General features: G+C 37.2%; 3 protein-coding genes across 4 annotated transcripts; 1 reads left to right on the forward strand and 2 right to left on the reverse strand.

The window, feature by feature from the left end:
* Positions 1–13,210: 13,210 nt before the first annotated feature.
* arhgap35a (Rho GTPase activating protein 35a) lies at positions 13,211–87,492 on the reverse strand. Its single transcript, XM_026282748.1, has 7 exons — positions 86,824–87,492; positions 30,779–34,910; positions 28,294–28,438; positions 23,003–23,080; positions 20,334–20,465; positions 16,311–16,416; positions 13,211–16,219 (listed from the first exon to the last, which is right to left on the reverse strand). Exons 2-7 carry the CDS (start codon positions 34,523–34,525, stop codon positions 15,808–15,810), a joined length of 4,620 nt encoding a protein of 1,539 aa, XP_026138533.1. The 5' UTR covers positions 34,526–34,910; positions 86,824–87,492; the 3' UTR covers positions 13,211–15,807.
* Positions 87,493–89,470: 1,978 nt separating this feature from the next.
* Positions 89,471–98,482, forward strand: ap2s1 (adaptor related protein complex 2 subunit sigma 1). Its single transcript, XM_026282751.1, has 5 exons — positions 89,471–89,629; positions 90,136–90,285; positions 90,460–90,573; positions 95,797–95,856; positions 97,422–98,482. Exons 1-5 carry the CDS (start codon positions 89,627–89,629, stop codon positions 97,521–97,523), a joined length of 429 nt encoding a protein of 142 aa, XP_026138536.1. The 5' UTR covers positions 89,471–89,626; the 3' UTR covers positions 97,524–98,482.
* A 628-nt stretch (positions 98,483–99,110) lies between these two features.
* Positions 99,111–119,451, reverse strand: LOC113115284 (ras-related protein Rab-4B). 2 transcript variants are annotated; one of them, XM_026282749.1, is made up of 8 exons: positions 119,261–119,451; positions 111,106–111,186; positions 109,372–109,486; positions 109,218–109,280; positions 107,221–107,375; positions 106,714–106,809; positions 103,036–103,212; positions 99,111–102,239 (listed from the first exon to the last, which is right to left on the reverse strand). In XM_026282749.1, the coding sequence occupies exons 1-7, from the start codon at positions 119,274–119,276 to the stop codon at positions 103,097–103,099; spliced, it is 642 nt and encodes a 213-aa protein (XP_026138534.1). In that variant the 5' UTR covers positions 119,277–119,451; the 3' UTR covers positions 99,111–102,239; positions 103,036–103,096. The 2 variants fall into 2 exon arrangements, with proteins under 2 accessions (XP_026138534.1, XP_026138535.1); XM_026282750.1 differs by lacking the exon at positions 119,261–119,451 and adding an exon at positions 116,895–116,972.
* Between the last annotated feature and the right edge of the window lie 24,728 nt (positions 119,452–144,179).

A 144,179-nucleotide genomic window follows, 5' to 3' on the forward strand; every position in this document is an offset into this window, starting at 1 on the left:
TTTACTGACATGGTACAGGTATTACATAAAAGGTGCATTAGTGCCATATTGGAATTAATACAATTACAAGATTGACAAAAGCATTCACGTCTTCGTATAACTCGTGAACTCAGAATTTTCGGACTTACTTCAACATCACCCTTAAATACTCAGCAGAAAAATCTAGATAACTATTTCAGAATATTTACTAATTCATTGGTTCAATAATTAAATAATTGAATCCAAAAATGAAAACGCCAGCCTCTGCGTCAGCAACATCACACACATGCGCATTCCATGTCGAAAACTGACATGGAAGAGAAGAAATTGTTGAATAAAGTCATTATTTTTGTTTTCTTTGTGCACAAAAAGTATTTTCGTAGTTTCATAACAAATACTGTTGAACCACCGATGCAACATGGACTATTCTGACAATGTCCTTTCTACCTCTCTGGGTCTTAAACTTGGTAGATGAGGAACGCAGGATCAGAAAGCTCTCGGATTTCATTAAACATTTCCTAATTTGTTTTCCAAAGATGGACAAAGGATTTACGCGTCTGGAACGGCATGAGAGTAAATCATGACAGATTTAACCCTTTAATAATGCAAGAACAAGAAACAAAATCTATAAAATACAGTTTATTGTAGCTAATATCACACTAAATAAATTATTAATAATGTATAGTGGCACGAAAAGTATTTTGCCCCCTTCTTATTGTTTTACATATTTGTCACACTTAAAAAGATTCAGATCATTAAACAAATTTTAACATGTTAATACAGGTAAATGATGATTTCATTTATTAAGGGGAAATTGCTGTCCAAATCTACCTGGCCCTTTGTGAAAAAATAATTGCGCCCTCCTGTTAAATCATGAAAGAACTGTGATTAACCACATTATTTTAGAAACACCCAGACCTGATTACAAGGGCAGCTGTGGCCTAACGGTTAGAGACTTGGACTAGTTACTCGAAGGCCGCTGGTTTGAGACTCGGTCCTGGCAGGAGTTGTAGGTTTGTTAAAAAACAACACTAACAACACAGATGAGAAACCAAGTAGTTGATATGTATTAGTCTGGAAAGGGTTGTAAAGCCATTTCCGAGGCTTTGGGACTCCAGCGAACCACGGTCAAAGCCATTGTCCACAAATGGAGAAAACTAGGAACAGTGGTGAACCTTCCAAGGAGTGGCCGACCTCCCAAAAATTACCCCAAGAGCACAACAATGACTCATCCAGGAGTTCATTAAAGAGCCATAGAGTAACATCTAAAGAACTGCAGGCCTCAATTAAGGTCAGTGTTCATGACTCAACAATAAGAACGAGACTGGGCAAAAACAGCATCCATGGGACAGTTCCAAGAAAAAAACAACTGCTGACCAAAAAGAACACAAAGGCTCGTCTCACATTTGCCAAAAAATATCTTGATTAGACTTTTGGACAAATATTCTGTAAACTGATGAGACAAAAGTTTAACTTTTTGGAAGGTGTGTGTCCCGTTACATCTGGCGTAAACCAAATACAGCATTTCATAAAAAGAACATCATACCAGCAGTCAAACACGGTGGTGATATTGTGATGGTCTGGGGCTGTTTTGCAGCTTTAGGACCTGGGCGACTTGCCATAATTGATGGAAATATGAATTCTGCACTCTCAGAAAATCCTGAAGGAGAATGTCCAGTTGTCACTTTGTGACCTCGAGCTCAAGAATACTTGGGTTATGCAGCAGGACAATGATCCCAAACACACCAGCAAGTCCACATCTGAATGGCTCAAGAAAAAAATATTAAGGTTTTGGAGTGACCAAGTCAAAAGTCCGGACTGGGACTAAATCCGATTGAGATGCTGTGGCATGACCTTATACAGTCCATTCACTCTCGAAAACCCTCCAATGTGGCTGAATTAAAACAATTCCTCAAAGAAGAGTAGCCCAAAATTCCTCCACAGTAATGTGAAAGACTCATTGCCAGTTTACAGCAAACGCTTGATTGCTGTCTTTGCTACAAAGGGTGGCAGAACCAGTTATTCGGTTTAGGGGGCACTTACGTTATTCTTTCATCATTTTAAAACTGCATTTTGTGTTTACTTGCATTATCTTTGTTTAATATTAAAATTAGTTTGATCTAAATCTTTTAAGTGTGAAAAAAAAACAAAACATTAAAGGGGCAAAATTTCACGGCACTGTATTTGCATGAAAACTTTCCCCAGCGCAAACCGTCTAAAGACGTTCAGTAAAGAATTAGCACTGAAAAGGCGTAGATAGTTATTTTCTCCTGACCTTATTGAATATCCAATTGTAGGAGTTTCACTTTCAGATGCAAAAGTTGTGGGAGGAGCGTATTCAATTAAATAACTCAAATGCGTTTTTTACGACTATGCTAATTTGTGTTCAACTTAGTATATTTCATTGGTTGATATGATAATGAGATGTTCCATCTGTGTTCTTTATTTTGCGCATTGCTAGCAGAAATTTCCCCTTCCATCTTCGCTGTTTTGTAACTGCGCTAATTTGTCTTGTTTGATAAAACTGGCCCTAATAGTGTTGCCACTGAAATACATAAATCCTAGTCGGTTTGGATATTGAACAGCTCAGAGAATGTCGTGAGTTTGCATTTATTTCCACTATAGCGCCACTTGTGGAAACACTGAAATTGCAAAAACATATGAATTGCATTATGAATTGCATTCCAATGCATTTCAGAATCAAGCTTATATGTTTAAGTAACTTGTACAGAGTACGTGTTGCCCTTTGTTTTGGTCAATAGCAGGTTCATTCTGTGTTTGTATTTGCAGGTCTTTCTCTTCATGTATGTTTCAGGCTCCCTAATGGCTCTGGCTGGCTGCTGTGCTGGAGTCGGTTGGCCCTGGGTTTGCCCTCTCACTGATCAGTCTCTAATCCTCGCTGATGGGGGTCTGCACTGGGATTAGAGGGGCACGGGACCACATCTCTTGGGCGGCTGGTCGTCCCCCCTGGAGAGAGCAAGCTCAGAAATATATGCTGAGAGGGGAACTCTGAGAAGCTGACTGAAACGATACTCAGACGAGACATTATTAGCATGCTCACCAAGGCAAAGATCAGCTTTATTTTTGTTCAAACTTTATTACTGAAAAAAACCTGAACCCTAAGTATTAAATTCTGGCGCGTAACTCATCCAACACTGTTTGTGAATCTTAAATTTTGCTTTTGGTGAGAAGAGATGTACGATTTAGCTTATGTTCAATAGCCCTTCTTGGATTTGTAACCACATTGTGATAGCAAAAAAATAAAAAATTCCCTTTGATGGTCATTTTAGTGTATTTTGATTGTATTGATGTTTTGCAAAGAAAAGTATTTACTACTGTTCAAAAGTTTGGGATAAGTTTTTTTTTTTTTTTTTTTACAAAATTAATATTTTTAATGAGCAAGGATACATTGAATTGATATAAAAAGACTAAATACACTTATCATGTATAAATAATCATGGTTTCCACATTAATCAGCACAACATTTTTCAACATTGATAATAAATGTTTAGATTTTTTAAATTATGATTTTCATTTAATTCAATATACAATTGAATATATTGAATATCATTAAATTAAACATGTTTACCTGTACTTATTAATATAAAAAAGAAAATATTACAGATATAATATTCCTAAAGATATAAAATTACAATCATAATTTTTTTAACAGTTTACAGTTAAAGTTATTATTTTTTGCTATTATGAATAAGATATGATATTCACATATTCTGTGTGTGTGTGTGTGTGTGTGTGTGTGTGTGTGTGTGTGTGTGTACAGTATATATATATATTTTTTTTTTTGCTATTATGAATAAGATATGATATTCACATATTCTGTGTGTGTGTGTGTGTGTGTGTGTGTGTGTACAGTATATATATATATATTTATATATATATCCACACACATACACACACACACACACACACACATTAGTCTCAGTACTGTATAAAAACTATATTTGATTGCCAAACAATTAAAGACCCGAAGCCAGAAGTTTGCGTATTCTTCTGTCAAAAGCATTTTTCTACATATTTAATTAATATTTTGGCCGCAGTGCTTGCTGTGTGTTTCTTGTGTGTTGACTGTCAGAATGAGAGGAAACAGACCGCACAATCAGACAGAACAACCCGGCGCAGCTCTTAACATACAGAAGGCGGGCAACTGGAGGATTTAAGCGCTCTCCTCCCCCTCTCTCTCCTTTCATGAATTAAAAGAACAGTCTGCAGGGGGAAGCATAGTTAATTCTGATCAGATCTCTCTCTCCCTCCACTTCCCCCGGCGTCTCTCTCGGCCTGACAGACAAAGATGGGATCTGACAGTAAACAGCCGAGCGGATGCCTTGCGCGTGATTGACACGCCGGCAGGTCGCCTCTCGCCTGCCCAGCACCTAATCCTGCCCTGTCAGGTCTAATTGGAGAGGTGGAGCCCCGTGTCACCGGGGCAACTGATTGGCAGGACCTTGGCTTTGCATAGATATGAGCCGCAGATGAAGGGTGCAGTCCTACCCCACTGCTAATAGAGATATGGAGACTGATATGAGCACACACACCCACAAGTATTTATGCATATTTTACACACAGATGCACATTTATTTACTATACTTTGAGAGTCATAAAAATATATTGATTTAAATGACATACCTGCACACACTTTCAAATGCACAACGAACAATGACTGATCATAATTGAAAGATAATGAGGGTTCGAGTCTCTGATCAGAGAACTGGCCACATTAGAGGTGAAGCGTCAGAGTTTCTATTGAAGATGTCGCCAGTGTTATTTTAGTTATTTATATACTATAATATTTATTTATATTTAGTATTATTTATATACTATAATATTTATAGTAAAATAATTATTTAACTTTAATTTAATATTTTCAGGTTTGGTTTAATTTTTGTTTTTTTTAATTATTATTATTATTATTAGTTTCTGCCATTTTTAAATAGTAGGTATACTTTGTTTACATTTCAGTTTTTATTTATTTCCAGGTAGTTTTTGGTTTTTGGTTTTATTTCACCTTTATTTCAATAAACAAACTGCACATCGTATGCATAATATATATATATATATATATATATATATGTATGTATGTATATAATAAAAATAGCAATAATTCTTAATTATAATTATTTTTTATATTTTTGGGAATAAAGGGCAATATGAAGAAATGAAGCCCTATAAAACATTTACAAATTTTTTTTTAAAGGTGATATTATACATATTTATTTTAAATAAGCCTTAGTAAAAATGCTTCTTTGCTATTTAATATTTGAAAAGCATATGTCAGCGAAATCAAAGAAGAGTGGTGCAACCAACATTAAAAAAAAATAATAATAAATAAAAGAAGAAAATAACAGGAAGTGATGTCATTTTGAGACCCTCTTGACTATGTTTTGTCATGGATTTGTTTGATGAAAATAGAAATGCTTTGTCTTATGAAGATTTTATTTTTATTTACAATTTCCCCATTCCATTGAAAGAGTTTCAGCAAGTTGTTAAAGCTATTCCCAATGGGTTCAAACATTCGATGAAAAGTCACCTTACTTTTGGAAGTAGTAAAAGGAAACTTCCTGAGTTAATAGTTGATGGTATCAAACTATTTTTTCATTCCTGTAAGAATAAAAATATCAGATTAATTTTTCAATCCAAACATAAAGTTTCTCCTAGACAAATTGCTGATATTCATTGGAAAGAATCATGGTTAAATCCAAAAAAATGTTGTATGCTAAATAAAGTTAAAGAGGTACACTTTAAAATACTTCACAAAATCTACCCATGCACAGCTTTATTATCAAAATTCATGGACATTGACAACAAATGTATTTTTTTGTACTGTACAGGAGGAAGACTTTGCTCATTAGTTTTACATCTGTGATGTTTCTTTCAAATTTTGATCTGACGTTCTGCAGTTCTTTTCTTTTTGCCCCAAGAAATGTGAATTATAAATGATCTCTTAAAGATGTTCAATGTTCTTTCACACACAGAAGCAAAATGTTTGAATCTGTGTTGAACTTTTAAATCTTGCATGGTAAATATTACATCCACAAACAACAATTAGCAAAATGCATACCTAAATGTAATTTATTCTTAATCGAAAAATTATAATAACGATAATAAATCGAACAGTGATAATAACAACCTTGAAAACTAAAAGTGTATCTATTTGTAAGGGCCATAGAAAAACTGTCATCATCGAGCCCGATGGCCTTGCATTAGTGTCATATCGTTAATGCGTTTAAGTTTCATGAGCATTTTTTATTATTATTTGTATATATTTTGTGTTATTGTTATTCATCAGATCATTAGGTGTGTGTTTGTCATTCTCTCCTCCAGAGTTTGACTGTAAGAGTGTTTGTTGCATGACCTCGCCGTTGCATTGGCGTCTGCTCCAGAGTGATTGACAGCTGCCACTGACCTGTAGCAGTCAGAAAGCCATGGTAGAGGTCACCGGGTCAGACAGAGCAGCGTTGCTCTAGAGACAACCTCAGCCCCTCATCTGCATACAAGCCTTCATTAGTAGCACCACGCAGCCTGCATAACAGCACCATAAATTAATAAGGCAGCTATAGGAGAGTTTGTGGTAGAGAGTGGATTTAATTAGGGCAAGGTACAGTCACAGTGGCCATATTCAAGTGTATAAAAACCATCGTAGATCACTTCTTCTGGGCATTATATCCAAATTCACTGTATTTGAATGTGTTCGTTTAGCACACACCACGCAGATGGGTTTATGACTGTGCTAGTTTTAATGGATCTTATGGAGGCAGCTGGTGTATAAATTATAAATATTATAAACATTTGGGGAAATGTTGCAAAGTCATGTGGTGCAACCAACATGCAGGAACCCTCATGACTGTGTCAGGGTCAATGAGTCTCTTCAAATATCTTAATAATTTTGCTCTTTATGACAAGACAAGGTTAGTTCAGATGATGAAATTTCATCTGGTGCAACAAAAAATCCAATTTATGATATTTGTAAAAATACTTTTCGCCTTAAAAAATGTATTGGGAAATGATTGTTTTACTTAATTTATTTGATCAAATTACTGTAAAAACAGTAATATTTTGAAATAGTATTACAATTTAAAATACCGTATTTTTCGGACTATAAGTCGCACCTGAGTATAAGTTGCACCAGTCCAAAAAAACGTCATGACGAGGAAAAAAACATATATAAGTCGCACTGGACTATAAGTCGCATTTATTTAGACCCAAGAACCAAGAGAAAACATTACCGTCTCCAGCCGCGAGAGGGCGCTCTATGTCCTAAGTGTAGACTACAGGAGAACTGAGCAGTATAGAGCGCCCTCTCGCGGCTATAGACGGTAATGTTTTCTCTTCTGGTTAATTTCTCTCGGTTCATGTCAAATTAATTTTGATAAATAAGTCGCACTGACTGTAAGTCGCAGGACCAGCCAAACTATGAAAAAACTGCGATTTATAGTCCGGAAAATACGAGGTAACTGCTTTTTTATTTAGTCATTTATTACAGTGATGGTTAAACTGAATAATCACATGATCCTTTAGATATCATCCTTATATGCTAAATGGGTGCTCAAGAAACATTTCTTATTATTAGGTATACATGTGCTGCTTAATATTTTAACTGGAAATGTGACACATTTTGTTTTCCATGATTCTCTGATATATAGAAAGTTTAAAAACAAAATTATTCATTTGTAATAGAAATGCTTCTATTTATAAATACAGGCCTAATCACCTACACTTTTAATCAGTTTAATGCATCCTTGATGCAAAGATATAATTCAATACGAATACGTATAGTACAAATACATTTCCACATGCAATTTAAATCAAGTTTTTTTTTTTTTTTTATCAAATAAGCTCTTATTTGCCATCAGCTCAAGGAGACCCATGAAATACTGATTTTCAATATCTGCACTAATCACAATGTTGTCTGTTAATCCTGCTTCCTCTCTAACCTCTAAAAGGAGAGGACATTAGCCCGGCAGTCTCGGGAAGTTAGGCTCCGGCGGGGCAGATGGACTGAGTGTGAGGAGGCTGACTGGGCCGCAGCGGGGCTGGAGCGCTGGGATGCCCGCTGTGCTCTGGAGGAAATTCTCAGGGCAATCGATGCTGGGGATTAAGGCTGGGTTTTGGGCTCAAAGGCCTGGATCTCGGCGTTATCCTCTAGGGGAACGCTGGGAGCGCAAGTGGAGAAGCGAGGAGCTAACCTGGAACTGTCAAGTGCGCATGAAGGGCTTCTGAAAGCCAGACTGGAAGATTCACAGGGGCCGCTTCAATGCACGGAGCCGCTCGCGCGTGCTCACCATGCCACGGTAACCTTATTCAATATTCTATGGAAGACGGAGCTACTCAAAGTTTGAACTTGGGGGGAAAAAAGCAGCCTGTGAAAAGACTGGATGTGCTTAACTCACTACTCGCTATAGAATCATGCCAGGCATTCATATTGATTCTGAATGGTCAATGCAATCATCTTCACTCGACACCCCCTGGGGTGAAACCGAACTCGACGCTTGAATTCACGACTCATTACAAAATGAGAGTGAAAAAAACACCCGCGCACAAGAAGACCATGGGGAAATTACAGGAGAGCTATGGTGAATCTCAGAATTAAACAGCATAATTAATCATAGCAGAAAAAAAAGACGACGAGAGCAGGAAAAAAAACAACCACATTGCTAATAAACTTAATAATAATTGCATTTCTTTTCCACATCAGAAAACGCAATCAGTTCAACCATGAACTGACTAACTAATCTTGCACCAGCCGTCTGCCTGGCCTTCAGTGCCAGAATCAGTCTGCGCTAAATCGAAATCACTAAAGTCGATTTCATCTGACATATCCAAAAATATACTTTTGATTAAAATTACTCCAAAAAGAGGAAGTCTTATTTCCACCTCATCAGAATGAAAATTATAAACTGATACTATTTACAGTGGACACAAAATGTATTTTAACACTCAAATTTTTGGAGGTGGAAATATATATATATATTTTTTATTAATGCTTCAAAAAGTGACAGTAAACACATTTATGACAATACAATACAAATAAATACTGTTCTTACTGCTTCAATTCATCAAAGCACCCTAAAAAAGTAGCACCGTTTCCACAAAATTTTACTATTTTCAACAAATGTTTCTTGAGCAGCAAATTAAAATGATTTCTGAAGAATTCACTTCAGATTCACTGAAGTTTGAAGTAATGTCTGCTGAAAACATAGAAATAAACTGCATTTCAAAATATATGAAAACAGAAAACGTTCATTGAAAAACAGTATTTATTACAGTATTTTTACTGTACATCAGTGCAGGACTGGTGAACATAAAATACTTTTTTTTTTAAACAATTCATGTTATTCCACACAGACTGAAGAATGGTGAGATCCGATCTCACTGGATTATCACAAATAATGGCTAAATGGATGTTTGGAAATGCAAACTAATATTTCCTGCTGACACACTACAGCAAAAGATTGGTTTTTAATTGATTTAAAAACCATTTTTTAGCTTCATGGTGAAAACACATAAGTTTGGCCACGACTGTATATATATATATATATATATATATATATATATATATATATATATATATATATATATATATATATATATATATATATGGAAAAAGTTATCTGGGCTTGGGTGTTGCTAGCTGTATTTGACTGTTTTCAGCTGATAGTGCCCACAGCATTCATCAGTTTGACCATCAAATGATCAATAGCAGCATCCTTACTCCCAGCACTGCCATCAATCCAGGTATCAGAATCGAAACACCCACGGTGACCCGGACAATCGATGTGTCGGAAGGACAAACACGGGCCTAAGGAATCGGTTTTATCCTGTTCTGGCATGAGAGAGACCGGGGTTAGTTGTCACAAATTGTACAACACTGTATATACAATTGATTAAATACAAATAATTAATTTTGATATTTGTATGCACTGTTGCAGGCATTTCAGATCAAATTCTTCACTATTTAGCTGACTTACGTCTGAATTGCAGAGTGGAGCTTTATTGTATTTCCTAGTTATTCAAGGAATGTGACCCTGGAGCACAAAAATAAGTCATGAGTCACATGAGGATATTTGTAGAAATAGCCGACAATGCACTGTGGGTCAAAATGAAATTTTTTTCTTTTATGCCAAAAATCATTAGGATATTAAGTAAAGATCATTTTCCATGAAGATATTTTTTAATTTCCTACCATTTATATCAAAACGTAATTTTTGATTAGTTTTATGCATTGCTAAGGACTTAATTTGGGTAACTTTAATTGTGATTTTCTCAATATATATATATATATATATTTTTTTTTTTTTTTTTTTTTTTACCCTCCGATTCCAGATTTTCAAATAGTTGTATCCCGGCCAAATGTGGTCCTATCCTAATAGAGATATTATAAAATTATGATGACACTGGAATTGAAAGACAGACAAAATTAAGCATTTGTGTATTTTTTGACTCCAAACATTTGCACCTTAAAACAGTTTTGTCTTGAAACTCTAAACTACATTTTCTATGGCACGGATCAAGTCAGAATTAGGATGATGGTTACAGGTGGATCTTGGATTCTGGTGTATATTGATAAGAACTGCTCCACTTCTCGGTCAGGTGTGAATCGTTTGGAGTCGGACGCATCTGAATTCAAGACTCGGACAGACCCGGATGAGCAGCGATACGTGCCTCGACTGATCATAACACGAACCGGACACAGATTCACCTCAGACACCGACACTTTCTGGAGGGTATCAGGCCAGATTTTGGGCTACCGAGACAAATATTCATGAAACAAACAATCACTCTCTGTATAGCATATGAATAAGCACCTAAATGCGAATTAGGCTAAACGAGGTCGTTTAGATGAAGTCTTTAGTAGGCCTATTTGTTAATTTGATGTGCTCATATAATTCATTCTTTAAAAAAAAAAAAAAAAAAAAAAAATGAGGTGGACCATTCAAATTATGAACACATATGTCTAATGAAAATAATTCATCATCATTAACAGGCGTATTCTACAGCAGAGGTCCGAGTGATTCAGATCAAATGGAGAGAATATCAAAGGTACTGAAAGTTCGACAAGCGAGACACCTAGTGGTCTGTTTTGGTCATTACATGTGAAACTCCAACACGCACACACGCGTACACTTACAACTTCGCAACAGCAGCTCAAATTATGTTTTTATTTATTTATTATTATTATTATATATATATATATATATATATATATATATATATATATATATATATATATATATATATATATATATATATATATATATATATAATCAGTAAACCTTGCCCTGTAATTATGGTTATTAAAAATATCGGAACACAATCCGTTGAGGAAAACGCTTTGGTGTATGCTTGAAGGCAACTACTAGCTGGAACATTCCACACACAGCCTACGGTAGGCTTTTTATATTGTATATTTGTATACGCGTAGTATTAGGGACAACATGTTTTTGTTGTGAGGTCTTATCGTCTAAATAAACTATTATCTAAATTATCCTATGAAAAAATAGGTAGATTTAAACTAACACCAAATGTTTCTACCCCCCATAAAATGATGTGGCCTGATGGTCTTGACTTTCTAAAATCCGTCAAATAATTAAATCAAACGACATAATTTTGACAGTGATATTCCACTGATTAATTTTAGAAACTTTTAAACATTACTTTCACTGTTTTAATATACAGTCATGGCCAAAAATATTGGCACCCTTGGTTAATATAATCAAAGAAGGCTGTGGGAGTTAATCCTTTTGATCTTCTATTTTAAAAAATCACAAAAAGCTAACCTTTCATTGGATAATAAGAATTTTAAATGGAGGGAAATAAATGTTTTTCTCAGATACACGTTGGACACAATTATTGGCACCCCTAGAAATTTATATTAGTAAAATATCTCTGAAGTATATTCCCAATCACAATTTTGAGTATCCCAGGGTGATTATGAACATGAAATTATCCAGCCATGGATAAAATAAATATAAATAGGAGGGAAAACAAGTCCAAAATTCCCCTGATCATCCATCACAATGAGAAAAACCAAATAATATATTTCTGATGTGCAGAAAAAGATGATTGAGCTTCACAAATTAGTGAAGTGGCTTTAAGAAAAGAGCTAGAGCAGTGAAAATTCCCATTTCCACCATCAGGGAAATAATTAAGAATTTCCAATTAACAGAAAATGTTACGAAACTGCCTGGAAGAGGACGTGTGTCTATATCGTCCTAAAACACGGTGAGAAGGAGAGTTTGAGTGGCTACAGACTCCAAGGACCACAGCTGGAGAGTTTCAGGAAATAGTTGAGTCTCGGGGAATCCAAAAACAAACTCCAGCATATTCATTAATCAGACACGACTTGAACTTATATGGGACTGGCTTCTACGATCAGATGAAACTAAAACATGAGCTTTTTAGCAGAAAACACTCAATATAGGTTTGGTGAACACAGAGGTAAAAAGTACCCCGTGTGTAAAATGAGATATACTGTAATGCTGTATTTTTGAGCTGGAGGTCCTTGACATCTTGTTTAGACACATGGCTTCTTTGATTCTATCAAATACCAACAGATAAAAAATCACTAAGTGACTCTATTAGAAATCTTATAATGGACCATGTTTGGATCACTCAGCCGTACAATAATCCAAACACAAGCCTCAAAAACAACACAGAAATGGTCACTGAGCACAAAACCAAGCTTCTGCTATAGCCATTCCAGTCCTCTGACCTGAACCTTACAGAACATGAGAGGAGTGAACTGAAGAGAAGAAGCTGGGAATCTGAAGGACATCAGGCATTACAGGAGAAAACTCACAGCTGGTAAACTGGCAAATGGAGGTTTCAAAAAGCATTAAATAAAAGGCTCCTGTTAATTGTGGCCAATGTGTAATAGAGAAAAACATTTATTTCATGATATTTCTACCCAATTTGAGATGCTGCTCAAGAAACACTTCTGATTATTGATATTTATGTGGAAACCATGACACATTCCCCCCCAGGATTCTGTGAAGAACAGAAGGTTCAAAAGAACAGTATTTATTTAAAATAGAATTTAAACAACAACTTAAAATTAATTACGGTCATAACCAATTGCAACGTCAATGCTGAATAAAATACGTTTCTTTTAAAATAACTTTGATTACATAAATTATAGAATTAATAAATAGCAAAAGCACAGGTTTAATGGAATTTATTCATATTCTGCTACTATAAAATAAAGACAAGAGACTGATTTTACAAGATTTATTTTATTAACTATAATACAGGTCACAGAAGGCCTTACTGTTTATACACCATTCCCATTGAGACTAATTACCAACTTCATGGCAAATAATGACATGTATTTTTGTTCATCTAACTTCATTTCTTTAATTTTTTTTTTCCCATTCCAATTTTTCTTCCTTTTTTAATACTGAGAGCGGCAGACCTCTCTCCCTGACCTGGTCTTCAATCATGCACTACATCATTGTGGCCTTTACATCATTCACAAAAAAAAAAAGGACTTAAAAATGCTCTCTCATTTTTTAATTATTAAAAATAAAACATAAAAAGAACACCTTTTCTATCACCATTGACTACAGGGCAAAGTGTCAGACCCCCTAACGTACAAATAAACAACAATTCTGAATATAGTTTTGCTCCTTTCTCCTTTAACTTAACAGACAATCTGTCACCACTGTTGAAAAAAGAAAAAGAAAAACAATAAAGTGATGCAGCCAAATAGGATTGCTCAAACAATGTCACATTTTTAATACACGTTTGTTATGTCACTTTTAGTCGTCTTCCCCCTCCCTATTTTTTTTTTTTTTTTTTGCACAGTCTTTTGCTGCGAAGGACAGTCGGCTCTGAAAGAATACATTGAAATACACAGAGAAAGCAGCATTCATACAAAGTACCAGGGCCTTATAGGCCACACAGCTCCCGATTTCCCAAAATATACCAGTACTCCTGCTCTCTGAGGGGAAAAGACATAGTGTTTAAGCAAGAATGATTAAAGAGTTGCAGCTCATCACAGCCAATCAGAAGTCAGAGTAGATGTGGATTGAAGTTAAAGAGGGACAGGGCAGGTGTGGTTCACTCAATGTTTTCCAGAGAGAGATATGCACAAAAAATGAAATGAAATCTGCTCTGGGATACATTCTGTTTTATTTTATTTTCTTTTTTTCATAAATGTGATTTTTTTTTTTTCAGTTTGACAGCGTCTGCCTGCTTGGAAACCACGGCTCACAACAACCTGACTCTTTTCGAGTTAAAAAAAAACACAAAAGCCACAGAAAATGATCCATTATCTAATCTGAAGCAATTAAATGTGTGAAGTATAAGTGCTGGGGAATACTGATACAAACTTGAAAGCTAAATGGCAGCTTTTTTTATTTTAACCATGTGATTGTGAACGTATCCAGCATTTTCTGGCGAAACAAAAAATAACATTAACGTGAATACGAGCCGAGTTGCAATACCTGCTTTGCCCACTGGGTGGCGCTCCAAGAGCCCACAAACCGAAGTCTACTCACAAGCATACAACATTAACTTTAGCGTTCCCCGAGTGTTTTTTTTTCTCCTAATCTTTTTATTTTTAAAAACGTCTGGCATGTTATAAACAATGTCATCCTTCGGAGCTCAACTCTGAAGTAGAGACATTTAGTCAGTCTTGACAAAAAGCTCATATTCTCTGATAACGCACCACATGCTGTTTTCAAACACACTGAAGACTTTATCTTTTCCGAATGCCTTCACAGTTATGCCACTATCTTCACTCTCATCTCCTAGGCTTTCACGGCTCACTGATTCAATGCCATCAGAATAGATACAGCACAGCGTCTCCTCGAGAGCAGACTTCCTTCACCTTCCAGACCTGTGAGGTAACTCTTGATTTAGTGCATACCTCTCCTCTAAAACCCAGGAGGACCACAGCCTAACCCATCCCTTAGAACTCATCACTTAATGGTTCACCCATAATGTGCGCAAAAAGTAGTCCACAGATCTAACATGAGGAAACTTCCTGCTAACGTGTAATATGAATAATAATACAGCTCCCAAATGAACAGACAGTGATCACAAGATCCTCGTGGAGCAGGAAACCGAGGGTTGTGTGGACATTCTGCAATAAAAGAGGCATTAGTCTTCCAGCACGTTCTGGAGGAAAAGACTTCAAATCCCAGAATGCTGTGCCACACGAATCCTTTGCCAGCCAAACTAGATCAAGTTCGACAAGTTCTAGTTTTGTCTTTTGATTTGTGGCTCTATTTAAAAAGTGGTTTCAGGATAAATAAAGGCGAGGGATATGGTCGTGTCGCTGTGTTGGAAAAAAAAAAAAAAGCATTTATTTTTTTTAAATTTATAACAGTGGTCTAGAGTTATAACAATAATCTGGTGAATATATAGGCCACCCTGTTGGCCCGCTTTAACCTTATTTCAAGGAGGATGCGTTCAGTCAGTGGCCACCCGAATATGATGTGGGCTTCAAACATCCAATCTCCCATTGGTCGCCGATTGACGAAGACAACGCCGGAACAGCAAGAGTGCGACATCTACATCAGATGAACCCATTAAAGATCTGGGTTTGGGGTTCCTACACTTCATGTGCAGTTCTCTAAATGTGTGTGAGGAGCATAAAGGGCCAAGAACAGAGCAATTTATAGAGGAGCTTGATGCAGAAAGAGGGCGATGAAGTGTGGTTGACGTAGCTCATGTACTCTTCACCTCTTTCTTTCCCGTTCCTCTGCTGCTTGGGATAAGTCAGGCACGGCCGTGCAATCTCCTCGGAAGTTTCTTCCATTCGATTAATCTCTTTCAGTGCTCCCAGAGTCCTCCGCCTCGTCTAGGGCTTCACAGCGTGTGTTGTTCTGTAGGGCTGTGATGGGGGTGGAGCGAAGGCAGCAGGCTCTGGATTGGGGGTGGAGAATGGGGCGGGGATTGTTGGGCGGCGCCGAAGGGCGGGGCTACAGGTTGTAATGGGGTGTAACAGGCGGAGTAGACGGAGCCTGGTATAGAGGAGGCAGAAGACAAGGCGGTGGTAGGCGAGGCGGGTTGTCCGGGCAAGCCACTGGGTGTGTCGGCCAAGGGCTGATTGTGGAAGAAGAAAGCACACTGGTGGATAAAGGTCTCGATGACTGTCTGGTAGGTGCGTGTGGCTGTCAGCGCGTCCATGGTGGTGAAATCGGGCCGCATCAGTGTCGGCCAGAAACAGATGGACAAGTTCTCGCTGGTCATCAGGTTCAGGCGGCTGTTTTGACTCACCCTGAGAGAAAGAGAGAAACAGTGAGAACGGAGAAACATTCGTGTGAGCGAGTTTGATCGTGTCTTGCCCTGGGGACGGCTCCGATTCTCACTTGTTCAGGTGCGTGATGACGTATTTGAAGACCTCGTAGTTTTCTCGAGGGAACCTGCGGAGCGCGTCCTTCATGGTGTGGAGGCGCTGCTCTCGATCATTGATTTCTGCAGGGGGCAGAGAGGGAACACGGAATGAGACACAAACCCATTTATTTTCTTTATGCTTCGCAGGTGTTCACACAAATAGATCGGAGTCAGTCTTGACGATGGCTTCGATGCTCGAGGACCTTCAAGACCAGTGTTTCTGTAATCTCATCGTGTCCTATTAGATTCTTTCAAGTAACAAAAGGCACAGATCCCAAGCTATTAAATATATACAGATATATTTTTAATTATTAACAAATGTATGTACCATAAACCCATTATTAAACAACATGTTCAACCCTGTTATCATAATGATCCATTCCTTAAGTTTCCTTAAACTGTAACATTTTGGAAGCAAAAATGTACACCCTTTTAACTGGGAATACAAGTGTACATGATTCAATTTTTTGTGGTTTCTACACAAATTGTAGATTTGACTGCATTCGTCAGGCTTAACTTTCAACCCTGTCACCCAAGTTCTGACAACAGGGTTGTATGTTGCAAATAATATACTGTAGGGAGAATAAAAATGCATCAAAAATGTAAATGCTTTAAGTAAATGCTGTTGTATAAAGTACTAGAAGTATAAATATGAAAAAAAGTAAACAAATCAGATTTTAAATGGGCAAAATAATAGATAAGAAACTCTTTAATTCCCGTGTTTACAGTTCAATAAAATAAAGGCAAATTTATTTATAATTGAAATTCAAAAATACCAATTTAAAAGTTAAATAAATAAAAAAAAAAATCGTAAACGGACTCATAATGCTCCATAACTGTGCACCAAATTTGTAAAAAAAAAGAAAGAAAATAAAGCTGAACACTAATTGAGACTTTGATTGAATGTGTGTGTAGAAACTGGATCACTCTATTTACTCCAGATGAAATGTGAGTGGGGACTCTTCCCTAAAACTATCCGTGTTTGGCTTTGGGACCTCGGATTGCTTGGAAGCGATGCTTGAGGAAGTAATTCAGGAATAATGAGTTCTGATATGCACAAAGGAAGCAGCACACTCCACCTAAAATCAATAAACAACTCCTCTAGGGAGGAGTAACTGTGGAAAGGTGAGTGTGTTTGCATATCTGCGTTGCATGTGTGTGTCTTCCCATCAGTCTCATCTGGGGTGACCGAGGGATTGTTCAATAAAGCACAGTGTCTCACACACACAAACAGTACATGTACAGAAATAATTGTGTAGTGTGTGCAGTCACACACACACACACACACACACGCCCTGGGTGCAGCGAGCTTGATGGTTGCGGTGAGTCAGAACGGCTTACATCAGCCCTTAACGCTGTGAGCCTTGTGTCAGAACATGTGACCACTACGGCAGATGTGTTCCTCCCTAGTCACACACACACTCTGATGTCAGTGTTACACACACATGCACACACACACACACACACACACACACACAGACATCAGCATTATGCATCGTGGCCCCAGATGCAGAATTACTGCAGAAACTCGAAGGAAAATGTGCAAAAAACACTATAATGCCAGTTTGTTGCTATATGGTAGCTAGCTAGAGTGATTTTTAGGGCAGTGTTTCAGTGTTTTTTATCAGTTATAAGAAGCCCTATGTCATGTGTAATAATTGCGGTCATGTCTGTAATTTGTCATGTAAATGTTCCCCAACAAAGGACATACCGTATTTCACTGAAGACAGAGATTCTGTGATCATATTAGCCCCCTACAAATCTTTATCTCTGTGATTGCCCAGGATTTGTTAGGGTCAAATATTATTTTTTTCAAGGTTTTGGTTTCCTGCACGCATTTTTATCCATCTTTCGCGAAGAATGTTAGTGTTTTGATAGTATTTTGGGTGCTACACACCACACAACTATACAATTTGCAGAAAGAGAAAGCTGAAAACCATCAGAAGAGTGAAAAAAAAAAAACGACTGATTAGATGGAAATGTAAGAACCCTCTTACTTTTATGATATATAACTTCACACAAAGCCTTGACATCATATCCCGGAGACAAATCAACAAATTTGATTAAAATTCCAGGCTTCATTTATAACGAAATTCATAAGAAATTGAGATGTAGGGGTAATTTCTAAATCACATGAGCTCCCCAGATAATACTAATCCTGTGTGAATAAGGCACGCTCATCTCGCACATGGGCTTTGAATTTTTCCATACACAACGCACAAAATTTACAAACACAGACTGTTATTTTGGAACATGCATATTAAGTGCATTCAAATACATTTTTGTTTGTTTGTTTTAAAAAGGTTCAGCTGTATGCATATCTAAGCGTTCAGTTCAAAACTTAAGTATATTTTGGGCTTAATACTTAGGATTAGGTGCTTGAATGAAACCATGACCTGTAGTATCAGTAGTAGAAATAATGCTCTCAAAACATCAGAACATAAGTGTATTTAAAACCTAGCCAGACACTGTTTATTTTGTGACCGAATATGCAAATATCATCTAATGAATAAACCACCGCCGCCACCGCCAGTCAGAAAATGCATTAATTTAAATATCCTATTGAGACGTCTAATAGATGGCAGATCAACAAAGCAAGGGATTATTCAGAAGGCCTTAAAGCCGTGCAGGTGCTTCCTGTGTTTTCAGAGACTAAAACAGAACAAGCCTGCTGGGCTCTTGCCATGGCGTCCAGTAACAGACGGATCAGAGCGAAGCCCCGCCCACCTCCTGTGGAGAGTGACACGACGGTCAGGTGACCTGCCAACTGTCCTCTCCCTCCATGATCCCTTCCTTCTTACTCTCAACTGGCTTCTGTACTGTTCTTGCATTAAATAGTGTCTGCTTAAAATGTAATTGTTACTATTAACAAGTGGTTGCTTATATTTAGGGTTAAGAGTTTCCACGACCCACTTTCTTTCTTCTGAGGAACATGAAAGAAGATATTTGGAAGAATGTTGGTAACCAAATAGTTTTACCATTAACTTGCATCGTATGGACAAAACGAACGGTGACATATTTCCAAACATCATCTTGTTGTGGAAACAAACTCGAATACGTTTGGAACGACATGTGCGCGAATAATGACCAAATTAAATTAGGGTGAACTAGGGTGAACTATTCCTTTAATCTTTGCCGCGTAACTTGTCCCACACATCAAACACAACTCCGAACCGATTAGCAACCAAAGAGCAACGCCCAAGCAACCACTCTAAAACACTCAGAGCATTATTATGTCAAAAGTTGCACAGGCAAGATCCCCCTAACATTATCAGCACAAAACATACGTATTTTCGATTTTTTTTTTTAAACACAATGGCTCAAATTTATATCTGATTATGTTGGTGTTTGATAGATTCAATTCACAAAAAAAGATGTAACTGACTCAAATGATCATTTTCTACGGCCATTTGAAAAGCACTAAGATTTTATTCTGGTATAGCAGATGCATATACCAACATTTTTTACACTTCCAAAATGCCTGAACGATTTGACCAATCAAATGCCCTCTTTTGTGCTTTACTCCACCAGTGCAGGTTTGGGTGTTACGCTGAATCAGGCCTGCTGTTTGTCAAACTATTTAAAGCATGGCAGGACTTGAGAGGGCTTGTTTATTGAGAAACAGTCTGGAGTGAAGGACTAACGGCAATCTTAGGCTTAAGTCTCATTGCTTGTGTGTTGCTGGCTTGGAGCGATGCCCAGAGCAGACAATGCTAAACTTCAGACTGAGAGAGAGAGAGGGAGTGTGTGTATTGAAGAACAGGGAGAGAAGTCTATCATACCGCAACAGGAAAACACACTGCAGAAACGCAATCCATTTCTACTCGCTGGCTTATCCCTTGTTTTTCGCTTTCTCCCAGCTTCACACACAAGATTTCTCTCCAGCGCACACTAACCTCAGAGGACTACAACCAAGCACTCTGCTTTCTGATGGTAAACATCTGGCCATGGAAAATCTTCCCTGTATCAGTGTTTTTATCGATCGTGCTGATACTCACTGAAGGCCTCCACCAGCTCCGTCTGCATGCTGTAGGGAACCAGAGGATCGGGCAGCTCTGAGAAGAAGCTCTTCATCGCTCCTGCCACCGTGTTCACAGACATGTCCTTCTCGATCAGGTCAATGTTAGGGTCTATAATATACAGAAAGAGAGAGAGAATTCGATTAGACTTTTAAAGGGAAGTTTAATCATTCCTGAAATACATTTTGTACCAAGGAACTGGCACTGAGATGAATGGGAAGGCAAATGGACACAGTTTTCTAAGAAGTACTTGATCTGACTTAATAGTAAACAATCCGTTACGTAAAATCAGAGACACAGGATCATGTGAACATCCCTGACAGCCAGCTTCTTCCAAATGCAGTTTCTTTGTTCACACAAGAGGTCTTTCTGAAAGCACAAGCCCATTATAATCAAACCTGTCCACTCTTGCTGTCTGGATGCATCTCTGATCTCTCTTCTGATCCAGTGAAATCTGTTTCTAATTGGAGAATACATGCTCAGCATGCAGGCGTGAAATGAGTGCACAGGAGAAGGTGAGAGCTTACGAGCCGCAAACAAAACAAGCGCCGATTAAAATCACAAAACAATTTTGATCTCCGCTTCAGCTAATATGACTGAGCTAAAGCTACAGACAGAGACAGCACTCCACATTCCTATTACAACTGTAATCTTTCAGACCAGCATGTTAAATCCAGCTGACCCCGGATCAGTTACTCTAGCCGTCCTGATTGTATTTCATCAGAGATCGATAACGGCTGCGTAGCACCTGATTGTGAATCGTCTGACATTTCGCCAGAGTCGGCCGGGATGCTGCTGAGCACATACCTGAGCAGTAATTTCCGCCGTAATTGTATTGTCACCTGGCTGTGCGGGGTTCTGATCGATCAGACACGAGCCTTCGCCTTCTATTAGCTCACGCCGGTCCGAACCGGGCCCGGCCAGATCAGTGGAGCGTGTGCGCTCGCGGTTCATTACCCAAACCAATCTGCTGGTAATTAACTGACCTTCTCTTCCGGCACAAACACACAAACAGAAGGACGGCACTGTGGTGATGCACACACACAAACACACACACACACAGCACACAACAGTTTCTTTAGAGAGTTAAATGAAATTAAAATGAGAGATTTGGGGATTTTAGTCCATGTCTATTAACTAATAAAGCACATGAATATTTACGTAAATATTAATAAATATTCAAAAAAAATTTTTTAAATGTATAAAAATAGCATATTTTATTAATTATTTTTATATTACATAATATTTGTATATAAATGATTTTTTTTTATTTATAAATATTATATTCTGTTCTAGATTAAAAAAAAGGTTAAAATGTGATAAATTGGTCAAATTTGAAATACAGTACGCCATCACTGACAGAAAACATGTTTTTGATAGAAGTCTTTTGTGCTCACCAAGGCTGCATTTTTAAAAAATAAAAAATACAGTCAAACTGTATATATATATATATATATATATATATATATATATATATATATATACTGTATATATACTGTATATATCATATATCCATATATATAAAATCTCTCTCGGATCAAACAAATCCAGGCTTGGTGAGCAGAAGATAATTCTTTAAAAAAATAAAATAAAATCGTATTGTTTAAAAACTTTTGACTGGTAGTGTATATATATATATATATATATATATATATATATATATATATATATATATATATATATATATATATATATATATATATATATATATATATATATATATATATAATACCACCATTAAAAATAAGCAAACGAAAACAGACGCTGTGCTGTCTCTTCACAAGTATGCACATAATACAAACATATTCTATGCGCTCTGACATTATGCTTTCATAACGGCCCTCGGTGGGCCGGATCAATAGTTGTGGATCAGTCCCGGTTAATTGAGCTTCTCTGCTCTACAATGTGCTCATTGACAGAAATGTGATCCATGCACCGAGGAATAGCAGCCATTTCTTTGAAAGCAGCGAGGTCAGCCGGGTCTGCTGTGACTGGCCCAATCAAACTCTTCCCCAAGGCAAATATGAGTAACAGAGGGCTGTATGTACGATGATATCCATGAGATGTCTTTAGATTATGCTCCTACAACATCAGGGTAATGTGAGAGCATGGAAGTTCATGGAGAGAGAGAGAGAAACCATGTGGTGGGAGTCATTGCTCTTGTTATACTTTAGTGATGTTCTTAGATTTACAAGTTTTAAGGCGTACTTTTGAAACAGCACCATGGTATTATAATGTTTTTAATGTTTTTATTAAATGAATCTGCTCATTTGTTCACAAACTGGACTCCATTAGCTTTATTGGACGCAAGACAATGGGATTATTTTGTGGTCTATGGACTTCTCAGTTCATTCAATTCACACTGCAAGATGCAGCACAGGTAAAATGTGATTTTGTTGACTGAGCATTTAAATGCATTATTTGCGTCTGTCTGACTTGAAACATTCCCAGCACTGAATCGTTTCAATTTACCCCTACTAATTCCATTTCTTGCCATTTCAATTTATGTTCTACCCTACTGTTTCTCTTTAAATCAAATATTGGTGCATGTAGCTGCACTACATTTTGTTCTATGTATCTGCCATGCCAATGAAGCACACAAAACAGAAACTGAAAAGAGAGATCAAAAGAAAGGTCATGTGACTCACCTTGGTCAAACTGCCGCTGCATGCTTTCCATCTCGGCCTTATTTCCACTCACCCTGTAGATCCCCTCTGTGCTCAACCCTGTGAGAGAGAGAGAGAGATGACATTAATTAACGAGTTTTGCACTCCATTCCTTTTGCACAGTCTCAGAGTTTGATAAAGGCCAACAAAATGGTGTTATCTCCAGCTCAGAATGTACAATGCATTACACATATTTAATTTATATCTGAGGTTGCTAATTGTGCGACCACACTCCGACTGTCAGATCTTCACTGTTTGACTTATCAGTCGTACATGAAGAATGAGGGCTGCCACAGGAAGAGAGCAGCTTGCGTTTTGTGCCCCGCAGATGCAAGAGCCAGAGAACGGCTCCGCTTGGCCCATCTCACCCAAGCAGAGAGAAAACAAGTACATCGATAAAGAGGAAGACAGAGCGAGAGGCAGAGAGACACTCTCGGAAATGAGTCGGCGCGTTGCCGAGGCAGACCGCATTGATTGCCTCACCTCTCCTGATCAATTATCCATAAAAGCTTTTCTGTGGAGCTGCAGGAAGGGAGATGTGTGTAGAGAGGAAGGGTGTGTTTATGGCCGAGGGAAAGAACATGAGGGAAAAAAGAAAAGGAAAGAAAAAAGGCTAGAAAAAGACTGAAAGATCAAGATTCATAATGCGTTATAGATTTGTACTGGTCATAAAACTCTACTTTTGATGTGTGAGAAATCCACACAGGGTCGACCTCGTCTAACAATCATTTCAAAGTTTCTTTTAAAAATAGGCTCAAATATGATATGAATATGAGCAGCCTATTCAAAAAAAATGTTTTGTTTTTATGTATAACACATTAACATCGTTAAAAATAAACCACAACAGTGCCACTGTATTTTAATGCCAGACCGCAAGAGCGCCTTTTTTTTTTCTTTTGTGCTATTAGTCTTCTGTTGTTAAATAATTTATTTATTTAGAAATGGCAAAAATATCAAGAATGAAAAAGTAATATGATAAATTCTCAAAATCAAACAATACACAGTTAAACACAAAAGTATGTAGCTAAACAAACAAGTAACTAAAAAAAGTCAATTAAATAAACTATTCAATAATTTAATTACTAACTACATACGTGAATTACTAAATAAATATATAACTATAGATATGTAAAATAATAACTAGGTTATGTAAATAACTAATTACCTGAAGTGAATATACAGACAGACAGACAGACAGACAGACAGACAGACAGACAGACAGACAGATAGATAGATAGATAGATAGATAGATAGATAGATAGATAGATAGATAGATAGATAGATAGATAGATAGATATCAAACTCACGATAAATTCATTGTTTTTTTTAAATCTAAATAATGGTACATTTCTGATGAGCTTATCATTTCTATGTTGATGTTTCAAATGCACAGAATTTACAGAACTATGCTTAACATAAAAAGAATGTTAAGTTGAAACACGCTGAAGTATGTTCTAACTGAAACATCAATTAGAAATAAGCTAATCAGTAACGTTTACATCATATACCATTATTTTCTAGAATAAAATAAAATAAAATTTGGAGTCTATGGTATATTACTATGGTATCTGTTTGTCTGTCTGTCCACTGAATTGCCCTGAATTTTAAATCATCCCAGACAAGAATACACTACTATGTAAACAAAAAAATTGTTTTGATGCCCATTTTATAAGCCAGTTCTTCAAATGAGCCTTAATGAACTTAATTCAGATGAGCTTTCCAACTAACAAATCGTACAAAAGGACTCAAGACTATTCATTCACAGCTTAAACCAAATCCACAATCACCATCACAGACTCAAGACTGCTAAAGAAAACGTTGAAACCGAACAGAAGCCTCAGGAATGCACGAGGGAGAAAGAGAAACATCCTCTGAAGGACAGTCAAGGACAATACAAGGAAGCCGCCATATTTCCAGTTCATTATATAATTTCTCTCATGTCATCTCATGTCCATCACTCTCAATCTATTGGCCTTCAAAATGAACGCTCAGTCCATTAGAACAGTCAAGAGAACGTCATGTTAAGACATTTAAAAAATTAAAAATAAAAACAGAGCACTTTGAGTCTCATGGGCTTCTCTGAAGGAAACTCACCATGACCTTTTTGCATAAAGCCCTCCTAATGCACAGATAACCCTGCAACATGTCCAAACAAACCCCCGCCGCTTCCTGCCATCATCTTCAGCATATCCTCCAGGGCCCAGTATCAGCAAACTCAGCATTTCTTCTCCTCCAACGTCTGTCACATTCCTTCCTTCCCTCTCTCAATAACTAGGACTGTTTCTATAGAGCCATTTCATTATCTGATTCATATTAAAAATAGGGTCTGATTGATGGGTAACAGTTGGTGGCCTCTGGGCTGAGACTATATATACTATGTATCTCCTGTTCCCATGCTGTGTAGAACTGGACTGATTCTGGAACAGGTCCTGCTGCTATGAAAAGCAGTGAATAATGTGGAGTGTGTGACCCCAGTGGCCCTAAAACAACCAACACTCATTTATCATACTATCCCATTGCTACAGTGAGAAAAGGACTGACAGATAGAGAGTGACGGGAAAGAAAAGTTAAATGAGAGACAGGTTTACCTAGAAGAATGAACAGGAAATGAGACGAACAATAGGAGAACGCAAGTATTTTTGGTCCAGAGGGCATTACGGAAGGGACGGAAATGGATCCCTATAGAAACGACTGTATACTGTATAAATCTGTGTTTTCATTTCTGCCCCATCGAACACAGAAAAGAAATGGGAGAAAATGTGATGGTTACTCAACAATGAATTTGGCCTGAAGCATTTACAAAATACCACAGAAGTTTCATAAAAGTATAGAACATAAGGATACGTGGGTGAATAAAGAATGACTGAATGTTTTGATGGTTTCTGGAATCATTTATTTAATGAATTAAGTGATTTAGACTAGATATGTGCTACATGCTCTATCATCCAAAGGTTTTGGGTCAATAAAAAATGATACTTTTACTTTTACTTTACAAGGATACATACAATTGGAAACGATGCATTTGAGAGAGGCAGAACAGAGAGGACCTACAATAATGTACAGTATTTGAAAAATAGGTTGTTTTTTTTTTACATTAAAGCATGTCAACATGTTCTGTTACACCAAATGCACAAAATAATGATCTTTATAAAGCACAATATGACCCCTTTAATTAATATTAACTTTTTTTAATTTGCATTCAGCTATAAAAGAGCTATATATATATATACATATAGCTATGTAAATATAAACCGACTAGCCGTTTTCATATGACTACAGTGACCAGTCCCTAATTTATACAGCTAGAGGTAAATTAAGCTTTTACGAGGCCCTGAGATACACAGTGTTGCCTGTGTAAGCCGCTATGACTAAGCACATCTTAGCTGAGATGTCAGACTGACATTTTTCTTCAAAAGCCTTTGTAAAAGCAATTTGGTGTAATTCTGATAAGGTTGTATTGTTTTGATGGGTAAGGCACTGTGAGTGAGTAAGTGAGCGAGTGAATGTGTACCCTCTTGTGTTTATGCTGAGGGTGCTATCAGCAGATCATGCTGTAGGCTGTTGTAGAATCCAGTTCCACCCACAGAGCACCAAAAAAGAGCTGAGCGCGAAAGATTGTTCACCATTTCTGCTATGTGATATCGATCTCAATGAGGGAGTTATCAGGCAGAAAATTACCGCAAGGGGTTTGGCAGCTTACACACATACACAATGAAACATAAAAAAGGCGGGAGAAGGGCGGGGGGGAAGAGGAAATGGAAACGAGGGACAAAGATCAGGAGCTGAATCAAGAAAACTATTAATGGCACTGCCATTGACTCCGCTCTGCCCCCTAGTGGTCCACATATTGAATCTAAAGGGTAGGGTTGAGTGCTATCTAAATAGATACACTTCAACTATGTTTGTAATACATAAAAGCATATAGCTGCTAGTGCTAATCCAGAAGCGCACAAAGCAATGCAATTTTGGGATCTGGATCCGTGAACACGCCAACATTTGACTAACAGGGGCTCATTGTACAGTAAGTTGTGCAGGGTTGTCTTCATTTGAACTACAAATGGACAGATACATCCCACAGGGAATCCTGACGTGTTCTCCAACACTCAGCATTACAGAAAACCCCAGCCGGAGCAAATGCACTTGCTCTCAGTTGATGAGCTTAATCCTTGGAAGCTAATGGCGCTAATGCTACCGAGCCAAATCAAATCACACACTTCAGCCAGAACTTCAGCCTCAAGTTTCAGTTACTGGCTTTTAAAGGAATAGTTACTGGTTTTAAAGGAATAGTTTACCCCAAAACATAAATTTGCTTACAGTTTACTCACCCTCAGACCATCCAAAAAATAGATGAGTTTGTTTCTTCATCAGAACAATTTAGCATTACATCGACTGTTCACCAATGAATGGATCCTGTGAATGGGTGCCATCAGAATGAGAGTCCCAACAGAGACTTCCTCCAGTGAAAAAAAGTCCATCACCATCAACATCCTCCAACACATTGTTTAAGAACTGTCTTGGACTGTTTTCACTTGTAAACTGTGCTTGATCTGAGCATATTTCGCTCCTGATTCAGATTTAACTTGGGAACGCAATAATATAGACAGAAGACTCTTATTCTTAATGGTTAAAAACATCTTAATGATTAATTTATCACAAACACTCAGCTTTTCACTTCACAAGACATCAATTGATGGACTGGAGTAGTGTGGACTACTTGTGGATTATTGTGATGTTTTTATCAGCTGTTTGGACTCTCGCTCTAACGGCACCCATTCACTGCAGAGGATCCACTGGTGAGCAAGTGATGTAATGCTTAATTTCTCCAAATCCGTTCAGATGAAAAAACAAGCTCATCTACAATTTCACTGGCCCAAGGGTTAGTACATTTTCAACACATTTTCATTTTTTAAATTTTTCAATTGGTTTTGTCAACCAATCCTTTAAGGGCAGAGGGGTGAAGGTGTAAATAGTCATGGCACCAGTGTTTATGGGATTCAAATCAGCATCAGATGGCATGTGAGGCGAGCACACTAACAAGAAAGTTGTTACCATAACTATAAGCAGATAAGACACTTTTATAATATTTAATTGTATCCATCCACCATATACAGTACTGTACACAAAATATATGTACTCAACAGTCTTTTGAGTTTGAAAACCAGCTTGGAAAACACTGCTGTTTCATAAAAAGACATACTCTTTGAATTCAGCATCTGGCTAACTTCAATACTTCACTCCAGAGTAACAATACAAAATACAAATGTGCTGCTTACCTGTAGCCTCAATGTAACGGATGCACTTTTCAATGAAGAGTGGAATGGGCCGCTCTGGTGAGACAACGTTTGCCAAAGGAACACCGAAGTAGTTACTTTCCAGAGGTTTGGACAATGATGACTGACGAGCCTTTTGCCGCGTTTTCTGAAGAAGACGAAGACATTACTTGCTGGTACAATAACAATAGCTAGGTTGGAGCCACAATTAAGCACATACAATGTCTCGACAGGTTTAATATAAAATACATCAACAGGTTTTGACAAATAATTACAATATTTTAACATCTTAAATGTCAAATGTTACTAGAACATAATTAAATGCAGTGATTCTTTAGTGAACTGAATACATAAATCCATTGAAAACCCCTACATATCAGTTGATTAAAAAATAAATAAATTCTAAGACAAGTTTTAATATCATTTGTAGACACTTAATTTTATATTTAGCATCTTATGCAATGAAATTCATATTTTTAAGTCATACTGGAGTCCAAATACTGTGCATCAGACCACCCTAAAGGCAGTCAAATCATTCACATTGTTCCAGCAATCTGACAGTCTATACTAAAGTACACTGGGTTTGACTTTTGTGTTTAGAGCAGGAGGATACACTATTCAGACCTCCCTCTGCACCTCCTGCCGTCCCATAATGCTCTGCATCAGGCATCATGGCTCATTGGATAGTATGTCTGCAGTACTGTCAGACAAGAGAAAAAAGCAATGAAGCTTATTAGGCCAGAATCTGTCTGCTCTATAGCTAGAAGGAAAGCTGGCTTCCTGGTACATCTGCAGGTCAAAGCTCTGCTTCTCACACATTTAGGAACCATGCCACATTTGCCTCCCTCTCTCTCTCTGCTTCTCCTTACATTTCCCACTGCTTACTCATTTCTTATTTTCAGATTTTACCTAAATCCCCACTGGCTCCACTCAATAGACGTTTACATAATTACCTCCCTCCCCTCTTCAATCTCTCGGTAATGAATCTGTGCTCCAATTACAGTTCACAGGGAGTATTACTGGGATGGCAATGTTATGCAAATGTTATGTGCTCACCCTGCAATGCAGGTCACACAGCTACCCAGACCAAAGCACACAAAGAATACCAGCTACATCATGTATATAACTGCTACTCCACCCATTTGCAACTTCAGACATGACAGGATACTAATGTTACAGTGTGAATTAATCCAATGTTTGGGTGTGTTATGGCTCACTAACCTCACAATCTATGCACAAAGTATTTGCAAGCGGTGGAAAACTACATTGAAACCAGTCTCCTGGCATCTCCACCATGCAACCATTCACTTGCCAGTTGCTGGTGAAAAGTTAAAGGGGGCATTAGAAAGGAACTAGGTGATGGTGGAATTTAAAACATTCCACTTGTTGAGTGAGGAGATTTTAAAAGGCTGAGTGAACATTTCTGGCTTTGCCATGCAAAAATATCGAGAAAGAGAGAGAGCACAGATGGGACAGTACACAGAAACAGGAAAGGCTTATTCAAACTCCTTTAACATCAGAAGGGGACAGACTTTGTTGAACAGAGCTTAAACCAATATAGACTCCTGGGGCTAATGGGCTGCTTTATGGATCAGTCCCATAAGGCAATTGATGCAAGCAAGGTGATTTAACCCGATGGCCTCATTCTAACCCCACTGAAGTAATAAAGACACTGCTGTGCAATGAGAAGGACTGGTGGCTCAATCCTTTCATATGCCCTCAGGCTGTCACATGCTCTAGGAGAACAGCAGTGTCTGAAATTTCTGCTTGTGTGAATACAGTGTATTATGGAAGTGATGGCTATAATAGTACTCCAAGCAAAAAATAATTAAGATTTTACAACTATTTAGCAAAAAGCAGACAACTGCAAGTGAACAGCATTCAACTGCCTTGCAAAAGATTCAGAAATAAAAAAATAATATGTCTTGTCTGACTTAAACACTTTTAAAAATGGACGTGCACCACAGCATAACCAAAAATCAACCTTGATCGAAGTTTGGCACACAGGCATCGAGATAAACTAAAGGATCAATTTAAGGATAAAGGATAAACTAAAGCCTGTGCATCCATGACAAAAACAAAAAACAAAAAAACAGCTGGGTCTTTTCTCAGTGGATCGACTTTCTGAAAAATTTGGTAAAAAACATCCTATCAGGCTATTGCTCCAAGACTGTAATTTGCATTTAGATAATTGTTCAAAGACTTCCCCTAATCCTGGATGAAGCTAAATGCAAGAAATAAACAAGGGCATGCCACCATTACTCTAGATGTGTCTTTTGACAGACCCGAAAGGGTCTGTCAAACACTGACAACATCTGACAACACAATACACAAGTGTAGTCTAAAAAAAACACACCATAAATTGCACTCTTCAGAATCATATATAAATAAAAATGAATTATGGCAATCTTAAAGAAAATTAGCCTATATAAATGTGATCTAAAGTACAATGAATATATTTAACAAAAAAGAACACCACAAAATTTACCTTGGTATTTCTTCGCAGACTTCTCAAGATATTCCTCCTCTTTGGGTCCTCGCCTTCTTCATTCAAGGAACTGTCCCCTTTCTGTGCAGCAAGCTCATCTTCTTTAGTCTTGGGGAGACCTCCAAGTTCATCATCACTGCCAATGAAGCTTGAGCGGTAGTTGCTGAACTTTCCAAGACGTTTGGACCGATCACGATACAGCCGAGGTTTAACTCCAAGAGCAGATAGTTTCCGTCTACGTTCCAATGAACTGCTATCAGCCTCACTGTCTGATCCATTTCCTGCACCATTAGAATGGCTCTTGTTTGCATTGCGAATAGTGATGATCTTGCCCTGTGTGCTGTCATGTGGTACAGAATAAATATTTTCCTCCTCTGTGGGACGGGGCTTTGCTACTGCATCCATGGGCTCAGCATAGTCAGATGGATCATAACCACCTTCAGTTGCTGGTGGCCAGGTGACTGACGGTAATGAGCGCCTGTTAGGTCCATGTAGGCTCAGGTCCATGTATGAACTGATGTTTGAGGGTTTAGGAATGTCAAAGGTGACATTGGGCTTTGGTCGCACCTGAGGTGGGACTTTGTTGTTAAGCTTGTTTTCAAAAGTTGTGATGTCAGAGATGAGCGAGAAGGCATCACCCTCCATATCTGGGAGCTTAAAACCTCCTCCATGGGCCAAAGTGCCATCTTCCCTTAGGGTGGTATAAGGTGGGGAGGGCTCGATGTCATCCTCTGAGTCCAGCAATGTGATGCTTGGGGAGCCACATCGAGGTGAAGAAACATTTTCATTGATGACATTGTCTGCAACATTGTCATACATATATGTTGCCTCTACAATGGTTTTCTTCTCCACTACCTCCTTAAAGAATGGCTGGAAGTGGTCTATCCGATGCAAGCCTCCCACCACCCCACCAGGTCCACAGATTACAGAGTTGAAACGGGCGTCAATTTCATGGGCCAGTTCTTCCCCTTGGCCAAGCTGCTCCCGGACTGCCTCGGAGTCTGCAAGTTCTGATTGAGTCTCTGCAACAGCAAGCAACTGCACTGGAATAATATCTTGGACCTCACAAAGGAAGGCACAAAGGGTTTCCATGGAAGCCTTCCGTTTGGCCGAGTACACTGCTATGTAACCATGCACTAATCTGCTTTTGCGCAAGGAAAAAGATGAGTGGTAAGATAGAACAGTAAGATCAATGCTTTGCCTTTGGCCACCAATGGATAAATCCAACACAACTGATGTTCCACTGGACAGGTTGGAAGAGGGGCGACAGTGCTGGGGCAGCAAGAATGGTGAAAGAAGCTGGTCAACATCATAAGTATCTCCACACATCAGACACATTACGATTCGCAAGTCACCCTCTGTGCTCTGCTGAGAGTCTCTGTAACCTGCAAATGCAGGTAGCGAAGGTGGGGAGCTACTGCCAAGACTAACTGAGGGTCTTCGTGTGTCTAACAGACCTTTGAGTATCTGGTTTAAATGTTTTTCATTTACATTGCGACCATAGCCCACACCTGGAGAAGCAGGCTCTAAATAACTGCACTGAAATTTGCCAGCCATTTGTTGACCTTGTTGGATCAGGCTTTGTGCCGTTTCACCTCCAATGTCAGAAATTGAACCAACACCTCTTTTGGTGACCAATAGAAGAGACAAGGGAAACTGAACTAGATTGGGATCCCTTCGACTTATGGTTGACTCTCGTAATTTCTCAATACTATCAACAACATAAGATAAGGATTCCTTTGAATTGTAGAGGCAGAGGCAACCGTGGGGGGCAAAAGTGGGGGTATGGAAGGAGTTCACTGGAAGGCGTACATTTCCCTCTATAGGTCGAAGAGCCAGTTCATAAGTCCTTCCATCTACCACGTACCGTTCATCATTGGTGCACAGGGCTCTGATCTCATTAGCTAACTCTCTTGCAAGTCCATCTTTGCCAAGGATCACAAGATTAATTCTGTCTACCTTTCCCTCACCAAATTGTGATTTTGAGCTCCCATCTAAGCAATATCGAGTGGGAAAACGAAGGGCTAAGAGTTGCTCGATTTTGCCATCCACACAATGAGGACTGCTAGGACAGGTTTCCTTAGTAGGGTGGTAGACAAAATGGATATGCTTGAGCACTAGGGCATCTCTCTCAGCTTGAAGCTTTTGCAGGGCCTTGAACCTCTGTTCCTCTCCAAGAACCTCCTGGATGGCACCCATTTTTTCTTTACTGGGCTTAGCATCAACTTCAAGCTCATAGAACAACTCAGAATACTCCAGTAAAAGTTCTTGGAAGTCCTCCTTGGCTTGGTCAATAATAATCTTCTGGTATTTGTTATAGATGTCAAGGTACTCAGGCTCCTCCAGCCACTGATAGAACTCCTCAGTCATGATGAAGCTACGAGCTTCCTCCCAGGGTTTGCCAGGTGTAACAAATGGCGAAGACGCAAGTTTCTCTTTGAACTCCCATTGCATTTCTGCCCGCTTTCGTTCATTGCGCAGGTGTTCTAAGTGAGTCTCATAGATTTGCTCTGCTGCAGGGGTTTCCAAAAGATCCTGGGGAATGCGTTCATCTGCCATGTTGTCAATGTGTGGTGTAATTTCCCAAGGAGTGTCATCCAGCACTACAAACCAGTGGGAGAATTCCCGCTTAGTCTCAAGAACTTTCTGTACTCCTGACCAGCTCAGGTGATCAATCTCATCCAGGACTGGAACCAAGGAATTGAGAGCCTGTGGGAGTGTGCTGAGATAAATTTTACGCCGTTTTTCTATATGCTCTTGCTTGAGCCTGTGCACATGCTGCTGGAATAGTTTTTTGGCCTTGGAAGTACCCTCAAGGAAGACATACTCTTTGTATTCAGGGGATGTCTGCATTCTGCGGTTGATGTTGGGCCATGTTTCATTATGGTTCTTCACAATGCGGTTTACCAGCCACTCATAGCGATCCTTAGAGGACGCTATCTGCTGACTCTGCTGCTTGAGTGCTTCAAAGTATGGAATGATCTTGTGCTTCCCTCTACTCTTATCTATCAACTGCACCAAGGTAAGAAAGGCAAGGTCAACATTAACGTTAGAGCGTGCCGAGGTTTCAACAACCTGCAAATTCTTCTTGGCCAAGGCAAAGGTGTGTGAGTCTTTGATGTACCGCTCAACCCCTTCATCACACTTGGTCAGCACAAGGACAACTGGCTTCTTGGTCTTAGCTAGCTGGTTATAGAGATTGGTCACAAACTTGATCTGGTCATCAAAATTTCGGTTCATTCCCCTGCTGACATCTACACAGAGTAAGAATCCATCCACTGAAAGCTTGCCTTCAGGCATTTGCTTTTGCTCAAAGTCTTGCTCTAGTCCTAGCTGATCTGTGCAGAAATACATAAGCTTCTCAGCAGAGGCTAGTTTGGTAGAAGCTGCCCGCTTGATATAGGGCTGTAATGCAGTACTTCGATGTGGCTGAAACGTTTGGTCATCAATGAACTCGGTCTGTTCCACCACATGCATTCGGCACTCAGCGCCCTCCTCCAACATTCGTACCGCCTCGCCCCAAAACAGGAAGTGGTCATTGTTTACCACTCTACCACCAAAGTCACTTGTGCTTAAAACAGATGTGTGGTCCAAATAAAAATCATCAGCGCTGGGGCGAACAAAGCGATTACAAAGGCAGGACTTTCCTACCCCACACTGCCCCTTTTCCTTTTCAGTCCCGGACAAACCTACCACAACAAGATTGTAGATTGGTGCCCGGGCATCTTGTTTTTTTGCCATCATCATCGTATGACAGCACTCATTTTGCCATTCCCAGAAGCTCTAGTTTGAAAGCTGCTGGGCTGATGTTCCATCCAAATGCTTTCAGGCTTGGCAAATTATTTAAAAAAATCCCTGAAAGTCACTTTAGTTTTTTTTTTCCCATGCAGTACCTGTATGTCCAATCCCATTAATGATCAAATTTTAAATCCGCAGTCATTTGGCCATTCATGATTTTGGCAGAGGTTTAGAAGGGGAAGAAGGGAACAGGTTTGGGGGTGGGGGAGAGGAGTCCCTGTGGACTTAGGCAGGTGTGCAGCAGGTGGTATTATTCCAGCCCATCTCCTCTCTTTAGGGGCACTCTGACACAGAAATACTGTAGTTTTCAGGTTCAACCAACCTGGATCTCACCCTGCAAGAAATAAAAGAGAAATTACAATTAGAAAGTTACTACAAAATAGATACAAAGATAATAATTTATCCCTCACATTTTCATTTATTAAATATCTAAGACTACTTAGAGGATAAATAATTTTTGGGCAAATTTGACCAAATATAACTATAAAGCTATAAGCTTTCACATCAAGATGAATGACTTTATATTGGCTGTACAAATTTACCACAGTACAGTAAGGGCTAAGTAAGTGCAAAGTCACAAGGAATTTGATTATTTTGGCACTACCGGTTCCTGTTTTATTTCATCAATTGCCCAGGGTTGTTTATGCGTAACCTAAAGGTATCAATACCAAGGTATAAGAGGCTGACATCATACCAAAGCCAACATTTTTTAATTGATTCAACCCTTCAAGGCATTACATTCTAATCCCCAAACACAAACATATACACACAGATGAAAGCTGTGATAAGTGCACCAGAGATTCAGTTTTAATTGGGCAACCAGGGAAACCCAAAACGGCTCTTAATAGGAAGCCCTGCACATTGGCTGCTTTCCACAGTCTCAAAAATTATTTTCAAAAGGTTTTTGCTTTAACAAAAAATTACAACTGCATTAACATAACTGCAAGAAACAAATTAATGAGTCATGACAGGAACTGCATGATTGTATAAATTGAGCAATGAAAGCATATGGATACAAAAACAAACTAAGTCAAGGCCTGTGGAAATCTACAAAAAGAACAGAACCCTCTAGACAACATATGACAAGAGCTCAGAGGAGAAGATTCATGGCAGTTGTTTCGTTTTAAGTTCATATCCCGACCGCTAGAAAGCATTCTTCATCTCTGAACTTCAACAGTGACAGGAAATACTAGCATTAGGGCACGCCTCTATCATTAGCATAAAAATAGTTTTCTGCCAGTAATGGAGGATGAAAGAATTGTTCCAGTTATCATTTTGGTGTACAAAGCTGAAGTGTGGAGTTATTTGGGCTTTTTTGGTAACATTCGCTGACGGGAATCTGGTGCGGGTGGCACCTCGGTTTTGCCGCTTTTCACGTCCCATGTGAAGAACCTTCGCGTGAGGCATGCGGCTACAAGCTTTCTTTCATGGTGGTGGCGTTTTGTGCAGTTGGGGCGGTGCTAGCATCACAATCTCGCTGATTCAATGCAGAACATAAATACAAACTGACAAACCTATGAAATCCAATTTGAAAGGTTCTGAGAATGTTTAACATCTGTATTTATTTTATTGTTTTACAATTGTTTAGAAAATGTCATGCAGGAATCCTTCAATAACTTTCTTTTTCATTGATATTAAGCAGATATAATTTTTGCTCAGATCAAAATGTTATGACATTGTGTGTCACAATTGTAAACTTAAACTGTGAACCTTTAGAGCAGGGTCTTATATATATATATATATGTATATGTATATATATATATATATATATATGTATATATATATATATATATATATATATATATATATATATATATATATATATATATATATATATATATAATATATGTGTATATGTTTGGTGATCATATTTGTAATTATTTGTAATTATTTTTTTTTTTTTTTTTTTTTACATTTATTTAACCAGATGATCTCATTGAGATTTAAAACCTCTTTTTCAAGAGAGACCTGGCCAAAATGGCAGCATTTTAACAGCACATAATTACAAATATGATCACCAAACATATACACAACAACAAGAGACATTTAAACAATATCCTCAGATACATAGACAACATCAACATCAGACTACTTAAAAGTACAATTTATACTAACCTTAGGTTTAAAACAATTTGATTATTTTAAAAACATATATTTTCTTTTTTATAAAATACATTTTATACATATACATTTAACTAAAGTATCCTGCAAACACTTGAATGTTTCCCCTTTACTCATACTGCACAAAAAGTGGTTCAGTAACATTGAATGTTACAGGGACTGATTATTGCAAATGCAGTTCCCAGTGAGTTCTGGTTAAACATTTTTTATTAAATTATTTTTTGTTAAAGTTTGCATATGGTGTTCTTAATGACAACGTTCCTAAAAATATATCCTATTCCTAAAATAAAATAAAATATTCCCGTATATCACTTTGCTTACAGTATTGCAAGATATCGTATCACAATCCATGTATCAAGATACATATTCTATCGCCAAATTCTTGCCAATACACAGCCCAACTATATATACATTTATATTTTCTTTTTGTTGATTTTTTATATAAGACAGGCAATATAAAAGCCACAGACTTCCGTCTGCCTAATCAACAGCAGCACCTTGGAGGCAAGACTATGTAATGTGCTGACAACAGCTCTCAAGGCACTACATCTAGCAATCACAAGCGACACATGATTGCAGTTGCAGATGTCACTGTCATGGTCTGGGCCAAATGTAATGATTCTGCTGTGGCGAATTTGCTCTGTGAAATAGCTTCTATGTAACAGACAACATTCTTGAAATCACAAAACATTTTTCTGAATTTCTGACACTTCAGTAATAAGACCAGTGCTCGTATAACTTTATTAAAAACAGATTTTGCTACAGTACGATTAGCCAGCAATCACTGGACATTAGCAATATACCAAACACAAAAGTGAGGTATCCTGGTTTAGCTAGAAAATGAAATGTCAAGAATGAATTTGTTATTCTACTCCTCCACTATAGTTAAAACAAAGTGGAGAGCAATGCAATGCTGTGGGAGTGGCAGTATTATGATTGTGTAACCATTGACCAGCTCCCCCTAAAATAACACAGACACATCATCTCCATTTTTTGTTAAATACTACACCTGCACTTCTCAAAAACTTATCAAAATCATATATGAAAAGTAACCTGGATATATTTTTATTGTATTCATACAATAAGACTTCAAATAATATTTTTTTCTCTCTTGTGCCCCTCGGAGGGGGTTATCAGTTAGCAAGCTATGAGGGAGTTATTATATCATTCATGCTGATAGAGGGAAGGTAATTATGTAATTATGCTCAAGAAACAGGTTGCTCTAAGTGCCACCCATGTTAATGCTTTCAATATTAAATTCCAAGATGTTACAATGAGGAAGAAATGAGGTGAGAATGCATTTTGTTGCTAGAAAATGACAATGACAATGACAGCTGCCTGGCTAAAGAACCAGGTGGTGACTCCATTTTTTGGGACTAAAGGAAAAAAAGATCAGTGCTTGCTGGTTCGTGACCAATTGTTAAAGTCATTAGTCTAATTAAGGAATTGATCATTATTCTTAAGCTCTTCATGACCTAGCTCTCTGAAACTCACACGTTGCTGCCAGCGCAAAAGCCACATCTGCTTGATCTGACCCAGCTGTGTAATTCCATTGTGTATTGCTTTGTCTTTCTATGTTCGGCATGATATCAGTGCTATAAAATGAAACGAAATTTACAGCAACTAAAGATGAGAACCAAATCAGCCTGTGTTTTTCCCCTGATGAACTAATGCAGCAACAAACAAATCATAGATATCAAAAACAAGTGAACAGATGGCTAGGATAGCTGATACAAAATCAACTAATAAAAATAAAAGCAGACATTCAAGCACTAAATAACTGATCATGTCCATCTGCAATTCTAAACACTTCTTGTAAAACAACTGCTCATATTTGTAAATTTAACAACTATAATTTAAAATGAAATGAAAAATTGCAAATTGCATTACACTACTGGCTGCTTGAATGTTCAAGTAAGTCCCATCTCAAATGCCAAACTTTTACTTTTTTTAGTACCGACTTGTTACCGAAGTACCAGGTCTTTTGACAACACTAGTCCATCAAACCAAAGCTAGGCTAGCATGTAGCCTGCAGGCTTGAGGACTTCATCCTACACTTCGTGTCAGAACACAGTCACTAAGGATATGCCTGGGCATGCCCTCATACATGGCCCACTTGCCTATATAATGAGTAGAGGAGTGAAAGAGGGTACAGGGAGTCTGGCTAGTGGGTTTAAGAAAGATCATCTAAGAGATGGACGCCAGCTTAACCTAAAATAGCATTTAGTGGCTGAAAGGGCTTGAAGGTCACACTTGCTTGTTAAGGTTGAGTTCCAGTTAACTCTGTGAGAGGGTTCAGCTAAGAAAACTGTTAAAACAGCAGGAGCAAAGCTGATCAGAGGAATGAATCCATACACTAAAGTCTGAGTGATGTCCTGTGTTAAGCTTCTCAGGACTGTTTTTTAAAATGTCATATGGCTGCATTGGATAAGGACGCTGTGTTTTAAAAGAAGACATTTTTACAGTATGCCTTTCTGTTGTTTGAGTGTTAGCAAAGCCTCTGACCTTTAGATAAGCAAGACTCAGAAGACAATGAAAATACAGGTTAGGATGTTGGATGAAGCCAAACATCTCCTAAGCTACGCACAAAAAAGTTGACGTTTAGATTTCTAAGACATCACATATAAGATGATCTGAAAAATGCCCATTGTTGGCTGACTGTTTAAGTCCCATAATCCTCCAGTAATGAACAATTCCATTGCAAACACAATCAAACTAGAAAACAGCCACACATAGCCCCATCTGAATGGGTCTTGGGAAAGTAAAATGCAGCAGACAAAAGAAATTTTAAAGACTATAATTAATACCAACAGAAATGAAAACTACAATTTGTTTCCTGTCAAACTACTGTGAAAAAGCCTGTCTAAACAGACAGTCACACACATAATCAGGCCGACAAGCTGTAAACATCCACTTACACTCTCGTAGATCAATCAGCCTTTTATATTCCCTTCAAAAGAAGCAGAGATTGAAAATGTCGCAGAACATCAGTAAATCAGAGATGTGTATTGTGTATACTAAGACATTGTTATTGGTGAGAGAGTATGACCATGTGACAATAATGTGCTGGTGCACGTTTTATTCCTAATGACGTGCTTCAACACTAAAATTATAAGAAGGGATATTTGTCCAGCCATCTGCATTATATAAAAAATAACTCTACTCCTCTTTACTGGAGCTGAAGTCCACGCAGCTTTGAAAATGAGAGGCCATACATACGGTGTCCCGTAGGGCCGGTGCTTAGGTCCCTTCCATTTCTGGACTGTCTTCGTCAATGCCACATTTCAGAAAAGACTTATATGACAGAGCTGGTGATAACAAAAAAGCAAGGCACGAGCGGAATAAACACAGTTTAGTTTGACTGATGCTACTCGCAAACCCATTCCTCCAACCGAATCAGCACTAATTTGGTTGTAAGAGCAGATAGTCTACTCATCCATTTCCCCCCACCCCTGATCCCTCTCGAGACCTGGACTCCATTAGAGCACTGCCTGGGGCACTGAGGAACTGAGCCTTTGCACGGACAACACTTCCTGTATGGGGAGACAGTCTAATGCTGCAGTGGAAAGCGTAAGAGAGAGAGAGTGAGACGTACAAGGATGGGAAGATGAACAAAGGGGAATGAAGATGTATAAAATATTCAGTTAGAATGGCCAGGGATGGGGAGAGACCATATTCTCCTTATCCAGACGTGAGAAGCTAGAGTAAATGTGTTGCTCTGCTGCTGTAAAATGGGTAATCAAATAGGGATACAATGTGCACTGACCAAGATGTCAGAAAAAAGACATCTCTTACACATAAATCCCCTCAAAGTGAATGTACTAGCTTCAATCAGATACACAGTGCATTACTTACACTGATATACCCAACAGACAATTTAATATTTGATAATTGTAAGAATGTTTAAACCAGGGGTGCACAATACTGCTCCTGAAGAGCTACCATCCTATAGTATAAGTGTGGTATAATATCACTGGTATAAACCAAGAAATTTACATTTACATTTATTCATTTAGCTGACGCTTTTATCCAAAGCGACTTACAATTACTATACATGTCAGAGGTCGCACAGAGGTCGCACGCCTCTGGAGCAACTAAGGGTTAAGTGTCTTGCTCAGGGACACATTGGTGTCTCGTAGTGGATTCACACCATAGGCATGTGTCTTATCCACTGTGCTAACACCACCCATTTACAACTTAGAGGCTCCTAAGAACGGCACATTTGGGATGGTTCCAGTAGTGGACACACCCGATTTGAAAGTCCTTTGGCTATACTGTCCCAACTTGGTTAATCAACAAAGGAGGCGGTTCACCCTTGCATCTGTACTTGTCATGTAGTTGTACACTACTGTAGTAACACAAATTTAGACAAACCCATGACTCAAAGCTCATGCGTCATAAACTGCAAGGCCACTACTCAAAGATTATAATCTCACCATGGCCAGCAATGGTTTGCATGCAAAATTCACCGGATTTCTCTGGATTAACATGGCACTCTCTGCATCTTCCTATTTCCAGGATGGCTGGCTCTTCAGGCATGATATAATGCAGTTAACCACACACACGCATACACACACACAAAAAGAAACCATTGCAACCATAAAGCCCCTGACCTAGATCCTAACACACTGCCCGATTTCGCTGTCAAAATCCGTTATTGACTTGTTTAACCACTGCAAATATCATCCTCCTCTGCTTCACTTTAAAAACGACCTTTCGGTTGCAGGGTTTTGCTTCCCTGTGCCTTGATTTCTCATTGGCTACGTTTACATGCACAATTTTTGGTTCAATCGGACTGAATTCATTCCAATTGATGAATCTAATTGTAGTGTTTACAGGAATGCTAAATAAAGTTGATATGCCCGTTTATGTCACAAGCTTCAAATCAGAATTTTTTTTTTTTACATGCGCACACTGCACAAATATAGAGTTTCTAACTGTTTACACATAATAACCACTCTCCTACACGGTTTCTTTATTTGTTTTAACAGCATAATTAATATTTATCCATTTATGTCTGTGCTGCTCATATTTATCACACGCAAAAAAAACAAAAAAAAAAAAAAACTCCTGTGCCCAAATTGGTTGCTGGTAGATGAGCATCCAAAACAAGTTGTCCTGCTCCACTTCACAGTTGCCGAGTGAAAGGAGAGTTTTATAATGACAGGACATTCAACAATATTATTTCGATTGGATTGAAGGGGGTGGTTTATTCCTCTTCTAATACGTAATGCTGTATGACGCGTTGAATGAATGGCTCTTCCTTTAGAATAAAGTGTTGTATGAATGCATGTCCAGTCATTATAAAACTCTGCCTCCACTCTGCAACTGTGAAATGGAGCAGGACAACCTCGTTTTGGATGCTCAATCGGATCGATTAAGGTGTTTACATGAATTCTTTTCAGTCCAACTGAGCCATCAATCTGATTACATGTAAACGTAGCCCTTGAAGCAAGATTATGATCATGACCGTTCTGCAGGACACCTTCTCTCGCTCTCAACACACACACGCACACTTTTCACAGCCTGAAACTTGGAACGACGGTCTGGTTTAGTAAATAGGGAGAAGGAAAAGAGAGGGTATGTATCAGAAATTGAGGGTGAAGAGAAAAAGGCAAACAACAAAATAGAAAAAATGATCTGTTTAAAGAAAAAAAGTGTAGGTTGACTAGAAATAGTTGAGGTTAGCTGCTGTAACTCATTTCTAACACCATGACTCTCTCAAGATAAAGACTCTAAATATTTCTCATCAGGGAGCCGTGGATGATGACAGCTATTAATTCCTCACACCAGCAGGCATGGTGGCAGGTCTGACAGTGATAGGGGCTCCCTCTTTTCAGCCACACACCAACACAGCGGCCCACGCCAAACATCACAATCCAAACTACTGCACAGCCTTTGCAAAGACAGATGACCTTCATTCAACTCTACTCTTCTGGAGTTACTCTTCTCAACATGTGCCTACTCTTCCTACCTTAGGGCAGTTGACAAAGAGGCCAAAAAACTCTGGCAAGACCACAGCTGTAGCAGGTGTTCAGAATGGACATTGTCGTTTGGGGACTGGTTCTCTTTTGTTGGCTATATATTCTGTGGCTTCCCTCACTCAAGAGCATGGGCAGGAACATAAAACCTTTGTCTAAATCTTTTGCAAGGAGGCACACGTGACAGTGTGGCTGACAAATTAAAAGGCATATTTCTATTGTCATGATCCATTCTGAAGGCATGAGGGAAGGGTTTGCGGAAAGGTGAGTATGTTTGAAATCTAGTACCAATGGATTTATTAATGAAGTGTCTTCTGGATGGGGTTTAATGCACCAATTTGAAATGAAAAATATTAAATCCAGTGCACCACTTGCAGCATTCTTTTAAAGTGTAGAGTGTCCTTAAAGTGATTTAACAATTAAATTGCTCAAGGTCACAAAGACATTCTACACTTGGTTGGTAGTAGTTGCTATAACTTAGCAGATTTCTCCAACTGTGTTTGCTCAACATATTGTACGGCAAACAGCCAACAAAGTTAATGGTCATTTTTGTCATTGCTGGCAGTGTGAATGGATCATTAAGGCCAGGTTTGATTAATCTGCAGAATATTTAACATACCTCATCATACCAAAATCACGGTGTTCAGGATTACATGAAACTTGAAGCAGGGTGTTGAAGCAGGTTGCATCTTAAGTGATGACCTTCTAAAAGCAGCACTGTAACGTAAACTACATTTAACCATTGGTTGAGGAAGAAACCTTAAAGGGACTAAATTCAATACAACAACCTATCAACACTACAGTCAAAATGTATACATTCAAACACTAAAATGTGAAAAACACACCCTTGCATAAAAAGTCAGGTGCAAATATACACAATGCTACCAAACAAAGAGGCAAATATAATTACACAATGTCGCTTTCCTTCAGGGCCCAACTCTCCCTTCCCAGCTGCCAATTTATCCAACTAACAGCAGAGATTTACAGGCTAATTGGCAGGTTAATTGTAGTAAAGCACAGGTGTTGGGGGCTGGAGGTACAAAGAAGGTCGGCCAAGCCTTGAGAGACCTTAGGTCAATTTCAAACCATGAACCAAATACAGACACTCTGCTTGAGGGAAACCAGCTTTGTTTAAAACCCCAATGTTGTGTAACTAGAGAATAGGTAATATCTCTGTTGGACGAGCCTGGAATAGAGTTTCCATATTTTTTGACTAATGAATTTTCATGACTTCTCCATGAACTTTTTAGCTGTTTATGAAAACTGGGTAAGGATTTTAGAAATCATTCCATTTGAGAGTGATTCACTAATGAATAATTCAGAGCAATTTGTGAACTGGTTTGACTAATTCATTGAAGAAAAAAAAAAAACAGTATAAAGAATAGTTTAAGTTGTTTTATGGCTTATAAGGTCAAACGGTAATTAATCCATGACTTTTCCAGGCCTTGAAACTTCCAGATATTTTCAGGTTTTCCATAATCATGGGATCCCTGTTGTTTTATGTGTAGTGATTTATAGTACAGTATGTGTTATATGCAAACACCATAACCTATGGGACACCAGCACAGAAGGGTTACTCTTTTTTAAACAGATGGTTCTACGCTACACTTATAATGTACCATCTGGTCTTGCAATGATAGAAAGCATCAAAGTCTCTAATACTCACACACACATTAACCAGTTTGGTCTCTTTAAATGAGTCCATAACATTAAAACACTTTTTACTTTAATGAAGGCAAGATAAATGTGCTCTTGCCCTACTGGATTATGACACCAATTAAAACAAATGAGAAGATCACTGTGTGAGAGCTTCATGTGAGAGATCCTACATTTCATTGGCTACATTCACAGTCAGGGTTTGGGATTTACAACTGTATTTCATAGCAGGTGTGGATCTCATACAACAGCTTATAGGAGCGGCTCAAATATAATCTGTATGAATGAATAACCAATGCCAATGCTATGAATTATCATACTGGTTTGAGAGACTGCAAATGAAGGTAGAATGTAATTTTTGTTTTTTTAAGTTTTTTTAAGTTTTCTTGTTCTTTCCCTGCCTGACATGGGCCTGTGTGCCACATTTTCATGCCAAAGTTTTAGTACTTCCTGTCAGTTGGCAGTTCTGCTGATAACCAGAGAGAGAAGCCTTCAATATGGTAATATACATTTTAATGCCAGAGTAATAAAAAAAAAAATTCCAGTCCTGATACAACAGACGTGAACCAACAAGACGAAGTGAGAGAGAAAGACAAAGAAGGGCTTTACAGAAGAAGAATACAATGATCTGACAGGGAGTTACCAGGGCTTGGTAGCAGCAGCAGTTCACTAATGGGCCACATTGTAAAATTCTCATATATGCCCAGACATGCTTCTAGCACCTGAAGCAGTTGATGATGGTGCACTTTCCCCTTCTGGTTAATTACACTGTGGAAAGCATAGGGTGGAAGCTTTCAATGTGGAAGAAAGGGACAGAAGAAATAAATCCTTCAAAATTAACAACAACTTAAGGCAGAGGATGAGAGCCTGAGTAGAAGGTTGAGAGAAAAAACAAAACAAATGTTAGGCAAGCACAAGACATCTGACTCACTCTCTAGAGAGTGAAAGGAAACTATGAAAACACCTGAACCTGCCATGGTGTCAATTAGAGATAATGACTTTTTACTTGTTGCCACAGTAACTAGCTCTTGCAGCACTGGCAGATGGCTGTGGTTGTTTTTTTCTCCTTGTTTTCTTCAGAGAGGGCTACTCAGAAGACCAAAAAAATCAAATACTTTCAGTCTTTTTAAAGGATCAGTTCACTCAAAAATGAATATTACTCATTCCATATGACTGTCTGACTTTCATGGAACACAGAGGGACAGATATTGAAGAATGTACTGGCAATTGTTTTCATACAGTTACAAGGCTATTGAGGCTTTCAAGCTCCACAATTGACACAAATACACAACTATAAAGTGTATTTAACTATAAATACATTGAAGTAGCTTCAGAGTGAAACTATTTAAACAGAAAAATAAAAAAAAATATATATACCTTGGACTTGTTCTATCCATCAGAAGGGTTTAAGTGGACTAAATGATTGAAGAAATCTGGCATGTCACTAGAACAAATCATTGTTTACAGTATCTGTACAATTAATGTGTTAATCTGGTTTACAAAACTAGTTTGAAATGCATTCGACTTAGAGAGTTTAACTCATTGGAGAGGGAGATTATCAGTGAATAATGACTTAAATTTCAGTCTATTAATCACAAAAAAAAAAAAATGAGTATGAATGAGATTAATAGATTTCAAAGGGAAATTTTTGCATTCTTTCTTAATTTTAAAAGCTGTGGTCCACATTCATGCTAATTGCATGGCCTAACAATTTCTGTAATATGTCATCGCTTTCTGTTTTGTCAACCAGATACCAAAGGAAACCAAAAAAAAAAAAAGGCTGCACAAACAAGCGAGAGAGTATTTGCACGTTTTTTTATGCTCGATCAGACATGCCGCTGGATTTGGCAGTAGCAAAAACAGCCCTGAGGCAGCCAGAGGTTGGAGGGTTTTGTGCTTGCTCGTCCATTTTAAATGGGCATTCAGACGGGGAATGCCATTAGCCCCATCCTGCCTTAACTGACTCAGCCATGTGCAGCAGTAACCTCAGACTCCTCAAAACAGCAGTCGACAACCTTGCTCTGAATGCGCAGGCCGTCTCGGTTATACCTGAGGAACCAATCGACTATTACACCAACACATTTAAAGCTACAGCATGTAATTTCGGGGGCCACAAGATGTACCAAACAGAACTGCAAGGTGTTTAATTAGACCAAGGTTATCAACAAATAATTCTCTCAGAAATCTCTCAGTTTCATAAATGCCTTCATTTGTGTTACAAAGATAAGTCAAATGGGTTTGGATCAACATAAGTGTAAATGATAACGGTAAATAATTACTGAATTTTACATTTTTGGTCAACTATCTAGTTGCAACCTGACCTTTGAGTCAAGAACCATTAAAAAAAAAATACAACTCAAAAGAGTGATTTGTTTATGAATCATTCACTGCAACTCTTCTCACTGAGTAGAGCTAGGATGGATGTCAAGGTTTTCAGTAAATGAGTGGCAACCGCTGAAGTGTGTGCAAGGCCATCAGATGTCAAAATCCACTAGAGTTCAATATGAGATGCTTTGCAGAAAGTCTATCATCTATCATCTACCCCTCATCTACCCTTTGAAGGTAGTGGGCTATCCGATGCACTACAGGTGGCAGGGACACAGCACTGTCTCCAATGTTCTGTTCCAGTCCCAAACAGCATGAAAGCAGTTGGAGGAAACTAGCTGTACGCAAGGAGTCCTCACACATTCACAGTGCAATGATACCCTCTGCCAACAGTGCAGCCAAGCAGAAGAATAAACAGCAGCTTGAAGGGCTACGGAGGCTGAAAGTGTTAGCGCGGGCTCCGCTGGCCAGATTGCGAAGGGACCTCGGAAGTGTCTGCCAGAGTAGTTCTACAAGAAAAAGTCAAGCATTCATGAATACATCTGTGTTCCAAAAAGGTGAATGAAAACATTTAGCTTGTGTTAATCAGAGTGTTTTAGCGGCCCTCCTGTTTCGCTCTGCTTGATGCTCCTGATATCCTCCGCTTTCATCTCCACCCCCACCCAACGTGAGTTTTCTCAACCTCATGACTGGCACAGCCTCTCACTGGCGCCACTTTTCCCAGGCCCTCTTAGGTTGGAGTTCGAACAAACCTCCTGCAACTTTACCAATCATCATTCAACACGCAGTTGTGGCACTGTGACATCTTTTCCACTCTCTGCACAGAGAAACCCTCACTATTCTCACTACTTTTTGCTGTAGTGCACTACAGAGTGAGTAAAGGTCCTTACCAAGGGTCTCCTTTGTGGTCTGTGGAAATGGAATAAGAGGCTACATTAGACTTAAGTACGAGCAAAACTACACATTTTCATAGCAGTCTAGTTGAGTTTCTTGTGATAAAGTGAGAGAAAAATGCCGGCTGACTGTTAGCAAAAATACTGAACTGTTGTTGAAAGGTCAAGAGTAAAATGTAATATATACACACAGACACACACGCACACAATAACAAAAACAGAAGTGAATCAGATCGGTACCCGAATGTGGTCACCTGGGTCAAGCTAGCTGCAATAAAATATATTAGGTTTTGTCTATTGCAAAAATCACAGTAATTTCAAGGAAAAATAGAGTGGCACTACTTTCTGACCTTTTGCAATTTTTCTTTTTAACTTTTTGAATGTTTATTTGAACATCCAATAATTCTGTTAGATAACTATTGACTTTATTTGCATCTATGCTCTTTATATTTCTAATAACATGATATTTCTAATAACATCACATGAAAAACGCTTCATATGATTGTTTTAAATGTAATTAACTTTGTTGAATACCTTGTAAACTTTAATATTTACAATGCTACTTGGAAAAAACTATTTGTTTATTTGATCTATTGCTTGTAATTAGTTTCTTTGATCTGTATTACTCACCGAAGGGTACAAATCATAGTTTTAATCTAATTAACTTTGTTGAATGATTTTTAAACAATTTCTATACTTCGAATATTTAAATTCTTAAAGGGAAAGTTCATCCAAAATATGAAAATTCTGCCATTAATTACTCACCCTTATGTCATTCCAAACCTACAAGACCTTTGTCTTTGGAACACAAATTATGATACTTTTTAAGAAATTCGAGAGCTTTCTGACCCTACATAGACAGCAATGGTACTACCAAGTTCAAGGTCCAGAAAGGTAGTAAGGACATTGTTAAAATAGTCCATGTAACATTAATGGTCAGAAAACTCTTGGATTTCATCCAAAATATATTAATTTATGTTTCAAAGACGAACAAAGGTCTTATGGTTTTAGAACAACATTATGGTGAGTTATTAATGACAGAATTTTCATTTCTGGGTGAATTATAACTTTAAATTATTTGTTTCTACTTTTAAATTGATTGTGTATTCAATTTATTTTTTCTTTATTGCTGACTGAAAGCACAATCCATTGTTTTAAATTAATTTGTAGAAATTTTACCATTAACTCAAAATCTTATGTTCAATAGCAAAATAGTTTTGGCTATGGCATCGAAATTGATATCTTAAAAATGAAAAATGTTATCTGCATTAGTATCAACTATGGTATTTTTAGACAGCCCAACACCTGTATGTAATCCTCATCTCTACCCATCAATCTGGTTTCATTTGTTAACCTGCCTTCCTCTCCCTCAGCCTGCCTGACATCCACTGATTACCACAAGAGATCTGTTGACTGATTATGCACAGCTATTCGTTGTGAAGATATATTTGAGTGCTATATAAGCATTTAACACATGCTTTGACAACAGAGGCAAAAGGTGGAGGGCGACCTGACAGGTCCTAGATTTTCCTGCAAGATTACGCTCAAATGATGCTCAAGCTCTTGAGACTCAGGCAGGCATGCTGACCAAACGACCTTCAGCGGGGTTAATTCATAATGTCCAGTAAACAAGAGGGGAACGGAGTGGGCTGTGATGAAAATCTACTCTCAGACAAGGGAAAAGTAAGGGCCGGAGAGAAAGGAATAAACGAATTAGGCCAGAAAACCCACTGCTCTGACTACACTTTGTGAGCAAACGCTATTGCAGAAATGGCTAGAGAACGAGAGGAGCTGAGCCCTAAGTGCACTTTCATCCATTACTGCATCCTGCAGCACAAATGAGGAACTTTAGAGAAACGACACAACAATAACGTGAAGGTTGAAGGAAATGGACGAAATATAGGCTTGCACAGAGAGGAATTTCTCAGAACCAAATCTTTTACAACTACAAAGGCCTTAATAATGAACCGCCCACTATATGCCGAGTCAAATTATTTTCAGAAGTCTGATCCACAAGCCTGGAGCGTTTGCTATATCTGTATTGCCTCAATTACAGAAAAATCAGGCTTGAGGCAGGAAAATACTTTAAGCTCAAGTTTTCAGCATTAATAAGCAACAACAAAAGAAAAAACTAGATGAAAAAGACTGCAAAAAGAAGTGGATGAATGGAACTTTCTTAAGCACTTAAAATATGGATTAGTAAGAACTATAATGTGATTTTAACTTAATTCAATTATTAGAATACATTTTGAAAGATAATACTATTTCAGTCTTTTACATTCTTCACACTTCAGTGTGTCTTGAAACTATTTGTGAAATTTACTAGCAATTTCTGAGTGCAACTTGTTTCATCATAAATTTGACACATTTTTAGTCTACATTATTAGTCCAACAAACAACAAAAAAGTAATTATATAGAAATCTGCTTTGACACGCAAGATGCTTGGGTTGCCAGGATGCTTGTTTACCATGTTTTAATAAAGTTATGATTCTGAACCCTAGATATGATTCGCCTTCCCCCTTTAATAAAAGTCTATGGGTTTTATGCCTGTTTTATCATCTGATCACTTATTAAAAATAAAATACCAGCACGCCTCTGCTCAACAAGTTGGACAATTTGCTGTAACACTCATGTCCATAGAGCAAACTGTGTGGGACGCGTTAAACTCTGAGGGTTAATACTTTAAGATTAAGAGCTTTGCGGCAATGAATGATGTCTGCATTTAGAAAGCACCACTAAACAGGCCGCACTTGATATCCAGACATCTCTTTGAGCTAAATACCCATATCCCCTATGAGCTTGTCCAATTTATCCACTCAAACGCTCTATGAATATAGCAGCGGATCCAATCTTGATTAACGATTCTACTCCTCCACATACTCTAATAAGCTTCTTTCTGCTTGTCAGGCAAACTGTAATTGCTCTATTCAACATCACTTAAAAAAAAAAAAAAACTCTGGTGGTCTGAATGAGACTGGTATAGACTCATTGCATAAAGTTACTGTAAAGTGAAAAGGAGAGGTGACCAATGGATTTTCCATTGTGTTTACTTTCCTATAGCATTGGGTAAAAGGACATATGGTTTTACAATAATGAATTACCTTATGTCATTTAGTGTTGGGCAATACAGTCATTTTTCAAATCGTCATATCGTCAGCCTGTGAGATCAACGATACACGATATTATCGTGCATTGGTGGAGCAAGAGAGAGACTCTTTGTTCTTGTCATAGCATAACTATTTGATGTTTTAAACCACGCAGGTGTGCGAGAGAGAGCCTATGGAATCACCAATAATAAAAAAAAATATATACTTTCAAACATACTGATAAACTAATGTTAAATATAAAAATACTGTATTTTAAACAGTTAGTTCATACATAGTCAAACGCAACTGTCATATCGCGCGTCCTGTTACAAATTTACAGCACCTGCGTATGGAAGTTATCAGTCTAAATGTTCTGCAAAATCAGTCAATGGTGAAAATCAATAGTAGATTTCATTTAAAGTCCAGCAGTTTAACACTAATATTGGGCATAAACAAACACGTTAAATATAAAGTATTTAAAACAGGTAAGTTCATTTATTTGGAGTAAGTTGAATTGAACTGATGCATCAGTCGTACAGTGCTCTGGACCGCGCGCCTCATTACGAGACCAACGCATCGCCAAAGAAACAAGAATTAGATGTATTCTAACATAACTGTGGCATTAAACTCAGTTAGTGAGGGCTCTTTAAAATAGTGCACATATATAGGCCGTTCAGATTACTTGTTAAAGTTAAACCTTATATCTGCAGACGATGTTCGTCTGTTTGTGGATGGAGACTTTGTAACGGGCCAAAACTATGAATTTTGCATGCATCACATTATATTGCAGAGTGCATGAAAATAATAAAAAGGCGGCAGAGCGAACTTCTCATCCATTGCGGTTCTCATATAGTCTTTCTACGTCATCACCACATAGTGAGTGTTATAAGTAAGTCTTTAAGAGAAGGACTACGTGAGAACCACTATGGATGATAAGTTTCGCTCTGTTGTCTTGTTATTATTTTATCTTTACTTCATTTGTAACGCCAAGAAAGAGTTAATCTCTCATGTTTGAGAAGAGCGCGTTGTCGTATACCAGCCATTAAATGTGTGGGACACCAACTCCTCGTTTTCTCTCTTTCATTTAATGGATTTAACGAGTTATCCGAGTCAAAGTGGGCCACTTCAGCGACTACAGGCTCTATTTATCCTGCGCTCGCGCGCCCGCGGTGTATGTGTGTCTGTGAAATGCTGTGCTGAAGTGAAATAGTTGGGCAGTCTGATAGCCGAATTATAATAAGCCGCCTAATAAAAATAAAAATAAGTTATTATTATTATTATAATCTAATACATTAATAGGAAAATTACTCTAAAATTACTCACGATACTATCGTTTATCGGCACAACCCTAATGTCATTTAAATGTCGAATTTGTGGTTAAAGCCTTGATAAGACTTTATAAAGAATAATGTTTGTGGTAAAGGTTTAAATAAAAGGAAAGAGACAGGTTACATAAACCCTATTCTAAAACCTAGAATGCTACTTATATAGCCTATTGGTGCACTTTTTATGTGTTGTTCTAGAAAACGGGCAACCATCATATGCTACCTTTTAAGATACCTTAGCCATACTTATAAACAATTATTGCAGCGCATACCCCAATTGTCCTATTTTGAGTTATGAAAAGAAATATGATGATTGTTGATTCAAAATAATTGATTATATTATATGCATATCATACTCAAAAGTATTGATTTAAAAAAGCTTTTTTGTGTGCTATTTATAATTATTTTCTCTAAATTGTTTTAAAATGTCTAGTATTTTCAGAATCTGTGCTTTATTGATTTCATTGATTTATTGAAATTTCATGTTTTGCTATTTTAAATTTCACTGTGCTCAATCAGGTGACCCTATCGTGCACCAAGAACACACCCTATTACTCAGCTAATTGTGTGAGACAGACAACAGCACCCACTGAAATTGTCCTCTTTAACATCCGCCAATCATTTAACATTATCAGTGATCTGGAGTGTTTGTGGTTTAGTGAAGCTGAACTAGAGGATTCGGTGAGGACAGTGACGCAGGCTCAGTCTCTCTGTTTTTGCAGCTAAAGCACAAGCGTCGCTGTGTTTCTGAGAGATGTAAGGAATTCCTCGGGGGCCTCTCCAGTTTTATACAGCTGATCCTGTTCGACCGCTCAAACTCAAATGTGCGTGTACATACCTGCTCCTATTTCGCCATCATACCGGTTGTTGAAGATTGAATGGATCAATCTTAAACTACACATGTAAACAAATACAACCAATATAGATTTTTGGGGGCACTGTATCAGTTAAAGTATTTAGGTGACAACACACCTGATCTTCTCAAATCTTGGGTTAAATATTACAGTATTTACAATATTGGAGTAAATTAAATGGTAGATGGACTGCATTTATATAGCGCTTTCAACAGACCACATGGCCATCCAAAGAGCTTTACAAGTTGCCTCACATTCACCCATTCACACACATTCACACACCGACTGCGGTATCAGCCATTCAAGGCGCCATCCAGCTCGTCTGGATCAGCTGGGGTTAGGCGTCTTGCTCAAGGACACCTCGACACTTGGTCAGGTGGAGTCGGGGATTGAACCACCAACCTTCCGGTTTGTAGACAACCTACATGAACCACTGAGCCACTGCCGCCCCAAAATTACACCAAAATATTAAATTATGTTTATTCCGTTAACCAGTCATAACATATCTGTTGCTCATAACTTTTTAACCTCTAAGCCTAATGGCCAGATTTAGTAACAGCTTGCACCAGCGCAAACCATCTTTTGGCGTTAAAATAGGACTGTCAGGATTTACTAAAGACGTGCAGTGAAGGACTAGCGCTGAAAAGGTGTAGACAGTTATTTTTGTGCCTGACCTCATTGAATATGCATTTATAGGTTTTTCCCTTTCAGACACAAAATTTATGGAAGGGGAGTATGAAAATGCATCACTAAATTAACATTATTTACCTAAAGTTTGCGCTCGTCAAATAACTGGTATTTGCGGCATTATTGAACGGCCGAAAGAAGCATCTCTTAAAGCAAGTTTGTGCTGCTCTTGGTATAGATTGTGCTGGTCATTATGGAAATGATCAAAAATACAGCAAAATTGGAAAATACGCAATACTATGTAAAACATATTATTGCATACTATGCAATACAATGTAAAACATCTATTTGGATATATTTCAAAATGCATTTTATTTATTCAGCCATTCTTTATTGTCACTTGATCCATCAGAAATCATTCTATCATGCTGATTTGCTGCTCAAGAAACATTTATTATTATCAGTGTTGAAAACGGTTTAATATTTTTGTGGAAAACATGATATTTTTGATGTATTTGATTGAAAAAGTTCAAAATTACGGCATAAAACCCCCCACAAAATATTAACTTTTTATAATTAAACACTATTTTAATGAAAGTGACAACATTTTAGAGTGAAATCATTCTAAAGGAAGTCTACAGTTCAAGTTTATCCTGTGTCAGAAATAACATTCATAAGACGACAGAAACGAGATTCTACTCTGAACGGATCTTGTCCTTGGATTCAGAAATGATTTGTTTCTATGGCAACACTCATAACACCAAATAAATCCATCTGCAGCTTTGTTGTTGACCACAGCAAAAGACTTCATCTTTACATTAATACCCTTTATTACTATAGCAACATCTTGCTACAGTTCTTGAGACTAGTCAGAAACTCACAAATGCCACAGCTGCATCAGAAAAAAAAAAGATTTTTGACCCACCATTTTCTCCATAAAGTGAAATAAGCATTCAGCAAGTATTTGTGTGCACGTACACTTAAGACATTGCATATGAGACAAGACCCAAACTAATTACAGATTCATAAACCCATACCCATCCAAAAGATTACCACAAAAATCACCTAGCGGAGCAGCACAGCGAACAATATATGAGGCATGCTTTATGAACAACTGTGCCCTCGCATCTCAATGTTGTGTGAAGTAAGAAAAGCAAGGGAAGTGGAGGAAGGAAAGAATTTCACAGCCAAATGAACATAAGGTTTTATCAGATCGAACCAATGTGGCTACAGGCGTTAGCGGCGGAGGGCGGAATGATTGCTCTATCTAAACGGTCTTGCGCAGGCATAAACAAACAAAGATATAGTGGGGAAAACACAAACACACACCCACATGGAGTTCTGGGCATCTGGCGGCTGCATTGTGTGAGGTGCAGGCGCTACACACAGTGCACAAAAGAGCTCAAACCTGACTGCAGTGACAACACAGCCGCGGCATTTATCAGCCATGGCATGTCTGCCTGACAGCACCTCCCTCCTCACACACACATTAATGCTCTTCTATCCAGCTGAGTGTGTGTGTGTGTGTGCGAGGAAGTGAGCGGACACTGAATATTTATTCATTTGCAAGCAGACACATGAACTAAGTGTCTCTGGTGAGGAAGATAAGGGCTTCTTTCTTTCAACTATGTATATGTGAGTGACACAGAAAGAACGATGGAAGAGAGATGCGTTTCGGGCCAAACATAGGACATGCTGTAGGCAATGATTGGACGGGTGTGTGTGTGTTCGGACCTAGAATGCACAAGGAGACTGTGACTGGCGTGAACAAAAGCTAAGCAGCTCTGCGGCTAACTGACCAAAGCGAATGCAAGGCGAACTTTTTCTTAAAGAGCAGAAACTCTCTTCGTAGAAATCAAAATTTGAGTTCTGTCATGACAACTCTCGGAGGGATGGTAATGTGCATGGCAATGGTTAATGTGTTTGGTCTTGGCAGAATAGATCAACTACGCTGCTGCTGTGGCAGAGAAAGTAAAGAGACTTGCTACTGCCAATACATCCACAGACATGCTGCTGTGAGCATGTAGGAAATACTGCTGCTGCACATATAAGATATATAAGAAATAACCACCATATATAATAACATACATGAAGTCACACTGTAGCAGATCTATACAGGTGGAGCTGGGGAAGGAGGAGGGTTTCTAAAACGTCCTGCAACCGCTACAGCAAACACTATCCAAGTAGGGTAAGTGTGCCTATTAAGTTCACAAACCCATTAAGCACACTTGCATTTTTGAGATCAGATTATCAAAAGAAAAAAATAATTTATTATCCTACTTATCCTACGATGTCTTAATCAACTGATATGTTTGTTACTACATGCCTCCTATAATTTCAAGTTAATCAGATCATTGCACACTGAGACATGAGTCTCCATGTGTGACTTTGTACATTCAAAAATATATATTTTTACAATTATTCTTTAAAAAATTTCAATAATGATTTTTTTTTAAATAATACATGATGTGAGCTTACTGGGAATAGGGGTGTGCTTAAAGGGTAAAGAAATGTACCCACAAAGCACAGCCAGACTTTTTTAATTTAATGATGTATATCTTATTTGAAATTCTTTTGTCATTTAAAATAAAATTTTATATTTTTGTGTGAGAGATTAAGATTTTATTTTAACATTACTTTTTGTACTGAAACCAATATCTTGTGTACTAAAAATGTCTCAATGTAGATTTTGGTGAGCTTAATAGGTACGTTTACCCTATTTGAATGTTGAACAGCAAGCTAATTTGCTGCTGAAAAAAAAAGAACTAATCAGTAGCACCATATGATAATGATGTCATTATGTCAGATTGAGTTTGACCTATTGGACTGCACCATCTAAAGTTTCATACCAAGTTTCATACCAGTTTCATAACAGATTTCTGTGATTTTCAGTACTGGTCTGATAGTTATGAAACCCTTTATAAGTATACATCAACTCTAAAAGTTAACAAAATAAGCAGGTAGAACAGTTAGATGCTAAAGTTTACTGAATTACTCTTTCAGGAAAACAGACTAAAAATATTGAAATGTCATCCTGCACTAAACAGATTATTGTCCAATCAAATGCTCTCTAGAGTGAAAAAGTCCCTCCCACTAATTCCACCTCCTACTGACTGGCAAGTAGCAGATTATAGTGTGTAGTAGGGGTGCTCCGATCACGATCGGCCGATCATTATGTGCATCTCGTCAGTAAAGCCGGTTCTCTAATCAGCGGTTCATTCCATCAGGTGCGTGATTTCACATAGAGCAGTTGTTACTACACAGAGCCGTTGTTAATAGAGAAGATGCGCAAATCCACTTCATTTTCAGCGTTTTTTGGCGCATCTTCTCAGTTAACAACGGCGCTGTGTAGTAACAGCTGCTCTATGTGAAATCAGGCACCTGATGGAATTAACCGCTGATTAGAGAACCGGCTTTACTGACGAGATGCGCATTAACGATTGGCCGATCGTGATCGGAGCACCCCTAGTGTGTAGCCATTATGCATCACGCCAAGATCTTATCTACCTTTCGCACAATATTGTGACATCTTGCTCTTGCAAATAAAAATAGTTTTAATTGAACCTGTTAATTATGCTAAGCTAGTAGGCAGAGCTTTGTCCTTGGAAGAAATATAAGTATATTATTGAATTTTAGCATTGATAATGTTAATTAAAGTGAAAAAAAAAACAAACAAAAAACTTGGTTTTAGCCAAACAAAATACTTTTTTCTTAAACATTTACAAATCAATAGACTAAACGGTTAGCTTGTTAATTGAACTATATAAAAACACAAAGGCAAATATTTAAATTGACCATTTAGATTTTGTAATTTAAAGTGATGTAATTTTGTAAAAAAATTAATAAAAATAAAATAATAATAAAAAAAGATTTTCTTAACCAGTTACAGCTATGCTTAACTAGTAGGCAAAGCTGTTAACCAAATGCTAATTAAACACAACTGTAAACATATAAGGCCATCTGGCTTTGGTGATATAATGTAACACATAATATGTAATTGTGTAGGTAATCAAAGGAGCTTTCCCTTATGAAAGCTAACCATGGTTTTATTATAGCAAAAATGTAATAAGCATGTTTTTTTTAGTCAGATTGATTACCATTTATATAACCACAGTTTTACTACAAATACCATGATTGAACTGTGGGTGCATCTCAACAAATCCTGTTCTAGCTAATCAAAAGAGCTTTACTGGACCAGTTAATGCTATGCTAAGCTAGTAGGCAAAATACAAACAAAGATAAATATTTTATTAAGCTTTATTTATATAAAGCACACATCAAAATGGTTGTTTCAGTCAAAGGAACCCTGTTCAAGGGGGGCAGTATCTTGCACAACAACAAATAAAACCTATTAGAGATTTGAAACCAAAAAAACACACACTTCTGGTTTCAAAAAAAAAGAAAAGAAAAAAAGTTCAAGCGATCTATAAGGAACCGTACTAATGCATTATGCCTGGCATTTACTGTCATCCATAATCAAAATAGGGTACGATTTCTGCTGCCAAGTCTGCTGCTAGCACCAACAGTTATTGAGAGCAGCAGGGACAAACGCCAATTCACCGTAGCTTTCTCGAAAATGGCAGCACGGTTCAATTTCTGTGCCTGAGCCTCAGAGCTAGTGAGGATAGAGGAGGAGTACTGACTGAGAGGCCGTGCTGATCTTGGCTCGGTTCAGAGAAGGTTCTGTGGGGCAAAAACAATCTAGACATCGTAAGTACAGCTTAGCAGAGATAGCAGGATTTGTAGTGGTCTTTAAGTGAGTCTGGGCGAAGGACAGTAATCCAGGGGATGATGGGATACGTTAAGGGAGGATTGAAGAAGAGGTGGAGGAGCTAGTGGTGCTTCTATGCCAAGAGAAGCTCAGAAAAGAGTAATTTTGTGTACTTTTAGGCCTGCAACACTCCTGATTAAACTTGAATGCTGGTTGTCTAATGTTTACAGTCTAGAGTTACAAATTTTGATGGGAAATTATGGATTTAAAAATGGTATTAAGGGTTAAATAGAGCTGAGAATGCTACACTCGTATCAACTAAACTCTTTATGTAACTTAAAGCCCAATCAAATCTCCCAAAAAACTAAAATAAAACACAATCGACCAATGTGCAGTGCTTCTTGAGCATTGGGCATTCAAAGGAACATTTCATAAAGAATTTGGGTTTACATTTCAATATGCAGCTCTTCCATGAAATGTGTTAGATGGACTTTTGAAGGCCCAAATAATAAATGTCATATATATATATATATATATATATATATATATATATATATATATATATATATATATATATATATATATATATATATATATATATTCAGAGATATATTAGTTAATTAATAAAAAAATAAAAAAATTGGAGATTTGGAGCCAAATTACAGAAGGGTAGAAATTACTTTAAAAACCTTGCAGCATCATTAGCTTACATTCATTTTACACAGAGATTGGTAGGTCTAGTAGTAAAATTAGATGAAAATTAGATTATATGCCAGGGTTGATTGTTGAAAAAGCACCTTTTTTTCCTCGCACGTGTGGATAGCTGTAACTCAAGAAGCATCAAAGATATCATAATGCTAGGGATGGGCGATATCTTATCATTTGTGATATACCTGTATAAAATCTTCCCACGATAAGAATAAGTCTTCCTGCCATAATAACGATAAAGTCTAGCTGTTGACATATTTCTGCATGCGACAGTGTGGAGTGATATAGCAGGAGGTGGACGTGAAATTGAGCAGTAGTCTATCCTAAATGAGGAGCTCCTACAACCTGGAACTGGTTTGGTCAGCGACAACATTTTTTTAGATCATTCATCTGAATTAAAGAACTACAGTTGCATGTGTGCAATACAGTTTTGCATTTGTATGAGCCTGTTTACAAACCTGTCGTCCAACAAAGATATAATCTGACATGCTCCAAATGAACTTCTTTCTGCACAAGGTTGGCCTCCGGCTTAAAGTGAGGAATTAAACAGCCAATACATTACATGTATACTCAGTAATGGGCACACTAGCCTATTTTGGGTAAAAACAGGAAAGATAATAGTTTTCTGTAAAGAAACAGGACTCCCTGAATTATCATCATTGATATTGTTATCGCAATGAATACCAGAAATATCGTTGATATATTTTCAAGACCATATCGCCCATCCCTACATAATGCCCTTTTAGATCTTGGGTCTTAAACTTGTGGCATTTTAAGGCCCTCTATGGTTCACTTCCAGAGATATTGGGATCTCAACATGGCTCCATGAGTAAATTGTTAAACTGTATGCATTTGCAATGGTCAAATACCAAATGTGGGTCACTTCTCATTCAGCAGGTACTTTTTTTTTTTTAAAAGAGAAAGGTCTGAAGAACAAATAATGTTGAAACTAGAAATGTATCTTGTTTCCCTCTATCAAAACAATTGCATACCTGAGTGGCATAAAACAATTTTCTCAAAATGCAAAAGGAACGTGCATGCTGGAATAACTGGAAGTGAATGACAACGAAAGCCAAATTACAAATGGCTGCAACTGCTCTTGCGTTAAAAACAAGGTACCTTCCGTTTTTCCCGCCGCTTCTAAACTCTCCATCTCTCGCACTGCTGCATTCCACTTTGCTGTACATTGATATTCTATGCAAGCATGATGTGTATGGATGTGTTTGACCATTGGGCTTATGCCATACATCTTTTATAAAGGGTTGGGGATGGTATAGCATTGCAAATCTCAAGTAAAAAACAAAAATAAAAAAACACTGAGCTGAATTTGAAGTTGTTCATCTTTTAAAAAACTTGTCTCCAGACCTGATGTTCTTTTCAATTCACTCTCTTCTTCGTGAACACCCCCTAATTCTGTGAACATGTGCATTATATCCCCGGTCATGGTCCAGCTAAGTCCACTAGAATCAGAGCTGCAGTGTTGCACAAAGTTTGCTCTGAGAATTTGATCATATTGGTCAAGGCCAAACACACATGCAGCAGATCCAGCTAATACATATTAACTTATCCAGCTAATACATATTAACTTATCCAGCTAATACATATTAACCTGAGCAGGCGGTCAAAGCCACAAGCAAACATGTTGTAATTCTGATTAAACAGGGCGGTCAGGGTCATGAGCAGCACCGAGAGACGAATGGACTCTAATCGCAATAGAAAAACAGAGTTTAATATCAATACTTTCAAAAAAAAAAAAAAAACTCCTCCAGCTTGTATTATGACTGTTTGAGGATTACTTTATGAGAAAATCCATCAAACCATTTAATTCATACAGTTCTGTAGCACCTTTTCCCCACATTAGTTTATCGATTAAATACTAGAAATTACGTTTTTTCTAGAAACATAATTGCAACTCACTTTTTCTATTTATCCTAAACCGCCGGCGCTCTGTTTCTTGATAAGGTGTCTGCATTTGGAAATTCAGCTCATTCCTCGGACTCTGAGACAAGAGGTCACTTTCTCCAAGCTCTCTTTGAACCGCGACTCTTCCTAAGCTCGCGGCCAAACAAAACAGCCCAGAGCACTCTGGAGTCTAATCAACAACTTCCACCCAGCTATCACACTTCCAGACTCCCTGCAGTTGGACAGGCACAAAGAAACTTTGCGTAGGAAAGAGAGGAAACCGGTTGGAGAGACAGACGGGCTTGCAAACAAAAGCTTCAGGTGAGAAAGAGTGCAATAAAAAGCAGACAGACGGTTAAAGAGAACGAAGCTGGTGATTTGAGGTTTCGGGAAAAGGAAGGAAGTTGCGCTAGAGAGAGAGGAGCCATTAACATTAAGAGCTCATTTTACCTTAAGCATACGCTTTGCCCAAGCGAGACCCTGATGTAACAAGCAAACGGGCGACTGCAATTAACCAAGGCCACTTATGTTTTGAATTAAGGAATCGTCTAACCCACAGCGGCCTATCGATTAAACAGCAGTGCAATGCCTGCCTCATTGAACCACCCAGGGTTCCAGTAACACAAGAACTTTGTGCATCGCTGCTTGCGTAGACCATAACTTTATCTGTGGCTTCTGCTAATTTAGCCTGTGAAACTTGAGCGAGATGAAGCTAACGGAGGAGTTGCGAGATAATTAAACAAAGCCGTGCAGGGTTAAACAGGGCATAATGTAATCGTGGTATACATAATTACCCATAAGAAATGTAAAGCAACGCAAAGCAGTGTGTAATGATGTGGTGAGAAGAAGAACCTGTTGATGACTCTGACAAATGTCACTTTTATCAGCCACCATGCCAAAAAGATGGAAAAGTTATATGGGCAAGTGACAATTATTTTCTTTTAAAAATCTATTAAAAAGTGCTCATTTTAAAATGTTATACTATTTACATACACTTTAATTGGTTGTATATATATACACACACCCCGGACCAGAGAACCAGACTTAAGTCGCAATACCCCCAAAAAACATTGTATTGGTCAAAATTATCAGATTTTCTTTTATGCCAAAAATCATTAGGATATTAAGATCATGTTCCATGAAGATATTTTGTGAATATATTAAAACCTAATTTTTGATTAGTAATATGCATTGCTAAGAACTTCATTTGGTTAACTTTTATTGTCAGATCCTAATAAACCACACACTTTCAGATGATCTGAGTCGCATATATACATACACATATATATACATATATATACATACATATATATATATATACATACATATATATATATACATACATACATATATATATATATATACATATATACATATACATACATACATATACATACATACATATACATACATATATATACATACATATATATATATATATATATATATATATAAATGTCAAGTGGTGTAACCAAGAAAACTATAGACTGTACTTTACCAGAATTTATTCAAAATTCATATTATAGTGTTCATTTTTGGAACACAAAACAAAAATGTTATACATATATTATCATATAATTTTTGTCCATGTATTTTAAACATTCATGCATGCATTAGAAAAAAGAAATAAAAAATCTAGCCCTTTAAGTTTCAAAATAGTTTAAATTGAATGACTATATTCAATAATAAAAGTCATGTGATAAAAATTAATATTTTTTCACACCTTGGATACATGTGAGTCTAAACATCTTAATGATTCAGATTGCGTTTTAATTTTAAAAATGATTTTTTTCAAGGCAAAAAGGCAATAAAAGTGATTTATTCATGATAAAAAACATCATGAATCATTCATGAATATCTTTAAGCTTTTCTCTTAAAATATCATTAAGATATTTTAAGAGACGTACTAACAGTCAGAAATCGTTTTTTACTTACTTTTTTTGTTCTGCATGTTGGTTACACCACATAACCGATTATTAATAAGAAGTTTTGTAAAGTAAAAATATTTTTCTTCAAGGAAGTAATCCTAAAAGATTATGCCAAACTTTTTAATGCTGCTTTTTTTTCTTCACGATATCAGAAAAGTTGTTCCACCCTGACGTTTTTATTTCTATGCCATCAAAAGTAGGCCGATGTCAAAATTTATTTTATTCATTTTGAATTTTTAAAGAAATTAAAAGCATGGTCGTCATATCCAAATCCCCAAGTGTGTGCAACAGCATTACTGACGTGTGCCTTACAGCAAGCACATCTAAATACGGATGTCTGGAAAGGCGCGAGTCAATGAAGAATCTGGATTCACACTATAACACTTTCTAAGTGGTCAAGAGAGTGTTTGATAGGCCTGCTGAATGTCATTACCATAAGAGTGAGCATTCCAGAAGCACAAAAATCAACCTGGGGTCTCAGGGGTGGAACATCTACACATATCCACACCCCCCACTGCTCCGTGAGCGAGCGCATAGCCTAGGTTATGCACATACAAGGGCACTGGGATGGCTCCAGGCTGCAGGAACTGAGGAATGTGGGTAAAATTCAGGGGGGATGGGTCAACTGCAGCTAACTGGAGCAATAGTGTGTCAGCGAAAGTGAAAAATAGAGAGCGAGACGATAGAGGGAGAGAACGAACAGGCAAACTAGGAATTAAAAGCACAATAGGAAACCAAGAAGGGAATCTGGTGAAACAGATACAGGCTGGGGTTCACGTAGGGGTCGACAGAAAAACATCTATTCACTTTCATCAGCAACTTAAAAGTGGTGCGAAAGGATCAGCTGATTAACAGATACCAACAGTAATTCAGCAAATGTTTATTAATAGTTAAATAAATTAAGTTGTTTTATGCGTTCAAATAATTAGACATGCTAAAACAGAATTTGGTAACCATAAAAAATATGGTGAGAAAAAATAAAACATTTCATGGGGCCCTAATCGTGTAATTTTTGTTAAACTTTTATTAAATTGATTTGAAAGTATATAAGTTTCATGATTTTATTTAATTAGACGTACTTTATGATTAATACACTTTAATTTAACTATTAAAAAGGAGTGGAGTAAAATTGTAATGGAAAAAACTGAATCCAGAAAAATTTAATAACAAAATTTGGAAATAAATAAAATGGAATTTAGGGAAAAAAAATTACAGATTTCATAGGGCCCGATTAGAGTGTTGTAATTTGAACATTTACTATTACTATTATTACTACTAATACTATTAGTAGTAGTAGTTACTACTAATTAGTAGTAGTAGTTAATTATATGGTTCAGTACTGTTTTTTTTTTTTTTTTTTAAATAAAGCACTATTTTATTTGTTTTTTTTTTTTCAGTATCCATTTTAAAAACTATCGGTTAATTAATCGGTATCGGCCAGTGTGGTCCAACTTTGCTATCGGTATCGGCAAAATCCAATATCGTAAAAAAGTAATTTTAAATAAAGTAATTTATTAAAGTAATTTTAATGCATTAATCATGCCTTGTAATGCATCTTATGGTGCACTATATAATCTCATGAACAATTGCAACCACAGTTAATACATTATAACACTCATTAATTTACATACTATGCATTTTTAAATCTGTTATTAGGGGCAGGCAAGTTGACCAAAATCTTAATACGATTAATTTTATTTCATTTTATTTCACTGTAACAACATATATGCATATATCACTATACAGTTATTTTTGGTTTAAATAGTCTTTATGATGTCAAAATTTTGGATACCATAGAAATTTCATAATTCCTGCCACCAGAGAAGACAACCATCCTTATAATTATTTATACAAAATATAAGGTACTACAATGCACATTATGAATACTTATAATGCATTATACCCTTTAATAGCCCATTATACAAAGTCTTTTATTATTAATATTATAAAAAAAAAAACTATTTAATTTTATTTACGTTTATGTATTCACAAATACATTTACATCTTTATTTTGTAAAGATACTCCACTGGAGAATAAAGCTGTGATTCAAAAACAGAAGTTTAATATAAGATTCTTCATCCTTTTACCTCAGTTTCTGTAGATCGATTTTATTTATTTTAAATGTTTTTTTTGCATGCAACCAATAAAAACTGTCACGCTATATGCAACACAGAACGAAAACTACCACAATCCTTGACAATGCAATCATATTCAAGCACAGTCAAGTAATCAAATCCAACTCTCAAAAGATTACATTAGCTCATTTTCCCAATGCCAGTAAATAGCAACGAATTGAAGTGCACTGCAAGGGTTAAAATCGGTCTTTTCACACAATCATTTTTAATATGCATGCAAAACCGCTGCCCTGCACAGCCCTGGTGAAGCGTCTAGGAAAACATGGCCCCCTGTCCTGCCATTGCCACACAGTCCCAAACTGCCGAAAATAGCGACCCCCTAATGCATTCTAAAACAAGGAGAAATCACAGACCTCCTACACTCCTCTCAAAAACCATCAGAAAACCTCCTAATTTCTGCACTTCACCCACATCCTCCATTCATTCTGCACATCCTATCCATCCTCCATCAGAGAGACATACTCAAGACTGCCCATCGTCTCCATCATCATCCGATTCCATGCAGAGAAATAGTGAGATGGGATTTGGGCTTAACTTCATTAGCTACGCCTCAGTCTGGGGCCCATAGATTATGACTAATTAATCAGCTTACTGTGGCTTAAACACCACTACACAGAAAAGAAGAGTCTTATCTGTCAACACGCTAAAAAGATTTCACTCCCGTCATCTTTTCTTTCCTTAACACGCTCGACACAAATTCCTCCTCTCCGCGTCCTTTGTTGCCCAAAGATTAGCTTGACACACGCAAGCGGCTGCAACACAACCAGCTGGAATGGACGCTTTAACTTGGCTGAACGCTGGTGCCTCCGAGGTGGAGATGTGAGCTGCTTTGTGTGCCGGAGTTTCTCTTGTATGCTATGATATGGTCTGTTAAGAAAGAAAGAGAACACTGAATCAAGCCGCTTGGCTAAGAGACTATAGGGACCTACGAAATCTGTTTTGTTTTTGTCCATGTTTTTTTTTTTTTTTTACATTCTCTTTTTTTATTCCATTTTATAATTGGAAAAATAAAACTGAAATTATCAAAAAAGGTGTCTAATCAATTTATAAAATTATGCCATTCCCAATATTGCCTTTCATACAGTGTGTAATGTGGCTCTATGCGAATGTAAAAAAATCTGCAAGGTTGTAAAGCTGAAAGTGCACGATAAATACAATTATTGTCTCCCAAAATAAAGAATCGACTCTCTATAGCCTTAATGAATTGTAATTCGAATCGCATTTCTGTGACGGTGACACGTCACGGAGTAACACATCTGCATAATGCGCGCCTATGTTAGAACAACTTGACCCCGCCCACAAACATGTCATTCTACTGAAGAGTCATTCTAGGAGACTCCCAAAACAATATTAGGACCCTTAAAAATGGCATAACAGGGGCACTTTAACATAAAATGAACTATTTTTTTCTAAATTCTACTTTATAAAACTTTAATATTAAATAAATGCAAAAAAAAAATCTAAATTCATTTTTTTATTATATAGTATTTTCCCATTTAAATTTTTATGGATTCTGTTTATAATGGTAAAAATGTAATTATCTGGCGATAGTCTTTTGGAAAGCATGCCAACATACAGCGCAGATGTGCTTTGGGTGTCCCAAGTTTGAATCCCACCTTGTGGACTTTTCCCGATCCTGTTCCCCTCTCTCTACCCCATTCGCTTTCTGTCATATCACAACTGTCTTATCACAAGAAAAAAAAAACATTATCAAAAGAGATGTCTAAGCAATTTAATTCATAATGCTTTAACAAAATTAATTAATCTTAGTTTTTTTCAAAATTCCATTTTTCTCACGGAAAATCCATGTTGCCCATTTTATTTTATTTATTTGTATTCAATTTTAATGGCTTAATTAAAATGTAATCATCAAAAAGGATGTCTAAACAATTATATAATAATTTATTTTTTTTTCTAAATTAGATTCAGTGTTTTCCCATTTACATTTTTATAGATTCAGTTTTTAATTATAAATTTAAAATGCAATTACTAAAAATATAACATTTAATTTATAAAATAAATAAAATAACAATAGTAAAAATAGTAATAAAAAAAAAAGTATTTTATATCTGTTTCTTTCTCTCTTTTTTTCCCCTGAAATTCATTTTTTTCTCATTTTAAATTATTTTGGATTGCCTTTTAATAGTTTAATTACATTGTAATAAAAATGTGTTGAATTAATAAAACCTAGTTTAATAATTTATTAAAATATTACAATAACAGTGCCCTTTGAAATGTCATTTTTCAGATATTACACTTCTGACTTAAAGTGCCCCTATTATGGAGTTTTGGAAATCAAATTTCATGCAGTGTGTAACACCGATCTAAATAAAAGGAGGGGTTTGGAAAAATGAATTGTTGTTTGAGAGTCACTGAGCAAGTAAGGTAGAAATAAATGCATATTATAAGACAATTAAAGTGTTTTTGACCTTGCATGCCTGTCAACCTGTTGTTCAGGACTCCCAAAACCAAAATATGTCCTTTCATTACCTATAATAGAGGCACTTTAAATACAAAATTTTCAAAAAGAAATGTAGTTAATTGAATAAATGCATTAAAAAATATATCTTTTAAAACGCAATTAAATTAAATGTAAATAATTGTGAGATGCACAGCCAATCTGAGTTCAGTACTGAATGAAGTTAACATACCAAAGACTTCACCGAACTCTAATGCTAATGCTAGACTAAGGTGGTATTTACACACAACAACAGGTGAATTCAAAAGACCCTGAGCAAGAGCTGGTCTGTTATTACATCAATTAAATGGGAGGCAGTAAAAGGTGCACCTTGTGACAGCAGAGGCGGGAAAGCGTGGGGCGCCAGTTGTCGTAGTTTAACCCAGACACAAAATCATGGCGGTTTTATGCCTCCGCTTCACGTTCTTTGACAGCGCTCTGTCAGCGGTTTGGAGTCTGTTTGCAGTGCTAAGAGAGATTCCTCACTCCGAGGCGGGGCAAGGCGAGGTGAGGCACGCAGAGACCCCCCCAAATGCAGACGCCATAGTGTTTCAAGTAGGACGATACCTGTTCACATCACCCGGCCCTGCTGAAACCAGGAGTAGCTGCTTCCTGTGAACCGGTCTGTCCGGTTGATCCACACAAGTGAGAATAATGCTTCCTACACCATCAGTATTCTCGGTTTTCCCCTATTATACCGATCACTGTGAGCCATTCAATCAGATAAGGAGCTACAGTGTGAGCTAAAAATGAAACAACATCCTCGGGTCAGAGACATGCGAGATAAAGAAAAGGAAAAATGTACTTTACAACATGTGCCAAGATGTGTTCATGTTTCATAGGGTTTTCAAAGACTTTGATGCAAACTTCAGGAAGTTTACATTTAAAAATGGTGTAACCATTAACATTTTTCTTGAATACAGCAAACTAACGCGTATGATAAATTATAAGTCAAGTAATCGAGTAATGTGTTTTTCTGTAAAAAAAACGAAACATTCAAACAGCTCACTAACGGAGTAATCTTTCAGAGTGGTTTGAGACAAGCTCTGAACTGCAGGTAATAACACATTTTAATGTAACTTTGAGTAAATAAGTTAGACAGGAGCTTCAACTACACAAAACACTGGGACACAGAGCAAACAAGGGTTTGAGATGATGGACGGGCAGGAATAGATAGAATAGAATAGGGAGGGAGGAAGACAAGAGAAAGCAAACAGGATCTGTAATAATTTGCACATTCATGCATCAGGGCTTATGCCAATTTGTCAGATCAGTGGACGGATGCTGAGCACAGTTCATAACCGCGCTCCATTCCAATGAAGACACAGCCCGCAGCGCCGAGCGAGACCATCATAGACTCGCACACTCCCCTGGGCCTACAGTCGACCCGGTCACGAAGCAGCACATCTGCAAAGCACAGCGCTGACGACACGAGAGAACCAAACAGAAGGAGAGAGAGAACATCAGATAAGAGGGGATTTGTCCTACCCTGCAACAGTAATTTACCAAACCGATTCTCCCAAAGCCCATCAGTCCAGATCTGTGTGAGATTAAATGACTCAGCCAGAGCCCGGCTTTAACACAGCCAATCACAGGCCGTCTCTCTGCGCTGACTCTAGGCTACCTCTTCTAATCAAACAACAATAATTTATTTATTTTTTTAAACTAGGAGATTAAACCGAACACCATTATTCTTGTGTCTCCCTCCAGGAGAGCGGCAGACTGTTGAGTGTGTGATCTGAAGATCTGCTGTTTGTAATCGCTTGCGCTCTTCCTCTTTTGATCCTGGTTATGTTCGTTGGTTTGTTTGGTTACCTTGTTCCACCCTGCAGGTAGTCAAGTACCCATAATGCCTATCAAAACCATCTCCGCAATCCTCTCTCTGCGTGCAGGATTTCTGCAATTTCTCCTCAGTCAATGTCAAATTCTCCCCGAGGCAGAGTCTCGCTCATTGACAAACAGATCTGGACATGTCGTTTCAAACAAAAAACGACCAGAAACCAGGCCCTCGGAAATGTTCTCCAATAAAAGAAACTCAATTCTGACATTTTCTGACAAAAAGTGAGCGGCGCTTACCAATGCTGCTCACTGTCATAATGCTGTGTTATGTGATTGCTATGTTGGTACAGTGCTAGCTGGTTGCTCGCTGGTAGTGTTAAGCAGTAGTGAATCCAGTAGTTTAATCGTTTGTTTTTAAAGGAAACCCATTTTTTTTTTACAAGTTGAATTTATTCTTTAGGATCTTAATGGAAAGTATATAACATACTTTGGTTAAAATTTCTCAATGATAGTGTAAAAAAAAACAGCCCTTTTCACAGCAAGCCATTTCAGTGCATTTCCCTTTAAATGCTAATGAGCTTTGCTGACCCCGCCCCTCTGTTCAACGGGGTGACACCCAGTTCTCTGAGAGACTGTAAACTTTAGCCACATTCATCACGAGACTTGCTAACTAGCACAATATTAGGAAGGCAATTTGCAATATTCATAAAAAAAAACGTATACTCACTTCTTCTGTAGGTGAAGCTGAATCACAAATGCTTTGCGTGAACATAAATGCTTTTAGGTAGATCGGGGGACACATTCACTTCAGGAGCAACCATAATCCACTTCAGTGGATCAGATGTTGGGAGTAAATGATGACTGCTATGCTCCCACAAATGCTTAAGAGTCATTATTGTCTACATCTGCTCAGTCATCAAAACAATGGCGGACTGATGAGAGCTCACTCAGGGCGGGTCTAAGGTAAAACACCAGTGTCAATCAACAATCGTGGGAGGAGCCTGGGTCTGTGTGACTTCACACAGCCAATAATCTGAAAACAGCTTGATTTGAAAAAAGGGATCTTGTTTATCTGGATTTAAAAAAAGGCACTAGGTGGCAGAATGTAAAAAGGGGTTGGGTTTAAAGGCCTTATGCTGTGTTCACACCAAACGCGAATAGAACGTCTGGCACGAATGATTTCAATGTTAAGTCAATGCAAAGGGAGTGTCTGGAGGTGTCGCGGCGCGAATGAGGCATTTAGCATGGCGCGATACACACATTAAGCGTGACTAGTGCTTTTTGTGCATTTAAGCATTTGACGCAAATTCGCATCTGACGCCAGAGTTGAAAAATGTGAACTTTGGCATCAATTCGCGCTGCGTTAACCAATCAGGAGCCTGCTAGGAGTCACTCATTCAACATGGAGGAACAACTGATGTTGTCAGTGAGTGAGCAGTCAACCGGAGCTATATGACAAAAGTTCATATTTCTATAGAGACAGGAATAAAAAGGACCTATATATATAAAACATATTAAGAGATTAATTGAATAAAGGCCAAAGATAAGAAACGTTTCGCTTCACCCCAAACAAATTATATTTTATCTTGAACCACTAAAGAGACATCAGAGCCAGCGGCAAATGTCAGAAGGTCTAGCCGAGGTGAGGCTGCTCTTGGCGGATACATGATCACTGAGCTCCCGCTGATCGCATGGAGTTCATCTAATTCTCGTCTAAAATACTTTTAAAACTACATTTCATGACACGATAAGAGTAACATTTTGAAAATTATCCAAATAAAAATAGCAGTTGAAAATGTGAACTCAGCTGGCAGAAGCCCCCCCATGACGCGAATTTGCGTCTGTTGTGAATTTCACAACAATAATAGAATCCAGTCATACAAATTTAGTTTATTGTATAGAGAAAAATTAAAATTAGATCAGTTCACTTCGAAGCACAAATATAAATCCTGTATGTTCTGAATGTCTGTGTGTGAATTAATGGTGTAGATACACCTTTTTTTTTTTTCACTAGTTTTGTTTACTACACACAGTAGTAGGTTTTTAGTGGCAGTGGGTAGGGGTGTTCCGATCACGATCGGCCGATCGTTAATGCGCATCTCCTCAGTAAAGCCGGTTTTCTAATCAGCGGTTAATTCCATCAGGTGCGTGATTTCACATAGAGCAGCTGTTACTACACAGAGCCGTTGTTAATAGAGAAGATGGGCCAATAAACGCTGAAAATTAACTTGATTTGCGCATCTTCTCTATTAACAACGGCTCTGTGTAGTAACAGCTGCTCTATGAGAAATCACGCACCTGATGGAATTAACCGCTGATTAGAAAACCGGCTTTACTGAGGAGATGCGCATTAACGATCGGCCGATCGTGATCGGAGCACCTCTAGCAGTGGGAACATAGTTTCATGCCACAGAGCTTCTCTTAAACCAGAGACAGTAAATAGACTTGTGTTTTTAGCTAAAAACTTGTATAAAAAAATATATATATATATATAGATTTTTTTTTTCTTTTTTTTTTTCTTGATATATCACCGTGGCCTAGTTTGAAATTGGTTTTATACGTTTTGTCCTGTCATGCTGTCACATGCTTGAGGTATTCGGCCAATCACAATTCACAGCTGGACAGCTGGCCAATCAGAGCACAACTAGCTTTTGTGACCGATGAGCTTTGTGAAAACCGGTGCGTTTCAGAAAGGCAGGGAATAGACGAGCAACAATAATGTACACTTTTTGAACCTTAAACTGCATAAACCCATTTCATTACACCAAATAATGTTATTTTTAGCAATGTCATATGACCCCTTTAAAATAAAAAGAAACCTAACAAACGAATACACTTCATCTACAGCGATATCATTGACTTGATTGCAAATAAATGCACAGACACTATTTAACTGAACAGAGATGACATCACTGAATTCAATGATGAACTGCCTTTATCATTTTGCATTATTGACACACTGTTTTCCTTATGAATGTTGTTCAGTTGCTTTGACGCAATGTATTTTGTTTAAAGCACTATATAAATAAAGGTGACTTGACTTGACTTAATAAAAATAGGCAAAACCACATAACAAAATTACCTTTCATTAATTATAGTAAATTTAAATTAATATCAGCAAATAAATCTATTTCAAATTATTATTATTAACAATTATAGCATATAAATAGTCCAAAGAGCCAGAAGTCATTATGATATTCTGGTGCCCAGACATGGATGTATTAATGGACAGGCATAAATCGTACATTTTGCCACAGAGAAAAAAATAATAGCATGCCTCTCACCACATGATATAGGGCATCATTCACGTCTGTAGCTGTAGCAAACGGTGCAGGACAAGGTACACTCTGAAAAGTCTAACACTTAGTGTTATAAAAACATATAGGTGATAGAAGCAGTGATGCCCGCCTTAGCAAACACCACTAATAATTGACAAAATGGGGTGTAAAGCAGATACACAGCTGAAGGAATGGAGGCATGACATCAGAGGGCTGTGATTTTCAGAGAAAACTGGCATGACGGCTGCAGTCGACATTTTAAAGGTCAAGGCATCGCAGCAAATCCAAAGGTACATTTTTGTAAGCTTTGCCCACACCGCAGGGAATCGTTAACAGACAAAAGGCCCACGCTCCCCCAGGACCTAGACAGGATCCAACAGCCAAACCGCACAGATCCTGTGTCTGTCTTTTAGCAGTGATGTGAAAAAAAAAAAACAACAAACAGAAACGGAACACCAGGACTGGTTTCCTCCTGAACTGCACTAAACTCAACGCAGACTCACTTCTCCCCTCGACCTCTCCAGATCAGGGTTCCTCTCACCCCTGACCCTACGGAGAGCAAGAGAGAGAAGGGGGTTCTGGATTTGCTTGGTTAGATTTGCACAAAGCCTGCTCCATGGGACACTGCAGGAAATGCATGATTACAGTCTGTTTTTGCCCTCTTTCAAACATCCTTGTTTGTTTGGCTTACACGGAGGCTAGTCACAAATGTAATGAGGAGAAATGCATGTTGACAACACGTCTCAGAGCGTTCGCATGGTGACTCATCCAATCTGGACCGGTTATGTCAACAGAAAAAGTGGGCGGCGCAGAGACCCGTCCCTCTTCTGCACGCCCCTCTTATTTCAGCTCTTGTATCACATATGCAGCATTGAAACGCAACAAGAGCTGGGCCGTACCGGACCAACTGCATTCCACCACTAATGTGTTTTTACATGACAAGGTACATGCATTCCCCTGAAATTCATCAAAACCACAAACTATCATTCTCCATTCTTATTTAGATAACTTCTCTTGACGACAACATATTGTGTCTAGTACAGCTAATATTTTGCCTGAACAACCCTGATGGTGTTTTGAGTTCTACTGTCAATGAGTGTCGAGGATAAGGACAACTTTAAAACATGTATTTATGTTGGTTTCATATGGTTTTGAAAATCATTTAATGAATTGAGTGTCATGTGGTGTAACCACCAGTGTTGTTATTGTTAACTAAACCCAAAAAAATCATGTTTCTTGGTTGAAATAAAGCTGAAATAAAATATTAGATGAAAAACTAAAATGATAATTAGAAATGTTGCCTTCTATATTTAATATAGCTACACATAAATATAAAAAGTAAAACAAAAGCAAATCAAAAATGGTTACATTCAAATTAAAAAAATACAAATAAAATTGAATTAAAAATAGTAATTAATACAGTATATAAATAATTCCATAACACCGGTAACCACCAAGTTAAAAGTAATATATTTTTTTCCATTACACCATATATAATTATATAATATTCTTAAGATATTAATTCTTGTTTTACATTTGTTCCCGTTTTTGTTCAGTTACACCACATGACTTTGATTTGCCAAAGAAAAATACAATAAAGATTGTAATTATTATTACTGAAGTATTTTGTAAGCCTTTACTCAGCCTTTTGTTCCTTTTAGCATGACAATTGCATCACTCTGACATTTTTGACTTAATGCCACAAAAATATATATTTTACATGAGAAAAAATGATCATGGAAGAGTAAATCAATAGATCAGGACTCATCATGCATGGAACCTCTTATTGGTTTTCAACAAAGCTTGTCATCTAAGGGTGGGTTTTTGGTTTATAGACACTCATTTCCCTTCTGAACAGTTTTTAATTTTGCCTGCACTTCACAGCTGATTCTCCAGATAAAGCTCAAGCTCCAAGCCAACATAAAACAAGGCCCTAAAAATTGATTCAAGTTACATATAGATCCAACAAAAGGTGCAATAACTCTCCCGTCACATGTCTTAAATGTAATAACTATTATTACAGTGGGAGTGAGGTTGAGAGTGCTCCTGACATTTGAAGTAATTGTTCTTTGTGGTCTAGTAGTCCCTGAGGCAAAGGTCGTGACGTTCCTGTGTGTCGCCTTGGATCCTGACAAGCCATCTGCTTGACACCAAGGCCGACTACAATTGTTTTTTTTAAATGCTACACTTGGAGCAAGAGTTAAAAATATCAGAAACAGACCCCAAAGAGGCAACAAATCAAGCTCTCGCTGTACAAAAGCAAGCTAACATTTTGAAAAACTACGCCGGTGTAGTTATATGACAGCTCTGGAGCTTTCAATTTCCAGCCAGATTGCACAGATAGCCGTTTAGCAACTGGAAGTAGAACTAAATAAACACAAATCTATTCCCTCTTGTGAGAAGCCATATGGAAGTGCTGAAATAAAGCGAAAGCCCTTTTCCGCCAGCCTGAGAAGCACTTGACTCTTGCTGTCTCATATGAATCTCATCCATCTTCCCAGCCATGACGCTGCTCGTTTTATAGCTCCTTTCCCGCTTGCTGGCGATAGCTAAGTGTGACCAAGATGACAAGCCGTTGCAGGGGCGCTCGATAACACCAGGCCCAGCACCTTTAAGCAACGCAGCACTTACTCATGAGCGAGCGTCCGGCCGGCACTGTCGCCAGATAAGGAAAGAGCTGGCCAGATAAAAAAAATGCTCCCAGATGGTTCTCTTATCGCATGATTTAAGGAGATGTGTTGGTCAGCAGATGAATCACCTAAGATTATGGACGTGATATTATGTTGCTTTTCAGTGAACCCCCGGCTCTGTGTAGTGTGAAGCATGTGAAGGAGATTTACTACTAATCACAGAACCGGCTTTAATGACGAGATGCGAATGACAATCGCATGCGATTAACTGCACAACACTTTAATGCTATTATTATTATTTTATTTTTTTGTTAAATATGTCAGTTTCTAAAGAGTTCACTGCTTATAGCTTGACACAAGTGCTCTTATTGTTACCTAAAACTAATTAAAATGAAGCTGAAATCAAATAAAATACAAATATTAGATTAAACTTATCGTTAACTAAAACCATTCAAATTAATTTCTTCCACTGAAATAAAGCTAAAATAAATCAATAGTATTAATTAGAAATATTGCCTTGACAGCAAACTGAAATAACTTTAATAAGTTTAAGTCGTAGTAATAAAATGACTAAAATTTTAAACTAAATGAATGATTGAAAATCTGAAGAAACAAATAAACAAAAACAAATAACAAAAGCACAATACAATGTCGCAACAAAACAAACAAAAAAAATGTATTTCAAAAATATATACAATAAAAGTGTATAAATAACACTAAAATAACAATGCTAAAAACCAGCTTGAAATGTCACAGTTAAATGCCACGGATGTCCAATGGCTTTCTAAACATTTTAATTAAGAATTTATGGTGCAATCTAAGCACATCAGGTTGTTAGGCTGCTAATTAAAGTGTCGCTGCTAAAATATCAAAGCTGAAATTAAAATGTAAAAAATATATTATAATAAAATGGCTACACTTGTAAACTATTCAGCTGTCTAGCTGACTATTGTGATCCATCCCTCCAGGACCTCCTTAAGACCTTAAAACTAGTTTGTACACCACAGACTTGTTGATATTGCTATGTCAAAATTTATGTCAAAATTTGCCGAACAACATTAAATCAGACCGAAACTCAGGGCACCTTAGAGATCTGTGCAACAGTTGTGACTATTACTCAGACTGCCTCTACTCTTTCCAGCCCTAATTTTATTCAAACACTGTCTGCCTCCGAGGTCATTTCAAGACGGCCAATTGCTTTACTCCACCCTTGTGGTGACTGAATTCGCTCAGTAAGCACCGGGCAGTGTTAAAGGCCACTGCAATCGTAACGAAGTTTCTGCGAGCAGACAGCCTCATCTAACAGCTTCTGACAAGGTGCTGGCCTGCTGGCACCCCGGGCGCCTGCCGGAGTTAAAGCACAGACGTAAAGAGATGGGAAGAGGGAACTGAGATTAGAGGACCACTGCAGGAACTCATGATAGCATAATGCCTTCACTCGTTCACACATTTGGGCATTTTCAAACCCCCTTCTCTCATGACTGCTCATCTTCTCATGATTAAACCTGTCATATCTAATTATACGTTACACTGCAGTGACTTTCTCCCTCCATTTCTGCCTGGAAGGTGGACATGCGAGTCACAGTTTAAGCTATAAAAGAGTTTCTAAACGGCAAATGTAATTTAATTTATTTTTATCTGAAAAAGTCATGATCAAGAAGACTACTTGTAGTCTTTGGAGCTGTACTTGCACAAATTAATCACGTACTAGAATGCCAAGTAAAAAGAAACAAATCTTTTAAAAAAAATCTAGTATTTTTAAAGTTTTTTTTTAAAAGGAAAAACTTTAAAGTTTTGAAAAGTTAATATTATGTAGTGCAACCATTAAAGTTATCATTTTTATATGCTGATTATTCTAATATGTTTAATATTAAGAAACATTTCTAATTATATAAACATTATTATTAATGCTGAAAGTTGTGCTTCTTAATATCTTTGTGGAAATTGGGATGCATTTAATAATAAATCATAAATAAAGTTCAAAAGAACTGCATGCATTTTAAAGAATTTTTTGCAACATTAATAATATTAAAAAAAACTATATTGGTATAAAATACTTTAGTGTCACATTTCATGAATGTAAAGTGTCCTTGCTGAACAAAATGTTTATATAACAACGTGAAATTATACATTTTAAGAGCATTACTGAACTTGACAGAGACTTTTATATTCTGCATTTTGGTTGGACCACATGACTTTGTTGGTCAGACAAATGACATCAAATGACTCCAGGTAAAGTTTTTTCAAATTAATAATAAAAGAGTAAGCCTACTTAAACCTCCTCAGGTTTACATTCTTTTAATAACATTATTTCTTAAGCATATCAGTTGCACCACCCTGACATATGTGATTCTATGATACAGAGACAAACCACATGTTCATTATAGAAGATTGTATTTAAGCAATAGTGTAAATTGCATTTTTACTACTTTTTTTTTATAAATAGACCGATCTAAGAAAGAAGAGCAAGCCGTTGACCCATAAAATGGATGCCAAACGAAGCACACATTTTTAATTTTGATGAACCGTTGACCGTTGGCAAATTATAGCCGAAGGACCAGAGGTATGTAATAATGTTCATCCCCCACAGAGAGGCCTAACATCCAGCTAAGCCCTTTCATATGGCAGTCTACAACCCTTCTCTCCTTGTTTTTTCACTTACCTCCTACCAGGGGCATCTCTGATGGACATCCTGCAGGAAACAGAGTGCGGCTAAAGGAAAGAGGGGAATCCCAACAATCGCAAAGTAGCGACAAAGACTGCAAGGGCAACTCCAGAGGAAATGGAGGCTGAAAAGTCAAACAAAGAAGGGCGACTGAAAAAAAGTCTTTTTTGGAAGTCACATGCCGAGTGTTTTCTTCCCTATGATATAAAAACAGCAAACACTGGAAACACCAAAACATGTCATAAATCCCAAAAAACTGTGGTGAGTGGGAGGAGGGCAGGAGGCTGTGGCGACGATCCACTCGTATTTCTCTGGCTTGGTGTGAACCAAACACTCACATACCCAAAGCCCAGAAATACAGACGCAAGGAGAAATAGCTTCAGTTTGGCGGGAGGACGTCTGTGGGAGGTGAAATTCCTGAAGGTTACAGAAAGTTCTTCCTGTGGGCCATCTTTGCTCGGTTTCTGCCTGTCTCTCTTTCGTTTCGCAGATGCTCTCATCTGAAGGTAAAATGCCGAGTCACTGAGAGCTGCACTCAAGGCCACAGGAGTGGCTGGAGACAGCAGAGAGACTGATTATTGACAGAATGCACATTGCTGATTCGCACGAGCCAATGCAGTTTCTGGGAACAGGCACCAGGGAAAGGGTTGGGAGGCTGCTTTATGAATATATAACGCTACCAAACCATTTCATGAGAGCTTTTGTACATTGATGCCTACACTTGAGCTGCATCCAAAAAATTGCAAACTTCCTTACTAGTTTGCAAAACAGTAGTAAATCTGAATTCACAGTATTCTTAAAACATTAGGCGAAAAGTTCCCGAATGACTGGTAAGATTCTAAAGTGCTCATCAATGGACACTTTACTATCCCACAGTAGAGGAGTTGTGAATGGCACTGAAGTGACGTAACGAAGTCGTGGCCTAATGGTTAGAGGGTAGGACTCCCAATCGAAGGGTTGTGAGTTCTAGTCTCGGGCCGGACGGAATAGTGGGTGTGGGTAGTGCATGAACAGCTCTCTCTCCACCTTCAATACCATGACTTAGGTGCCCTTGAGCAAGGCATCGAACACCCAACTGCTCCCCGGGCGCCGCAGCATAAATGGCTGCTCCGGGTGTGTGCTCACAGTGTGTGTGTGTGTGTGTGTTCACTGCTCTGTGTGTGTGCATTTCGGATGGGTTAAATGCAGAGCACAAATTCTGAGTATGGGTCACCATACTTGGCTGAATGTCACTTCACTCACTCACTCACTTCACTCACTAATTGACGTGGGTAGGTCACATGACAATGACAACATGACATTCATATGTCACGTTCAAGTAGGGCTGGGCGTAAAGTTGCTTCCATGATTACCGCTAAAATCACCATCACCTGCTTATAATTGGAGTAGCATTTAATAAACAGAGCCGTAGATCGCTGACAAGCTACGCAATATCGCGTTCATTATCCCAGATGAATCGCCTTCGATAATGAACGCGATATTGCGTAGCTTGTCAGCGATCTACAGCTCTGTCTATTAAATGCCGCTCCATTTGAAAGCAGGTGATGACGATTTAGCACTAATCACGGAACCAGATTTACTGACTAGATGCGCATGATCATATCGTTAGATATTTCGCCCAGCCCTACGTTCAAGTCATGTTGGGAATATTTATTTTACTGATATGTTTCAGTATATGAAAAACTGTACTGTATGTATGAGCTCAACACACATAAATGGCACAACAATAATTCCATAAATGAAGTGCAATTTGTTTTTGAATTGACTATCCAACTAGCTAAATTGCATGAGTAAATTATGATACGATATAACTGGATTAACAGCACATTCATAAATTAAACAAAAGAATAAAAAGATGCACACTCTTTATGAATTTGTAGAAGTAGAATTAAGAAATATTGAATCTGTTGTAGAAAAGGTACATAGCCATCTTGCACAGACCAAACTCATTGTATATCATTACGAGTTCCCAAATTGTAAATGCAAACTTGCCAGGGAGATTTAATTTAGGACACATCCTAGGAAACCCAAAGAGCATCCAGGAACTTCTTCGCCATGGACACACTTCTTTAAAACAATGTGTCAGGCAATTGTTGTAAAGTGCTTTAGCGGGCGATTCGAAACTCTCTGACAATAGACAGCTGCCCGCTGTTGATGTGAGGGTTGCCACCCCCTCTTAAAACCCATGACAATGTGTTCATTTCTCCCGAATGCAAATTAAACTTCTAATCAGAGTCATTTTCTTATCAAATCCAGGACATCTAGACACTACTCGGGGCTTCTGGGTAATTTGCAACCATGTTTCATGCGGCATTTCTTACCCCATAGAGAATCTCTCGTTGTTGCCCACTATGATCAAATGCCTCATGTCAAAAAAACAAAAACAAAGGGGGGGTGGGGGGTGTTAGGAGCAGATTTCCTCATGGAAATTCAGATACTCATTAGAAAATGCCAGTTTCCTTTCCTTGTAATCCCGACTCAAACAAGGCAGCAATTCAGAGCAGAAGTGGTGTAATCTAGGGAATGCATGTTAAACCAGCTATAATTAGCTCTTTACATTATCAAACACAACCCAATTCTCCATTCAATTCATGCTCACTTTTTCCTTAAAAAGTTTTTCCCACTTTTTACTCAAACTGTGTTCAGGGTTTAATTCATGTGTAAAAGACAACGTCTGCCTGTGTTAATATGACTTTCAGGTCACTCTGAGAAACATAACAATCCTGTGGAAACTAAGACTGTGTCACAGTGCCATAGCTGGTCAATGCTTTTAGCGGGCGCCCACATCTCAGCCATCTGCTTGTTTTTCCATACAAACACAAAGACTCTGCAGCCTAAATAAAGCTCAGATTCCTCTGTAAGAGAGCAGACATCTGAAACAAATATTGTTTACGATAAACAAGTTTGGGATATAATTAACACAAGGACAGGACTACACTTTTACATTAGAAGTTGAGGTAGTTTGCCATGTAGTCAAACATCAGCAAACCAAATGTATTTGGCCCAAAAAAAAAAAAAAAAGCAAACAAAATGTCATTTTTGGGTTCAGGAAAACATTATTTTTAAATTAAATTATAGACTTAATAAAAACTCTAATTTGATTTTGGGCCATAGTTATTGAGAAGGTTTTGTTATGCGGCTACTAAGGTGTTCAGATTGGTTGAAAAATTAGCTAAGTGAAAAGAAAGCTTAACCAAAGACTATAGAATACGCAGGACGTGTCACTCTTTTTGAATGGGAAAAAAAGTAATGCTCGATATGGCCGCACTATTGAACGAAGCTCCGCCTTCTGAGCAAAAGAGCCAATACCTAATCAGCAAAGTCATCGCATCACTACATTAGAAATCCCAGTTGCCATAGAAACAGTGAGCATTTTGAGATGTGCAATTTCAATTGGGATGCGGACTGGCTGCTCTAGCCTGAACAATACGCTTTTTTTAATTCAATTTGAGCAAAATAATAACAATTATGATTCAGTTGTTGTTAGATATCCTTGGTGAGGCTGCACGATATTGGGAAAAATTTACATTGCGATATTTTATTTTTTTGCGATATATATTGCGATATGAAATAAAAAAAACATTCTTACAAACAAAAATGGGGTGAGCACAAATTTAAACATTGACACCATGGTGTCAATTGATTAATATGCGCGAGGGAGAGAGAGCAAGACAGTGCTCGTGTTGTTTGAAGACATTGAGCGTGCGGCCAGGGCTCGCTTTGCGCGCGCTCTCTCTCTCTCAGGCCGGTGACAGGTGCAATATAAATAGGCGTCGGCTGTATTTCTAGCATGCACGTGTTTTCCGCGTGTCTCACGCAGGCAGTCTGCAAGCTCTAACCTGTTAACATGGGAGCCGAATTAAAAACGGACACGCCACGCAGCTGAGACGCTTGCGCCACGCATCTAGTGTGTCGCCGGCCGTGCGCTCGTGCTCTCTCTCTCTCGCGCATGCTCTTTGGCCCATACAGTTAATGGGTCTCATTCATGAAACATTCGTAAATATACGAGTAAATATCTGAGTGATTTGCGCATAAAGAGAACTTCCCGAAAACTCTTCTCCTGATTCACAAAAACTTCGTAAACGTCAGATGTGATAGTGAAATGTGTGTGTGTGTTAATGAATTCCAATCAGTCGTAAATGGGATGCGCGTGCACGCTCACTCTCAATTACCATAAATCCCGCCTATTAAATCCGACTGACAACTATATATGAGCATCATATTATGACACCAAACGAAGGATTTCAACATGTCTTCTCAAAAGCGACTGAAAAAGAAACATTTCTCAGCTGCAGAAATTGAAGTTTTATTATCAGAAGTTCATTCAAAACGCCACATTTAATTTTCAAGCGTACTAGTGGCGTATGAGGTCCTAAAAAAGGAAGTTTGGAAGCATATTACAGATCCTATTACTGGCTCTCATAATAAAAGTTAAAAGAAAAACCGTATGTAATTAATATATATAATATTTTTTTTCAAAATGCTGTGTAAATATGTACCCGATTAAGGTGAATTAAAATGCAGCCGTATTAATGAGCAAAACGTTCAGACGTTAAATGCACTATTTACGCGTGGCTGGGAGCAGGTGTAGATTTCTTTCGTACCAACTAACATTTGGAAAATACGAACGTTTTAATGAATCCGAAAATTTACGCCAAAACCACTTTACACACGATTTACACAAAAATTAGTTCTGCTCGTGTTTCATGAATGAGACCCATTGAATAACGGATCAACTACGACAGCCTACATCGCACATCCTGCGATGTGACTATCGTGGATTTGTACATCGCGATATCGATGCTTAAACAACACATCGTGCAGCCCTAATCCTTGGTGATTTCAAATATGAAATTTAATCATTAGCTTGGTGAACATTTTTAGAGAATTTGATGTTTCCCATACAAAGAGATAGGAACTGCATTTGCACGCCTGAGAAGCGTTTCAAAGATGGCCGCTGAGTTACATGAATTGTCTTAAAGAAACTTTGACTTGACTTAAAGTACCTAGACATGGCAAAAGTAACTTTCTACATGTAAACTTTGTGTTGTTCATTAATGTGAAATCAACAAATTTATTTATTGAAAAGAACTGACAAAGAAAAAATGATTCATTCTCAAATCAGACAGGACTAGTTCCATTTACTAACAGCTGACAGAAAAAAAAATGCACTTGATTTATTAAATATTGCTTGATAAAATGAAAAATGTCACACTAAATGTTTAAATACTTAGGCCTAATAATTACTAAAATAGGTCTACCACTAAAAACCTACATTATTTCAGGACTATCAATGCTACTACTGAGAAACGGATCTCTGCTATTTGTAGCAAAACTATACACCCAACATTGTTTCAGGGTGATTGCTTAGGCTAAAGGTTTGTTTAAATCCCAACCCTATGAGTATGAGCAATAGTGATGCTTGCCTTAGCAAGCACAACTAATTATTCAGTCGTGACATGCTGAATTCAAAGAGAAAATGGAACTGGAAAAATAAATGAGAAGGATTAAATTACCAATCACCCTTTCTGCAATGTTTGGCAAGTGGACAGGTCTTATGGGCCAGACATTTGGCAGATGAACAGTGGCTAGCACTGTAGGCACAGCAAAAGGGCTTAGATAGATCACAGACGCTTCTGTTCGTGCAAATCACACATATATTAGCAAAGGTGGAAAGCATTTAGAAGATGTGCTTGTCCAGCAAATGTCCCTATTAATACTAATACCAAGTACAAATGAGTCAATTTCATGCTTATTATGGCCAAATCTACTGCTGCGGCTCCAAAATAGCACATACGATGCCTGGACTGGACTGCATAGACGGTGACAGGCTCAGGTTAGCTGAAATATATATGCGAGATAAGGTGAACAGGCTGAGGAATGAGAGATTAAACTCTCTTAAGCACATGACGTTTATCAAGTGTTTCCATCGGCTGTCTCAAAATTGTTTGTGAATTTCTGGGAAAGCAAAGCTGCTCCTACAAAAGATTGCAATCTCATCTCTCTGCCTTCTGTCTACCTGTTTTAAGTTTTGGAGACAATACACAACAACAAATCACTTGAGATTCTGCACTGAATTCCAAAGCAGTCATGGGGGAAACTCCCAAAAATTACAATTCGGTCATCGTTATCACACTCGTGTTTTTCCAAACATTCCCGTCTCCAGCAAAGCAGTTAAAGAAGAATTTCCAGGCTGCTCTTTTCCATTCAATCAAAGTATGTAGCCTAACCATAAAGGAACCATTTGGAACGATATAAAGGTGAGTAAATGACAGAATTATACTTTTGGTTGATCTTTCCCTTTAAAAAAAAAAACGCTCACTGTAAAACCATTAACCGACTCAACTTTTAACCTTTACTTAGAGCACATGCAAGGAGAGGAGAAGCATGGCGGTTGTGTTTGAAGCCGGAAGAGTTTGATTACGTAGAATCCTCCTGCATTCTTCACATTTCAGTCGTGGGGTCTGCGTTCAGAAAAGAAAGATCATAGGAAAGAACACATGCTTCCCTTGAACAAATCTAGAGTCTCTAAAGTTCTGGCTTTGTAACAGAAAGCCAGTGTAACAAGTATGAGCTTAATTAAGCATGTACAGGAATACAGGCACATGCCATCCAAGGACACCGTTTAGAGGAATGTACTTCCAACAAGCCACCAAAAGAGAATCAATTGCCAATTCTGATAAGCACTCATGAGTGAGATTTACTCACAGACAACAGAATGTCTCATCTACTGACTCTTTTTGGCAATTTATCTGGCACAAAAACCTTAAAGGGTTAGTTCACCCAAGAATTCTGTCATTTACTCACTTTAATTTAGATCCAAACCTGTATGTCTGCCTGACAGAAAACACAGAAAGCTATTTTAGAGAATGATAGGGTCCAAACATCATTGAACCCCACTGGCTTTCATTTCAAACTATCCAACCTAAACCTAACTATTCAGTCCACTATTTTGGAGATGCTGATTTCGTACAAAGTCATTTGTAATGTATGTATATATTTTTTTTTTAAAACAGTCGTGCAAATTAGATGTACTAAATGTAAAAACGTAAAACAGTTACGAATGGCATTTGGAGTGTGTTGAAATACCACCGTTTGTGCTACACAAACGAAAGAATGACATGATTGTGAGTAAATGATGACAACATTTTAATTTTATGGTGAACTATCCCTTTAACTGTCCTGTAAAAGTGCCAAATATTAACTGAAATGAGTTTTTCTGCCAATAGTCGGATGGGGAATGGCCCCAGAGTTTGACTGAACAGACATTCCATCCCTTATCGTTCATTCCTGGTTTGATGAACTTTCATCTGCATGGCTTTATCTGAGGAATACCGACTCATTGTTACTCAATCAAGCAGCGTCAACAAATTCCTCACCGTCTGACCTGCGCACTCACTGATATTCTTGTGTATCTTCCAAGCTGCATCACGTCTTCCCTGAAGCAATATCAATATGATTCGATTGATATAACGTTGCCAAGAGGGGGTCAAAACTGATTCCCCTGAATACAGGAAGTCAACACGCGACTAAAAGGTTTCAGCTAAGGACCAGAGTCTAATCTATTGCACATCTGATGTTGAGGTCATCAAGCACACACACACCAGTCTGACATATTTACAACATATTACAACAACATGGACTGTGTCAGATCAAATCTAGGCAGGAATTTACAACAGCTCGATAAACAGTAATCTGAAAAGGATTGGTAAGCGTATCACGTGTACTGATATCAATACATCAGCCAGGTCAATTAATAGGATATTTTGTAATTCTGACATCTGCATTGGGATGTATGTATAATATAAGTAATGCAAGCATCATTATTCTAGACAATATTAATTCAAATTCACTATAATAATTTTTTTAAATATAAAAAATGAATCGGCTACTTCTACTTCTTAAACTACATTGATAAATCAGCCAGATATCAGCCATGCCAATAATCTTTAAGCATTGAATATTGGCTAATAGGCTAATAATAAGCTAGTTCCTACTGCAAAACACTGTAACATCTGGAGTCTGAAATCCTAGGGGTCTGAGTGGGTTGCATCTTCCTCAATTTGATGCAACTTCAGCCCACGGCGATACAGAGGACATAAATGAACATAACATTGCACTGCTTTTTATGAAAAGTTCAGTATATGCTTTTCTGGTCATGTTGAACTACCGTGCAATAGGTCAGGAATGGGCTTCAAACCGGTTCCCCAGCCTGTTGTGAATGTACAGGGAGTAGGTCACTACCAGCTGTTTTTGGAACGTCACCAGCTAGAGGTTTATTCAACCAAAGTCAAACCTTCCTAAACAAACTCTATTCTCTTAGGCTCAAGATTAATAATAACCAAACACTTATACATGCACAGCATTTTCCGATTAAGGTCTAGGCTATTTTGGTCAGTGCTTTATTCTGAAATAGGTGTTTATAATGTAAACATCATAATCCGAATCAAGTCAAGCGTATTCTTTTACAAAAATATTTGACAGGCCATTTACTGTTGTAGTCGTTCTAGACAGTAACCAATTAATTTAATATTTCCATTACAAATAAAAAAAGTGATATTTCCAAAAAATACATTTTTGTGGATGTTGAAGATTCTGTTGTATATTCTGATTAAGTGACTTTTTAATTAACCCGAATTTTGGCGTAATCCAGTTATGTGATGTATTCTAATGTTAACATGAGTCTTAAATAAACAGAATATAATCAAATTCTGAATACATATAAAGTACCGTATCAGATCTAAGTCAAAGCGTCTGTTACATTTGTGTGATGCCAGACAATCGTTCACCCATCTCAGTTTACACAAAACCCAGTAACGATTATGATTTTACAGGCTTTGGTTGGCATAAACCAATTTACCAGAAATTATTTTAAAATGTGTGAAGACTCTTCTTGAACCTTTCATTTGCCACATACTGCCTGTCAGCTGTAAGACTGTGTATCTGAGCACGGATGTGAGAGCATGTTAAAAGGCAAAGGTGTAACAAACTCCTGATCTAGGTGAAGGAATATGAAACCAATCATAAAATATCACATGCAAACCAGTTTTACTTAAACAGAATAACAAATCTACATACGCTCCTCTAGTTTCCTCTCAATAAATAGCTCAAGTTTGCATAGCCTTACAGGATCCCCGAATTGGGAAATGTAGATGAAGGAAAAGAAAAAAGACTGGCGCATACCACAGCATGCCTTGCTCTCTCTTCTCTTGGACTCCTTTATCTGCAGCAGTAACCGGCTCAGAAATTCATCAAGATGAGGAATAACAATAATACTAGTCCAGCAGTAGTCCCATAAACATCGGCGTTTCGCTTCTGCGGCTGTCCGATCGCAATGCAATCTCTTCTTTCAGTGACTGATTGTATTCTGAAAGTTTTCAACAATCTGGTCTGTGGTTCTCTTCCCGAACGCAGCACAAAAGACAAAAAAGCATCGAGGAAAACCCAGACAGGAATATCAGATCACTGTTTCTTAATGGAAAGGAAGGGGGCGTTGAAGGACAGAGAGGGAAAAACAGCCTTGTATCGTTGTGTCTTCCCTTGGGTTCACCACGTTGTTTTTGAGCACTTATAATTTCCTTTGTTGTGTCCAAAACATCTCGAGTTGTCCATATGTTTATCACACATTTCCGCCGTCGGCACGCGGTCTGCGCGGAACAGCGCGAGTCTCCAGCGGAAAGAAAAAGACTTCTCCCAGCATTAAGACGAGATTCAGTGACGGAGCGCGTGTGAATGTGTGCGTTAATGTGTTTTTTCGGCTTCCCAATAATGGCGGCCCTTCTCCCGTTTTCGGTCTCTCCTCCCTCCTCTGTAGTCTCGCGCATGGACACAATTACCGCACACACACACGCGAGCTCACACACGGTTATTATTATTATAACGCCAGCATACATAACTAAATATGCTGTTATCAGAGTGGAATTAGGACTGGTGTTATAATTGTTGCTTTTTCTTATGAAAACAAATAAGATGCTAGTCAGTAACAAACATTCTCCACAGAGGAGAGGATGGGAGTGTTGCCACAAGGGCTCAATCTCAGAACTGTACAAGTCCAGGCAGTCAGCCTCCAAATGTAAATAATAAATCAAATAAAAGATGAAATCAAATAATTAGAAAAGGTTTTCTTTCGGTTTATTTTATTGATTTATTTTATTGATTTATTTATTTAAATTAATTTAGTTGGTTGGTTTTTAGCTGAAAGGTTCCCAGGACAAGGGTATTTTTCATAAAAGTAAATAAATCATAAAGTTATTTCACCATAGTAATTATAATTTAATAAAACTAAACTAAAAATGTTAAAGGAAATAAAGCTGAAATAAAACAAAATGAAATATTACATGAAAACACTAAGGAAATGTAAAAAAGAATGTTTAAGTTGAAGCACTAAAAGTAATAACAGTAAATAAAATATAACATATATTAAATAAAAACTAGTAAAAATTTTAAGGAAAATAAAAAAATAAAATGACAAACATATCAAAGATAATGAATGGTTAAAAAAATTATATATATATATATATATGTGTGTGTGTGTATATATATATATATATATATATATACTAAAATAATGTTGGTTGTCACATGGTTGGACACATTAAATTGTTTTACTGTTTAAAATTTGATGAAAAGTCAAAAATATGCTATTTAATGGCAGGGTCCATTGTGACAACTTGCCCCAACATAATTTTCCCTCAGCTTTAAACTATTGTTGCCTCCAATTTCTGTTACTGTGTTTCTGTTCAGTTCTTACGTTCTCACCATCATATTGTGAGTTCAACCAGAGAGAGTCTTTGGGGTAAAAGTTTAATAAAAGTTCTCATGCTTTCTGTTTTTAGCTATAAGTAGTCCTACAAAACTATATATGCAGTGTGGTTTTAATATTACAGAAACAAAAGCTAAATGAAGTGATTTGCAGTTAATCATAGTATTTATCATGACACCATTAAAAAAAAAAAAAACAGCGGCCTTCCACACAGTGCTTTTGGTGAAGTGTAGAAACTGCGAAGGTCTCTGCTCCCACCTCTGGACTGCAGCTGAAATATTTCTACGTCCCAAATGCCACCACATTCTTCGCTCTCACAGTTGTGCAATCTCTGAACAATCAGAGCCCCAACCCCCTTCTGACTATGAGCAGAGACCCTTGTTATCTGGACAGTGTTCTGCAGTAGACAAACTTACTACCCTTAAAAAAGATGAATTACAGAACAGAGATGTGGTGATGTAACACAGATCTGATTCTCCATTTTATAAGATGTATCCAGAAATATGGCAAGAAACGTGTGAAAGGATATGATGCGTGTTTGTGTATTATGTATAGATAAACTTCTGGAATGAGCCTCACAAAAAATTATAGTATTATAATTTTATTATAACTTATTATAGGTAAAACTCTTCTTCTTACATAAAAAGTAATAACAAAACCCTAATAATAAGTAACATAATAATAAGTAACATTATTGTAAATACATTTTTGAAAGAACTGAAAAAATTATATATAATAATAATAATATATATATATATATATATATATATATATATATATATATATATATATATATATATATATATATATATATATATATGTCATACGATTTGCAGGTCTTCCATTAATTATTTAGTTTTTATGATAAATATATATTAATTTATAAACTAACATAAAGCAACAGCCATATCAAACATCTGTTATTAAAAAAAAAAAATTTAAGTCATGTGCTATCCTTGACAGTTCAACCCCGGTGTAAGATTGTAATTGTAGTACGAAACGGTACATTCTCCTGATACCCTTGTATGTTATCAGCTAGCTTAGAAAACTACATTACCCATCATTCCTAGCGCCAACGGCCTCTGCTCGCATCCTGTCGGGTGAAGATAGCGGGCGGCTACAGAACCTAACCCAGTCTGAGGCTGCTGCTGTATTTCGTATTTAAATCCATTAAACATTGATTGAAATAACTCAGGCCACCGTGAACGATAAATACCAAGCATAATGGTAAGTGTACATGCCAATTTTTGCTTGTTACAATTATTTATTTTGAGTTAATTCGACTGTCTTTTTTTTCTCTGCTAACAGGCTTGTGTGAAATTTGTCAATTATAACAACACGACACAAAGTCATATTAAACTATATTGACATTTAGTGTTGAACATAGTATCCAGTAGAGAAAAAAATAATAATAATCGGACTTTCATTATTCTCTCTCGCGTCAGAATAGAAATAACGCTGAATGAATAAAGCTAAATGCTCATGGCTAACCTAACGTTAGTTATCTTATGGAAGCTCTGTATAATTTCTGTTGCATATCAATAATGTATTTACATTTAAATAATAATACTTTACACAATACATTTATAATGGCATACTTTTATATTATACGTATTCATATTATATTAGTTCAATTCGATGCCATTATTCATACATAAAAGCATGTCCTCTGGATGATATTTGATGATTTCTGAGAAATCAGTCTAAACTTTCCTTCTGTTGTTCTCGAGCAGATCCGCTTCATCCTGATCCAGAACCGGGCCGGGAAGACCCGGCTGGCCAAGTGGTACATGCAGTTTGATGATGATGAGAAGCAGAAGCTGATTGAAGAGGTTCATGCTGTAGTGACAGTCCGTGATGCCAAGCACACCAACTTTGTAGAGGTACAACACTCACTTTTTAACAGTTTTACTCACTTTTCATTTTTAAAATATGAGTATAATTCTTATAGGATTGGTAAAAATATGATTACACGCATACATTGTTGTTTTAAAGGTCTTATCCTGTAAATTACAAATGGTGGTGTCTTGCATGTTTAACATTATTTTCTTCTGCAGTTCAGAAACTTCAAGATCATTTACAGGCGGTACGCGGGCCTGTACTTTTGCATCTGTGTGGATGTGACGGACAATAATCTGGCTTACCTGGAAGCTATTCACAACTTTGTTGAGGTAAATGAGGAGCTAGCTTTAAACAAATAGTTCACCCAAAAATAGAAATTAGATTAGAGATGAGTTTGCATGTTTGGATAAATGTAGCATTACTTCACTTGGTAAACAATGAGTCCGCACACCAGAAATTGCTAAGGAGTACTAAGCTTCTGAGTACTAAGTTATAGTGTTGTCACAGTACCAAAATTTCAGTATTCGGTACCGATACCAGTGAAAATCCACGGTTCTCTGTACCAATTTTGGTACCAAAGCAAGACACAAAAATATGCTAATAAAAAAAAAAAAAAAAACTGTTTAGCTCTAAAAATAAAACCAATGCCATTCTTTATACTTATTTACAATTGTGTTTAAAGTTTTTCTACAAGTTATATAATTATGAAAAACAGTAAACAAGTTTCACCTAAATTTAATTTGTCTTTTAATTTATGAAATTTAAACATATTATTTTTGGTAAACATGGGATTTGCTATTAAAATTAAAACATGGAAGAAATATTGTGATTTATTTCTTTAAAAAAAGTAATAGTAATATTTCTAGCACAATGCCTTTATGTAAAAATTAACTTTTAGGCCTAATGAATGCATATTTGTCATTTTAACTGAACTTAAGACTGCTGATGATGCTTAAGATATTTTTGGTCATTGAGGGTTTCTGTGAAAAAATAGTAATAGATCATATTAATTATTATTAAAAAATACTACTACTACTACTAATTCTACTATCACACTAATGTATATACAAGCCAATGAAATTGCCATTTGCGCATTAGCTCCGCCCACTACTGGAGAAACCGGTATGTCTTCTGCTTGTTCAAAAATGAATATGAATAATTCTAAATGAACTCCATTATTTTGACAGAAGACAACAAAGAATAGTTTACATATAGCGTGCCGATTCAGCGTGGTAAGACTCTCGTTCTCTCTCTTTGCATGTGCGAGAAACAGTGCTATCAATAAAGCGACGGTGCTATCAGTAAAGCGGAGTCGTGCGCCTTCACACAGAGTTTACAGAGCATCAAATGCAGGTGCGCAGTGCGTCCATTGAGATGAACTGAAAAGTTTAGATCGCTGGATGGAGAGAGAACTCTGAAGCTCAGACGCTGAAATTAATGCAAGTGTCATGCGCTTCAGTCTATGTAGTAAACAAACCCGCTTGTTTCTGCCATTCATTAATTCACATAGAGACGCGCAGAACACGGATTCATATTTCAAGCAACATTTACGGCTTAACATTTACAGATACTGGTCCATATGGAGATTTGATTTGATTAATTTATGCTAACTTTGACAAATTCCATGACTGACCATATTAAAATGTAAGTTTCATTTTCATGACTGGATTTTGAGATTCCGTCCTCGTTTTCTGCTTCGCGGAAATCATAGCGCTGAACCGGGTTTGAACGGGACCTCGGTACCACCGGTACTTAAAGAAACCTGGTACCGTCACATTTAAAACATTTTAGTACCGACTTGGTACCGAAGTACCGGGTCTTTTGACAACACTACTAATTTATTAACCCAACAATAGCAGGGTCAGTTACGTTTTTTTGCAGTGGGCCGCGCAAACATTTGTGTTTGTTTGTGTGGGCCGCGAGGTGAAACAGGTTGGGAACCACTGATATATACATATGTAACGTGTTTCAAATTTCTATGCAAGTGACAATAATAGTGATAATATTATTGCACTTTTAGTTTTATAAAATAAAGTGTGGTAATATTATATTTTAAAATAAAAAAGGAGAATTAAATACAAATACAGTTATTTTATAGTAAACTTAAAAATAAAATGAAAATATTATATAAAAATAATATATTTCTTTTTTTTTTTTTTTTATGAATTGTATTATTTTCAACCTTAAAGTCATCAGGCTTTTATTTTGGCAGGCTGCCGGCAAGTAAGTATATGCGCTTCCAGGTTTAGAACTGCCGCATTGTGCTTTAAAAACGGCAGTGAGTAGCCTAGATTTGTGCTTTCAATTTGAATAGAAATCTTATGCAGTACAGCTTGTCCATCTAAACTGGTAATAGTGCATTAACAGCTGAAAAACATGTCTATACGCAAATGCACTGTCAACTTTTCTACAGCACATTTTTTATTTTGGTTGCACATGCGGACCTTCGGACCACTTGTGTGTGTGTGTGTGTATATATTCATCTCCCACAAAATAACATCTAATGTGTTCTGCATTCAGTTGAGCAGCTAAATGGTGTAATCATCATGCTTCCTGAGTAATAAATTGATTACGCTGCGCAGAATCCATAATTAAAAACCTCTCTTAAATGCACTTTTATTAATCGTTAATCAAAATGAGATATGCAGACTCTTAAGGGAAGTGTGGGCTGTTAGCTTTAAAACGTCGTCAGGAGATTAACTTTAATGAAGGTCTTTAATGTTCAGCATGATAAATGTGCTTTGCATTGGTTTTTAAAAGTGATTGGCTGCTTGTTCTTCCTCAAATATCAGCATAAGCTCTTATTCATTAAAAGAAATACTGTAAGATTGGATTAAGAGTAATTCACTCCCGACCTTCAATAAGAAGAATCATTTTGACCAAACAGTCACAGTTATTAAGCAGATTCAAAATGCTTAATGTAAAAAAAAAAATAAAAAAAAAAAATTAGAGCAATCAAGCATGTTTTCCATGCTTTATTTCTATTAAATGGAAACAAGGGAGAATAATTTTATTTATAGCCGCGTTTCCACCACTGGAACTTTACCCAGGACTTTGTTCTGGTACTCGGTGTGTTTCCACCGCAGGAACCAGGAACTAAATAAAGTTCTGGGTAAAAAAATGCCCCTCAGAAAGTCCCTGCTGACGAGGTGGTACTTTTTCAAAGTTCCGGAACTTTCGGGGGCGGGACTTAGGCACTAAACATGCTGATTGGTTGAATTCACGCAGCACTGTGATTTCAACCACCATTTATTCGGATCATTTTCAAAATATTACTGTTAGTGTCATGAAATGTAATTTTTAAAGTATTTCAGGCGAGAATGTAGTCTGCAAACTCAAATCTCCGGTTTAGTTATAGTTAATGGTTTAATTATAAACCATTAACATGTTACAATGAAAATAAAAAGAGTAAACGCATATATCAAAACGCACTTTCACGCTTACAGTTAGTCCAAAATTCAGCAGCACATCTTTTAACAGGAACCAAAAAGTGAGCTCATATAACTCCAATTCTTGCCTCATTGCACTGGCTTCCTGTTCGTTTTAGGATTGATTTTAAGATTTTATTGTTTGTTTTTAAAGCTGTAAATGGACTGGCCCCAGCAGACACTGAGGTCAGAGGGCCACCTACAGCTTGCAGTCCCTAAGTCAAGACTTAAAACTCGGGGGGACAGGGCATTTTCTGTGGTTGGGCCTAAACTATGGAACGCTCTGCCCCTCCATGTACGAATTGCCTCTACAGTTGAGTGTTTTACGGCTCGTCTAAAGACTAATTTTTATTCTTTGGCTTTTAACTGCATATGAGTTTTTTGGTCCTTTGTGGTATTTATTATTTTTATCTTTTGTATTCTATATATTTCAATTGCTTTGAATCTTTTGTGCAGCACTTTGGAAACTTTGTGTTTGTAAAATGTGCTATAGAAATAAAAGTGGATTGGATTGAAAATATACTGTGAGGAAAATAGTAGTAGCCAAGGCGAGCTGACGGATGTTATCAAGTACGCTGCTGTTTGCAGAATTACTGGACTTGCGTCGTCCCGTTCGCGGGAGATCACACTTCTGAGTCGAACTCATATAGTCGAAACTACAGAGGATGCAAGTCTGAAATTTGTGTACCGTATTTTAGACTATATATTTTTTTAATAGTTTGGCTGGTCCTGCGACTTATAGTCAGGTGGGACTTATTTATCAAAATAAATTTGACATGAACCAAGAGAAATGAACCAAGAGAAAACATTACCGTCTACAGCCGCGAGAGGGCGCTCTATGCTGCTCCGTGCTCCTGTAGCCTCCTTGAAAACATAAAGCATTGTTCTAAATAAATGCGACTTATAGTCCAGTGCGACTTATATATGTTTTTTTTCCTCATGAGGTATTTTTGGACTGATGCGACTTGTAGTCCGAAAAATACGGTACTTTGAGAAATGCGCACAGACCTACGTCACCAGACGTTTTGCTTATCTTCACCGTACTTTTGACCATGGTGGAAACACAGAAAGCAACAGGTCTGGGGCGGGGGATAGTTCCTGGGAAAATAAAAGTTCCAGTTACAATTGTTCCGGGTAATTTTGGTGGATATTAGTGAAGAGGATCGCGCAGAACATGTTAAAGCATGGCTCTTAATGCTGCGTTTTTTGCTTGTTGTTGTGTCATACTTTTAGATAGGCTGTTGTTTGTAAATGCTACTGCTTCTGTTAGCACTTAATAGATGGTTTTATTCTAGTCAATGCTTTAATACAGTACAACGAACACACACTCACCATGTTTGACGTGGCTGATAATAACCATGTGAAAATAAGTGTATAATTGGAACAGTTCATCGTTGGCGCTGAGCTGATAATCTGAGAGAGAGAGAGATGCAGGGCAGGGCGACCCGAGGAAAAGGATTGAGAACCGCTGCTTTGTGAATCCAGTAGAATTGTTGGAAGACAGAATCGCGATTCATATATGAACAGATTTTTACGTGCACCTCTTGTTTTCTAGTCCTCTTCTCTAAAGCAGCAGAACATGGCCCCGCCCCCTTTGTTGTGTGTTCCCGGGGCGGGGGTTTACGTGGGTTTGTTACGTCACTGCATTAAAATCACTGGCATTATGTAATTTTAAATTGTCAACAAACTGATACTGAATATATTGTTCTTAATGAATGTAAGTGTAATGTTCAGTCTTACCCTTAACGATTCCAATCTAAATTCCTTTTAATGAAACGGATGATTAGCTCTCACCAGGTAAATAAAGGAGTGAAGGAACAGTGTTTCTGTTGGTGTCTGAGAGAGTAATGACATGTCCAGCAGCCAGGAGTTCATGAACATGGTGACATGGATTCGAGGACTTCCTCTGACCCTCACTGTAAACGACTCCCCCATCACTTCAGCTTCACTTCACTCTCTATTCTGAATAACACTGGATTCAACACTAACAAATGCTCAACAGCTACCCGTCACTGATTCTGCTGCTACTTTTTGAGGAGAACGATCGACTGCTGTGGTTAAGTTTATCCTGAGAAGATGTTGAATTCATTGGAACTGATCTGTATTTTTTTCTTTTTTTCACAGGTTTTGAATGAGTATTTCCACAATGTGTGTGAATTAGATCTGGTCTTCAATTTCTACAAGGTAAGTGGAGAATTGAACACGGTGAAAAAATTGTGTGTGTGTGTATATATGTATATCTATCTCTATCACACTACCATTCAAAAGTTTAAGATCGGTAAGATTTTTTATATTTTTTTATCAATGTTGTGCTCCTCAAAGCTATATTTATTTGATCAAAAAATACAGAAAACCCTGTCATTTTGTGAAATATTATTGCAACTTAAAATTTTTATATACTTTAAAATACAATTTATTCCTGTGATGCAAAGCTGTATTTTCAGCATCATTCCTCCAGTCTTCAGTGTCACATGATCCTTCAGAAATCATACTGATAAACTGATTTGCTACTCAAGAAATATTAATTATCATCATCAATGTGGAAACCATGATAGGACATTTTCAGGATTATTGGATGAATATAAAGTTAAGAAAGTACAGCATTTATTTTTTTATATAAATCTTATTTTTATAATTATTATTATTAATTTTGTTTATTGGCACATTTTATCAATGTAATGTGTTCTTGATAAATAAAAGTATTTATTTCTTCCAAAACAAAACACAAAAATGCACTGACATGATTCAGTAAGACTTGGCTAAACCAATCAGAGGTGTTATTGTAAAGGTAAATGCATGCTTGCATCTATCCTTGCAGTTTGTCAGTTAGAGGAGCATTGAGAAGAGCTGAAAGAGCACAGCAGCTAAATCTAGTGAGAGAAAAAGATGTAATTAGCTCTGTTTCAGCAGCAATGCGGCTCCATGGCAACAGTCATACAGTTAGGAACATCCAGATCCATTCAGCACGAGAGAGAGGAAGGAAAACCAGGAGTAATTATAGAAAAACAAGTGAATTGCATTTGATTTCTGATCCCACCTCGGCCCACACCAAAGCCGCGCTGATGAGATTTGATCGGTGTTAACCCTGGAAAATCTACTTTATGAAATAAGTCAGAAATATCAGATTTTTTGAAATGGAACAATTTATTGAAACTTTAAACAAAATATGTACAAATATAATAAGATACATCAGGCTTTTATGGCTTCGGGTACAATATGGACATCTTATTTACTGTAAGTGGGACAAAAGCACAATTTTTATTCAGAGAATCAAACTGAGAAGAAAAATACAGTTTGATGCAGTCACTGATATTAATATCACCAAAAAAAGCATGAAATTCTGATTGCTTGTCATTTAAATGAGTGCAGTCCTTATAATAGTATAACAGGCTATTTACGTAGTTTAAGCATATAACTAAGAGTAAGTCATAATAAGATGATATTCTAATGTTTATGACCAAAGCTCTGTAGTTTTTATTGTGGACAAGTGAACATGAAGTATGAGGTTATTACTAACAATATTTCAAAATGGGTAAGGATTTCGCAGCAAAAAGACGTGGGCTAAAAGTCTGTTTACTTGCTAAAAAGTCTAAACTATCATTCAGATGACAGAAGGCGTGTAGATTGTATAAAACTGTTTTTTCAGGAAGTTTAGGTCAGGTTGATAACTTTGAGGTTTTGCATATCAAATATAAGTTACGCTCATGAATGAACTGTTTTAAAACGAACCTGTTGCGCTGGTGTTTCAGGTGTACACCGTGGTGGACGAGATGTTTCTGGCAGGAGAGATCAGAGAGACCAGCCAGACGAAGGTGCTCAAGCAGCTCCTCATGCTGCAGTCTTTAGAGTAACGAGCCTGTCAATCAATCAACCACCATTACTACAGGCCCCGCCCACTTCCACAGGCTCCGCCCACCCCCGCTGCGGCCAAGCCTTATTATTTTTCTTGCTGAAATACATCCGCTTACATTTCACCTTCTCTTTAAAATTCACGTCCACGATGAAGGACGTTGCCTTTCTTTTCACATCCGCAAGTTTATAACATTTTACACATTTCACATTTATAAAACCTCCCTGGTTATTGACCTAATTGTTCTTTGGCATAGCCAGAGTTGAATACTTCAGCAATTTTACAGCACAGTAGACTTCAGTGTCTCCAAGCCCATTCATTAACACTAACACAGATCACAGCATCACACCGGCCAAAATCCTCCGAACCCAAATCCATGGGCTGCACTAATATATACAACTTTTATCAAATAAATCCAGCTCAGTTCATGAAATATTCAAATCAAATGTTAAGAATCTGTGAAGGTTGTTTTTTGTATCGTGTACATATAGCTACGTTATATATGCATCTGTTTTAAAATGTAAATGTTATGAACTAACCAGTCATTCCAGGCATCTAAAACACTCAGTTTCTGCTCGTTGTAATTGCATTAAAGACTGTTGTCTTGGTTTTATGGAGAACTCGAGCCAGCGATTAGCGAGCGCTTTACAGAACAAGGCTGAGTGGAAGAATGGAGCTCAGAGGGAAAAGGACAAAAGATGGTCTACTTTTAATTTTCTCTTTTGTGGCGCCAGGAGCTCTATAGCAACTGCTCGGCCTCGAATCATTCCCTCACAGATCGATTAATGAGTTACTATGAGACTCGGTCTTCATTTTGTGTGTATGTGTCCCTTCTGCCTGTTTGTCCCCGTGAGATTGCAGAGTAAAAGATGATGTAAGTGGTGTTACTCTCGCGTGTGTTGCTGTCAGTGTATATATATATCAATGCAGGTAAATAAAATATATTACAACTACTTAAAATGTGTGCATTTCATATAAAGTCATTGCGTTGAAGACCGATCAGTGAAAGCATTTTTTTTTCATGTACTATAGCGCCATCTGCCGGATACTGACGATCATGCACGTATTTGACGAGGTCACTAGTTTGTAGTGATATATTTTTGGTCTTGGTCAACGGGTTATTGTGAAACTGATATTAGATTAATGCATGAATATGTACCATATAATAATATTTGTAAGTATAATAACTAAAATGTATGATTCAAATTAAAATGTAGAAATATTTCAGGTAAACATACTATTTAATTACATAAAGGTTGTATTGCTTAATAATAACCAATACCAAAAACTTAGTAACCAAAAAAATGTATTGGTGTTTGCTTGCTTTTTTTCATACAGAAATCCTGTTTGAGTAAAACTCGCATCATATGAACATGAAATCATCGCCTCTTTAAATGGTTACATGTTCAGGGTTGGGAGCATTTCAATCTCTTGTGAATGTCACGTTTTCTGCATCTGTCACTATAGAAATATATGTAACTGGATACTAAAAAATTGTCAAAGAACAAAAAAGTGAAAGAGCAACTTGCAGTTACAGCTCACAGTCACACACTCCCACACAAAACAGACACCACTGAAAGACAGAACATAAAAAACAAGCAAACTTTAATCTTTAAAATGAACAAGCAGCCTCCCCCCCAACACTCAGATAAACAAATCCAGTCTTATTTACAGCACAGATGACTCAGATACACAGTATTTATGAATGAAAAAATCACAATGGTTACCAAGCAACAACTGGTTTCATGCAGTATTTTGAACTACTCTTCACTCCATATTGATATCTGGTTATGAAATGCACCCAAACTCCACTACATGAGCAGAGTCACTGAATTTCTCCCGGATCAAGTAGTGGTGCTGTTGTAAAGGTGCGCTCACATTAGTGAACATCCATTGTCTGCTGTCAATGGTGCTCACATTCGGAGTCACTTTCAAAATACACAGCTTAAAGCAGTCGCGAAATCTGTGGGGAAATCGATCACCATCATGTGAAATTCCCGATAGAGTGGATTCCTATTCAAATGAATGGATTTCACCCACACAGAGAGAAGAAGAAGAAAATCTGAACATAAATTTTGCCTGGTGAAATGGTAAAAAAAAAGGCAATTTAATAAACTAAAATAAACTATAAACGATAATTGTGATCATCCTTCTTAACATTGTGTACCACGTCAATGGGACCATCAAGCATTGCCCTGTAAATTTAAGGGTTTAACAAGTTTCAAACCCACTAATATCGCCACCATAAGGAATATTCCAGGTAAATACATTGGGCAGCATCAGTGACATGCTGTTGATTAATCATGTAGAAAAACAACAACGCTTAAATGGAAAATGGACCAATTTTTGGCCCGCAATTTTGCGTAAACGGTCCTTCTGTATAAAGCACAGTTCACAGAGCAGTTATCTGTTGGTCAGCATGCCGAACTCACGTGAACACACAATACAACACAATACAATTTTCATTCCATTGACTTCCGCCGATGAAGATGCAGTCACATTAGCGAAATTCTGGTCAATAATGGAGCTTTCGGTTTGTGAGTGTGGTAACTCTGCATAGCCAATCCGAACCTGTTGCCAAATGTGCGTGGGGTAAATCTTTCTCCCTTGTGTGAAATGCACAATTGTGTAAATTCTTTTTAAATTGACAGGATCTCACCTGCGAAAGTTTGACAAACTACATTAAATGTTACAACAAATTAAGCGTAATCGAGTGCACTCATTCAATTCCATAATGCACCGCAATGATGAGTATCAGACGATTTGCACTAAACTGCTAGAGAATACCCATAATGCACCAAATTAATTATTGCATTTGACCAGAAGATGGCATTGCAGTAAATTGGAATAGATAGAGTGTAACCTCATATTATCAACATTGCAGTATCCGTTCAAATTTTGCACGCTCAAAGTCTAGTGTGACCGCAGCTTAACTTAACACCTGTTTACACTGGAATGTTCCTTTGAGTCAAAATTTTGATGGACAAAAATGGTTTAACTCACTCAAGCATAACATTTCGTAAAATAAAATAAAACCATAACAGTTTAAGTGTATTTTAAGAGCTTGGATGATTATGAGAGCGTGATGTACTGTAGAACAATCATGTGGTTAGTCAGTTAAGGCTGTGATTGAACTAGAAGATGTGGCGAGCTGATCACACACCCCATACTTACAACTAACAGCATGTTCTTGTCCACAGCTGAGGTGGCAAGACGACTTCTTACTGCTGAAATGGTGTTGGACTAGTCTTAATTGCTCTTTAGTTAGGAATGATCACTCCTCAAACAATATTCTCTCATTTAATATCATTAAATTACTATAAATTTTACAATTCTATAGGTACAGTATATAAACAGTCAAAAAAAGTGCACTTGCAGAGAAAAAAAAAAAGAGAGAAAGGGAAGGAAACCCACACATCACATAGACAGTATTTAAAACACAGATCAAAACAGGTCTGTCTGTGGTGCATAATGATGATGTCACTGAGGGAACCTGGAGATCTCCCCGTTATGGGGAACCAGAGCAAACAAAACATGCAGGACTAAACACCACAGCTTCAGTGGAAGATCGATCCTGGTGCAGTCTGAAGGGTCTGAGCTGGTGGCTGCACGCAAATATTCTTCCATTCTAACAGTGTACAGTACACTTTTACGTGACTTTAACTCTGTAATAACAGGGTTGTATTTTTTATGCATTGTGACTTTAAATTTGAAATTAAGCATTAAAAAATCCTATTTGCATTACTATAATCTAATAATACAATGTTAAAATCAGCATCATTTTTTTGTTTTAAATTTAGGAGGATGTGCATAAAATCTTAACTGTCCTAAAGTAACCTTTATTTTCTTTAGGAAACATTTGATCTCTAGTTTCATTATTGATATATATACATGATTTGAACATGTTCTTGAGTTTTAGGAGAATTTAATGTTTTTTTCTTTGTTCCTTTCTTTTTAAACCACCAATCCAAATTTCATTATTTGATATTTCTGCCAAACAAATGCAAAATGTAAATAACTAAATGAACAAGGTTTGTTGTCCTTAATTTCACCAAATCTGAAGGTAGGAGGTCTGTGCAGAAAGACAGCTGAGGTTAAGTTCGAAGATAACCTCTAACCCAAGCCAGACAGGGATGGCGGTATACATCTGATCTGCACCAGATAGTGCCGACCGAATGGATGTTTCTTCTCCTCCTCCTCCTCTCCTTTTTGTTTTTTTAGAAGCACTTTACATACCCAACCAATGCAACAGTGTAAATATCAGTGTACATGGGGTTTTAAGAGCTGTACGTTCTCCCAGAAGATTAATATTTCATTTCTGGCCATATTTACGCAGGTAAAAAGAACTGATATGTCACAATGTATAAAATGATTCAAGACCTAGGCATGTTTGATCTACTGCTGTCGCTGTGACGGCTGGTTACTTTATAAGAGGGAACTGTGTGTGTGTGTGTGTAAGGATCACAAGAGAAGGTATACACACACACACACACAGTCCCTCAGTCGGGTCTTGATTCACCTCTACCGCCCGTGCCCCTCGCTCGGGGCGAAGCAGTCAGGGAGATCTGTGAATCCTAGGTGAACAGCTTTCTGAGGTCAGAGGTCAAAGTTTGCAGATGGACTTCATCATAAGAAATGATCCAGATGTGTCTGGGTGTGGAAGGGTCACATTTGGGAGAGGGGTAAGGGGTGTGTCAATACCCAGAGACACCCGGAGCTGAAAGAAAGAGTTCAAGAACATAAAAAAAAAAAAAACGTATTATTCTTTTATAACAAAACATATGTTTTATCTGCGATGTATGCTCAATTACCCGTAGACAATCTGAATGAAATAAAAAATATATAATATGATATATGACATCACCATTAAAATGTCTGGTACGGAAAAAAAAAAAAAAGAGGAGGAGGAAACATTCAACTGATCAAAACTAACACTAAACACATTTATAATGTTACAAAAGATCATTTCCCCCATAAATAAATTATGTTCTCTTGAACTTTTGAACCCGTTCATCAAAAACCCTGAAAAAAAATATAAACGGTCTCGTCAAATTTAACAAATCAGAAAGATTTCTAAAGGATCATGTGACACTGAAGACTTTAGTAATGATGCTGAAAATTCAGCTTTGCGTCACAGAAATAGATACAGTTTAATATATATTAAAATAGTAAACACTCATTTTAACTTGTAATAGTATTTGACAATATTACAGGTTTTTCTGTTTTTATGATCAAGAAAATGGACGCATTTGTAGCAAAATATGACTTGTGTATTATATATTACTTTATATTTCCTTTTAACTGCAATGTGGATGAACTTAATGAACACAATGTTTAAATCTTAATTATGCTTTCATAATAGTGTTTTATAACAATTGCAATGGTGTAACATAACATAAGCCCCATAGGTTTCCACTGTAAACACATTATTATATCAGGGCATGTGGACATTTTTTCCCAGAACCTTCTGTCATAGAAAGAAAGTCTACTGTAGCCAGTCACACTGTACTGACCTGAGGGGGAGGTTGTGTGTGTATGGTCAGATGTCTGTTAGCGGTCAGGGTGTCCGAGCCCCTAACAGTTACACTGCTGCTTGGCCTGTGCAGCAGAGCCCCGGGGCTGTCTGAGCTGCCGCAGGGACGCGTCTCCGTACTGGATCCCAGAACCCATCCGCTCCGGATCCAACTCACCTGTATGAGCATAGAGAACACAAAGCTTAACCTACTGTATCATATTTGATTAACCCATTTCTATGACTTCTAAATGATCAAAACTTTGCTTAAAAACCTGTATACAATCTACTACAGTACATGCCTTCTGCCATCTCAATAAAGGGATTGTTCAACCAAAAAGGAAAATTCTGAAGCAGAAGAGAAGAATTGTTGAATAAAGTTGTTTTTGTTTTCTTTCTGCACAAAAAGTATTCTCATAGCTTCATAAATTACAGGTGAACCACTGATGGTTCATGGACTATTTTAACACTGTCCTTCCTACCTTTCTGGGCCTTGAACATTTCAGTTGCATTGCTGTCTATGCGGTGTCAGAAAGCTCTCAGATTTCATAAAAAATATCTTAATTTGTGCTTTGAAGAAAAACGAAAGGTTTGGAATGACATGAGGGTTAGGAATTAATGACAGAATTTACATTTTTGGGTGAACCATCCCTTTAAATTACTCTTTATAAGGCATCTTAGTATAATTTCAAAATGTCCACCTTTAGATCGTGTTAAACACTTCCTGGACTGAAGCAACTTAGATTTACTAGATCACTCATATATCATTTTTCAGTAAAATGTTCAAGTATTGAATATGATACAACAGGCTTTTGAGGAGTGCTTATCATAAATCGCATTATGTTTTACAGACGATAAAAACAAAAAAAAAACCTACAGAGCTTTTGACCACGGTATTTTAATATCATCTTTTTAAGACACATTACTGGGAAATATAGAGTGACAACCAGGGCTTGAAGCAGAATCAATATTTTAACGTTTCTGTTTTTGCATTCCTCTGTTCCAAAACCGGTTTCAGCAGAAAAAGAATAAGGGTTAATAATGTTTTTTTGTTTTTTTTTACTTTTTAATCTATAATAATAATAATAATAATAATAATAATAATAATAAAGTCAAAAAGAAAAAAAGAGATCTGGTATCATAGCCAAAACAACATCATCTTTTCTAGATTTTGACCAAATGTAAGCTACTAAATCTGTTTACACTTTATTTTTTTTTAAAGATATTTAAAAATGTTGGCTGCATTGTCAAAAACACTACTTATAAAAATGCGATTTGAGAAGAAAAGAAACAAAAGTCGCGTAAGCTTGTGTCGCTTTATTTTTTATTACATTCAGAAATAATGTAGCCTACGCTAAAATGAGAGTAAAGAAAAATGTTTACAAATATTATAAAAAGCATATACATATTGATGATAAACACAGTTATTAGTTTCCTTCTCTCCACAACAATCCTCTAAAGTGAGGCCGTGAGTTTAAAAACATCAATCCAAAACCAAATTAATTTAAAGTGAAACTAATGGCTACCTCTCTCATTTGGCATGAATCCAAATGTTTCCATAGTCACAATGTATCTGGAAGCTAAAATATTATTACAATTTTTTTTAATTTAATTAAATTTATGCATTTAGCAGACACTTTTATCCAAAGATACTTACAGTGCATTCAGGCAATCAATTTTTACCTATCGTGTTCCCGGGGTATCGAACCCCCAACCTTGAGCTTGATAGCGCAGTGCTCTACCAATTGAGCTACAGAAACACTTAATTATGTTATTATTAATTATAGGCTTTGTACTATGCTCACATTGACGCAAACATCATCCTTCGCATCAGGTATTTGTAAACTGCACAGTGATGCGGTGGTCATACTGAACTCAACAGATTGTACAACTGGCCGTGTAACTTCTTATACGTTTCTTTCAGTGTTGTGCTCGAACGCGTTCATTGAACGATAGTTCATGAACTCGTTCATATTTTGGGCGAACGTGAACTGAACGTGCTGTATTACTGCCTGATGAACGTTACTGTGAACTCGTTCATTCTGGTGTCTGTGAACGGCACGCTCTCTCAGGTTAACTTCGTTCAATAGGGTGCCAGATTTCTATAGTGCCTTCCAGGCGAAAACACACCGTGAACGGGTCTTAATATGTAGCGGAAAAACACCCAATCTGGCAACACCAGCCACCAGTGTCGCACCGCCGTCCGCCGCATACGTGACGCGTCATCAAAAAAACAAAACAAAAAAAAGCATGGAGGCGACAGCAGCATTTAGCAAGAAGGCTTATGATCCTTTAAAACAATTTTATGATGTTTATGACAAGTTCGGTGAGAATGGGAGACAAAGCATTAAAGCAACAATGGGGAAGTGCTGTCCCCTCAATGCTAATGTAAACCCTGGTTGGATAAGGATTCAAAATTGGATATGAAGATGAAATCTGGCGCATAGCTTCATTGTTAAAACTGATAAAATAATTGCTGTCTGTTATTCCATATGGACTGTGGCAATAATTTTGAAAAATAATATCTCGCAGCAACATATGGAAAAAAAAGAACTATGAACTAGTTCATTTTTGGAACTTAGTGAACTTAGTTCAAAATGTTGTAGTTTGAACTATGAACTGAACTAGTTCATTAAAAAATTTGTGAATTGAACTTTGAACTAGTTCATGTAGAAAGTGAACTTTCCCAACACCGGATCTTTAACTGTATTTCATTTTGATAACGAACAGGCTGCAATCTCACAAAATATGTTGTGTCTGTGTGACGTGACGAGTCGGCGCGATATGGCCACACCAACACTGGTTGGTCACACACAGAAGCAAGACACATCATTAAAAACTGTTAAGCTTTTCCAAAATAAATAACAATGTAAAGCTTTTGCAAAATAATGAAAACTAGCTACTTTCTGCCGTCTCGTTTTCCTTTCCCTGAACTTTTAATGTATAGGCCAATATAGGCTATTCCTTTTATGGAAGATTAAAATTTCAAATATTAAATAGAACAATAAAATACCATTATTAACCAGTTAATGGCTATTTCAAATTTTTCATTTCTGTTCGGAACTATAACATTTTATTTCGTTTTGGTGGGTTCTTTTTTCTGGACCTGTCAAAATTTTGTTTGCTTCTGGCTTTAGTTTCGTTCGAGCCCTGGTGACAACAGATATTTATATGCATTTGTGCAACTTGTCAGTGATATAGATCTAATTGATTAGAATCTCATCTTTTTGGCTATAAAAATATCATCATTTGCATCAAATTGTATATTTTCCTCAATTTGGACAGTAAAACTTTAGTATAGGGACCAATTCTCACTATTAACTAGTTGCTTATTAGCACGCCAAATAATAACATATTGGCTGTTTTTAAGTACGTATAAAGCACATATTCTGCATGACAATATTCCACATCCCTAATCCTGCCCAATACATAAACTCAACTAATCTACCTTACTAATTATAAATAAACAGCAAATTAGGAAATGTATTGAGGCAAAAGTCATAGTAAATGGTCTGTTAATTGCGAGAAATGGACCTTAAAGTGTGACCGTTTGGGCCTCTGAATAAAAATGAGTTGTCTTTTCCCATCTCAAACATGGGCTGTATATTCTCCTATATCATACTTTATGAGCCATAGTAAACTAATACGAAAATGTCTCGGCAGTGCAGCGTTCACTTACCTGACTCAATCTTATTGAGGATGGTGCGAGCACATTTGAGAAATCCTTCCTCTACGTTCTCCCCGGTTAAAGCACTCGTCTCCAAAAACATCAGCTCTGAGGGAGGACAGAGTCAGGCTAGCACATCAGAATCAATCATCTGCTCACCCTACAAATGCTCTCGTGTTGAAAAGGTCCATATGGACACCTGTTATCAAGCATGCTAAGCGTCAGTTACATGAGGGTGCTTTAGTGTGAAGAGATCATCCGCAAGAACCATCTTACGGTCTTTAGCCATGTCTACAGCACTCGTGTGACCAATACAGAAGAACTCGTAAATGAGCCGCTCATAAAAAATAACAAAAAGAGAGAGAGGAAGAGAAGCACACTCTCTGCAGCGGCACACATCTGTTTGGCCAATTATGAATACAAACAGATCTCTCTAGATATATGACAAACAGGTGCCAGAAGCAAGAGTAATTTTGGACTATAGCTACAAATGTGTTCTGCCTAAAGAGCAGCTCTTACCGTTCTCTTGGGCAAAACGAGACGCTTCTAGGAAGGTGACCTCACGGTCCGCATCCAGATCCTTCTTATTCCCGCAGAGGATGATGACGATGTTAGGACTGGCCAGTGTTCGTGCGTCCGTCAGCCAGTTAGTCAGAGCATTGTAGGTCTCCCGACTAGAGAACAAAGACGAGCACAAAGACTAATTAATTTAGATATCACTTTCTCTTTCTCCATAATACACAGTTTCAAAGCAGCTTTAAAGAAAATCATTTGCATTTAGCGAATTAGAGCCGGGCCGATAATATCGTTTTGCAACAATATATTCAAGCAGTTGAGATTTGCAACACAGTATATATTACCAAATGCGATATCCTGTATGTATGCGGATATAGATGGACATACTGTACATACAGTACATATAATGCTTTACGTGAGTATAAGGCATGCTTTTTGATGGATGAAATTTAATTTACCCATTAAAACAGAGTCTAGAAAAATTAAAATGAATATAAAACAAAAAAAACAATCCAGAAAAACTGACACCAAAAAAACTGAATTTGGAAAAAATAAAAAGGATTTCATAATACCTAAATAGCTATTGATAAGCCTTAACCAGGAGGTTCCCAGAAAAAAAAAAAAAAATGCTTCCTGGGGTTAAAAATGCGTTTTGTTATTTGGCATGGTTGTCTTGGTAAAATTCAAATTTTAGGGGCTAAATATCACGTTATTGGTATTGGGGTTGCTTCAAACCACGGACATGAAAAACAACCGCAGACTTGGCAACACTGGTTCAGGTGGAGCGGCAGTTACTACACCGACAACTAACACAAAATCGCTTTCAAAATCAACAAAGAATCGCCTGTGATTTTAACATCGATTTTGTGTAGATTGTCAGTGAATTACGGCTCGGTGTAGTAAATGCCAACCAATGTTGCCAAGTCTGTGGTTGTTTTTCATGTCTGCGGGTCGAAGCGACAATACCAATAACTTGATATTTAGCCCCTAAAATGCAAATTTTACCAAGGAAACCATGCCATAAAACTTATATTTTAACCCCGGAAAGCAATTTTTCATCGGTGAACCTCCTGGAAACACGACTGGGCTAGTTTTGAACTAGTTTTGAGAAGCAACTGGGCAGGATTTATTGTGAAAACCTGGCAACCCTGATCTGAACGCATATGCTGGAGATATACTTCTAATTATAGGAGCGTCTTTACTGATGAGATGTGCATGAAAATCGCATTCGATTTTTTGCACAGCCCTAACAAATATTTAAAAACCTACACAGATAAATTGTGCTAAATTGCATAGCCTAATAGTGATACCAGAAGTCAAGCTTTTTTATTACGTTGACCATAATTGCCAAGTGTGCTACTAATTTTCGGAGTCAACATTTAACCTAAGTTCCACCTTTTAAATTCGGTACCAGAGAAACCGCTTTTGTGAGTCAATAACAGCGAACACTTAACATGCTTCACTGTAATGCTGCTTCTCAGAAGTCAATGACTGCGACGACCTCTGAGTGCTTGGAGAAACAGTGAGACAATACATGACTCATAATGCCGTCCTTCACATTTCCTCACTGTGCATTCGTCACGCTTTCAAGGAATCTTGTTTTGTTTGAGTCACTGGTCTCCAGAGCAACAGAAGAAAGGGAGCGTGGTGAAAGTGTTTGAGAGTTCAGTGCTGAAGGACGACTCTCATCACACACACACAATCCATCACTCCGTTCATGTTTCTCGCTCACTGTGCTCACATCCCATCTAATGGACCGATAGTTGCCGCTCGCCAGAAGATGACATTTTATTACAGTGCTGTCAGTCTTTATTATTCCATTGTCTTTGTCTCTATTACCAGGACAGCTGCATGGCAACCTGGAGCTCATTCAATTCAATGCGGCAGTCATTCTCTCTATGTGCCTGTTTTAGTTCATTCCCTGCAGCTAAAAGATTCATTTTTTTCCATTTCATAACAAAATGTATCTTTGCGGTCGGGTGACCCTACAGCTGCCTTACCTTGTGATGTCATACACGAGAAGAGCCCCTGCTGCTCCACGGTAGTAGCTGCGGGTCACCGACCTGGAAGACACAAGCGGAGAATGACCTCAGCCAATCAGAGTCAGCACAAGAGCAATGAGGATGTGCTAACGAGCCAATCACAGGCAAGTACCTAAAGCGCTCCTGTCCAGCTGTGTCCCAGATCTGCAATTTGACCGTTTTGCCGCCAACGTTAACAACCCTGGAGCCAAACTCAACGCCGATGGTGTGGTTGGAGTCCTGTTTGACTGTGAAAGAAGATGATTGGTTAGAAGCGGAGCTGAAAAACTGCTTAAAGAGATTGTTTCATTGATGTCTGATGCCAGCAGTGTTGTTTTTATATTCTTTGAACTATTATAGGTTTATTTTTTAAAGATTAATTTGAATTTATTTGTACATTTTTGATATTTCTGATGCATTCCGAGAGATCTCTTGCCCTCCATAAACAGCAAGAATATTACCACAATCAAAGAAAACAATAATAAAAAAAAAAAATTCAGCAATTCTCCTCCACAAATTTCCGTTTTCCGCTATTTTGGAGAATACCCCAGAATGTAATCAACGTTTTCAACATGCGCGTGCTGTCTACTGAAAATAAACGAGGCTGATTGCATTGGTTACATTCTGGGGTATTCTCCAAAATGCGAAAGACGGAATCTTGGGGAGAAGAGTTGCGGAGTAAATAGTTTTTATTGTTTTCTTTGCGCACAAAACGTATTCTCGTAGCGTTGTTAAATAACAGTTGAACCCCTGATGTCACATGGACTATTTTACAGATGTCCTTGCGACGTTTCTGTGCATTGATCGCGGAGGGTATATCTATGGAGGGTAAGAGATCTCACAGATTTAAATAAAAAATATTATTGTTTAGGTTTAATTTATTTTTATTTCAGTTTCAATTTTACACTGAAACAATTGGTAACGACTAGATTCACCCTGATGAAGGCCAGTGGGCCGATATGCGTTGGTGTTTTATGCTTTAGCCCTTTTAAATAATAAAGGCTTTTTAACTTTTGCATCCTACTGAGTGCCTAGACCTGGATATTTTCCAAATTCTTTTTCATGAACAGTTTACCCTTCCATGAGCACCAGAGGATACAAGGGATACCAGCAGCACTTTTGTTTACTCTGAAAACTGTCTGTTAAAGAAATATTTTTGTGCTCTGGTGACTCAATCAATGCTCATGAACAGTTGTATATTAACAATCAAATAAAAAATATGAATTCCCAAAATGCATCTACCCTGAACAAGTTACATATCACACTGTGATTTCATGCTTTCAGTCAACGAAGGAGCATCAGAAAATTGTGTGCAACTGACTACTTTTCAGATACTGAACATTGTATTTTATGTGTATTTAAGCTTACAAAATGAACCAGGCCAAAAACATAAGTTAATAATAAATATAAAAAGAATGAGTTCTCAAAAGTCCAGTGTGTTTTGTTCACTCACAGAACTTCAAAATACCACATAAAATTTGTTTAATCATATGACTCAAGTAGACTTCCTTAAGTCAATGCACATTAAATTTTTTATATTATAACATTCAAAGCTCATTACTGTCTTAGAAACAACATAATGGCAGAGTCATTCAAAATCCATTCAATGTCAAAGACATAATTTCCAGCAATTAAACCGCTTTTATTTATTTTTTCTCTGTAAACTGAGATTGGCATTGGATTTTCTAAGCTCACTGGCAACATGATTTGCATTCATCACTTAACATACCTTTATTCATGTTTCAAAAGCATATAAAGCTACTCTAGTTCACAAAGATTTAACATTCTCTCTGCTGAATGTTCTGAGAATTAAAGGTCAGGTTTTAATTCAAGTCTTTGTGAGAGTGCGACATTAGTATGGGCTTACACTTGTTTTCTATGAACTGGTGAAGGAGGCATGATTTCCCAGTCCCAGCGCTGCCAATCACCAGGAACTTAAACAGGAAATCTGAAACCAAGAGGGAGAGAAAAAGGAAACCGAATCAATATCGCTGTTGCATTGCACAGAAGACATGTTTAAAGGCTGTTTGGATGTCGTTCAGAGCACTGCCATCCTGATCTGAACTACAGATCTCCATTCTCATGTCAGTCAAACTGAAGAGTGTATTCTTTGAACAATTAAATCCATCCTGAAAAGCAATGTTCTTCCAAGAAGGGTTGCCAAGTAACTGACTAAACATGCATTAAACTGAAGATTGCTCATATCAATGCTATTATGCGGCAAGCCTGATTCTGCCAAAGGTGAATCCAGCAGAAAGTTTTTCACATATGCTCACCAAAGCTGCACTTATTTGATAAAAAAATTCAGTAAAAACAGTAACATAGTAAGTGGTTTCCCTAGTTTTATCAGGCATGACAAAATGAAAATGAGACCAATCACCACAGATTAGCGTCACGCAAAGGAGGGGTTTGGAAAAATGGATCGTGGAGTGAATCGTTTGGGAGTCGCTGAGCAAGTAAAAATAAATGCATGTTATAAGACAATGAAAATGTTTTTTTGTCCTTGCATCTGTTGTTGGAGACTCCCAAAACATGAATCTTTCATTACCCATAACAGGGGCACTTTAAAGCACCAATAATTGTTATACACTTTATATATTTTTAAATATAATTTATAGGGCTGCACAATTAATTTAATGTGATTGTCATGCGCATCTTGTCAGTAAAGCTGGTTCTGTGATTAGTAATAAATCTCCAGCACATGCTTTCAGATGAAGCAGCATTTACTACTCAGAGCCGTAATCCACTGACGAGCTACGCAAAATTGCGTTAATAATCGCTGACAATTTAATTGTGTGATCATGAAATTGAAGAAATCATTCTGTGCTTATGAAAGCTGTTTGCATAGCTTGTCAGTGATCTATGGCTCTGTGTAGTAAATGCTGCTTTATATGAAAGGGCGTGAAAATACTACATTTAATAACATGTTTTTACTCCAAACTCACTTATAATGTCAGTCCAGTGTTTGAAATAAATCCTTCTCTGAGATAATGTGGCTTCTTACACAGAATATGGCACACAACATATTTCATAGTATTCTAAGCAGTGATAAAGGCTATGTCGATTAGCATTGCATTATTATAATAAAAATTATAATAACTCAGATATATTGTAGTAGTCTTGTGTTTATCAGTCACGTTTAGGAAAGCAAAAAAACTAAAAACAATTTAACCATGCAGCAAAACATTTGTAAATATTTTAATAAGCTATTGAAAATAAATAAATAAATGACTGTTTAAAACGTTTAACATTGTATTAATCGGCCAAAATTCTTAACGGTCGGTTAACGGTTATTCGGTTAAAATAAACATCTCTAGTTACGTTGAATCAATGAAAGCAGTTAAAGGAAAACACCACTGTTTTTCCATATCCCACGATATTTTTCCCTCAACTTAGACGAGTTGATACACACCTCTCCCGTCTCAGTGCGTGCACTTAATCGCTGTAGCACATGGCACTACTATGTTAGCATTTAGCTTAGCACCATTCATTCCTTAGGATCCAAAGAGGGATGAATTTAGAAGCCACCAAACACTTCCATGTTTTCCCTAATTTGAAGATGGTTATGAGTAGTGAATGGATGGGATGAGTAAGGAATGAATGGTGCTAAGCTAAACGCTAGCATTATGGTGCTGCGCGCTACAGCGTTTGACGCATGATTAATTCAATGATTTTGAAACATAAAAGAACATTTTCCCATTGAATAAACGATGCCTCAAAATTCAGTTTAGATAGACGACTAGGTTTTCAAACAGATCTATCATGAATACTCTGTCATAATGAAAAAGGGTAAAAAGCCAAGGATCTTCAATGGATAAATGACTTTGCAATCACTCCAACATGACATTTAGGCATAATAAATCATATTTAATGAAGTGGTCGAGACTCAGACAGTCAGCTAATGGGTGCTATTTCTGATGTGAGTGTGTGTACTCTGACAACATGACCTTGAGCTCGTGTTCATGGAAAAGCAGTTGGTGACTAAATGTTCACTGTACAGAAACTAGCAGCTTAAACATCAGTTTTCGAATGTTTAAGACTAAATTACTTGTACCCGACATGTGCAAGATGTATCAGTTCCCTTTAATGATCTTAAAAGGGAAGTAAAAGGGTGTTGAAAAGTGATGTAAAATATTAAAGAGGACTGAAGCCTGAACTTCAGGCCCATGTTTACCAATGTAACTGTGGTTTAGATACACAACACCACAAGTAAGACAGCCAGACCGAAGTACTTCCAAATAATGGTTCAAGTCCATACTCAGCTATAAGGCAAACGAAAGATCATGTGATTAACAAATGACTTTCATATTTCACTTCCTTTAAAAGTCTATGCTGAATTAATGAAATGCCATATCTGTCATCACAGGACTGCAACAATTCATCTATGGAAAAATATTAATCTAATAAAACTGGAATTGAGATATGGCTTACAGTGAGATTATTAAAGCAAAGGGTGTGATGTAATTAAATATATGCACTGCATGTTTAAGAGTGAAGTTTTAACTAAATGCTTCATGGTTTAATACTTGAAAATGAAGACATTATATTATTTTGCATACATTAGTATGCAAAATAACACTAACAATATTAATAATGTAATGCAAAACAACTTTTTTTGTATTATTATATTTGCTTTTTTTGTTTTACAGTGGAATACTACAATAGTAATTAACAATTGTCTTTATGGCCAAATTGTGCAGCCCTACAAAAAGGCACAGCAATTCTGATTTTGTTTTAGAAGTGATTATTCACGATTAATCAATTTTACAGCCCTGATGTTTGCCATGTTTATTGTTGCATAACACATAATGTGCCAGATACCATCTAAAAAAAATAATATGCAGTATTTAGGGGGAAAACAAGTCTGAGAGATGATTTCAGTCTCTTTGGGGCCTGATCTGCTACAGTGTGACAGATGAATCATACTGTATATCACTCATGACAAATGCTAGAGTGAAGTCATGTTAAACAGATAATCAGTAGTCTAGTAGGGTGTCCTGAACGAGCGATTGACTATGGTTAAATGTGCCCCTGGAGAATGGCTAAGGATATCAATGAGCCATAGTAGAGCAATTACAGTGCCAGGGCAAGATGGCCATTCTTTCTCTATTGGCATGGAAAGGTGATTTGTAGGCCATGTGCACTGAAACGGACTCAGTTTCTCGGGGGACTGATGGGGGTTGGAGGAGAGAAAGAAGAGATGAGGGTGAGGGGGAGATATCTGCAACATGAAACTACTATCCACATTAACTACATGAATATTTTAGTATCTACAGCACAAATACATCAGTCGATAAAAAGACATGTGTTTAGCCTTCAACCAGTGATTTAAAGGGGCCACTCATGTTTTATGGTTATATTCACATTTTATTGCTTACTGCACAGTATATACTGTTCTGCTATTTGCAGGTCGAGAAAGAGAAGTTAAAAGTCATGGTTGACAATATTTCTGATTTATACATCATACTAGACATGGAAAATCAATTGGGATAAAGCAGGCCTATTGCTTGCAGTATGCTCCATTTTATACTGTATATTTTGGCATAGGCTGTACAGAATTTGCATACCGCATTTGCATACTGTGAATGATATACACTGCTGATAACAGTAAGAGCAGAATGCTATTCATAACACAGACTTTAGGGCACTGAAAAAAAGTCAACGTGCAACTGCTTTCACAAGCCATTTTAATTTAGTACAATGTGACATTTCTGAGTGAAACTATTCAAAGGAAACTTGATTTTATCCATTGTTAACTGATTGTATCATAAAAAGCGCTGTTTCTGTGAAAGTCTTGGTGACATCGACCTAAAAGCAAAGTTTCAGAAACAAAACAAGATATGAACCATTGATTATGAAGACAGACGTTTGTTTTCTTTACAAGAACATCCATCAATGGATCAACTTAAATTTCACAAAACTTCCTTTTTTATTTTTTTCAGTAACTTTTAAGGAGTTACTGTCTCATTATTTGCATGTGCTTTTAAATGTTCAATTCGCGTGGTGGTCTGACCATCCACAAAGCGTGTGCGCTAAAGCCTGTCAAACAGCGCCTGATTATTGAACTAAGTTACCTTTTGCGCTAAAACTGTCAAAACACACAAGGTTTACATGTAGACTCAGTTGGTTATGTCTAAAATGAAAGTAAACAGTTGAGAGAAAAACATATATATTAAGCCCCTTTCACACGTTGAACACGGAAAATTGCAACCCAAAAAATATCTGCAAACTGTAACGAAGCAGAGATCATTTAGTTCTTCACTTTCCACACTGAGGCTGAGATCGTTCACCAGTTTAAGTGAACGTTAACGTGCCTATCGTTTTCGACTCGACTCGACTCAAGTATCTTTACGGGACCTTTACAGGTTGTGTGTGAACACAGGCACATATTCCGGGTAGTCACTGGCAGTGTGAAAGTGCAAAATCTATCGACCCAGGAACAATTGTATTTTCCGGATTTGCAATGTGAAAGAGGCTTTAGATGCGTGCAGGTCTTAAAGGGACAGTACGCCTATTAAACATGCAGCCTACTGTAATTACAGGGATAGATTACCCTGAAATCATTCATTTCAATCATTCACATCAATTCATTTTTGGCATTATTTACACACTGCCACATTGTCCCAAACCTATATTAGTTTTTATCTTGTGCTGAACACAAAATAAGATATTTTAAAGAATGTGGGTAATCAAACAGTTGCTGGTCCACACTGAATTTGATAGTAGCAAAAAATACCCTGGAAGTCACTGTGGACTACAAAATTTTTCCACATTCCTCAAAATAGCATTAATGTTCAGAAGAAGAAAGAAACTCATTCAGGTTTAAACCCACTTTTGAGTGAGTAAATGGTTGAATAAAAATATGACAGAATTGACAGACAGCTGACAGTTACATTTTTGGGTAACTATTCCTTTTAGCGTTAATAAAACAACAAAACAATTAAAGAAAAAAAAAACACTCACTGCTCTTGACTGAAGAAATTTAATTGAGTTGCTTTAGGAATAAGTTTATAGTGTTTTAGTCTTGAATGCTCCTGCTAAATACACATATTGTACTTAAAAATAAAGCACTGTTTGTTTTATTTGTAGATGTCATTCTTTTATCTTTGTTCTTAAAAAATAAGAACACTTTTTTTTTTTTCTTCGCACTCTTTGGCCTAAATATCTGCTATTCATTTTTAGTTATCTTGAAATGTCTTTATAATAGGGAAATGAGTGTGGCTGTAATGCTCAGACAATTTGCAAAATAGTAAAATCAGCATGACAAAGAATTGTGATAAAATCTTGAATCGTGATATAAAAAAAAAAAAAAATAAATAAATAAAAAACAGTGATATGATTATTTTTCCATATCGCCCACCCCTACTTTTAGGGCCGTTCTCCCCCCTCGCACATATACTAAACATTTTACAGTTTGAAAAACTCACACTGGCATGTCCTTGTAATCGAATTTGACAAAATATTCCTTTTTTGGTGAACTAACAATTAGAGCAGGAAAGTGTATTAAGAATGTAATTAGATTTTATGCAGGATATTGCATAATACTGCCGCTATATTGCAAAAAGTTCATAAAAACATTAATATCAGTAATAAAATAATTAGTAGTAGTGGTGGTTATACTAACATTAAAGAAGCAGAAGAAAATAAAAACAGTACCTCTTCTAGTAACCATTCCCCTTTCAACTGATCAGTGCTCACCACAGCAAGGACAAGTGGTACTTGTTAGAAGAAGTGATTTTCTCTCAGTGTGTAAAAATGAAACCGAGCTAGACAGTTCATGCAGAGCAAAGATGCATGCAGTCGATGACGGAAATCACATGCACAAAGTCAGTGCAATGAAACAAACTAACCTTAAACCACAGGCGTCAAGTTTCTATTAAAGCTGCTGTAAGAGATTTCAGCTAAATTAACTCACCAGTCATCCATTCAACCACACGGTACAAATCCCGCCCGATCTGCTAACAAAACCTGAACAAACTAAACCAGTCGTTCACGAACGAACTACACAAACAGCCAAACTGCAGATAAACAAGGACCTTCTGACTGAACAAAAGAAATTGAATCTCATTTGAAATAAGAAAGAGAATAAGGGATTAGGATTGTGTTAAAATGACTAATGTCCAAACAAATAAAATGACACAACGATTTTGTTATTAAGAAGTCATTTCCAAGAATGGACAAAATGGAGGGGGGAAAAAAAGGCATGAATTGTTATCATTTGTAGAAAAGTGCTAATGAGATACATGGAAAAACTACTATATATATATATATATATATATATATATATATATATATATATATATATATATATATATATATATATATATATATATATATTTATTAGGGGTGTAACGGTACGTGTATTCGTACCGGACCATTTCGGTACAGGGCTTTCGGTACGGTGCACGTGTGTACCGAATGACGGAATGCAATATTTCCAAACAAACTTATTAAATGGCGGAAGTCTCCACGTTCAGCGCAAATCCCGCCCTGCAGCTGATTCTAAGGCCGGCGACACACTAGGTGTTTCTCAATGTCAAGGAAGGATCCTCGGAAGCCAGTATTTCGAGGATGCTACGTCATCGACATCCGTCGAAGGACTGTTCCAATGTCGAGGATCCTCGGAATTTCAACCAAGGACTGAGTCTTTCGTTCGAAGAATATCCCATACACAGGAAAGGATGCATATGTGTATCCTTCGCGCTCTTCGCGCTCTCAAATCACCCATAATCCTATGCACACAGCTTTGCTATCTAACGTTAGTTCAAAAATGTCGAACGTTAACGTAGTCGGAGCGTTAACGGTTTTTATTTACGTTACCAAACATTTTTTATAACTGTAGTATATACAAGTAAAGTTTGACGTTTAAATGCCAGTACAAATTACTACCGTATTGATATTGTAAATTATACAAATGGTTAACTGAACCGGACCTGTCATTTAACAATTGGTTGCTTCATCGGCATTTATTTTATAAATAACTAGTTAAGTTGTCCAAAGTAATTTAATGATACCATTCGCAGCGTTATTCAAACGGACCTTTTCACTGACGTAATGACGCAATTACATGCACTTGCTAGGCTGTTCCATTGACGTGTTCTCCGAATGCTAAAGAGGAGTCTCACCTAGCCTCTGAAGGAAGTGACTTGGAAGGATCAGTCCTACCAAGGAAGTATCCTTGACATTGAGAAACGCCTACTGGATGTGTGGGGCAAGTCTCTCAGCTGCGTGGCATGTCTGTTTTTAATTCGGCTCCCATGGCAATTCGGTTGCCAATTCGGTTTCCAGGCAAAATAGAATAGGAAAATAAGTTTATATGTCATTTTGTACACAAATACATATTAATTCATAACACTTTGATGTTTGAAAGTCTATAGGTTGACATAAATTCTGATTTAAATGTAATTAAAAAAAATAAATTAATAATTATCGATTTTCAAATATTGCACTTGTGAAACATAGTCTATTTTGCCATCAATACTGTTGACGGTGTCCTTTATCAGTAGGCTTTATATTTATGCTCAACATGAAGTATAGATATTGTTGTCATGAAGACAAGAGCCTAAAATTACAGCAGTTCTAAGTAGACAGGAAATGAGTTTTACAGCGATGTATATATTAGTTTATGGAATATTTATCAATTATCATACCAGTTTAGCAGCTCTTGCCCGGCATACACAAACATGTTTATGTACACATATTAATTCAGATATCATCATCATCATCATCATCATTCATCACCAGTACTGTTTTGACAGGCCCATCTGAGAGTGTTGAAATTACCCAAACACACATATTTACACACAACCTGCGCAGGCCAGAATTACAGTAATGACTCTAAAGGTATATGATTGTAATATCACAAACTAATTACAGCATTTTGCTTAACAACTTAAGGTTTGGAGTGAGAAACCGACTGCCTGATGATGGTGATGTTGATCCAGCACGCGCGCTCACTCACACGCGCGCGCCTCTCGCTGACTGTAAACGCGCTAACAACAACACAAATGAGCTGTCATTACCGTACGTCTCTGACATGTCGGTCCCACCGATTAAACCAATCAACCGGGCAGACGATACTCTTTATCCCCTTCTTCAGATAAACGCTATGCTCTGGTTTCGTTTCTGTGCGAAGTGCTGGTAGCCAACAGGCTAACTGCTGCTAACGCCTCTCACAGCTTCCTGTTTTACAACACAAACCTGCGCGTGCACAACGTGCTCGCGACACTGAACTGATGTCATGACGCGTCTCAAGAATCCTGTCATGATTCACCGCACAATCAAAATAAGGAAATTATTATTATTATTATTATTATTATTTTATTATTATTATTATTATTATTATTATTATTATTATTGTTATTTTACGTATCTACAGTTTATATACGCATCTAGCTATTTACCATAATACATTACAAATACTCTTACAATAAATAAAAAGGTTTTATGTGTAAGTTTGGGGAGACACAATGGAAAAAAATATATAATTTGTTTATATAAACAGAATGTTATATGTTTTTTCTTCTTATGAACAGGACATGGTTTAGATGTTGTATTTAATCATTGATTATAATTATTAAAATTGCATATGTCACTATATAACACACACACACACACACACACACACACACACACACACACACACACACACACACACACACACACACACACATATATATATATATATATATATATATATATATATATATATATGAAAAACTTACTCCAGTGTAGCAATATGAACACACGGTGGCAGTCTAACTCCACGTGACCAAAATTGTTCATGGTTCTCCAGTGACATGCTGTACTTCATCAAGATATAAATATTTTTGATCAAAGATTAAAATATTAGCTACATTTTATTAATTTATTTAGCTCTATTTGTATATTTGATATATGTTGAATTTATGCATTTATCAGCCAAGGATCACTGCTGTATTGGATGAGTGTCGTATCAAGATGTTAGAATTTCCTTTTTCAATAAAACTTAATAAAATAGTTTGTTGCATGTCTTTGTCGATTCCATTCTTTCTGAAGTTCTTCTGGCCACACATTCCTTCATGCTTACTTCGAGGGGCCCAGTGCAAACATCTTCAAAGCCCTTGTCACGGCAGACTGCCCAGGGCTCACAGGTGATAAATTACAGATCCCTGTGCCACTATCTGCATGATTTCCTCCCTGCCTTTGTTCTCCCGTGACAGATTCCCCAGCACGCTTTTGAAAGGTCTTTTTCTGCCAGAGATTAAAGGTAGCGGGGAGAGCCTGCCGTATGGAGCACGGATGTTTTCTTCTAATTGTCTAAACTTTGAATGAAAGGGGCAGAAAAGAGGTTGTATTTTGGAGCCCAATGCTTCATGATCTGAAAGCTCTGCCGTATTGGTACTAGGCTGTAACACCATTACACGTTCATTGTTTAGACTATGAGTTCTCTTCCCTGTTTATGACCTAGGACAAACCTGTTAGTAGCACAAGATTAGGACCAGGTCAGTCAGCCTGTTCTGGCGTTTGTGTGTGTTAATAAAGAGACATGTCAGGACATGTGCTGGAGGGTTAAAACTGCAGACCCTAAATTAGCTGTATAGCTGCCTGCAAGCAGCAATAAACATAGTCAGAAATGTGCATCCTAGGTGGATAAAAGTGAAATCTCTCTCTCAGGTTTTTATTTCCCAAAATATGTTTTTAAAACACAGCAACAACATGGAATTATAGTTTTACCCTGATATTTAAACTGACATGAGCAGAATAATAATTTCTTATTTAAAGTTAAAAACAATGTAGGGGACATTTTGTGCCACTATACGGCTAATATTTTGTTAGTATGTTCAGTTATATGCTTTTTTTTTTTTTATTTATATAGAATTATTGAACTTTTTTCCATTCCTTGTTTAATTATGTTTTGTATTTTGGGGCACACTGGAAGTGAAAAATCCAGAGAGTGGCACTAAAAGCTAGATAAAACAGATGAATATGAAATTTTATTACATTGGTTATTGTAATTATGGTTGTGTTCGGAAAAAGAAATATCCGGTGAGTGGCGCTAATAATGCTCTGTTGCATTTGAAAATAATCTAACTCATACATTAAACCTAACCGATAGTATTAACAAAAGCAAACGCGAGATAAAAAACAAAAAAAAGAAGCATTTGCTAAAGCAACTGTGTCATTTCAACTTTGCTTTTATACCTTTATATATCTTTGAGTTCTTTGTTCATGTATCATGAGATGTGTTATCTGGGCTCACAAGAGATGCAGTGCTTCACCAGGTGAGCTACCGAGCAAGTTTACCATGTCAGAAAAATGTGCAAAACATAAATCACATGCGCTAACTCTATAACAATGACAAACAGTTATTTAATTACATATGAGCATGAACACACATTGCTAAACAGTGGTGTTGTACTGCCACTATTGTTCATAAGATGGAAACTACGGTGAATATACAGTTTTGTATGGAGCCTCGCACATGGCATGCAGAAAAAAAAAGTGTGCACAATTTATTATTACATTCCCTCAATTTATAACTTGTGCGCATGATTTACTCATTTGTTTCTTTGATTTGCTAAATTATGCACACGACTTATATAAATCGAGGGAACAAAATAATAATTGTGTGCACGTTTTAGTAGCTCAAGGGAACAAAATAGTAAATATTGTACACATTTTTTTTCTTGCATTTTGTTTTTGAAGAAATATTTTTTCCAGGCTTGATATATTATGTTTTTAATTACATTTATTTGATGTATTTCATGTATTTAATGCATTCATTAATTTATTTGTGTTGCAAAACATTTTAAGCTGTTGAACAATAATTACATTATTCTGTGTGCTTGAGTGTCAATTTGTTTGAAAATGTTTCACTCTGTCATTTACATTCTAATTCAACATTCCGTGGGCGTGGCCAAATCAGTTCGAATATATTGAAGGCTTTGCCATTAGGGGGCAGAGTTTAGGCCTGTATAAAATAAATCCCCCCAGTATTCAGTGTATCCAAGGAAAAATAACATAACTCTATACTAGTGAACTCTTCAGTGATAAAACATGAGTCAGTGCTACAGTGCACACTTGAGAGTCTTAAACACCAAACTTTCCCACATGATAAGTTCCTTCCAGAGTCAAGTTACAATGATTCTTTGTTTAGCAAATTCTCCCTACATGAGCACAATACATAAGTATGGATGGAGATATTTAAGGCTCCCTTATAGCTTAAGTAACTGAACAGACTTGGCAAAATAGTGCATGACTCTGTTTTGCGAACACTTATTTATCTGCATCTGAATGGCCAAACTATAGCTGTCTCTGCATGTTAAGAGCTATAGCATAGTAAAGAAACATGGTCGCTGCTTTTTTCCTGAGTGATTTTCATGGTTCCCTCTATAGCCCTGCATTGTTGGTCCAGCATTGATGAGTTATCCTAAGGATAGCGTCTCAATAAATGACCTGAAATTCAAAGTATTCTTTACAACATCCTTCTTTTCATTCGGTACAGAAGAAAGAGAAGGGTTAAAATAGACATGGTGGGCAGATGCATGAATAAATCCAGCTTAGGGCATGTGTGTGTGTTTGTTTTAACCCTACTGTGGTCAGTTTTTAGAGACTTTAATACAAGCGTGCTTTTGAAGGAACGATTTCAGTGCAGTGGAGACTGACGCAAGCACTTCATGCAGTTGTATTCTCTTGCAAAAAATAGCACAAATACATTTGACCTATTGTATTCCAAGGAAAAGGGCAAGAACATAGATAATGCAGTATATGAAATCTATTCAAGACATTTATCTTACCAAGGCCCTTCAGGCGGGCTTAAATAAACACAAAAACATGATGATGGTTGTGTTAAAGAGGAAGATGCATAAAAATTAATATATGGCTCTGGTATTAGTTACCTGGACCAACAGAAACAGTGTTGGTAAAAAAAAAAAAAAAAAAGGTTAGAAGGGCACAATCATAAATAAGAGTTTTTCATAAGAGAACGCTACTTTTTATTTTAATGCAATTTGATCATTTAAAATAATTTTCCGTCACAATTTTTAAAATTTTGTAAATTATGGATATTTCTGTGTAAATCAGCAGAAATGATCTCAAAATGTGATCCTGTCTCCTTTGGTTGTCAGAAATTCACTGTAAAAATACAGCAGCAACCTTTCACAGATTAAACCTAAAATTATACATTGACATATGACACTAAATTAATGCAGTAATTATTTATGTAACATAAGCCGTAGCATAAAATTATATACATAACTGATAGAAAAAAACCTCAAGGGATTCTGGAAATGTCAATTCATGGGATTTCAATAGAAACTTTAAGATGACTTGTTCTTTTTCACTTTCGAGACTTTACATTTAACAATATTTTATTGTATTTTTTACATTAAGATTATGGTCTTTTGTTATTCACTTACAGTGAAGGGGGCAGAGAGATGATGTAAGCAGTATTTGTTTACAATTAAAATTGGTCAAAAAGAGAACAGCGACAACAAATACTACTGTTATAAGTTCATGTTCTCTATATACACTAAAATGAAGCTTAGCAACATGGACCATGGGCAGAGTTAGCAAAATTGTGACTATAGGCATTAAAAAAACAACAACATTCTGATAAAATATGAAAATAAATATCAAAGAAATATACATATTTAAATGACTTAGAAAAAGCTAGGTTAAATAAAACAATTAATTTTAAAGTTGTAGTTGTTGCAAATGTTTAGAAATGTAGAAATGTATTCTAATATTTTAATACATGATTAGGAGGCCCTGCTTCCTCTGTGTCCTCTAATCGGCCGCTGCTGGAAGTCAATAAAACCTGAATTATATGCCTGTTTAGGCTTAAGAGCGGAGTGTTATCTATTAACTGCTCACAGATTCACTTTGACAAGAAGCCAATTTGTTTCAAATGGAAAATGACATTGTATCCAGATGTCCAAACGCCCAATGGCCAAGCTTCAGGGGTCTCGGCTTCAACAAACTGAAACAGGCTGATCAAACGTCACGGCTGTGTGTTGTTATGTGTGGAGAAGCCAACAAGGGTGAACTGGGCCCTGGAGGAGCTGGGATGATGGGTCAGGGCCGGGGAACGCGTCGAGACATGTCCACTTGGAAAGAGCACTTCGACCTCCTGCCAGTTTCTGATCTTTATCTGACCTTCTGTGACCAGCAGTGAGCTAACGGCTGGAAGCGGTGTAACCCCCAAAAGCCCCAAACACACACACACACACTGGCTCGGTCCTCTGCTATCAGTCTGCAGCAGGACATGCTCCACTGCCTTGTGAAGCCAGAGTGGGAGAACGGATATAAAGATACATCCTGGGAGATGTTTTGGCTACTGCTTCTTATTGCTTTTCAAGTGCTTTGCAAACACGCCGCCAAGTCACTTGGAGTTATTCACATGGATTTTCCTGATTTAGTAAACAAAGGGAAATGAGCCAAGGGTGAAAAGAGGAAGTGTGCATACATAAATTAGGTGAAAAGACAAGGCTATTATATGCTTTTCAGAGGAATATGAATGGAAAAACATTTATAAAACACCAAACAATTCATGAACACGCAATTAATATGAAAGTTAACATTCAAAAATATCAATATATTGGCTTAATGTTTTTTAATAAAAGTGTGACCAAGACTTTTGACACTTTGCCTAGACCTGATATTTATGAAAATAACAACATGAGTTCTACCTCTTCAATTAAAATCATTCCTTACATTGAGTTCTACCAACATTATATCATATTACAATATTTATATGTTCTACATACAGTGCAGTTTGTAAAAAAGAAAGAAAGTAAGATTAAAGTAAATGTTTGAAACTAATATGCAAAATCAGTGCTACAGAAAAAAAATGAATTCATGATTTTAATTGTGATTCCGCATTTTCTTTTTTTTTCTGAATCAGCCTTTAAATAGTTATAGGTATTTGACGATAATTCCTTTGTTAAAATGCTAAAATAATTGAATCATTATTTGTTTAGGTATTATATTTAATATTATACTATATTCAGTAATAAAAGTTTGGGGTTGAAAATATTTTTTAAATGTTTTTGAAATAACAAAAACAAGTTTCATTTTAAAATAATTGTTTTCTATTTTAATTTTAAAATGTAATTTATTTCTGCGATGCACAGCTGAATTTACAGCATCATAAATCCAGTCTTCAGTGTTTCATGATCCTTCAGAAATCATTCTAATATGATTTGCTGCTCAAGAAACATTTCTTATTATGAAACGTTGATTATTAAAGGAGCCGTATGGAAGATTGTGGCCTAAACTGGTACTGCAATCACTATAAAAATACTGTAGAGCGGTGTATCCCCTCCCCCTACCCCCTGACTCGAGGTTGCCAGATGAGCTGCAGGATTCAGCAGAAATGTAGGCTGCTTCAATGAGCTTCCAATGGAAAGTGACGAACACACGTACACAGTAAGTTTTTTTTTTTTTTCTGAGGAAATCCATTTCTCAAATCCTCCACCACATCACATCTTTTTGGGGTGAATTATGTCTTATTCCTCTCATCGCGAAGCAAACAGTAAAATAAAAAAAAATTGAAGAACAGTCTCACTGCTTTTTTTTCTGTGTGGGTGTATTCAAGCCGTGCGCTTCAGTTTGAATCTGAATAGAGCGTTCAGCGTGGGGGCGTGGTCACATTAGATATAATGAAGGGAGACATGAAAAACAGACATTGCGTTGTTTTCATATGAATTACTTTATCACAGAATATCTGTTTTCGGTGGGACTTGTTTAGTTTAAAAATAGACATTTCAAGCTTTCTATAGATATATCTCTCTCATGTCTCTTCATTGAGTATTCACGGAGTTAGTTCATTTTAATGATGTGTTTGTAAATGAAGATCAGCGCACACAAAGGCTGCAGACAGCACACCCTGTTTGTTATCTTTACTTTATAAGTGCACAAAGTTTTGTTGTTATTATGTCTGTATCCAAAAGAAAGTAGACCCTTTACAGATTCGAACGATGTATTGCTCTTATCTGTACGATTAAAACTGAAAGTGTAATTTAAGTTCTTTTCGGGGTTATCAGGAGAAAATGACTCATAATGCGTATCCGCTTTAATCGACTCCAGAGGGTTAATTATGTTTATGCTTCATGAGAGATATTTTGATAAGTAATTATATATTATACATATACATATATATATATATATATATATATATATATATATACATATACATATATATATATATATATATATATATATATTGTCATTAGTTAAATATAATCGTGAAGATTTATGCTCGTATGTGACATTATAATCGTAAAGATTTATGCTCGTATGTGACAGTATAATCGTAAAGATTTATGCTCGTATGTGACAGTATAATCGGAAAGATTTATGCTCGTATGTGACAGTATAGTCGGAAAGATTTATGCTCGTATGTGACAGTATAATCGTAAAGATTTATGCTCGTATGTGACAGAATAATCGTAAAGATTTATGCTCGTATGTGACAGTATAATCGTAAAGATTTATGCTCGTATGTGACAGTATAATCGTAAAGATTTATGCTCGTATGTGACAGTATAATCGTGAACATTTATGCTCGTATGTGACATTATAATCGTAAAGATTTATGCTCGTATGTGACATTATAATCGTAAAGATTTATGCTCGTATTTGACATTATAAACGTAAAGATTTATGCTCGTATTTGACAGTATAATCGTAAAGATTTATGCTCGTATGTGACAGTATAATCGGAAAGATTTATGCTCGTATTTGACAGTATAATCGTAAAGATTTATGCTCGTATGTGACATTATAATCGTAAAGATTTATGCTCGTATGTGACAGTATAATCGTAAAGATTTATGCTCGTATGTGACAGTATAATCGTAAAGATTTATGCTCGTATTTGACAGTATAATCGTAAAGATTTATGCTCGTATGTGACATTATAATCGTAAATATTTATGGTCGTATGTGACAGTATAATCGTAAAGATTTATGCTCGTATTTGACAGTAATCGTAAAGATTTATGCTCGTATATGACATTATAATCGTAAAGATTTATGCTCGTATGTGACAGTATAATCGTAAAGACTTATGCTCGTATGTGACAGTATAATCGTAAAGATTTATGCTCGTATGTGACAGTATAATCGTTAAGATTTATGCTCGTATGTGACAGTATAATCGTAAAGATTTATGCTCGTATGTGACAGTATAATCGTGAAGATTTATGCTCGTATTTGACATTATAATCGTAAAGATTTATGCTCGTATGTGACAGTATAATCGTAAAGATTTATGCTCGTATGTGACAGTATAATCGTAAAGATTTATGCTCGTATGTGACAGTATAATCGTAAAGATTTATGCTCGTATGTGACATTATAATCGTAAAGATTTATGCTCGTATTTGACAGTATAATCGTAAAGATTTATGGTCGTATGTGACAGTATAATCGTAAAGATTTATGGTCGTATGTGACATTATAATCGTAAAGATTTATGCTCGTATTTGACATTATAATCGTAAAGATTTATGCTCGTATGTGACAGTGTAATCGTAAAGATTTATGCTCGTATGTGACAGTGTAATCGTAAAGACTTATGCTCGTATGTGACAGTATAATCGTAAAGATTTATGCTCGTATGTGACAGTATAATCGTTAAGAGTTATGCTCGTATGTGACAGTATAATCGTAAAGATTTATGCTGGTATGTGACAGTATAATCGGAAAGATTTATGCTCGTATGTGACATTATAATCGTAAAGATTTATGCTCGTATGTGACATTATAATCGTAAAGATTTATGCTCGTATGTGACAGTATAATCGGAAAGATTTAGGCTCGTATGTGACATTATAATCGTAAAGATTTATGCTCGTATGTGACAGTATAATCGGAAAGATTTATGCTCGTATGTGACAGTATAATCGTAAAGTAATCGTCTGTGTTCAAATTCTTCTCCGTTTTCAGCCGTCTGCATCTTTCAAAAGTATCTCCAATACAAATTCTGGTTTTATTTTGGACTTTGTCACGACGAATTTCTGAATTATAACGAGGTCTTTTTGATTTAGTAACATAGACATTTTTATCCGACTGGAGTTAGGGTACAGTAGGTTCCAGCAAAGCTGGCAACACGGATCCCGAAACACTACAGACTTCGTGATTGGTAGATAGGAGGAGGGAGGCACGTCAGGCCAAAACACAAAATGACAACAACAACATCAGTTGAGGGCTGCAAGTCCACTTTTTAAATTACAATATCCTGGCCGGACCACTGTTGTCAGTGATATAAGTATTTGAAATGAACATGATTTCTTAATGTCTAGTGACACATCAGGGCCATTTTATGATAAATTGAAATATATGTCTTACACACAGCTCCTTTGATAACATTGATTACTATTAATTGATTACTATTAATGTTGTTTAAACTGATAAACTGATGTTTCTTTGATAATTATACACTTAAGAACTAAAGAATTTTTGGCTGTACTAAAGATGGAAATCTTTAGTAACATTATAAATCTCTTTTCTACAGTAGTGTAAATTATAATAAAAAGAATTCAAATGCAAGTTAATGTTAATATTGCATCATCACTTTGCACATGACATGTTTTTATTGAACTTTAAAGCATTGCATTAATATGTATATATACATAGGTATATACAACCAATGATGTGTGTTATATTACAACTCATAAAAGCTATGTTTGGAGAAACAAGAGGCTGAGTAGATGATGACAGAATATTTATGTGAAAACACTCTGCATGGAGAAAGGTAAGGTAATGACAGAAATGGCTTTTCTTCCATTGTATTTTGTGCCAAAAAAAGCTTGAGAACACAAAAGAAGAGGAAGAGACTGACTAAAGGAAGGGCCACGAAACTGATGACAGTGCGTTTCTCTTATCACTCCAGTCCTCTCCTGCACTGTCAACAGCTCCACAAGTCAACAATAGACAGAGAAACATGAGCACACTGTAAAACAACTGCAAAATATAACGCTTCTGAGCGATTTATGCCCATGCATATTCATTTTCCAAAACACACATGAATAGTTTCAAGATATTAACTATGGAAACTGTCATATAGTCTTTGGAAACAACACAAATCAGCAATCAAATCTGTCAAATGCTCTGCAATCTGATGTTACCAAAAGTCGACTAGATGCAGCATGTTGAGGAATCTTTGAGTGATGTCATCAGGAAATGTTCGGAATTATGCGAAGAAGAGATTGTGTTGCAAGTATCCCAAATTAAAGGATGTATCAAAACAGAGTGCCGACGCTCCAACAGTGGAGTTCACTTTAAAGTGCATTTCTTTCACTTCTAACATTTATTATCTGGCACATATGGACGGTGATGTGAAATCTAATGAAAGACATCTCTCAACAGATTGCTCAACTGCTCTGACAGCTACGTGCACAACATGCTGTACAGATGCTCCGCAAGCTGCACGTACCCTTAAAGGTTGGCAGGGGAAGTGGAGGGGGTGTTTTTGACAGAAGATACAGGAAAAGTTTCAAGATCCTTTCTAGACCACCATCGTTTGTTGATACTTATGCTTGCAGACGGTTGGGTGTAATGTAGTTTATGTTTGTTAGTGTGCACCTGGGTCCTACATGCTTGGGTTTCAACTCAGTAGCATAGACAGAGATCACAGATCTCCACTGCAGCTTGTCGCAGCATGAATCAGGACAAATGGGAACATTAGAGCCTTTAGTGATGTCAGGATGATGTCAGTGACTGTGAGGAATGGTGCTGTCCGTTAATCCACACAGACGTTACACACCTGCACTTCCACACACACACACACACACACACACACACACACATGCAATTACATTTGTGCTTCTATCATGGTGGGACTTTCCTGGACTTCTGTTGTTTTAACACTAAGGTAATGATTTTTTTCTCGTTAACTTGAAATTAACCCTCACAGCAATGATATTGCAGAATTTAGATATTAATTGAAACATTTTATGCTGTTTATTATATTAGATTATTTTACATTGTTTAATTATGTGTATTTAATTATTTATTTATCATCAACTCCTACAATGCAGGTTATGTAAAGTTTTATTATACATGCATGTTTCTCAACAATGAAAAATGAAAAGAAAAAATAAATAAAATAATCAAATAATATAATGAAAGGAAAGGGAATGATATATATATATATATATATATATATATATATATATATATATATATATATATATATATTTATATATACATATCATTCCCTTTCCCTTGAGCTATCAAATGCTCAGTAAGAGAACATAACTGTATCATATCTCCTACATTTCCAAGACTTAAAAAATAACCCTGATCAGAAACACATCAGAAAAAAAGTGTATAACATTTTTCTCATATTTTTATAATGAATTTTAAAATGAAATATTTTCAATATTTATTTTTATTAAAATAGAAAAAAGTTTCCTTTGAGGTGTCCATATTTATAAACTATATTGTATGACACTTTAGACAACATGCACACCTGTATCAGGCATTATGATGCAGTAACAGTCTACCATTGACCTCGTTTCAGCTTCTGGCTGATGAAAGAAAGGTTTGTGTCACAAATAGGTCTCACAGGTCCTGAGGCCTGCGTCTATCTTCTACACAATACTGATCACATAATACCAGGTGCAGCACACCTGCAGTACAGTCGCTCCGTTCTTAATCTGAGTGCTGTTTGTTCCCCTTCCCTTTCCAAACCACTCCGAGTGTGCATTTATTCTCTCCATCCCCTCATCCATTCAAAGACACGTGAACATTGTCTACCTGGTGGTTATTACCCATCCAACTTTCTAAAATCTTCCTTTTTATCCTCTTTTCTCCTTTGGGTCAATGAATAGTGGTGTTGCTGTTATTAGACATATGTGGTTTTATTAACAAAGTTCGGGAGAAGCACGATCAGATAATCATCCAATTTGGCACAGGTGCATCTCGTCTAGCTAATCATCTTAAATAGCACGCAAGCGTGTATATATATCCAGTCTTCCTACCTCCTGTCCCACGACAGTTTTTTCGGCAACCCTCCTCCACCCCAACTCCTCACTTCTAATCTATTTATCCCAAATTAGGGATAGGGGGAGTCATTTGGGTTCGGGCTATGTTCCGGGCCCGGACCCCTCCCCCAGGACAGCACGCCAAAATATGCCTACTATTTGCCTTCAGATTAGATGTAAGGGTGAACTCGTGAAAATAGAGACAACGGATGTGTCCTTGTGCTAGGCCTATTATTTTCCCGAAATAAGGCTGTGTACATTTATGTGTGTTCTTCATGTACTACCATGTCAAGCCCCTCTGCTCTTCATTATCTGTAATATTTACAAATTACAGACATTACCTTTGCTATAAAACTTCAACAACAACAAAAAAAAAGTTACAAAAGATAAGTTACCTTATATTGGCCATTTCAAATCACATATGTGTCGCTGAGAAGCCAATCCCAAAATAAATGTGTTACAATAAAAGGTGTTCAAATCCAAGATAGCGGATGAACATTATATGCATTATAATAGAATTGGAAACGCCATTACGAATGTCATTTTGAATTTCGAGCTCATGAATAATGAAATAAATGTTTAGTGGGAAACTCACATTTTCTCAGGTTTGAGAGGGAAGCGCAAAAGCTGTGAAAATATTGAGCTAAAATGTATAATATCATATAATATACATATGCGTAATTTATATAGAGATCAGTGAGCAGAAAGTCTGTAGTGATTTATAATCAATGGTTTCGTTGTTGAGGTTAATAACTCGACATCCACTGTTTGCTTTATTTAACACAATGTAAATACTATATTATATAAGTCATATAAATTAATACATTTCATGATTTCGAAATCAGATGTAGTTATTTAAGCTTATTTTTCACAAAATAATTGTTTTACTACAAAAAAGAAAAAAAAAAAAAAGAAAAAAAAAAAACACCACCAACGAAAAAGCAAAGATTTGATGCCCTAACTATAGTTTTACCATGGTATTTGTAGAAATATTGTGGTTAAACAAATGACAATCAATACGCCAAAAAACATGGGTACTTCACTTTTACTACAATAAAACCATGGTTCATTTTCATAGGGGGTTTCCAACCTCAATGTTTGACACCGTAATAATGAATGCCCATCTGAAAGATACAAGTTTCACAGGTGCACTTGAGACAGCTTAAAAATACATTGTCCTTTATTTCAGTATTTCTGAAAAAACAAAAGCAGTCTAAATAAAAGCGGGTTATTTTTCACAAGGGACACTTGTGTTATGCATTTTCAATGTTATCAGAGTCCTACGTATATAGGCTACTTAGCTTAGCAACATGCTAACACATGCAGACTCCATTGGAATCAGTCTGAATGACAACAATTGAGTTTTTGTTGTACATAATATCGCAAAGTAATGTGTGTTTGTTTAGTATTGTTTGTCAGGTTAACTAAAAATGATATAAAGTCGTATTATGTATTGTGTTTACTAAGAGACATTAACATTTCACTCTTTAAAACGCTCAATACTGGCTATGTCCCAAAAAATAAATAAATTTTTACATCGGGACACTAATATACCCAAACAAATATTAGCATTAGCACTGTAGCCTATTCTTTATTAAAAGCTGAAATATTTTTTTTTTTTCCCATCTATTAATTTCTTTAGAGTTCCTGTGCTATTGAGTTGCCAAATTAGCCTTAAAGTCTTTATTTAATAAAGCTAAATGCTACACAGGCCTTAAAAACCCCTGGATTAGATTTGTTTTCCCTCCCTGGGGGCTTCAGTGATGACGGGGACACAATAGAAAGCAAAGGCCTATCATTAGGAACACGAGTTGGATTGAACTGCTGCCTGACCCTCCTTGCCTAAACTAGGTGTGGATGTCCACACCCTTTAAACTGCAAACTCGACCCACTGCAACATCTCTATTAGTGCCAGTTCACATAAAAGTAACTGCCTCAGTCGCCCATTAGGCTGCACTTTAATTACACAACTTCAATGAACAGTGACTCAGCACAAAGCTAATGGAAGGAGGAGAGCAAGAAAACTAATGAACAGAGTTTGGAAGACGCACACATGCTAGCTCAGATTATTCCTTACATCCACAGTTGTTACCCAACTGTTTCACGACCTTGGATATAGTGTCTTCCATTGTCTGTAACACATTCACATCAGACACAACAGCTGGACAAAATAGGTCTAATAAGCTCAAGCCGAGCATGACGGACCCTCATGATGACCCTGGAGGCACGTGCACAGTATGATGCAAAGAGATGTGTAATGAATTACTCCCCTGCTGACATATAGCCCTCCATCCAGAGTGTAAAAAGATGGCTTTATGCTTGTCTCTATTAAATATTCCACAGTAAATTGTGATGCTTGCTAATGCAATTACTATTCATATTAAGACATTACATAATTCGTCAAAAGACCTAAAATTGTATGGATTATTCCGATGTGCCATTTGTTTTCTAAGCTTTTGGATTTACATTTGTGGTCTTGCAAACAATAAACTGAGAAATCGATTTGTTTTCATGTAGGCTATGCCTACAGTGTTCCTGTAGTTAAACAGCAGAGCATGGCAACAACGCCAAGGTCAACGGTTTGATTCCCAAAGGATGCAAGAGCTGGTACAATGTAATTCAAATGCTTTTGACAAAAGGGTGGACCAAAATACAAAAGAGTTTGTTCACACCAAAGTTCAAAGCGACCCTGTTGAAAAAAACCATCATATTCTGATTAGGTATGTTTTGAAGCTGGTTTGAGCTGGTCCTTTGCTGGTTTACGATGGTCCTTAGCTGGTCATGTGCTGGTCTTAAATTGGTCTGACCATCTTAAAACCAGCACATGACCTGCTACGTACCAGCATAAACCAGCAAAGGACCATTATAAACCAGCATCCCAGCTTCAAAACACACCTAACCAGCACATGCTCTTTTCTTCAATGAAAGTTTTCACACAAACTATTCACGTTGAATCCCCAAAAAGTTCAGGCTGTTGAACTAAATGGTCAGAACTGAAATTTCTAAATGTGTTAAACCACAGAATCAATTATATGACAACTTCCCTTTAAGGGGGCAAAGGTGCTAGGTGCTGCTAGCATTAGTCAGGCTAATGGAGACAAATCATCCATTCACAAGTCTGTTTACTCATGAAGTATGCAAGAACTGAACTGAACATGTTGTATTCAGTACAACATGCTCTGTGTTGTGTATCTTGTGTATCCTCCCACCTCAAATGGAGTTTTCCATTAATTTTGACATCATGTGATATATGTCGCCTCCTCAGCATGTCTGAACCACAGCAGATTGAGTCTTACCAGTGGAATGTCTAAATGCATACATCTCAGATGGTGCTTATCCCTCAGGCCATAGAGGCACTTTTAACGGTAATAAATCTGATCTGTAACTTTGATATTTTGCAAAGTACAGCACCTAGGATATTTTTCATGTTTTTTTTTTTGTGTGTGTGTAATGTGGCAAAGATGGACCACCAAAGACGCCATATATATATATATATATATATATATATATATATATATATATATATATATATATATATATAAACTTCCTAGATGAAGTGAGGCTGGTTTGAAGCAGTTATCTGGCTAGCTGTATTTTACGAGCTGTCGAGGTGCTATCAGATCTGTCGGTCTGAGGAAGTTGTGTGATTTTTCATCCTGAGCTGATTCATCTCCTCTTCCATTCATAACACACCACACCTTGAAGGTGTGCATGAGAGACTAGCCCAGCAATCATCTTCCTTCCAACAGTCTTTGCCTGTTTAAACAATTGACAGTTTATCACATGCCCACAATGTTTCATTTTCCACCTGATGAACAACAAAATCAATATCAGCACTGGAAAACTCACTTCTATGCCAAACTGCTTTTTCTTTCCATCATTGAAATCAAAGTGGGAGATCATGGAAGTTTGTTTTCACAGGGAGCAATACATTTTCCTTGAAAACAAGGCAATAAAGCAAGTTCCTGTGTCATCACGTGCCATGCGTTGCCTCTCTTTTGTTGTTGCTCTGTGTGTTTTGCAATAATCTGTTTGTTTTAGGTCTTAAGTGATTTGGAAATACAGCAAATCCTTTCAGAGTCACGTGAGACAATCTTTCTTCTCCCCTAACTCTAAATTCACCATGTGTGCTCAATTTGTGAGTTCATTTTGTTTAATTATTTCTTAATAAAGAGTGTAAACAAGACTAGCAGCTCCACAGTTTATGCCATCCTGTCAATTCCCAAAGAAGATTATTCAAAATATAAAACAAAACACATTTAATGTAAATGTATTTACAATGGAGGCTCCTGGGGCAAGACATTCTAGAGTGTTTAAAAATGTGATTTATAATTTTTTTTTTACTTGCACCTGTGGGTGAATACACTGGTAAACACAATTAACCTGGTAGATGATTTTGTACTATCGTCTCTATCGCGATTACATGCCTATGTGATGTTGTTGTGCTACATGGTCACAAAAACGTGTACATTTTGTAGTTTTTTTTTTTTATACTGAGGTTGAAAAACAAGTTATTTTAAGCTACTGAAATGCAATCAGCAATGAAAGAGAACTCATTTTGCTAAATGCACGTGCTGCCTGAGAGGCGGTGAACATGAAGACAGCACATGAAGACGGTGCTAATAGAGTGCAGGAGTATTGAACGGAGTGATTTTTGCCACTTTATATGCCTTGAACAGTTAAATACACACACTTGTATGTGTCAAAATGCATGTCTTTGCACATTGGTTCTAAGTGAAAGCAAACTTCTGAGAAAGAAAACTAGTATATACAGTATATTGGGTCCAGGCAGCTCTTAAAGTGACAGTAGTCTCATATTCCTGCTGTCTGTCACACATGTTGATCAAACAACAAAAGAGAGAAAATCTCTCACTGCTCTTGGCTAAATCACTTTTGTAACTTCAGTAAGAAGAAATTCTAATTAGTTTCTTATTATGTACATGTATATGATATCTCTAAGTGTTTTGGCATAGTGGTCAAAGATATCTAAAGTTAGGGAGCACCAGTTAAATAAACAGTTGCTCAGTTCCAGAAGAGTTTTGTGCTTTTCTTTCCAATTGATCCTTAGAAGGGAGTTTGATTGACAGGTGACCTGACTAATCAAAATGGTGAATCTGCAATTTTTATCCAACAAACAAACGAGCTGATTTACTTCGGTGCAATTGTGCTGTGAAAAACTCTGTAACCCAAATGAACCATACCTGCAAGTTTTTAAATGAAAGCCTCTGTGAATAAGAATGACTGATGCTTAAGGTCAACAATAATGGCTGACCTAGCTCAAAATACTGGTCATTAGTTCATGTTTCGAATGCAGTTTCTTTTTTGGTACCTGTAGTTCATGTTTATGCATTTGGTAGACAATTTTGTCAAAGGTAACTTACATTGCATTCAAGGTGTACATTAGTGCATTGATCCCTGGGAATCAAACCCATGACCTTGGCATCTATAATGCAAACTCAAGAAGTTACAGGAGAACTGGTGTGGCTATACTTTTGTACTGAGGTGACCCATTTCAAGGTTATATACAGAAAAAGTCATTTTTTGGTCAATCACCTTTAAAAAAAATAAATAAATAAAAATTCTATTTTTTTTTTGCTGGTGAATAGCATTGTAATCCTGATCCACCAGCTAGACTAGCACCAAATCACAGCACTAACCACTAACCAATGCATATATCTTAGTCTTTCCCTGCTAAAAGCTACCGCAATCATTCAATCCAACACACAGGGATGTATGGGGGAAGTCGGCTCCCCTCCCACAACCACCGTCGCTGCACGTTTCCCACACAGCACTGCCAGAACCTTTGACCTTAGAGCCCCAAAGAGGTTAGGCTATACAGGACCACCCTGTCTGGCTTTGGGGGGAACCCCTGGGGAGCTTCACCCCTCCTCCAGCCTAAGGGAGGGACTTGATCAGCAGGACAGAGCTCAGGGCTGAATAGACCTATTTCACGGGGTAGACAGTCTTGTGGGAGCGGCTGATTTGAGCAAGGGTTTGGGTTGATATGATGTCTGCTTGCTTTCACTGAGTAATTGATCTCACCGGCTTCATGAAGTGCTGTTGGAGGAGCAGTCAAACTCTAAATGCTGACATCTGTCCCTGCTTCCCTTACAGAGGGGCCTGTTTACATGGCTACGTGCAGATCAGGTTCAGTGTGTCAGAGTGCAGAGTGGGGTGAACCCAGCCTTCAACGACCAGCAGCTACAATTTATTCAGTGGAAAAGTAAACACTACTGGAAGTGGAAATCGTGGACCTGGCAACCCTGATGCTGACTAAAATAGTAGCAGCTTAGTATTTTGGCAGAAACTATAGCCAACATGGTAAATGAATAATTACGTGAAATAAAAATGCATTATTATAACTAACTTTGTTTTCATGACTGGCTGATTCATTTATTCTGTGTATTTTGGAGTGTAACATGTTTTCTGGAAGGAGTAAGATGGATTGAGATGTGGAAATGTCAGCTGTCCACCTCTAACTCTCTCTTTATCACCTGCCATATAATGCTCTCAGGGGTTTTTCACAGCACCAGGGCCCTAATAAAGCTGCCAGATTTCACCCCATGCTTTCTGCCAGTTAATCTCCATTACCTGAGACTTCCACTTCAGCTGAGAGCCGTAACTTCTGGGGTTATGTAGTTACAGGTGCACAAATTGGTTCCCCTGGTAGGTTTTGCTGTTCATAAAAGGACAATTACACACTCTTAAACTCTTTAACAGAGACTCAGCACTGTTACAGTACCATGGTACATTTATGGTATCAGATGGAGTATGATGATATGAAGTCTACTTGGCTGTAACCAGGGTTTGAAAATTAGTGAGGTCTGGGGTGGGGTTAAGAATTGTGCTATAATAAACCCTATCAAATACAACTGATTATGTACACTTTAATGACTATGTGAAAGTGGAACTACTATACCGAATGAATAACCTCTTCATGGCTAGTGTTTGCACATTTCATTTCATTCTGTAACCTACCTTTTCTACAGATCTGTGTACTAGTGTTAAATAACCCTAAATAACCCCTGTTTTTTACAGGGGTTTAGGACAGATAATATCATGATGTTTTTTGCATTTGCCTTACGGAATATGGTATCCTGTCAGCAATAACATGTCCAAGTGCACGCGATGCAGTGTTGCCAGATATTGCTATGAAAACAAAAATAAACAACAATAAACCGAAAGTAGTTGCAAATAAGATAAGATATAAGATATGCTAAGCTTAAACTGCAACTGTATTAAATTTTTAAAGTGTCAAATTAATTGGAAAAGACAAGTCTAAAGACACTTCTCACTGCGCAATGTGACGTCGGAGTGACGTCTTTTTCATGTGATTTTTGGACGTCCAAATTCGGTCCATTGGTGTTGTTTTGTAATGCCAGGCGACGTCTTTTTTCAACGTCTTCAGCACGTCTAATGTTGAAGTCCGTGGGACATCCATGTAAGGGCTATTTATAGTCCAAATGTGGACATTTCAACAATAAATGTATCACACCTTCGAATGCATCTCCAGTTATCACCTGCTGCTGAGACAATCAAATGGAGTTTTTGCAAAATGATCTGGAACTGTATGCCACCTTCTGAAATGGGACTAGATAATTTTCCAAACAGAAAACATGTTCTCCACCCTCTGGAAACATGGGACCACAGCGATGCAGGCTGAAAAGCTGTGCCATCATTTTGAAATAGTTGAACACTCGCGCGAAATGCCTGCCGTGTTGCCTCAGCCAATCAGAGTGGCGTTTACTGGTCGTGTTATGATGATGTGCTGCCTCGACCAATCAGAGTGGTGTAAACTAAATTTTGTCTTTTTGGTTGAAATCCAAAGCCCTTGATATAGAGTTGTCCTCGCCTGTCCTTTAGCTGCTGTTGGTTCTTTTAAAAGTAGAAATAAGGAGGATAGGCCTAATGTATGCTATCATAAAATAATTTTCTGAACTATAATTTTCCACAAATTGCTTTTGCATCTGAACTATTCATGTATTAATCATGTTGATAGGCCCTATAAAACAAATATTACATATTAATCATGTAAGTTTCCTGCACCTGTTATAGACGTCCAAAAAAATTAACCAGTTCAAAGGTAAAATGTTGAACGTCAAGATGACGTCCAAATAGTGGACTTAGTTTGGACGTCGAATAGATGTTCAGAAATGGTCATGGACAGACGGACCTAATATAGACATGATCTGCACATCTATCCGACGTCCAATGTTTAGTGGGTTAAAATAACTGAATCTGGCAACATGCCTGGCTACAGCAGTTATTTTCATAGCACGGATGCTAAACATTCTTGCAAAGTGTCTAAACTAAATGCAGACACTTATATGAGGAGTTTTACAAAGCAAATTAGTCATTCAAGAAACTTTACTGAATATTTTTAGGTGACCTCATAGCTGGCTATACGCCAATGACCTCATAGGGTTTATATGGTACTCCAAAGATTTTGCAAGATTAGACACTGGTACATGTCCATTTTGACAATCCTGTAGTTCAGAAAGTAAAGCCATGTGCTAGCAACACCAAAATCATAGGTTTAATTCCCAACAAGAATGCTAATTAAAATGTATACAGTTATAATGCAATGTAAGTTGCTTTGGATGAATTTGTTGTCATGTCATTGACGCCTACTAAGATAAAATTTCCTTAACATGTTAAGATATGTGTCTGCATGTGAACAATAGAAGCAATCCCTTGTTTGTGGTCTCCTCAGATGCTAAGATGCCTGGGAAAGCTGACGGCAGGATGCAGGAATGTGCCGGCAGGTAGAGGAGGGGCCCAGGAAACAGTGGGACTAGAAATTTCCGTGCTGTTGAACAATGAAAGCCGTGTATGTGTGCGGTAAAAAAAGCCCCTGGGAGAGAGGAAAGGGGATCAGGTTACCCAGCCCCACTTACCTGCTCGGTTCAACACACACTTCAAAGAGAGAGGGAGAGCCAGGAGGTTCAATGTGTGCCATTCATAGAAACCCAGGAATGAGTTTGTGTGTATGCTGTTGTGTCTGTGCGTGTGTGTGCCTACAGCGCAAAGCTGTTGATTAATTGACATGGGAGTGAAGTGAGAGGTGTAAGGTTTCTCCAAGGTAGCAGGACTATTAACTACCTCAAGGTGGAAATACACTTGATTTACTGAAACAAGATTTGGGACAAGCATAATTTCATCATTCTGCAGCCTCAGCTAGCTATGGCATTGCTTTGCATTTTTGATTAATTGTTCTATGTGGTTGCAATACCATTGGTCATTGCTAGGTTGCCCACCTTCAGACCTGTGTGATATTACTGATATGACTTGGTTCCTATTTAAATAAGGCTTTAAGATTTTTTCCATCATAGTTATTATCCTCCATTGTCTACTTACTAAGAAACATTATAGCACATTTCCTCAATAAGCTACACAGAGTTTACATTCAGATTCTTTGATACTAAACAACATTGCATTTAGTTTACACAGTGTAATTAGGGTTTCTGGCTGTTTTTTTTTTTTTTTTTTTTTTTTTAAGAGGACAGTCCTGTTGAAAAAACAACATATTCTGGTTAGGTATGCCTTGAAGCATGGCTGCTGGTTTAAGCTGGTCCTTAGCTGGTTTAAGAAGGTCAAGTTCTGGTTATGTGCTGGTCCTAAGATACTAGCTCCTGGTCAAGACCAGCACTTGACCAGCTTAAACCAGCTCATGACCAGCTAGGGACCAGCTTAAACCTGCTCAACCCGGTAGTCATGATTCAAAACATACCAAACCAAGAATATGCTATTGTTTCAACAAGGAGGGCAAGAGTATACAGCAAGCATTGGGGAACAGGCTCAGGAACTGGAGTTTCTGACCTTTTGATCAAATATCGTGAAACAAGCTTGTGCAATTTACATAAGACCGCGAAAGGGGACAACAGAACTCTGTCCCCACAAAACTACATTGAGCACTGTGGGTTTGTGTTAGAGTCAGAGCTGGTAACAGAAAATCGTGCTTTTAAAATTGTTTTTACCTTAAAACCAAACTTACAATTTCAGATGGCACAAGTGTATATCCCATTTGGCTAGCATGCTTCAACAACAAGTCCAGCAATGTTTAAGAATTTGGTCACTACGTAGAAAGGAGGCGGTCTTTGGTGGCTGTTTGAAAGCATTCGTCCACATAAGCATTTACAGTGCGAAAGTAATTTGTTCCAATACGTATATGACTACCTCTGGAAGTGATCGAAAGTGGACAAACTCAGAACATTTCAGATCCCATTTCCACCTGTATTTAGCATTGTCTACTTGTGATAGGATTAATAAAAATGCATAATAATACCAGGTGTAAACATGGCCTTTGTTACTATCCATGCGACCAGGGGTGACAACATAAAGAGAAAAAAAAAAACAGTAAAGGAATCCACAACATCCTATGATAGTTCTGCTCTGTTTATCCTGTGGATGTAGTCTCTGCTTTTAGTAGAACAACTTCTGAAAAGGCCACTTTCATGTCTTACAATCTGTGGTTGTCAGAGATCATATCATATCCAAGATGTCTCCAAGTGATTGGACATACACTAAAACGAAGTGTGAAACTGGTTCCAGTCTGACAGAAAGGGCAACTTCAGATAATCTCAAAAGGTTAGAGGCTTAGGCTTCAGGAGGGTTTACTGAAGAGGAGGTCAGCGGGTGTCTAATGGTGTGTGCGGCAGCAGATGCCCTGCTGAAATCTGAGAGCTTCACTGGTCTGCCAAAAACAACACTGACCTCAAATCGGGAAAAACTTGCTTAGTTGTTGCTGAGGATATTGTTTTGGTCAACCATGTATTAGGTTAGATCATAGGATCATTCTTATGACATCCTTTTATCTACTCTGTTGGCTCATGTGGTTGCTTTAGTGTCTTGTGGGTAGCTTAATGGCCTCAGCGAGTCTACCTTCAAGTCTCTATGGCATCTATGTTCCTAAATATGGCTCAGGTCATTCTTTCAGTCTGTGTCTACTGGATATTTTAACTCCTTAACAAGTCACACAATTTGAGGTATCATTAATTTTTATAGCACCAGCTATGCACACTTAAATTTAACACTGAGTTCCAAAATAGTTGCCTTACCAAGCACCACTAATAATGGTAACAACTCTGCTGTGAAGTAAGAAATGATCTCGGTCTCCCACCAAGAGAACAAGTGTTGAAGTGCAATGTTTACTCTCACACCAGTTTTGTGGCAACTCACACCTCTATTCCCAGCACTACACCTTTACCCTTGTCGGTCACACACTCGTCTTCCTTATGTTTACGAGATTTGCATGTGGTAGACTGAGGCCAAAAATCCCAACCTGGGGTGCGTTTCCCAAAATCATCGTTAGCTAACTATAATCGCAAGTTCCACTGACCCATAGCTGCTTTTGGGAAACGCACCCTTGTTCAACCCTGAGTCCAAAAGCTACACAAATCATAATTCATGTGTTGTTTTGCAGTGGAACTTCTCGTGATTCTTTGTTCCTTGTAGTAGTAATGAAAAATTGGTTGCACTTTATTTTACAGTATGTGTACTAACATGTACTCATAGTGTACTTACAGTGTATTTATCTAAGAAAGTTCTGGTAACACAAGGTAACTACATGGGGTAGGGTTAGGTTTAGGGGTAGGTTTAGGGTTAGTACCTAGTTATTACATAGTTATTGTAATTACTATAATGAGTACATAGTATGTACATGAGGAACAGGACTGTAAAATAAAGTGCTACCGAAAAATCTTTAAAAATCACAATAAAACGTGAATGGTGATAAACACTTCTTTGTAACTTAACTCACTGCGGCAGGTGGTACAACCTCTTATCACTGGAAACCAAACAGTAAAATCAAAACCACACTGAACTGCAAATGCCTCTTGCAATCCCAGTGATGGAAGTCCAAGGCTTCCACTTCCACAACAGGCCATAAAGAACGGTACTGTTGCTCTTTGAAGCCAACTGATTGTTTAGCACTTTGATGGGACAAAGTCAAGGCAATCAGCTGATGAAGAGCCCTCTGTCAAAACTAATCCTGTAGCCTGCCCTCTTCCATCTTTCTTTTTCCACACAGCTAGCGCTTCAAAGTGCCGTTGACTGATTCTGGGACAGAGATATTCATCACAAGGACTGACAGATTGCCTTCATGGCATGTATCTGTTTCAGTGGCTCAAGATTTATGAAGCTTCCCTTCCCCCAAATCTCAAGTCCTGCAAAGTGTCTGAGGAAAAGCGGGTTTCCATCAACAGGACCTAGATCCCTGAATGATGTCACTCCTCAGCTGGCAGCCGATGGGGCCCATGAGTCACGGGGTCGTAAAGAAACATCTGCTCCGTTCTGTACAGTGCTGTCCTGTCTGGAAGAGTCCCGGCTATTAGTAGAGGAGAACTTGTGAAGAGTAAGACATCAGGCCAGAGATGTGAGAGGAATGTTAGAGTGAAACGTAATCGATTTAAGAACTTCTAATTTGTACATTTTTCAAGAGACCCAAAATGTTGTCAAAATAATTTTCACTGGTCAAATTAAAGCAATTAATTATAAATCTGATATAGCAAACTTCTATAGACACATGCCATATTGCATCATATTTTGCCCGTAGGGAGCTTGACAACTAAAAACCCATTAACAGAAGTGCTAGCATACTCTTTAAATATTTATTAGTCAATTCAACAAGTATGGCTGCCAGCAGCCAATCAAATTTCATCACCTAATAACTTAATTTGTGAACTGATGATCATTATCAAATCTGGCAAATATGTATCTAGATGAGACAATGAACCACATTTTGATTGAATCGTCCACCTTGTGAAGTTTATTCTTAAAGTTGCTGCTTTTGTGGAATTTTTTGGCAACCAGCCCCATCTCACGGCAATTCGTACATATTTTAGGAATTGGATCATTTGTATGAATTCGTATGACCTTTCTTCTACAGAATTGTATGTTTTGTGAAAAATCATACATATTTTATGAGCTTTTTTATGTGATGTGTACATGCTGTTCATCACATGGTTTG

The sequence above is a fragment of the Carassius auratus genome, chromosome 15 (genome assembly GCF_003368295.1).
Source record: "Carassius auratus strain Wakin chromosome 15, ASM336829v1, whole genome shotgun sequence".
NCBI classification, from domain to species: Eukaryota; Metazoa; Chordata; class Actinopteri; order Cypriniformes; family Cyprinidae; genus Carassius; species Carassius auratus.

What these genes read in the sequence shown, in the direction of transcription:
- arhgap35a (XM_026282748.1), bottom strand. Translation starts at nt 34,525, where the DNA reads ATGATGATGGCAAAAAAACAAGATGCCCGGGCACCAATCTACAATCTT. An exon ending in GCAGCGGCAGTTTGACCAAG is followed by an intron (nt 20,466 to 23,002) that starts GTGAGTCACATG and finishes TGTATATTATAG; the next exon opens with ACCCTAACATTGACCTGATC. An exon ending in GGAGCTGGTGGAGGCCTTCA is followed by an intron (nt 16,417 to 20,333) that starts GTGAGTATCAGC and finishes TGCCCCCTGCAG; the next exon opens with AAATCAATGATCGAGAGCAG.
- ap2s1 (XM_026282751.1), top strand. An exon ending in AGCACACCAACTTTGTAGAG is followed by an intron (nt 90,286 to 90,459) that starts GTACAACACTCA and finishes TTTCTTCTGCAG; the next exon opens with TTCAGAAACTTCAAGATCAT. An exon ending in CTATTCACAACTTTGTTGAG is followed by an intron (nt 90,574 to 95,796) that starts GTAAATGAGGAG and finishes TTTTTTTCACAG; the next exon opens with GTTTTGAATGAGTATTTCCA.
- LOC113115284 (XM_026282749.1), bottom strand. An exon ending in GCTGGACAGGAGCGCTTTAG is followed by an intron (nt 109,281 to 109,371) that starts GTACTTGCCTGT and finishes TGTGTCTTCCAG; the next exon opens with GTCGGTGACCCGCAGCTACT. An exon ending in CCTCAATAAGATTGAGTCAG is followed by an intron (nt 103,213 to 106,713) that starts GTAAGTGAACGC and finishes ATGCTCATACAG; the next exon opens with GTGAGTTGGATCCGGAGCGG.